This window comes from Halichoerus grypus, chromosome 2, assembly GCF_964656455.1.
Source record: "Halichoerus grypus chromosome 2, mHalGry1.hap1.1, whole genome shotgun sequence".
Classification (NCBI taxonomy): domain Eukaryota; kingdom Metazoa; phylum Chordata; class Mammalia; order Carnivora; family Phocidae; genus Halichoerus; species Halichoerus grypus.
The window spans coordinates 122646-265943 of record NC_135713.1 but is presented as its reverse complement, the minus strand read 5'-3'; the positions used below and the strand labels follow the sequence as shown (position 1 = coordinate 265943).

The following is a 143298-nucleotide window of genomic DNA, read 5'->3' as shown; positions in this document are numbered from 1 at the left end:
CATAATTTTATTTATTTTTTATTTTTTTATTTTTTATTTTTTAAAGATTTTATTTATTTATTTGACAGAGAGAGACACAGCGAGAGAGGGAACACAAGCAGGGGGAGTGGGAGAGGGAGAAGCAGGCCCCCCGCCGAGCAGGGAGCCCGATGCGGGGCTGGATCCCAGGACCCTGGGATCATGACCTGAGCCCAAGGCAGATGCTTAATGACTGAGCCAACCAGGCGCCCCGCCTTATCATGGTTTTAAATATGTTCTTGGGATTGACTCATTTCACTTAGGAGATATTCATCTATATTTAAGGAAAAGCTAGTCTATGAGCATCTCTCCTTATTTTGGTGTCAAGATCACCAGAAATGAGTCAGACCCCTCTCCCTCTTTCCCATTTCCTGAACCCACTTTTTTAAGGCAAGGATAATCTGCTCTTTGAAAGTTTGGTTTCACTTCCAAGAGCATCCAGCTTGGGCACATTTTGGGGAGAGGGCAAGTGAAAAGGGGCAGATTTTAGCACCATATCAATTTATGTAATGGTTGTTAGCATATCCAGGTTTTTAATTTTTTTCTTATATCAATTATAGCTTCTTAAAATATTTTCTATCAGTGCATCCATTTGTTAGTGTATGTTATTCATATTTTTATAATTATTAAATCTCAGTTGTATCCATAATTTTTGGGGGTGTGTGTGTGTGTAGAAAATTAGGGCACGTGACTATGTTCCTGATTTCAAGTCTTCATTTGAAAAGCAAGCTTTTTAGCCCCATCCCGCAATGGCTTCCCAGAATCACCAGTAGTGAAGGTGCATAGGGGAGCACAGCCACTGGATTGCATGATCAATGAGCATTTCTTCCATCTATCTATCTACCCATCTATTATCTTCTTCCTCCTTCCCACCATCATCATCATTATGATAAAGGAAGTGACAGTTCACGCTGTGTAGGTCCCTACTTGAGTGTCAAGTGCCCTACATGAAGTAGCTCATTCAATTCCGCATCACCTCCACGGGGCAGGAGGTTGTAACTCTACTTGGTCAGTGCAGAAGCTGGAGGTGAGGGAGGCACCCGGACAGTGGAATTCATAAATATTTCAATTTGTGTCTTTAAAATACAGACATTTAGAGACTTTAAATTAACTTCTATAGTTTGTGGTTATTAGCAATGTATCACAATACTTATTTCCCTTAATTATTGACCATGTGGGATACTCTTTCTTCCTTTCCTTTCCTTTCCTTTCCCTTTTTCTTTCTTTCTTTTTCTTTCTTTCTTTCTTCCTTTCTTTTTCTTTCTTTCTTTTTAAATTTTTGCCATTTTTTAAGTCATATATTTTTTACCATTATTATAATTTTTATTTCTTTGACTATTAATGGGATTGATATTAATGAGCTCTCATACATTCACTGTTAACCTATAGTTCTTCTTTGGTAAACTGCCCGTGCATATCATGTGCTAATTTTTCTGTTAGGGTTTTATAAATACCAATTTCTAAGAGCTTTTAAATTACTGATATTGAAGATTTCTAGGCATTCTAGGAAATGGCAGCCACTTAAACCCAAATACCCTCACTTCTAAATGATGTAAAACAACATGAATGCGTGAAACTACACAAATCTATGCCCTTGTCATGATGAGAACACAGGGAACTGGTAACTTCCAAGTCCTTATTAGCAGAAAAGACAGTACTAAGTCCCAGTGAGCTATGAAAGGAAGAAAGTGTGCAGTTTCTCCTTATGAAACTAGGGGGAAAGAGCCAATTAAATCCAATGTAAGTGGAAGAAAAAAAATAAAAACAAAGGTGAAAAAAATCAATGATATTGTTTAAAACTGTAAAATAATAAACATCATCAACAAAGTCGATTTGGTTCTTTGAAAAGATTAATAAACTGATAAACCCCTAGCAATTTTGATCAAGAAAAATACAAATTACTGACACAAGAGATTTAAAATCATTACAGATCCTACAGACATTAAAAGGGTAGTAAGAAAATATTAAGAATGAATTTCAATAAATTAAGCAATTTAAATGAAATGGACAAATTCCCTGAAACACACTAACAAAACTGATATAAGAACAATAGAAGGGGCACCTGGGTGGCTCAGTCAGTTAAGCATCCAACTCTTGATTTTGGCTCAGGTCATGATCTCAGGGTCATGAGCTCAAGCCCTGCACGGGGCTCCACACTGGGCATGGAGCCTGCTTAAGATTCTCTCTCTCTCTCTCTCTCTCTCCCTCTGCCCCCCCACCATGTGTGCTCTCTCTCTCTCTCAAAAAAAAGGAGCAACTAGAAAATCTGAATAGCCCAATATCTGTTAAACAAATTAAATTTGTTTTTTTTTAAAAGATTTTATTTACTTATTTGAGAGAGAAAGAGAGAAGAGCTTGAGCAGGGGGAGGGGCAGAGGAGAGGGAGAAGCAGACTCCCTGCTGAGCGGGGAATCTGATGGCAGGGCTTCAGGATCCTGGGATCATGACCAGAGCCGACGTCAGACGCTTAACCGATGAGCCACCCAGGCACCCCCAAACAAATTGAATTTGTAATCAAAACCTTCCCACAAAGAAAACTCCAGTCGCAGATCAAAAAACATAACATGCCTAGGAATAAATCTAATAAAAGATATGCAGGACCCAAATAATCCAAGAGATATGCAATGTTCTTGGATTGAAAGACTCCATGTAGGTAGAGAGTCCAGCTCCCTAAATCAGTCTGTGGATGTGATGTCATCCCAATCCCAATCCCAATCTCAGGAGGGTTTCTTCTCTTAGCAGAAATTGTCAAGCTGATTCTAAAGTTTGTATATGCAAAGGGCCCAATTTACTAAAGCAACCATGTTAAAGAAGAACAAAATTTCAGAACTTACGTTGACTTCATGACTTAGTGTAAAGCTGTGGTAACCAGGTCAACATGGCATTAATGTGTCTGGGACAGCTGGTTGTTTATGTGGAAAAAATGAACACTGACTCCTATCTAATTCCACAAAACTTAATTCATAGCTTAGGCCTAGAGATAAAACCCCATAATCATAAGGTTTCTAGAAGAAAACAAAATGTCTTCCTAAGTTGGGGATAGGCAGATTTGGATAGGACACAAAAACACTAGCCCTTCATGGAAAAACTTGATAAATTGGGCTTTATTAAAACACAATATTTAAAAATGGAAAAAGACATGCCACAGACCGAGAAAACAATATTCACAGTATATAGACAAAGGACTTTATCCAGAATATATAAAGAATGTCTATAAATCAATAGTAAAAAGATGAACAACCCAATTTTTAAAATTGGCCAAAGTCTTGAAGAGATACTTTACTAAGGAGATGGAAGAATGGCCTGTCTACAGATAAAAAGTTGTCAATATCACTAGTCATCAGGGAAATGCAAATGAAAATCCCATTCAGATACCATTTCATACACACTGGGATGGTTGCAGTCAAGAAAACAGACAACACTAAGTGTTGGTGAGGATATGAAGCATCACCAGTAAGAACATAAAATGCAGCAATTATGTTTTGGGAAACTATTTTGTGATTCCTCATAAACACGAACGTGCATCTCTCCTATGACCAGAAATTCCACTCTGAGTACTTACCCAAGTGAAATGGGTATGTTCACAAAAACACCCGAACCAGAATGTTCGTAGCGGCCTTATTCAAAATAGTCAAACTCTGGAAATAACCCAGTATCTATTAACTAGAGAATGTACTGCAGAATAACCCTAATGTGGGAACTATCACACAGAGAAAAAGAGCACCCTACTGATCGTGGGGCCTGTGCATCTATTTATATGGAGCCCAAGAGTAGGCCAAGCGAATTGATGGGATAAATGCCAGACAGCAGTTCCCTGGCGGTGGCAGAGGGGAACAAATTAAATGAAAGTAGGGGAAAGACCTCTATACAAATAAATTTGAAAACCTAAATAAGTATATGGTTTACTAGGAAAATATGATTTACCAGAATGGACCCATTAGAGACAGAAACCCTGAACAACTGATTTCTATAGAAGAAACAGGAGTTCCAAGGAACCAGCCCACAAAAATGTACCAGGTCTAGATAGCTTTAAAATGTAATTCCACCAAGTGTTAAAGATCAGATCACATCAATGCCCCATAAACTGTCCCAGAGCATAGAAAATGAGGGAAATTTTCTAATTATTAGAACTATAACATTGACACTTAACTCTGATAAGGAAAGTATAATAAAAATAAAATTACAGACTTTTCATTATTAATGAGAATGTGCAAATATTAGCAAACAGACTCCAATTTCACATTAAGGAAATATGATACACATGACCAAGTAGAGTTATTCCAGGAATACAAGGTTGACTCAATATTAGGAAATCCGTTATCATAATACACCACATTTATAGATCTAAGGGGAAAAGTCTTATAATTATCTCCAAAGATGGTAAAAAAGCTTTCCACAAAATTCAACACTTATTCTGTATAAAAACTCTTAAGAAAACGGGAATTATAGGTACATTCTTAACATGATAGTGTGTGTGTGTGTGTGTATGTGTATTTGTGTGTGTGTGATTCCTAGGGCACCAACTTACTTAGTGGGGAAATATTTTATGTGTTTCCAGTAAGATCAGGAAGCAAGGCAAAGATACCCATGGTCTCCCATTCCAGCATGTGCAAACCATGGCCCCAAATATGGCTTGCCACTTGATTTTGTAAATAAAATTTCACTGGAACACAGCCACACCCAATCATTACTTACTATTTGTGGCCACTCTTGCCCTACAACAGCAGAGCTGAGTAGCTGCGACGTATGGCCCACAAAGCTAAAAATATTTACCATCTGGCCTTTTAAAGAAAATGTAGGCTGACTCCTGTCCTACTGTAACTACCATCGGATGGAGCTGTTGCAGTGAGACAAGAGAAACCAACAGGAGGCATAAGAACTGAGAAAAGTAAAATGGTCTCTGTTTGCAGAGGATATCGCTATTTTTCTGGAAAGCTTTAGAAAGCCAATGATAAAATAACTCAAAAAAAAAAAAAAAAGAATTCAGTAAGGAGGCAGGATATAAAATTAAATACATGTATTCAATAATCTTTATAAACTTCATATTATATACTTTATATTAGAAAAATGACCAAATTAGAGGGTGTGATGATAGATAAAACCTCATTTACAAACATCTCAAAAAAGATCCAAGTACTTTATAAATAAACTTAACAAGAAATGTGTAAAACCTATGGGAAGAAAATTTTAAAACATCTCAAGACACAAAATCATATTTGAACAAATGGAAAGACATCCTTTGTTCCTGGGGGTGATTCAGCATCGTGCAGATGCCCATTCTGCCCAGATGAATCCATCAGCAGACTGAAGTCCTGTCTATGCCCCACTGTTTATGGAGTGAGCAAGTTGATGCTAAATACAGGAGGTAAACATGCACTAAGAGCTACAAAACACAGGAAAAGTGTGGAGGGAGGGAATTCGAGAGAGCACAGCAGAGGAGAGGGAGAAGCAGACTCCTCGCGGAGCAGGGAGCCCGATGTGGGGCTTGATCCCAGGACCCTGGGATCATGACCCGACGCAACGGCAGCTGCTTAACCGACTGAGCCACCTGGGCATCCCAAAGACGGGCTTTTCAATAAATTATGCTCTGTCAACCCTTTGTTATTACTGCTTTTTTTGTTTGTCTGTCTGATCAGGGCTGGAGAATCACCCACAAGGTGATTTTTTTCCCCTTCAGGTTACTGAGTTGATGTGGAGCATTACCTTATTCCCATGGCCACCATGGCTCATTCTTTTATGACACATACAGAGTCAATTCACTGTTGCTTTACTTAGAGTTCTTTCATCTAGTGTCACGAGCAGACCAGCTGATTTCTCCTTTGCGCCCTTCATCAGGCTTCAGTGCAGGGTTTCCTGACCTTGCAGAATTAGCTGCCTACCCTCTCTTCCCATTCTGTGTTCTGCAGTGGCTTGGGGAACTTGGTATTTTCTGTTCCTTAGAGGTTTCCTAAAATTTACTTGTAGAAACAAGTGGAGCAGACACCCCCCACCCCTAGCTCTGCTCTTGCTCGCCAGTGTGACGTGACTTTGTTCAGGGTAACATCACACGTACCCACAAACGGCTCCCTCCCAGATGCTACAGGGCAGAAGCTGGGTTCTGGGGAGCCTCCCTGCTCCTGCATGAATGTAGCCAGTTGGATAGCAGAAGGATGCAGCGGGCTGAGGAAGGGGCCAGAGACCCCCAGCATCATGAACCCTACAGGTCCTGAGCTGCCAGGCTCCATGGTGCTGTGGTCAGGCCTCTGTCTCACAGAGCCACAAAGAACCTGTCCATGGTGAACGTGTCTTCTTCTGGGTGACGCCTTGTCTTTTTTGTTTGCTCCCTACTTTGTTTTCAGATAACTTTGTTGTAGATTTTCTGCCTTCTTGCTTTCAAGGTACAATATAACTGTTGTTTCAGATGTGTGGTTTCTGTGTTGGGGCTAGAGGTGTGGGAAACATGCCCCTGCTGACCAGAGCTGCTGGTGTGTTCTTCTCAAAGATGGTACTACACCACACAAAGTTCCCGGGAAAACCCTCCGGGCAGAGGATAAAGCCTTCCAACTTCATGCGGAGACTGCTGCAAAGCCGCTCACTCAGCCGCTGAAGTGTGATTCAAAAAGGCAAAGTCACAGCACTCATGAAAATGTAAAATAAACACTCGCCAAAGGTCTTCTTATTCAAGAGGGAAGAAGTAACATTCAAAACCAGTCCAAAAAGCACTTGAGAAGCTAGGTATTCACAGGCAGTCAGGATGAGATTTCTGATGCAAAAGTACCCTTTCTGATAATCCTAGAGTGGCTTGGCTCCTCCGTGACTTGAAAGTTTCAAAGTTTTGGGCAATTTTCTGATGCAGAGGTGCAAACATTAGGGCAATGACTTCACGACAGGACTCAGAGTTTGTGCTGAGTTTTCTGGGCAAGAAACCCCAGCCTCACACAGCACTCCAGCTGTGGCCACAGATTTAAATGGTCCATCTCCTTGCAAAGCCCCCCACCCCTGAATCCCAGTGTAACTTCTAAATAGGAAATTGACCTCAGACAACATAGGTGTCTGGCAAAACGTCTCCAGGAGTCAAATAAACTGCGTTGTCATTTTAACACCTGGGCAGCTCCAGAGAAAACTGTCTGGTCCCACTGTCCTAACACATTTGAGTGGTGAATGGGAAGTCCGGTATTTGCCCATTTGCCTGGATCTCATCCTAGGGGCCTATATGAGAGTTGGTAAATGTACCTAAATCCTCCCCCCACACCCCGGGGCCTCTGTTCTCAGACACGTAGTATTTGGTGGGGCCACCTATAAACATTTGAGATTTGTTTATGTCATTTATCAAAAGTCCTGCCTTCCCTGCCTGAGATAAAAGGGATAGAGAAGCATGTGATGACATGTAGACATGCTGCCACCCTGCAGGGGTGGGGGCCTTGCTACGAGGAAAGAGGGCACCTGGCACCCACCATCCCCGTGCCAGCTTCAAGCGCTTCACCTCAAAAGTGCTGGAGCTCCTTTCTGCCTGGGTGTGATCCGGCCTCCCTCCTGCCCCATGCTCAGCAAGGCAGGTGGTGTTGAGGCCCTGGGGACTGGTGTCTGTGGGGAATGGTGGGCTTTGGGGCAGCAGCAGGGAGAACAGGCTGGTACCACCCACTTCCTATGCAGTGACAGGGACACTGGGACAAACCAGGGCACTGTCACCACAGTGGCTCACACTTCAGGACGGGAGCACCCAACCACGGATGCTGGTGCAGCCCCACCCTTGGGACTTGGGACAGAGGTAGGTGGGGACATACTGGCATCCACTGAGGGGTTGTGAGAAGAAGGGCATCAGTTCCGCTAATAGACCATCAGAGCAACTATTTGCTGTCACCACTACAAGGTGAGCCAAGGTCATCAGCAGGCCTCGAGGTCAGGTGACATGCTCAAAGGGTGGGCAGTCAGACCAATTGCCACACAGTGCTGGCGATGGTGACTATGGGCAGGCGGGGGGGGGTGTGGTCCTCAGCCCCCCCACCAGCAGCCAGAGAGGAAGCGGGGCACCCGCGGCTCCGCCAGCTCCCAGAACGGCTTTTCCCAGTGCAGAGGCTGCCGCACATGATGATGCCCTGCTAGTAACAGGTCAGAGACCAAAGGACAGCTCGAGGCTGGAGTATATAAAATGCCTTCTTAAAAAAGATTTTATGAGATTAGTCACAACCAAAAACAACCTTAATTTTAACTTACAAGGCAGAAATTTAAAAAAAAAGAAAAGGAAAAAGACCATAAAACGCTATTTGCCGAGTCATATGGATTTAATATCAGATTGACATTCTGGTCCAGAATCATCACGCCAAATACTTTTACACATGTGGGACCGTCTTTCAAATATGCATCGCCAACGTTTGTTTTCTCCCGGTCTCTTTTTAATCCTACAAGAGTTTTGTGTTTTTTTAAACATGGTACATGGAAAATGAGGTCACTTTTCCAAGTGGAAAAAAGGATTTGGTCCCAAACGAAGAACTGAACTTTTTTTACGGGGAAAAAATCGCATCTCTGTTCAGTTACTGAAAGTCACGAAACGTGCACCTGCCACTCAGGGAGGCAGCGGGGTCACAGTACGTGAGGCTCTGCGGTGACAGTGCCTCCCACCCTGCTGGCCCACCACATGCAGCCCCCCTGTGGGGATAACGGCAAACATGTGGAAAACCCAGGACTTCCTTTGGCAAACCTTGGAATATCCTGACCTCGTCCAGTCCCGTGGCAGAAAAAATAGCCAGCAAGTACTTCAAAGATCATTTTGTCAAGGTCACAGCAGAGAAACGAAAATTATAAAGGGCCCCTCATTGCTCCTCCCTGGAATAAAGGGACAAGGGGAGCGGCGCACTCCCCTGAGAGCCGTCGCCACGGTTACAGAGCAACAACACAAGGCCAAGCCTGCTAGTCACGCGAGCGAGCGGGCACCGGGCAGCTGCTGGGCCTTGCTGGAGCCAGATCACTCGCGGCCTCTCCATGGGGCCTGCGTGCGTGCGAGGCACGTTCCTGCTCAGGGAGCGGAATGACTGGCTGTTTATAGAGCCCACAAACAGTAAACTCAGCCTTGAATTTCTGCCACGAAGCCGCAACGGCACTTGAAAACGGTTCTTGGAAGATGCAGTAGGCTGCCCACGGCAGGACCACAGAGATGGAGGCAGGTGTGGACCCTCAGCCCCCTTCGCTCTAGCCTGGGCCCCCGCTCCGGGTAATCCACTGCCCCTGGGCTCCCTGGGCCTTCTTTGCCATGGGAGCCACTTCCCTGAGGCAGACACCAGGGGAGGGGAGGTGCCAGGACAGGGTGGGCGGGTTCCTGGGCCATCAGCAGGAACAACTGCTCTGGGGCCCTCCCAGCCCCCCGTGCCCAGCGGGAGCGGAGCCCAGAACCGGGTGCGGGCTGTGGCAAACATCTACTTCCCTTCCCCGGTACAACGCTGCTATTTCAAAGACCCTTCAACCATGTGCCGCCTTTTCAGCGCTGTGGCCTTGGGCAAGCGAAGTAACCTCTCTGGTGGGCCTCAGTCTCCTCTTCTGAAAAATGAGAATGACTGCAGTGACCAACTATGAGGATTAAATGGGCCCTGCCCAGCACAGAGTAAGCAAATAATCAATATTGGCTACTACTACTACTACTAATAATAATCACAATTAGAACTAGAATGCAAGATTTTGTGCCGGACATGTGATTTTGATACCAGAAATGTTGAAATCATTTCCCAAAGTGAGAACAAAGCCTATAGTTTAAACCTGGGATCTACTTCCTGAGTACAAATATCTTAGTGTGAAGTTTAGTTCATGAAAAGCCAGCCCAGTTAGGGACAATCAATAAGTAAATGCTGTTGATGAGTCTGAGGGTCCATCTAGAGGAAGCAGGCCCATCCTGATGGGGATCCTGATGGTTGGAGGGTTGCACCCTGCTGACCCCCAAAATCTCTGACCTTGCTTTCTGAGCACGTCCTGGACCACCAGCCTCAGCCTGGATACTGAGGGTCACTCCAGACCTTCTGGGTTAGAGCCTGCCTCTGGACAAGTCCTGATCTTTCCTCCACACGTGGGCAGCTCTACACCCAGGAGAGCCCGAGCCTGCTTTGTCCCCCACCCCCTACCACTTTGGAGCAGCAGGAAGGAGGGGTTGGTGCTGGGGGCTGGGGTGGCTTGGGGATATCCTCCCTGGCAGAAAACCACCATCAGGAAGGAGGTCCGCCAGGGCTAACCCTGTAGACCTGGGAGGGTGTTGGCCACCTCCTCCTAAGGAGGAGATGGGGTGTGAGCCTGGGGTGCTGGTGGGCAATCCCCAACACCCCTGGGGTGGCACACTCCAAGACAGAACAAGTCAAGGGTGGGGGGTCCCACCAGGTGCTCCAGAGCCCAGGTGATAGGCAGGTTCTCAGGCTCCCAGAGTTCAGCCGCTCCCCTGTGAACCAAGGATGACCCAGAGTTGGCCCGGAGGTTCTCTCAAATGCTGGCTCTTCTCATAGTAATTAAAACTTCACATGATGACTCTGGTTTGCAATTTCCCAGTGTTCACAGACGAAAATGTTCACATGGTGAAGTGAACAAGAGTTACAATGTGGCCCAGTACTGCTGTGCTCCTTCCACGGGGCTTCCCTACGGGGGGCTGGCCCAGGACCCTCACCTTGTGCTGAAATCACCTGCTGGGTACCTTCTCAGTGAGGACAGAGCCTGCAACACACATGTTTAAGCCTAGGAGACCCCCAACAGAGCAGGGCCAGAGTGAACACACTGATCACTAAGCAGTGAGGGCAACCTCGTGAGCCCAACTCAGTGCCTAAGGATGGCTGGGGCTCATGGGGATGGTCAGAAGTTCATGGTGGATGGTGGAGGGTTCACGGTGGATGATTGGGGGCTCATGGCAGACAGCTGGGGGTTCATGGTGGATAGTCTAGGGTTCAGGGTAGATGGTCAGGGATTCACAGTGGAAGGTTGGGGTTCATGGTAGATGGTCAGAGGGCTAATAGACAGTGGTGTGTTCATGGTAGAGAGTCCTAATGATCTAAAAGCCAGAAAGAGGTCAAGCCTGGTCAGGTCCCAGACACCTGATCCATCTGCAGAGATGGGGCCAGGAGTCGTGCACTTCTGACCCCACGGGGAGGCCACTGGATGGGCAGAAGGCACAACCTCTTGGGCCAGGGCAAAACAAGATTGAGAAGTGGCACGAGCTGGTGGGCAGTGCGCTCGGGTCAGCCTGGGATGCCCCATGCACATCGTCAGGCTGGCAGCGGGCCACGGAGATGAGGTAGAGGGGCTGTACTGGGGGGCTTGCCTTCCTGGCCTGAGGCCTCTGTTGAACCCCTGAAAGAAACTGAAAGGGGCTTCAGAAGACTGGGTCCAGCAGGTACAACAGAAGATAATCAAAGGCAGATTTCTCAGAGCAATAAGACCAAAGAGAAGCAGGAGCCTGGTGACAGGAGGCGTAGATGCTAGTGCCGCAGGCTGCTCCACAAGGGAAACCGAGGCAAGGGGGACCCTCGAGGGTCACAGGGTCCACGGCCTGTGCCGCAGGCTGCTCCACAAGGGAAACCGAGGCAAGGGGGACCCTCGAGGGTCACAGGGTCCACGGCCTGTCACGTCACGGGTCCCGAGAAACACACCAGCACTTGCCCTCGTCCCCCCACTCCCATCCTTCAAAAATCGGCACAGAGGTGGTCAGAGGATCGCCCCTCCTGAAGCCAGTCGACCTGAGGGGGCCAGCCTGAGCAGGCAGAGAGGGGTGAGGAGTGGCCCCTGCACTTGCTCTTGACCAGAGAGTTAGGCCCCAATCCCAGTGCCCTCTGTCCAAGTCCCAGCCCACTGAGACTCACCCCCGTGCTCCTGCCCTGTCCTCGAGGTCGATTCCTACCATGCCTGACAGCCCTGCCCTGTCCTCGAGGTTGATTCCTACCATGCCCCCCTTTCTGTATCAGACAACCCCAAGTTTTGGTCATGAGTTTGCTGGGGTTTTGTGCCTGCTCTTCCCAGCCTGTGTTTCTGGGGTCTGGTCTCTTATTCCAGCCAAGTACCAAGTGGAGGAGCCGCAGAAGGTGATAGGCTCCAAGCAAATTCTGTCCAATGAGGCCTAGTGGGAGGGTGGGTTTCTAGGTGTTTCTTTAGAAAAGCCACGGCCTGAAGGTAAGAAGTCTCTGTGCCTGTTGTAATTCAGGATCCTGGGAACTTGTCCAGAAACCATGCCAGCATGGCTGTCGGCTCACGGCAGCTCCCTCCAGGCCCCTGGACAGTGCGCCACATGAGTCACCATCCCCAGGCCCAGGAGTGCCCCGGGAACTGCTGGGACGCCTCCCCTGAGGATCCTGCTGCAGCCCGCAGCTCAAGACCCTCAACACAACCAGCCTTCATCCACATTCCCTCCCGGCAGTTTGTTCCATCAAACATTGGACAACAGGGCTTCCTGGCCAGCACAGGCTCTGGCTCTTCCTCTCCAAAATCAGGCCCAGGAGGGTAACAGGGGGAACTCAGAAAAGCTGTCTGGGGCTGGAGAGGGAAGGTGAGGTGGGGGCTGGGGCTTGGGGGCAGTCAGAGAATGGTGGAAGGAGGAAATCTTGTTCTGCTGCTGCCCAGGGTCAGCCTCCCCTGGTGGGACAGGGAGGGGCCAGCTGGAGGGAGCGGCCCAGGTGGGGGCCCCCTCCCAAGGTGGGCCAGCACCCCCTCCCCTCCTTGAGCCCCGCCTGCCCCAGCACACAGCTCCTCAGAGGAGCAGGGACAGAGCACGTGGAGCAGCACGGGGGCTCGGAACAGAAAGATGAGCGTGAATTTAAAAAAAATACATTTCAGGAGATAAGAAAAGACATTAGCAGAATGAAATAAGAACAAGAAATGTGACGAATGAATCAAGTGGCAATAGTAGGTGTGAAACTGTAACCGAGGGAACAAAAGCCCAGGATGTGGCGTGATGGGCCATGCACACACGGCAGCGGGCGGGGAGGAGCCCTCTTCTGAAGGGCGGCAGGGAAGGAAGACCAGACAGAGCGTGGAAGAAAAGCCAGCAACGGGAGGGCGGACGAGGAGGTGCCAACAGCTGGGTAAGAGCAGCCCCAGAAGACAAAAGCAGGAGTGGAGAGGCGGTCTGTGCCCCGTCCAGACTGAGCACCAAAGACCGCAGATGGAAGGAACCGGGCGCAGCAGCCGAAGCGAACGGCACACACACACCGCGGCGAGCTTCGGGAAGGTCGGAGCCCCCGGCGAGCGGCGCACCGCGTATGAGCCCCCCGGACACCCTGCCGCGGCCGCAACGGGGGCTGCACACGACGGACCCTGTCTCTGACGGCGGAAGGAGAAGAAGTTCAAACCCCAGATTCTACATTCGGCCAAATCCTTATCCGAATGTGAAGCCATAACAAGCTCCTGCATGAGACCCAGGGAGACGCCGCACTGCGACCCCCAGTGGACACCCTCCGGGGGGCGCTCCCAGGAGAGAAACACACCCAGGCCGCAGGCACGGCGCGGGGGGCGTCCACACAAGGTGAGGAACGAAGACGAGAAGCCGCGCCACGCAGGATTCAACGAGGCAGAGTGGACCCGCGGTCTCCGGGGAGCAGAGGCCCGAGAGCGTGCGGGAGCCCCGGAACTGGAGGAAACACCGCTTATCCTCCGGCAGCCCCCTAAGGACAAAAGCAGAGTTGAAAAAGTAGCAGAAGGCTCAGTCTCAACTGGAAAACTGGAGAGAAGGGGAAAAAGAAGCCAGAGGAAGTGCCGTGAGTGGGAGACCCAAAGCAGGACGGCAGAAAGCAGCCCCAGGGGAGAGACGAGGCGCGGCAGCAAGAGGCTCAGCGCCCCGCGGGCCCCAGAGCGCGGAGAGGCCGGGCCGGTGCGTCCGCAGGAGGCGCCCGAGAAGACACACAGCAGCTGGGAAGCCGAGGTGGGAAGAGGCCCGCCCCGCAGCGAGGTTGCACAAGGAGGCCGGAGCAGCTGTAGTTCGGCGGAAACGTACTTCAGTGGGACGAAGGGGGAAGCGGGCGAGCAAGAGCTCAGAGCCTGTCAGAACCGGCCCGCCAGGCCCGCCGCAGACCAGCTCTCGCAGGCTCAGGGACGGTCGCTCCTAGCTTTCCCTGGGTTTCAGACATTTTCAGAGGGCAGCTGTTGGCCTGGGACGGCGAGTACCTGCCCGCCATCCGCATGCGGCTGTCACAACCCCGCGTCAATCCGTGAGCGGCGTCTGTGTATGGCCACAGGTCTCCTCCGCTGAGCCAGGTGGGTACTGACCCACGTCCCGAGATGTCTGCGGTGGAGAGCCCTCCCCTTCCCCTCTTGCTGGGGCCTCAGGCGCCAGGCCCCACACCCGCTCTTCTGCACCTCACTCTCTGACCAGGCAGGTGAATGGGTGCCAGGTGCGAGACATCACCTTCTTCCCTCGTCTGCAGGCACTTCCCCGTGGCCTTGCAGCCTCCAGCCTTCCGCGTGAGGCCCAACTCCTGAGGCTCAGTGCTTTGCCTGAAACCTGTTCCTTCTCTTTGAAAGCATTTGGGATTTTCTCATTGCCACCTGGGGGGTTGGGGGGTGGAATTCCAGAAAGGCGAACACCCTGGTCCTTTCCATCCACTGCGCTGGCCACACAGGGGGACCTTCAGGCCGGAAACCCAGCCCTCGGTTCTGGGAAACCCTCCTGGACAGTTTCCGCCCCCGATCTTTCTGGAACTGGAGCGTGCTGGCCTCTCGGGGCCCATATTCTTCACCTAGCTTCCTTTCCCTCTAGGAGAAGCTGAAGTGACCCTTCAGCGTCAGCTCTGGGTCTTTCCACCGTTCCTAAGTTTGCTCTCATGCTTTTAATATTTGAGCTCTTTCCAAAACCTCTGAATATTCCCTTTTGTGGCACCTGTTTTCATTTCATGGACACTGTGAGGAGGTGCCCGACATCAGCTTGTTGGTTTGTTTCCCTTGCTCACCCGAGCTGCCTTTCCTCCTGGATCCATAGTAAACCTCTTGCCTGAAGAGTCTGCAACCCTCTTGTGTGCGGGAGTTTAGGAGTGGGCGGGGACAGCCACCAGGAAGCCCCACACCCATGATGGAGCCGCGAGCTCTGGTGGGGACAGCCCTGACGTGGGCATCTTTGGGTGCTTCTAGACTGTCAAGCCCCACAGAGGCGCTGGGCCCTTCCTCGGCTACGGTCCGAGGTCGGGTCAGCACGGTGTGCAGCACCACCACCCACCCCAGCCACGCCCCCAGGTCCCAGCCCTCTTCTGCAGTGTGGCAGGGACCCGTGGCTCACACCACGTGGCTGCAAGGCGGTGTGCCTGCACGGAGTCTCTCTTGGACCAGAGGCGCCTTTGTGCTGGTTGGGCTCTCTAACTCTGAGGACAATCGTCTCTGAGGACAGGGGCCCAGGGTCCCACGCCTGGTCACCACGGCTCCAAATGATTTCCATAGCTATTTCTCTTACTCAGTTCTTAAGGACTTTGTGAAATCATGAGGAAACCACTGACGCCCTGATTCACAGCTTTTCCTTTTATATTCACCCATTTAGGCTGGACTGCTGGTGACTCCCACTTGTTCCCCAAGCAGCCACTCATCCCGCCTCTCAGCCTCTACTGCCCTCAGGCCGCCCTGTGTCCCCACACCTGAGCTTCACCAGGACCCCTGCCCTCACCGTCTCTGAACTCCCATGAGAGCTGGTTTGCCTGAGAAGCCCTGCAGTGCACCATGGGGCCGCATGCACCCTGGCCCTCGCTCTGCCCTGGGTCGGCCCAGCTAGCCTTCCCTTTGAAGCGTCAGATGCTTGGAGTCCTTCACCCTCTGGTTTTTGATGGGGTTCCATCTTATCTTCTCTGTGAAATGCTTGGGGGAAATCCTCTATGGTGCTGGTTTTGCCACGAGAACCAGTGTCCTTCAGGCACCCAGCCCCACCAGCCACAGCACGCTCCCACCACCTTCCTGTTTCAGTCTGTCCAGCAGGAACAGAAGGCCTCTGTGACTAACCCCGAGTCTGACACACACCACCCCATCAGCCATCTCCAAAGGCTTTGAGGCTTGAAACAAGCCCTGAAAATGCTCTGTGGGTGTAGAGTGAGACAGGCCTCTGGCTCTGACACCAGCCCTTCACCAGCCAGGCCCACAGGGCTGCCCGGACACTGGCTTGGAGGGAGTCTTACAGGGAGAGGCAGTGGGGGCCAGTTCCAGCTCTGCCCCTGCTCGTATGTGACAGTGGGCAACCTATAGAACCTGTCTGTGCCTCCATTTCCCCATCTGTAAAATGGTCACAATGATAGCATCTGCCTCATAAGGCTACCGAGGATCAGGTGGGTCCCCATGGCTCAGAGTGGCCCCAGCACACTGGTGCTGAACTCTGGCTTCTATAGCAGTTCAGGGCCTGGATCTTGGAGGTGAGAGAGGCCTGAGTTTCGGCCCCAACCTGCGCTCTAGCCTGAGGCTCCTCCCCTGCAAAATGGACAGTTGTACTGGGCTGAATAGTGGCCCCCGAATTCATGTGCACATGGAACCTGTGAAGGTGACCTTATTTGGAAAAGAATCTTTGTAATTAAATTAAAGTAAGGTCACTCTGGATTAGGGTGGCCCCAAATCCAGTATGACTGGTGTCCTTATAAGAGGAACACAGAAACACAGGGAAGACTGACTGGCAGCAGACATAGGGCAGGCATGGGACATACTCTCGCCTAGAGCCATCCGAAGGAACCCACCAGCCCACACCTTGCTTATAGCCCAGTGACACTGATTTCAGACTCCTGGCCTCCACAACTGTGAAGAGCACATTTCTGTTGTCTGAACCACATTCAAACAACATGAACTTGAACTGCCATCACCACCATGCCCTGCTCAGATCACTGCTGTCCTCAGGAGCTAGAGGCGAGGCATGTGGAGGCGAATGCCCTACCCTTGTGCCCTCTGGGAGGAGAGACCTCACTCTGCCAACCAACAAGCTCAAAAGGCAGGTGAGCAGGTGTGTGTGCATGCAAGTGCCTGAGGGAAACCCACCCCTCAGGGAGGATCAGGTACCTTGTTTCCTCTCCCCTCTCCACCCTGTGTGCTCATGCACAGAACCACCACAAGGTAGTGGCGGCTAAGCTCCAAGAAAAACAGGGGAGTTCTAGCCAGAGGACCAGGAAGAGGGTCCCAGGAGGGAGCAGGTGTGGGGGAAGGAACCCAACCTGTGTGTGTGAACTGACATGGTCCTTGCTCAGTCCGAGGGGTATGTGTGTGGAACATGCCCAGAGATGCAGAGCGGTGGCTCTGAGCAGGGCTATGCTAGAAACTGTTGCCCTGGCCCAACGGTGCCTGTGGCGGTGGGGGGGGGGGGGTGGGGGGTGGGGTGGGGCAGCTGGAACGGACAGTGTTCTCTCCAGGAGAGATCCTGCTGGCTGAGCCCACTGCCACATGGCTGCTACCAACAAAGGATGGAGGACAAACACCTTCCCTGAGGGTGTGAGGCCTCAGGCTCCCAACGCATGCGAGAATGTCCAGGGCTCAGTCTGCATGAGTTCCTCTTGCTGCTATAACAAATTGCTACAGACCTCGTGGCTGAAAACCACACACTTTAAATATATTAATATAAATGAATTAAAAGTAAAAAGATGGAATGAGATATGGCAAGCAAACAGTAATCAAAAGAAGGCTTGCGTGCCTATATTAGCATCAGACTAATAATTAGTATCAGACTACTAATCAAAGTAGACTTCAGAGAAGGGAAAATTACCAAGAATGAAGAGGCATTTTACATAATGGTAATGATAGAAGGGTCAATTCATGAAGAAAGCATAATAATCCTAAATGAGTGTGCACCCTACAACAGAACTTCTAAACACATAAGGCAAAAACTGATAGAACTGAAAGGAAAAATACAAAAGTCCACAATTATACTAGAAGATGTTAACACTTGTCTCTCAGGTTGAGACTAGACAGAAAGTCAACAAGGATATAAAAGACATGAATGCTGTCAACCAACTTGATGACATTGATGATTACAGAACACCTCACCCAGTGACAGAGGTCAGATGGGGGCCTACTTCCTGGTTCATGGACGGCTTTTCACTGTAACCTCACAGGGAGGAAGGGGCAAGGGAGCTCTCTGGGGTCCCTTTTATAAGGCATAAATCCTATTCATGAGACTTCACCCTCATGGCCTAAGCAGCTCTTAACACCTTCACATTGGGTTTCCAGTCTAATATGAATTTAAATTATATTAATTGGGCAGGGGAGGAATACAAATATTCAGTCCATAGCAACAATCAATGAAACCAATAGCTGTGTCTTTGAAAAAAATCCATAAAATGAATAAAACCTCCAGCCCAACTAAGAAAAAAAATGAAAGTCACAAATTACCAATGGAATTAGAAAGGAGACACAGCTACAGAACTTATAGACATTAAAAGGACAACATGGGAAAACCTTGAACAATTCTGTACCCATAAATTCAATAAAGTAGAGGAAATGGACCAACTCCTTGAAAGAGGCAAATTATTAAAATTCACACTAGAACAGATGACTAAATAGTCCTACATTGATTAAAGAAATTGAATCCATTTAAAATGTTTAAATGGAGTTTAAAATCTTCTAACAAAGAAATTGAATCCATTTAAAATGTTTAAATGGAGTTTAAAATCTTCTAACAAAGAGGGGCGCCTGGGTGGCTCGGTTGGTTGAGCATCTGACACTTGATTTCGGCTCAGGTCCTGATCTCAGGGCCGTGGGATCGAGCCCAAGTCGGGCTCCACACTCAGCGGGGAGTCTGCTTGAGATTCTCCCTCTCCTTCCCCCTCTGCTCCTCCCCCACGGTGCTCACACAGTCTCTCTCTCTCTCTCCCCCTCTCAAAAAAAAAAAAAATCTAACAAAGAAAACTCCCAGACCAATTGAATAAACTGGCAAATTCTAACAAACATTTCAGGAGAAAGTAACAGAAGAGAAGGAAGAATTCTCGAGTAACTTCCTGAAGCCTGCACCAGCGTGCTTCCTAACCAAGGACACTACAACAAGCTACAAAAATAGTTCTCATGAACACAAACATCCCCACAAAATATAACCAAATTTAATCCAGCAACATATAAATAAGATCTATCCTAAGCTAGCAAGTTTGGGCCAACATCTGAAAATGAATCAATGTAATTCATAATATTAACAGACTGGAGGAAAAAAGCCATCATCATGTATCTCAATAGATGCAGACAAAGCATTTGATAAAACTTAATATCCATTTGTAATAAGAACTCGAAGAAAATAAGGAATAGAGGGAAATTTCTTAATCTGATATAAGGCATCACAAAACAGAACAAACAAAACCTGAAAAACAAATCTAAGCTAATATCATACTTAACACTGAAGGACTTCAGGTTTCTCCTTACAACCAGGAACAAGACTGACAGAGACGTCCTCTCTCCTCCTATATGTTGCTCACAAAGCCCCGGAAGGGTAATAAGGCAAGAAAAATAAAGTGTGTAGACCGAACAAGTAGATACAAACTGTCTCTATTTTCAGACAACATGATAATCTATGTTAAAAATTCCCACAGAATCTACAAAAAAAAAAAAAAAACTCCAAGAATTACTAATGAATTCACCAAGTTCACAGCTACAAAGTCAACCTAGAAAAATAAGTAATTTTGGGGCACCTGGGTGGCTCAGTTGGTTAAGCGACTGCCTTCGGCTCAGGTCATGATCCTGGAGTCCCGGGATCGAGTCCCGCATCGGGCTCCCTGCTCGGCAGGGAGTCTGCTTCTCCCTCTGATCCTCCCCCATCTCACGCTCTCTCTCTGTGTCTCATTCTCTCTCTCAAATAAATAAATAAAATCTTTAAAAAAAAAAAAAAAAAAAAAAAAAGAAAAATAAGTAATTTCTTTGGTATTCTATTTCTAGATAGTAATGGATTTCTATATAGTATTGGAATATAGTATTTCTATATAGTAATAGAAATTGAAATTAAGCACAGTTCTGGTTATAATAGCAAAAGTAACAGAAAATACTTGGGTATAAATCTAACAATATACACAGGATCTCCATGCCACACACTCCAGACACAGACGAAAGCAGCAAAAGACCGAATGGTGTGCTCATGCATTAGGGATCAGTACTGGCAGGTGTCAGTTCTCCCCAACTTGACCTACTGATGTAACATAATCCCAGTCCAAATCCAAGCAGGAAGTTTTGTAGACAGCGACAAGCTAACTCTAAAATTTATATGAAAAGACAGAGAAACCTAGAAAAGCCAAAACAGTTTCTGAAAAAGAACAAAAATTGGAAGATTCACACTACCCGATTTTGAGACTTGTTCTAAAGCTGCCGTGACTGAGGCAGGCTGGTGCCTGTTTGTGAAAGGTCACGCACACAATCAACGGCAGAACAGAGTCCAGAAACAGACTCACAAAACTAGGGCAAACACGAGGATATTAATATGCAAAACGAGTGTATCTCAGCCCAAACCTCACACCTTGAACCAAAGTTAACTAAAAATGAGCCGTAAGCCTGAATGCAAAACAGGAAACTATAAAACTTTGGAGCCAAACATAAAATAAAAATCATTTCAACCTAGGTTAGGTAAAGAGTTCTCAAATGTGACACCAATATAATGATCTATTTAAAAAATGGATAAATGGGGCTTTGTCAAAATTAAGTACATTCATTCTCTGCAAGACCCTGTCAAGATAATGAAAAGACAAGCCAGACTAGAAGCAAATACTTAAAAATCATACGTACAACAAAGATTGCGTGTCCAGAATACATAAAGAACTCCAAAGTCAAAAGTAAGGAAGCAAACAACCTGAATTTTTAAGTGGGCAAATATTTGAACAGACTGCTTACAAAGGGGCTCTATCAGTGGCGAATAAGCTCAGGAGAAGATGCTCAGCATTGTTAGTCATGAGGGTGTGGACACTCCCATCCACACTTACCATACAACCCAGCAACCACACACGTGGGTATTACCCAAACAAAACCAAAACCTATGTTCACAGGAAAACCTGCATGTGGATGTTTGTTGCAGCTTTATTCATAATACCAAATCCTGGAAACTCAAACATCCCTCAAAGGTCAGGTGGACAAGCACGCTGAGATGCATGCGCACCAGAGAATGACAAAACCATCTGAGCTACACGCAGCCCACGTGGCTGGGTCACAGCCGCATCTTGCTGGTGCCCAAGCTCCCTGCCGTAGGGACCCACACCCAGGTGTCCTGAGAATAGCAGCTGGAGAAGGCCCCAGGGGCTGGAGAACGTGGGCATGCGGCCGGGGTACTGCACATGGGCAGCCCCAGGGAAATTCGGGCACAATGGAACTGTTGTGTGTCTTCATTATGATGGTGGCCACACCACACCACCAATAAGAACAAATTTTAGCGTGCATGAACTTAAAAACAGTGTTAGAAAATGTACCCATGGTAGAGCTGAACTCTAGCGAGGGTCAAGCGGTCAGTAGTCCACAGCTCCGGCTGGCACACTGCACGTCCACACTCAACACTACAGCCCGCCTTAGCAGTAGGACTAGAAACCCAGGACGCCGCTATTTGTGACCTAATATGTATGTTTCCAGAACCTGCCTATCCCACACCACACCTCCCCTGACACCCCATGCCCAGCACCTTTGCCAAGGTGCGCGCTGGGCAGCCCCTCTGGCCATCCATCCTGGCTTCTCGACGCGGCCACGGGCCCAGGAGCACTAACCACAGACAGAGAAACACCAGGCCCTGCCCCAACCCCAACAGGGACCCTGGACCCCCAACGGCTCTGAATCTTGTTTTTTTAATCTTAAAATAGCAGACATTAGACCACAGGCCTTTTAAGTGAGTGCCAGCTCTAAATTTTTATGAATTTATGATGCCTGCCATAAACCTCTCATTTTTTCCAGTTTGTCTTTAAGAGACTGAAGATTGGAAATAAAAGCTGGATTTTCTCGTTATTGTGGCTTGATTTGTTTATTTTGCTGTTACATTTTTAAACTTCAAAAAGAGTCTCTAATTTCAAAGTTTGAGAACCCCCACACTAGAAATGCAGTGAGGAGAACCCTCACCATACAACCTAGCCTGTTTCCAATCCAAGGGAACTTCCAGAAACTTCTGTGGTCACAGAGAACGTGTTACAAGAGGTGGCAGAAGGAGACTTCAGTCTGCATGATGGAGCGGGGCAGGGGGCCAGCAGGACAGCCCGCAGCCTCGGGTCCTGTCCCAGAGGGTCACTCCCCAAACGTGAACACCCTGGGCCAGTGGCAGGTATGGGGCTAGGCACCACCCTTCCCGCCCTCCCAGCCCTGAGGGAGCTGCTCTGCTCCCCAGGCACAGGCCTGGCCCCTTCCTGGGCTTCAGCTGGGCAAGGACCTCAATGCCACGTCCAGGTCCACGTCCTGAGGCCCCCAGAGGAGACCTGTTCCGAGCGCGGAGGGCAGGACAGCTGCTGCGGACCCACAGAGGGGCCGGAGGGTAGTGGTGGGGACCACAGCGGTCCCCTGGGCTCCAACAGATCGGGGCACTGTGCGCATATGCTTTTGTTGTAGTGGGGACACAGTTTAAAGATTTCATCATCTTAATTTTGAACATGAATTAGAAAAAGAGCAATGCCAGTCATCTTTCACCGGGAATAAAACTCAAGCTGGCACAATGTTTTCCAGCCCCAAGCTTACTAACACTGACAGAAAAATCCAACTTTAAAGGAAAAATTGATATTTAAGAATCTGCTTCTGAAAAACATGATAAATAATGAAGTATGGAAATACTTCCTCTATGGAAACCACAATATTTCTAAAAGTGCCTCTGCTGCTAGAAGCCATGATCTGCTCCAGACGGGACTAAAAGCTGCAGGGGCTCTAAGAAGGGGGTCCCCAGGCACCCACCATACTGAATTTTCATGGAGATTAAACACAAGTATGTACTTCCTCCTATTTTTATTTTTAAAAAAGGAAGTGATTTATAAGCTCCTTGATCTTCATGAGAACAATCATGTCATCAGGGGTGAAGGCCATGGGGGGATGTGGAAGGTATGTGGGGTTGTGGGGGTCCCTTGGGGACCGTTGGGGGTCATGGGGGATCATGGAGGCCATGGTGAGTCATGGAAAGCCATGGGGTCGTGGGAGTCCCTTAGGGACCATGGGGGGGTCATAAGGGGTTATGGGAGGCCATAGGGGGTGAGGAGGGTCCCTGTGGGGACTATGGGAGGCCATGGAACTGTGGGAGGCTGTGGGAAATCCTAGGGGATCATGGGGGTCCCTTGGGGACCATGGAGGGACATGGGGGGCCATGGGATCATGGGGTCTCTGTGGGGACTGTGGGTGATATGGGGATCATGGGGGTTCCTGTGGCGACTATGGGAGATATGGGGGTTGTGGAGACCTATGGGGGGTCGTGGGTCATAGTGGGCAGATGGGAACCCCCAGATTCCAGACACAAGCGTCTCTGGCTCCCCTCCAATCAGCCCAGACATTTTCCATCTGTCCATCTGTCAGATGGCAGATGGTAGCACCCCGTCCTGCGCCTTCCCTTCAGGTGAGGCAAAGTGAGGTCATCTCAGGCTGAGGTGCCCGAGGGGCACGTGCCCACCACCATAGCCCACACGCCAGATAGCTGAGCACCCAGGAATTCACGCACAGACAGTGGGAAGCCGCTGACATGGTCAGGGAGAGCATCGAGGTGGGAAGTGGACTGAAGGATGGGCAGCAAGAAGCAGGAGGGGCGAGCCTGGAGGACAGTCTCTGACCCCTGTCCTCCATGAGGGGCACCAACACCCCTCGCAGAGGACACGATGAATAGCAAACCACTGAGATCGTTCCAGCGGTGAAGGTGCCAGGGCAGCAGCCTGGCCACAGGGCAGTGCCCAGGCCAGCTGGCAGGTGAGGGGCTGGGGCTTCCCTCCAGGACCCACTGGCAACAGGTCACTCTGGCTGCCACGGGGCAGCTGGGGTGCAGACAGGGCACCCAGAGAAGAGGCTGATGGGCTCCAAGCAGACTCAATGGCAACAGCGTGAAAGGCGCCCATTCGCCACTGTTTCTGCCCTTCGGTGAGTCAGCCTGACAGATGGGTGGGCATGTGCAGCCGAGGACGCTTCACCTGGGGGGACAGAACTGCCCCCAAACAGGGCTGGAGGCTGAGGACCTGGTGTAGGCATCCCAGGAGGACACGCAGGAGGACGTGGGGCCTGGCCCCTCTGGGACCGTCGGGGAAGCATGAGCTCGGGCACACCTCTGCCGCTGGTTACGGGCAGCCTGCGTCCTCCAGCCCTTCCTGAGATGGGGCAAACCAGGGCCCTGGTCTCTGGGCTGCTGGTGCTGACAGCGACCCCCTCTCTCTGTGTACAGTGACTTGACTGAGCCCAGAAAGCTCCACCTTGCCGTCCTATCTTGCTTGAGAAACCGAGCCATGGCATTCCCCTGCCCTCGCGAAGCAGACCACATGAGAGGGTCAGGAAGGGTACAGCACCTCAGAGTCACCAGAGGTGGGAGGCCCCGTCTTGCGGAAAAGGCTGACCTGGGCCCCTGATGCCCTGTGTGTAACTATTGGTGTTAAATGGATCAGCCGGGCACACCTGCCAGATCCTGGGAAGCTCAGTGTGCAATTCTGTTATTAATTAAAAAAAAAAAAAAACCTGCTTAATTTTTATCAGGTTCTTCCACTGACAAGTAAAACCACAGAATGTAGAATGAAAAACGATTTTCAGATTTGAGGTGCATGGACCAAGGCCACCCCTGTTCTCTCTGTCCCAAGATGCTGGACCTCACCCGAGCATCTGTGCCTGATCTCCATGGCTCCCAGGGCAGTCCTGGAGCTCCACCCTGCAACATTTAATTGTAAGCGGTCCAACCTGCCTGGGGGGGGACACGGACGGCCCGCACAGCATGACAGGCGTGTGACCGAAGGGCAAGGGGGCTCACCTCCAGCAGCAGCCTTCCCTCCAGCACGGCAGATCTTGCGCTCAGACCGCGGTCTTCGGGGGAGGGGGCACTGACCGCCAGCTGCCGTGGGCCCTTTGGCACAGCTGTCAGAGAAGAACAAAGCAAGGCCGTCAGCTCCCTGCCGGGGCCCCAGACCCACTCACCTTCTTGTGTTTCCCCAGTTCTTGGCTGCCGCTGTCTGCGGGCAAAGCCACACTCTCAAGCTGACCCGGGGTCTCCTGGGCAGGACACACCGGGGCAGCACAGGCTCGGGTCACAGGGCGGGAGGAGAGCTAGGACCCGGGCCAAGGGGGGCCGCCGGTGGGAGCCCCGGTGTGATATTCAGGAGTTCAGGCCATCTGGGCTGGGCCTGACCCCAAGGACCCCACTCCTGTTCTGCTCCCCAGAAACTGCTCAGAGTCCCACCCTGCCTCAGGGACCCCCCTGGGGTCCTCAAAGCTCCTCTCTGGAGATGCAAGCTCCAGCAAGTGCCCTAACTCAGCATTGCTGCCCTACATAACTCGGACCCCCTCGAGGGCCTGAGTGACCTCATCACGCCCCCCCAGCTCCCCCAACCCCTCCCCAACCCGCCACCTGGTGTGGAACAGCCCACACTGCATGGGCTTCCCAGCTGGAAAGGAAGCCCCAGGAAGGCCTGCCTGGAGCGACTCAGGTGCCCCCAGGGGGGGCAGTTTCCTGGTCCCCCCGACTCCCAACCCCAGTGTGGCTTCATCTCCATCTTGGGGTGAAGAGCTCAGACATACAGACATGCAGGTCACACAGGCAGATGTCATCCACATCCCAGCTCACCAGCCCCTGCTGCAGGGTCCCCCTCGGCATGCAGAATTGTAGAGGATCCCCTGGGGTGGGGAAAGGGGCCTGGAGCCTCTGTGGAGGGCACGGCAGGGCAGGAGTGCCTCCCAGCTGCCCCTCAGATCGGTTTCCCGACTGAAGCTGCAGGTGATATCAGTGCAAGTAGGGGTCAAAGGGCCACGGTCGAGGCAGACGGAACCCTTGCATTTGTTCTGGTCTTGGGGGAAAACAAACACGGGCGCTTCCATCTCCCGCAATTCCTCTTTAAAAATCATCAAGCTGTGCTGAACTTCTCCTCGGGAACGTGCTGGTCTGTGGTGGTTGTGCTCTCCGGGTGGTGTTCATGTCCGCTGAGCCACACTCGGACCCAGGATCTGTTCCACACTCCCTGCACCCCCGCCCATATTAGTGAGCAGTGGGCAGCATCTACTCGGCTGGCAAGTTGGATAGAAACTGGCCCCCCGAAGCCCCCAGAGCCCTAGGACTGCCGGGCCCCCTATGCGTGCACTCCAGGTGAGATGACCTGTCTAATGCCCCTTGCTCGGTGGGACGGGACCACTGTGGATGGAGACCCCCTGCGTCTCACCCCACACCAGCCACACTGCTGGACCGGCAGCACCCTGCCCCCGAGCCGAGGCCACGCTGGGCCCCTGCCCTGAAGCCTTGTGCTGCCTGGCGCAAGCATGTTGTTGGCCAAGTGTCCACAGAGGCAAAGGGGTGGATGCAGGGAGGCGGCCCTCAGGAGAGCCCCACATCGTGGCCTTTGGTCGCTGTCTGGCTTCCCCGTCCCGCCCTCACTCAGAGGCCTTTGCTCTATCAACAACCCCCCCCACCCCGCACTGGACCTTTGTTCTCTGCACTAAATATTTCCAGAAATGAACCCATTTCCTTGGGCAGAAATCAGGTGTATCCGGGTAGCATGAACAGTCATACCTGGGGGCCCCTGGGCAAAGGTGCAGAGACGGTTGGTGCTCCAGACGGCCCAGGCCTCTCTTCCTAACAGAAAACCTCACCAGCAAGCAAGCCCCCACCACTCACTTGTCTTCAAGGCAGCAAAACACTGAGCTTGGAGATGTGTCAAAAGTCAGAGACGTTTAGAGGTGCTTAGTTGTACCCTCTTTGGCACGTCACCCTGTTGACTCAACACTCAGTCGGAAAGCCGAGCGCTCTGAATACAGTGAACCCACACGGCTCTGCCCCCAGCACCCAGAAGCAGAAAACCGACCCTGGAGAAGCCAGCACTGCCGTGTCCCCCCGAAGGGAACCCCCAGAGGTTGAGGGGAGCCTCTGCGAGGGGTCACACATGACCCCATGTTCTCAAAGGTCAAGAAAGATAACAGAGGGCCACCTACCCACACACCCAGGCCACCAAGCCTCCCACAAAGCAAACTCCATTGCAGAGGGGTCATTCCCACCCCCACCCCAGCTCAAACCAGCTCCCTGCCTCCAGCCTTCCCCAACATGCCCCTCAAATTAGGGGAGGGGAGGTGTGGGGTTGGGCTATCCCTGCCTGCCTGTTCTTTGCCCTGCAGACCCTGTGGGCAGTGATGATTCGCAGAGCTGTGAGGCTAGGGTGGGGGAAACCCAGCACAGTGATGTCACCACGCTGTGGGATGCTCACCCCCACACACACACAATGGGCTACGCCCCATCCCACACCCACTAGAGGCAGAAGTGTAGGGCAGCCCCCCAACTTTTCTCCTCTCCCCACCACGTCTCTGCACGGGGACACCAGTCCCCCAGCATCGTGTGCCCCCCACCTAGGGGGAACCCCCCAACTTCTCTCCCCTCTCCACCATGTTCTGCACGGGAACACCAGCCCCCCAGCATCGTGTGCCCCCCACCTAGGGGGAACCCCCCAACTTCTCTCCCCTCCCCACCATGTTCTGCACGGGGACACCAGCCCCCCAGCATCGTGTGCCCCCCACCTAGGGGGAACCCCCCCAACTTCTCTCCCCTCCCCACCATGTTCTGCACGGGGACACCAGCCCCCCAGCATCGTGTGCCCCCCACCTAGGGGGAACCCCCCCAACTTCTCTCCCCTCCCCACCATGTTCTGCACAAGGAAGGACACCAGCCCCCCAGCATCGCGTGTCCCCCCCAGCTGGGCACCCCCACTTCCCCTCCTCCGCAGCCACATCCCGGCGGGGCACGCCCGGCGGGGCCTCCTCTGGGCTCCTGTCACGCGATGGGGCCGTCAGCCCCGCAGTGACAGCCACCTGGACCCCGGCCAGGGCCTCGCGTGCGAGCAGAGCCGCCAACGGGCCCCACCCCCAGGCCTGTGGCAAGACAGAAAGAAACCGAATGTGGAGCCGAGCCGGGGGTGGGGGCCAGCTTTCCCGGAAATCCATGTGAGCTGACAGTGTTTGCGCCTCACTTCCCAGGTCCCCCAATTCAGGGGCCCTCAGGGAACTGAAACAGGGTAGCAAACTCCAGCGGGGTGTGGGGTCCCAGCCAGCATCCCGCCATTCCCCTTCTCAGTGAGTGCCCAGGCGATGGACCGCGGGGGCAGCCCCAGCGGGGGGCAGGGGGCAGGCAGCAGCCTGTAGGCTGTCCCCCCAGCCCCTCCCAGCTCCACTCTGCCCTGGATCGGCGCTTCTCTCCTGGGTCCTGCTTTCTTTCTCCCCTGTGACCGCAGGTCTCACCTGCGGGTCTGAGCCGGGAGTGAAAGGGGGCTGGGGCTGAGGATGGGGGGACTGCCAGTGCCCTGGAAGCCTCCGCAGACAGACCCCAGCCCCATGCTGGGCGTGCCCTGGGGGGTCCCACCCTCTCCATGCCCAGCCCCCACCTGGTCCCTGTCACCCCCTCATCTGCACTTGATTGCCCATAGTAAAGGGTCGGGGAGAAGGGCTCTCAGGGAATGGGTGGGGGTACAGGGTGTCCTTCTGGGGAGCTGGTGAAAGTGTGAGGAGGAGTCTGCCATGGGCCCCTCAAAGGCCTGGCTTGATCAGGAGAAATTCCAGGGATGAGAGGCACACCAGGGCCCAGGGTGTGAGAGCCCCCAGGAACCAGCTGGGGATCAAGAGGCCTGTCCACGCCCAAGTGCCCCATGGCCCTCGTGAGCCGCTGGTGCTGTCCGGCCCACAGAAAGGGGGCCAGGCTGCAGGCCCTGGCTCCCACCAGGACCACGTCCCATTGGCCCCACCCTGTTGGCAGCCAGTCCTCCTGCCCTGCCTGGACTCTGAGGGGCAGGTGGGGGCCTCTACGAGCCCTGGGGATCGGCCTGAGGCCAGCATTCAGCACCTGGTCTGTCACACAGAGCTCAGGCCCACACGGCAGGAAGAGGAGGCAAGGGCCCCAGGCTGCCCACTCCCAGAAATGAATGGACTCCCTCAGGCTCACAGCCCAGCCTGAATCCTGGTGGAAGCCTGCACTGCTCGGCCCTGCAAGTCCCTCCCCCACTCTGAGTCACCCAAGGGGCCCGGAGGGCCAGCCACACGGAGACTCCCACTGCGGTCCAAGCTATCCACCAACTGGCTGCAGAGTTCACTGCGGCCAGCGCGTCTCACTTCAATGATTTCTTACATCCCTAACAAGGTCCATCTGGGGCAGAGAGAATTGGAGAAATGATGGAGACAGTGGCCATCCGTGTACACACACAGGCAGGGGGTGTCGGGGTGCTTAAGAAGGGAGGGTTTGCTTCCCTTTGAGGCTCAGACTGGGGCTGCCTGCACCCTGCCAGCCCCCAGCCAGCACCCCCATCTCCTTGCTAAGAGCCCTCCATTTCCCTCACACATGGGGCATTCAGAGCAAGGTGCCACCCTGGGCCAAGCCACGTGCCCTGGGGCCCAGCATCCCACCACAGTGGCTGCTTAGAGTCTTGTGGCTGGGTCTGGCCAGTGAGAGACGCAATACTCTTGGTGGAGGAGAAGCTGGAGGACTCCCCTATCTCTGCCTCTGGATGGTGCTGGGATGCTGAGAAGGTGGCAGCCACTTTGTTCTCAGCTTGGGGGAAGCCTACTCCTTGGCAGATAGGACAGGTGAGCCAGGATAAGTGGGTCCAGGATGTAGCATGCACTGAATGTGGGATGCATGAAGTTGTCTAGGGGTTGGGGCAGGACCCTTGTCACCCAGGGTGATTGAGAGAAAAGCCAGGGGCCCCACTGGAGGCTGGACTGAGACCCCAGTTCTGACCATCTGCAGGTCCTGGAGTGGACAGGCCCATGTCCACAGACCAGCTGAATGGAACACATGCCTGGTAAAACCTGGCACTATTTCAGGGTCGAGCCAAGAGTCGTGGGGCTCTGCATCATGTGCCAACCTTCATGCTCTGGGTGGCACCCACGGCATGTCTCATCTGGGTCATTTCTTCCTCCAGCCCTGGTCTAGCATCGTGCTGCCCCAGGCCTTCACAGGTCAGAGCCCACCTCCAGCCTTGCCTGTGCGTACCTACAGAGGCAGATGGCGTGACCGCAGCTCTGCTCTTCCCCGTGCTACGCCCAGAGGTCAGGGGCAGAGGGGAAGCAAGTGAGCTTGAAGCACCCAGGGGACCCCCAAGGAGCGGGCGTGCCCTCCTATTTCTGGCCACTTCTCATCAGAAGCTAACTTCCGCCCCAGACCCCTTCGGAGGCATGCTTAGCAGAGAAGAGCAGACCGCTTAGAACAGGGGGTCCCGGGAGCCTCAGCTCCCCTATAAGACAGGTCCAACACCATCTGACATGCTGTGTGCGCGGCCTGGGGGTGAGCTGCACCTTCCTCTCGGCATGCCACCTGGGGGCCGGGGCGCTCACCTGCAGACTGACAGGTGCAGGATGTGGGGGGCCTGCCATGAGGGAAGGTCAGCTGTCCCACCCACCACCAGGCCCCCTTCTGGGGGGCAAACATGAGGCTTCTCCCGGGCCCACGTGTGTTCAGGAGCAGACGGGTGCCCTGAGGAGCCCCAGCTTACCTCTCGCAACACCCAATCTCTCCAACCAGACTAAGGCCCTGGCAGAAAGAGTCAGGGGAGAGCACACGCTTCCCAGGAGTGGGGGTGGGGGTGGGGGGGCTTCGGTGGGTGTGGAGCTGCTGCTCACGGAAGGGCAGGCTCCCTACCCCAACAGGGTCTACAGACCCCTCTGCAGTTTCTACAGCAAATTAATGGACCATCACCTCACAGTTTTCAAACCGTGAGTTTTCAAACTTTTAAACCATCCCCCCTTTTACTTTTCAAGGACTAAAAGATTAACTCCTTGTTTTGCCTTTGGCAGATGAAAAGGGGCATCCATGCTGGAAGAAAGGGGTATACAGTGATCCTCAAGGGCCTCGAACTATTCACAGAGGAAAGTCTTGGCCACTCTGTTACCTTCTGAACAGGCCGTCCTCTGCACCCGGATGCAGAGAACAGATTCATTCACTTCCTTCCCTAAGAGGCTTGCGGTTTGTGGTGCTCTGGTGTCGGAGGTCCACCCAGCTCCTGCATGGGGAAGGGTTAGAGGAAACGGGAATACCACCCTCAGGTTCCCTGTGTGGGAGGCTGCTGACAGGCACAGTCTCCTCTAGCCATCGAAAGGAGGTGAGGTCCCGACAGAGAAGTGGGGAGCACCCAGGTGGGTGGCGGGCTGAGAGGTAGGAGGACAAAGTGCAGGCCGAGGGGCACAGGGTGGCTCTGGAAAGGCCCTTGGAAGGACAGCGGGCTGTGTACAGAGTAGGTGAGTCCAGCACGTGTGGGGTAAGGCCCCTAGTCAGGGCAAGTGTCTGGGGAGGAGCCAGGACGATGAGGGTCCTGGAGAACCCCCAGCCATCCCAGAAAACAGGCAGCACCAGCTGAGAGAGAGTGCCGGGCAGGATGCTCCTGGGAGTGGGGGCTCTCCCCATCCTGGGGCATCCGCAGAGGCCCATCTGTCCTACACCCACAGAGCAAGGACGTGCTGGCCCTGTCCCCGGGAAGGCAGGCCCCTCACACCTGGGTGGGGCGCAGACAAGACTTTCTTATGGTTCCTGTGAAAAGATACAGTGGCCCAGCCCGCACGTTCCCCCTGCAGCTCCCTGGGGACCTCGCCTGCCCCAGACAAAGGGCACCCATCCATGATCTACTCTGACTCTGCAGACGGATGGAGGTTTTTGGAGGGAGGCTCACAGGGACACTTCATTTCACCAGGGCTGCGGGCACGACCAGAAGAGACCCCCAATAGGGTAGCACGAGGCCGGGGGGACATGCCTGCCGGCCTCCCCTTTCTGGGGGGTCCATTCGTCTGAGCCTGGATGTCTCCCCATACCAGTGAGGGGGTGCGCCCCAGCCACACCCCCACAGACCTCCCAAGCACTGCCCCCTCCTGTGAATGACAAAATTATTTCATGATTACATACAAGCAGGGCCCACGGGGGCCAATATTTACCTCTCTCATCCCTGCATCACGCCAACCAACCAGGTGGACCCAACAGGTGAGACAACAGGCCTAGAGGGGTGGATGCAGGAGGAGTGGAAACAAGGTATGTCCTGTGCGAGGGTGTGTATGTTCTGTGTTGGGGCCTGGACAATGTGAGTCTGAAGAAGGGAGGGAGAAGCAATGTACTTTACGTAGGTTGCTTCTGACACGTGGTGTGGGTGCATCTTAACAGCAGGAGAAGATGCTTATGCCCTGCGTGTGGGGGAGGAGAGCCAACAGCCTGGGCAAGGGTCCTAGCAGGTGTGGACTGGAGGGCTTGTGTCCTTCCAAGACCCTTGCATTAGGAGGAGGGGACTAAAGCTGCCATTCAAAGCCTCGAGTTCCCAACATAAGAAAAAACATAGGAGTATAAACAAACATGCTCGTTTCTCACAAGCATTGCATTTCAAAAATAAGAGAACAGTCCGAGATGTATCATCCGGTTGTTGATTTTCTATAAAAATTTTCCATACATTCCAAAATGCACCAGGCAAGCTTTAGAGATTTCACACTTTGATACTGCTCAAAAAGCACCATAAAAAATACATTTCCTCAGAGCCAGTGATGATGGAGAGGCTGTGGCCACCCCATCCACTTACTCTGGTCAAAAGAACACATTTCCAACCCCTTCCTGAGGCACTCTGCGTAACTTGGGCCACACGTTCTGCAGAGAAAATGCACTCTTTCCTTAAATCCCCAGAGCAGGATGCAACCAAAAATAGCTCTTTGAGAAGAAAAAGAAAAAGGAACATTACGCATTGCAGATCCATACTTTCTTCATGGTGTGAAACATCTGGAACAAGCCAAATAGTTGGGCATTTTTGTTGAGTTTCAACACATCAGAAGAAAAGTACACCAGCACCAAGCCAAGGGTTCAAGAAACATTTTGTGAAACACAACAAAACAAAACCCCAAAAGGGTACTGTTGCTTTTAAAAAGTCAAATACTCATTCAGTGAATAAGTGCATGCATGCGGATGTAAGACACAGTGTGTGCATGCCACCGTGCCGGACCCATGGCACTCACCGCCCGGAATCAGGGAGCTCTACGACCAGGCAGTTCCAGCCTCGGGGCGCATGCCCGGCCGCCTCTTTGCCAACAGTCCCAGGGCTGTACCTACAGGCCCAGTGTCCCAAGATTTGGAGGAGCAAAACTGCCAGAGAACATCTGATTCATGTATGAAGAATGAATTTATAATAAATTTATAAAGAAGCCTCCAGTTACATAACCTTGAATTTGCAAATAACCCGACTTGAGGTTGGCCTGTGAGTCACCCTCACACGTCACCATGAAGTGAGCGGTTCCTATCACCCATGCGTCATTCGCGGTCGATGCTATGGACAGAATGGACGTGGACGGCTTCAGTGCCCAAAGCCGTCCGCGGGCTCGGGGGCCTCTGCAGAATGCAGTCATTCACTCGCTCACGCCAGCATCCCTGCCCGTCCTGGGGCACACCTCCTAGGGGGGCTCTGCCAGCAGTTTGGGGGAGGCGTGATGGGAGGAGTGTGGCTGGGGAGGCAGCCTAGGGGTGACACCGAGTAAGGACCTGAAGAAGCTGAGGGACTGGGGGGGCCTGGCTGCACGAAAATGAACCCAGCAGGTGCACGGGGCTATCAGGGAAGCATCCCCCAAGTGAGACACAAGGAGGCCCCACCTCGTGCTCCATGGCACCCCGTCCCGGTGTCCGCACGATGTCCCAGGCCCACAGCCACCCACTCGCCTCCTGCCCACTGACCAGCCAGCGACACTCAGACCCGGTCTGCCGGAAGTGCTGGCTGTTCTCTCTTTACCAAAGGACTGGGTGCCCAAAGAGGCCAAGTGCTTCTAAAGGGTACAAACATGACCTGCCTGAGAAACACATGCGTGTGCCATGGTCACCCAGACATTCGCCCGCCCGCCATCGCCCCCCGCTCCCCTAGGGACTCGCTCTTGCACCCACTCCGGAGCTGCCATGATGCACACCTCAGAGCACCTTTTCAGGTTTTTCGTTTTCTTTCTCCCTCCTTCTGGTCATGTGTTTATGTTTTATTTTGAGACAATGTCCAACTTACAGAAAAGCTCTAAGAACAGCACAAAGTGCACAAACACACTTTGCCCAGAGATTCCACCAACTGTCCCACAAACACCCTTTCAGCCAGGGGTTGGGTCCCTGCGCCCAGTCTCCTTGGTCCTCTTCCACGTCCGTGACCTTGACCCTGAAGATCATTGCCAGTTACTTTGCAAACCGCCCCTCAGTTTGGGTTTGTCTGGTGTTCCCTCATGGTTAGACCAAGGTCTATCCCTCCTCAACAGGAACATCACCCAAGAGAAAACGTGTTCTTCTCTGCCTCCTGGTGCATGGCACGTAACGTCAATGTACTCCACTATTGGTGGGGTCAGAGTTGGTCGTCTGGGACAGGGGGTTTCTCCATTCTAAGTGTTTCCCTTAAGCATGAACGCATACTTTGTTGGGAGATAGTTTTAAGACTATAGTAATCCCACTTCTGACCCCACTTTCACGCACTGATTTTAGCATGAACATTTCTTGCCTGAGTTATTACTATAATGGTTAGTGACCACTGACTTTATAACTCACCTCTGTCTCCAGTCACCTATCCACAGCCCTTCCTCCCGTCTGTATCAGCAGTCTGCCCGAAGAAGAACTATCTCTTACCATTCATTCATTCATTCATTCATCCATAGCAATGTGGGTTTATGGAATCCTATTTTATTCACTGGTTTATGATCTATTACTCTCCTTTTTCGTTTTAATGCTGAAATGGTCCAGGCTTCGCCAGTGGGAGCCCTTTTGGGATGGCTGTGTCCTGTGGCATGTCTCTCACCCTCTCTGAGCACTGCCTCACTTTCTGGCTCAAGATGCTCTAAGCTGACCTGTGCTCTCCCTGCTCCAACTCTGGAGGGAGGCCTGAGTTCCTTTTGATGGTGAACAGTGTCCAGAAGCCAAGATCAGAATGTGAGCTGTGCTCACAGCTACCTCGGACCTTGCCAGTGGGCAGAGCAAACACATGTACACACATATTTATGTCTATAGCTGTCTTTATATTTTGAAAACCAGGAGCTCACACCAGGACCTCCAATTCCAATTCAACACGACAGGATTCAGTATAGAGTAGAATGGTTTTTCCTTTAATATTTGGTAGAAATTGCTTTAAAACCATCTGGGCTTAGATTTTAACTACTGATTCAACTTTTTAAAAAAGATTTTATTTATTTATTTATAAATAAAAGAGAGAGTGCACGCGCATGCAAGCAGGGGGAGGAGCAGAGGGGGAGGGAGAAAGTGGGGGAAAGAATCCCAAACAGACTCTGTGCTGAGCATGGAGCCCAACAGGACGCTCCATCTTATGACCGCGAGATCATGACCTGAGCCGAAACCAGGAGTCAGACGCTTAACAGACTGAGTCACCCAGATGCCCCGATTCAACTTCTATATATTTTTTAAAGATTTTATTTATTTATTTGACAGAGAGAGACACAGCGAGAGAGGGAACACAAGCAGGGGGAGTGGGAGAGGGAGAAGCAGGCTTCCCTACTGAGCAGGGAGCCCAATGTGGGGCTCGATCCCAGGACTCTGGGATCATGACCTGAGCCTAAGGCAAATGCTTAACGACTGAGCCACCCAGGTGCCCCAGGATTCAACTTCTTTAATAGTCATATGACTATTTGGGGTTTTTATTTCTTCTTGAGTCAATTTTAATGAGCTAAATTTTCAGCAATGTGTACATTTATATTTTCAAATTTATTGGCATAAATTTGTTCATAATAGCCTCAAATTATCTTTTTTTAAAGATTTTATTCATTTATTTGAGAGAAAGAGAGAGAGAACATGAGTAGGGGGAGAGACAGAGGGACAAACAGACTCCCCACTGAGCAGGGAGCCCACTGTGGGGCTTGATCCCAGGACCCTGTGATCTTGACTTGAGCCAAAGTCAGACGCTTAACTGAGCCACACAGGCCCCCTTTAAATTATCTTTTAAATATCTGTAGCATCTATAAGCATGTTCCCTTTACATCCTTAATACTGTTTATTCTTTTTTCTGCATTCAGTCTCACCAGATCTTTATAAATTTTATCATTGTATAGGAACTCTATTGTATATTTCTTTTCCATTTCACCAGTATCTTCTCCTTTATTATTTTCTTTCTTTGACTCTCTTTTTATTTTACTTTTCTTTACCAGAACTACTAAACCAAATACTTAGTTTATTAATTTTCCATTTTTCTTTTATATATAAACTCATAAGGTTATTTATATCTGAGGATTACTTTAGCTGCATCCTACACATTTTGATTATAAATATTTTCTTCCTTACATGATGTTTTCTTCTTCAATCTATGAGTTATTTACAAGTGTGTTTATTTCCAAATATAAAGGTTTTCAAGTCATCTATTATTGATTTCCAGCTCAATTGCACTGAGGTCTTAACATGAATTTGTCATAATTTTGTCTTTTGAAACTTATTGAGACTTGCTTTATTGACCAATATGTTTTCAGCATATTTACAAATTTCATGTGGGTTTGAAAAGATGTGAACTCTATAGTTTCAGAGTATAGTGTTTTATGTGTGTCCTTTAGATTAACCTTTTTGCATCGTTGAAATCTCCTAGAATCTTTACTGATTTGTATTTATTTGATCTATTAAATACTGAGAGAATTACTTAAAATCTTTCAGGATGATGAATTCATATATTTTTCTGAATAGTTCTGTCGATTTTTGTTTTATATTTTTAAGGTTATGTTACTAGAAGCACAAATTTTAGTGCTTGAAAAAATTTTTTCAATTTAAAATTTTAATTGATTTAAATTTTAAAAATCATTATATAGTGACTCCCTTTGATCTTAAGTAATGTTTTTTAACCAAAAATCAAATTTTTTACATTAAAATGGCTTCATCAGATTTCTTTCAGTTAGCACTTTTCCAACATATCTTTTCCCAAACTTTTCCTTTCACCTTTTCCATGCCGTTTGTAAGTTGATACAGTAATCCACTCTAATAATCCTTATCTTTTAGTTGGCATATTTAGTCTATTCACATTTACTGTAATTTGTGACATACTTGGGATTTTGTGTTTTCTATTCCATGCTTCCATATCTCTGTTTTCTCCTTTCTTGTCTTTTTTTCTTTGATTGATTACATTTTCTCATTCTATTTTTTCCCTCCACTAGTTTGAAAGGAAATCCCATTTCTCTTATCCTGATGACTACCCTGGACATTGTATGATGAATTAGCTCATCAACTTTCCCAGGAAATTTACACATGAACCACTGAAGTCTGTGCCTCAAGTCTCCCTCTCTACTTTTACATGCTTTTATGGTTAGGAATTTATTCTCTCTTTCTGGTTTTGTTCTTACAATACATCATTATACTATTTTATACAGTCAGTGTTTGCTTCAATCTGCCCACATAGTCACCACCCTCCTATTCTTCCTTCTATCTCCACTCCAAGTCTCCACCTGGAATTCCCTTCTTTCTGCATGAAGTCCTTTAAAATTTCCTTTCATAAAACTCTCTTTGGGTTCTCAGCCTCACGTAGTTTTTAGTCTCTGAGTATTCCTTAATTTCCTACTGTCTCACTGATATATCATAACAGGTTTCAGATATTTTATCTTTGCATTTTTGGCTGTTAGCAGCAGAATGACTGATTGGTTATTGGTCCATTGTATTTTTGGAAACAGAAGAAACCATATACTTGGTAGCAGAATTCCCCATTAGACTCTAAATGCCAAGGGGATGGAGACCATGGTGGCTCTTCTGTTTTCTTCCTTATAACAGGTTGTTAATATGGAACTCTTTCTGTCTGCAAGAGTTGAGGTCCCAAAACAACAGGGTTCCAACTATACCCAAGTCCCAAAGTGAGATTCCAGGTGACCTAGGCAGAATTGCAAGGGAGGTGTCAGAGACGAGACATGCTCAAGGCTGGAGAAGGGTCTCCTTGGAGGCGCTGTGTTGTGAGCCCGATGCCCCCACCTATACCAGGAAATCAGTGAGGGCTGCTATCTCTCTACACTCAAGAAATCCAAAAGACAAAGGCAGTGCCTGAGGCTCCCGGTAGGCACCCAGCCTGCACCAACATGGTAAGTGCTGCCTGCCAACCTGGTGGGTCCAAGGTACACATTTCCTGGCGAGCAGGTAGGGCCACAATGCCCCCAAACTGGCCTGGCATGTGTCAAATCCTCCAAGTCCTCCTAGAGACATGAGCAGAGGCCTCAACAAAGGAGGCTAGAGGCACCATCTGACACCTGAGGCTAAGAAAGGAGGTGTCAGGGACCAGTTTTGGAGAGGATGGAGCACCAGTGTTACCAACTGCAGTAGAAGACCCCTGGGTCCCCCACTGGGCCCTGCCTGCTCGCTTATGGCAATGCTGCTCACCTAGGACCTCACTGAACCCTCGCCTCTCCTCCCTGCTGCTGCTCTGAACCCGAAGGGCAGGAAACCACAGCTACCACTGGGGCAGGACCAAGAGGAGAAGCATCCCCTGAGCCCCAGCCCTCCTGCCTGCGGCAGCCCCAGGTGAGGGTGAAGAGAAGGCTCACACTTGAAAGACAGGTCATACTAATACCAAGCTCAGCCTGCTTAGGGAGCCAACGTGAAGAGGGGGTGTTGGGGGGAGAGACACTGAATTCTCTGGAAGGGACCAGAAACATCGGGGCTGTCCTGGTTCTTCCAGGGGTAATGGGGGAGCCAGCCACAAAGGAAGTTTGCTGGGGCAGGGAGAAAAAAAATCAAAGCTGTTCTGTGTTGACCCTGAGTTCTGGCTCCTTCTCAGTCCTGAGCTGACGCAGAAACCAGGAGGGAGGGAGTGAATCAGTGCATGCACGGACCAATGAATGCCTGCTTCTCTTCCTGGAAGTAATTTAGATATGGCAAGAGAAATAAAATGGCACATAAAATAATCAAGGATGATCTGATGACTACTGAGGGACCTTCCTGGGAGCTGGGGTCAGAAGCTGGTGGCCACAGATGTTAGGACAGCACAAGTGCTCCATCCCGAATGACTCAAAACTACTGTGTCTTTGCTGGAAATGCCACAGGGAGCCATCTTCCAGAAAGTGTTAGTGATGGAGAGGAAGGGGTAAGGGAAGGTGGTTCCAGGAGCAGATGAGGAGGTAAGAGGCAGCAGTGATCCACAACCATGTCCCTGGGGGATGAAGCCACTGGATGCTCCACATGAGAGGGAGAGGAGGCAGGTCCCAATCCTCTTGCCCCCAGAGGGCCCTTCTCAGTCAGCTTGAGCCGCCATAATGCGACACCTTGCCCAGGTGTTTAAACAACAGACAGGTACTCCTCACACGTCTGGAGCCTGAGGTCCAAGGTCAGGGCAACAGCAGATTCGGTTTCTGGTGAAAGCTCCTTTCCTGGCTTACAGACAGGGAAAGCCCTCTGGTGACTCTTCTCAGACGGACACTAATCCTGTGGGGTCGGGTCCACTGCAGGGCCAGATTAAACCTTAATACTCCTAGAGACATCTCCAAACACAGCCACACGGGGGTAAGGGCCTGTGAGTGCATTTGTGGGGGTGCAAACATCCAGTCCGTGACAGGGCTCTTCAAGAGAAGGGTAACTCTCATGACAGCTAAAAACAGGTACAATGCAGCTAAGCAACCACAAACGCCCCAGTCGTGGGTCACAAGCCCATCAAGAAGCACCGCCCTCCTGACATGCTTCCCAGCCACTGGAGGCTCTGGGGACACACCCTCCCACCAGGAGAGCAGGGACCCAGATCCACCCCTGCAGGGCTCCACAGTGTGTGTGCGGAATCGGACCCCACAGGCTGAGCACAGAGAACACAGAGGGATGGGAGGCCCGGACACGATCCACGGGCAGCCCTGTTCCAGGGTGAGAAATCTCCACGTTCCCACAGAGCCCAAACTGCTTTTCCACTTCCCCTTCCCCCTGGGTTTTGTTCATTGACACTGTTCCCCTCTCTGACACTTCTCTCCACAGCATCAGGAGCCTGACTGATGCTCCCGTCTGCAGGACTCACAGGGTGGACGCAGCGGGCGGACCTCGGGCTCTTCGTCACCTGTAAGCAGTGCTTCTCCACCACAGGTGCTTATCCCTCTGGCCAGTGAGTCTCCCAGAGGAGCCCACTCTGCAGAGCTTCTGCCTGGGGAAAGGGGCCCTGACTGACCACTGGGCTTAAGTGAGGGGGTGCTGGGGCTTTTGGACCCCCACATCCTGGGGGAACCAGCTTTGCTCCGGCCCCACCTCAAGGGCCCTTTGTGCTTCTCCTCTTGCCCCACCTTCTCCCCTTTTGTCAGCCCTCAATTTCCTATTTTGCGAACAGTGAAATTCACAATCGTGGAAAATCCCACTCTTGTGTTGGAGCAGAGGGGTTGATAACAGAAGCACTGGCCATTGCCTATGTAAAATCCAGGTAAATAAAATTTTAAAAACCCTGCGGCTTTCAAAAATCCGCAAAAGTCAACACTGAAGTAAACATTACAGGCAAATTTTGAGGCCTTATTACCCTTTGAGGCTGAAATTTTCCAGGTCACATCCTTCCCAAAGGTAACATTTTATGGAAGCTTTAATGAAATTAGCTCATCTATTTCTGAGTCAGGAAGTGCAGATTAAGATCCAATTTTTGTAGCCTGACTTTTTTCTAACTACACAGTGGAAACGAATCCAGGAAAGTTTTGAGAATTTCCTCTAAAATGTACAGCTTGAGGGGGATCACAAACTTCAGAATCTCTGGTAGAAAAGGCATTGTGGAGAAATCAAGTTTGTTGGACCCTCACCGTGACAGTCGCCATGTAGCTGTGAGCTTTGACTGACGGGCCGGCCGCAGGACCTCGAGTTGCCTCTAAAGGCCGACATGAAGGGTGTCCGCTCGCACCAGCGGGAGGCATGGGGGTAGCACCTGGTTAAGAAGAGCTAGGCATTCAGGCCGATACTAGGACAGTGGCCTGAACTCTTGGAAACAGTAGATCGGAGCCTTTCTGAGACCACCAACCCCGGCCTGGCCGGGTACAGCTCGATCCGTCCGGAGAAGAAGTGACCCCATCCCCTCCCAACTGCCCAGCGAGGAGGTCAGGTGGGTGAGGGTGTGTCCGTAGGAGGAGGTGAATCACCAACCCCACCCAGGGCAGCCCCAAACCTAGCCCAAGCTGTCCAAATGGGCTCAGTGGAAGCTGGGCATCCAGAACAGAAGTGCTTCACGAAGGCAAGTCTGGGGACCACGCCTTCGACGTGTCCTGGCACCCACTCCACGGTTCTCCACCACACTGCACGACTTTCTCAACTTCATCACATCACAAACCTCCTGAGAAAGCACCCCTGTGCTACACAGCTTCTAAAATGTTCCAAGTCATCCCAGTAAACCGACCTCAACACCACTGGGGCTCAGAGTGACCACCAAATAGCCCCAGTCATGGGGATGGGGCCTCCCTGAGGGGACACAAGGAGGGGTCCATGAGAGGTCTGTGCAGTGCCCCCCTCCCGGTGCAGAAACCTGGGCACAGCCCCTAGTCTCCTTGAAGCCCCCAAGGACCCAGTCATCAGCACTGAGCCCACAGTTAGCCGGGAATGATACAGCCTCAGCCCCACTCGCAGGTCCCACTGGCCGGGTGACTACTGATTTTTAATTTAAAAAAGTAATTCAAAACCCCTGAGATGTTACTCTCAGCTTCTGCTCAGAACACAAGCTGGGAAGAACACTGTCCCACCTTTCAACAAAGTGTGGTACCATCTTCTGATCTGTGGGTTTTCTTGGCCCATCAGACACCCAAGGTTGAGGGCAACCAAGAACACAAATCTAAGATACCGGAGCTTCAAGAGAGAGTCATGAGCCAGACGTGTGGACACTGGGAAAGAGAATGCAGACAACACTCAGACGCGGTGATGAACGTGACCGGCGAGAGGACACAGAAGCCTGTGGTTATGGAGGTTGGCGGACAGGAATCTGCACTACATACAGCTGCCCACAGAGGAAAGAGAGCCGTGAGAGGGTCCTGGTGGAGGCCAGGGGAGGGCACCAAGCCCTGTCCCCCGAGGGCCTGGGGATCCCCAGTGCTGCTGGGGAAGGAGCACAGAATCCCTCTGTCCCTGGGGAAGGGGCCCCGACCTAGGAGGCTCCACCCGAGACACAGGACCTGGGCAGCGAGGAGCCAAACCCTTAGAGAGCCTGGGGTAGGGGGCTGCCTCAGCACAGCCCACAGACAGCACCTGCCCCTCACCTCCTCTGGGAAGCCCACCAGCCCACAAGACCCTCCTGGCGACCTCCACTGAGGGCCACCCCACCCCATGGCACCCACCATTCTCTGCCACCCTCCAGACTACTTTTTTGCTGCCAGCCATGGACGTCTGGGTGATGGACACCTGGATGGCACCCTTTTAACCCAAAGAAAAAGTGGGTGGTTTAGTGAGGAGGACTGACCTGGGCTGAGTCCTGAGTGAACTCCAGGCTCGGGCTGCAAAATCCCACAGGCCCGGTCGGGGACGGAAGACGCAGGTGGCATGGGGAGGCATGGGGGCACAGGGGAATATGGATGCCCTAGAGGGGTCCTGGGCATGGCCGATGCCTTGGCTACCAGCCCCCAGGACCAAGCCTGGCTCAACAGACCCGATGACCATATAGCCTAGCGTGCTCGGCCTCCCACTGAGGGCAGGCAACCTTTACATCATGGCTCGGGACGAGCCTGGACTACCCACAGGGGTCCACGCCCCAGAGCAGAGTGAGGACATACATGGGTGGGTTCCTAGGGTTCTGGGATATGGGATGGAGGTCGAAAGGAAACCCCATGTAGAGCCTTCACACACAGAGCAGGCTCTCCGAGGCCAGCAGTGGTCAAAGGATCTAGGATTCCCACTCCGTAAGAGAAATGGAGGCCAAAGTGGGGGGTTCTTTGGAGGGGCCAGTCGGTGAGGTGCCCAGCTGGAGTACCCACTGGGCAGAGTTGTCCACAGGCCCCTCATCTTCCCTCACAATGGGCTCTCTGGAGGAAGTCGGGGTTGGGGGATGGCTGAGTCCTCGGGAAAGCCACCCTCCCTCTCCTGGGGGGCTGGAGAAGGCCGGCAACACGCACTGGCTGAGTCACACCTCAGGCACATTTGGATTTACAAGGAGTCCAGGCCTGGCCAGTCATCTCAGTGCAAACTGCTCCCACCAGTGTGGGAGGTGGGACAGACCTGGGTTCACATCGCCCCAGGGCCTCAGCCCTGGCCCACTGTCCTCACTGCAGCCCCAGGCATTTTGTTCAGCAACGTGAAGAAGATGTGCAGAATTTGACCCCCAAAGCCTTCAGGCAGAGCATGGACTCTGCTGTTGGCCGCAGCCCCCACCACTCCCTAGTGGCCATACCTGCCCCTTTACACATTCATTTTACCCACTCCCAAAGACATGTAGTAAGTCATGATTTTGTAAGAAGTTCAGACTTAACTCAAGATGATGGCAACAGTCACAGGCTCTGAAATAGGGTGGTGACAGTCACATTTCTTTCCCCCCAGGAGCTGAGCCAGGCCACAGGGAGAACAAGCCTGGCCCAGAGCATCAGACGTAGGGCAGCACCCACCCACAGCTACTGCGAGGGTCCGACACGCCAGGGACTCCTTGTGCAGGGGGTGCCGGCCTGGGTCACAGCATCCCCAGGACAGGCACAGCACCAACACGGAAGGTAGGTCGCTCGGCAGTTAGGCTAGCTAATGGGGGAACATGGCCTCCTGAGCTCAGCCCCATCCTGCTCCCCCACGAAGCAGACCTGCCTGGTCCTCTGAAGCCCTGAGGCTGTGAGCAAGCCAACCTGCCCCTCCCACAGAGCCTCTCTGGTTCACCAGCATTCAGGGACTGCTCCTCTAAATGACCCCCAAAGACAGGGGGTGCAAACCAGCCCCCCAGCAAAGCAGGGTGAGACCCAGGTGAAACCGCGGTGGGCACCGGTGACACCCAGCCGGGCGCACGTGGGCACAGGTCAGGGCACGGGCGACACCCAGCCGGGTGCACGTGGGCACAGGTCAGGGCACGGGCGACACCCAGCCGGGCGCACGTGGGCACAGGTCAGGGCACAGGCGACACCCAGCCGGGCGCACGTGGGCACAGGTCAGGGCACGGGCGACACCCAGCCGGGCGCACCTGGGCACAGGTCAGGGCACGGGCAACACCCAGCCGGGCGCACCTGGGCACACGGGAGGGCACGGGCGACACCCAGCCAGGCACACGTGGGCACAGGTCAGGGCATGGGCGACACCCAGCCGGGCGCACCTGGGCACAGGTCAGGACACAGACGACACCCAGCCGGGCGCACCTGGGCACAGGTGAGGGTCCTACCTTGGAAGAAGCTCTTCACCCTGAGGTAGCTGACGCTGAGACGCAGGACAGAGAGCTTGTCTAGCTTGGACACGATGTCGGGAGGAAGCGGCAGCAGGCTGGCCAGGTGGTCCAGCTCGGCATTGAGGCGGTCCCGGTGCCTCTTGGAAGGGTTTGACTTCTCGGCCCCCGTGGCGGGCCTCCTGCAGGGAAGCAGCCACAGTCAGACTCGGGGCTCCCCACCAGTGTCCGTAACCCCATGGGCTGCAAACCCATCCCCAGAAGTGACCTTATGGTGCGATCAGCTTCTAAATGAAAAAGGTGTTGAGAAGGACAAAAGTCTCTTGATCCTGGGATGCAGGGTGGCTCAGTGGGTTAATCTTCTGCCTTCGGCTCAGGTCATGATCCCAGGGTCCTGGTATTGAGTCCCGCATCGGGCTCCCTGCTCCACAGGAGGCCTGCTTCTCCCTCTGTCTGAGGCTCCCCCTGTTTTGTGCTTGCTCTCTCTCTAATAAATAAATAAAATCTTAAAAAAGAAAAAAGTCTCCTGATCCTGGGCACACAAGGAAGCGGGGACCCCATTACCAGGAAGGGCACTCAGAGACAGACAGCAGGCCTCTTGGGAACACGGCTGTGAGCAAGCTGTGTGGCTCCAGCACATTTCTTGACCTCTCTGTGCTAACTTCCCCCCCTCAGCCCATTTCAGGCTTTTTTTAAACACACGACCTTTTCGGGACCTGTGGTGTAGGTGTGACTGGCCTCTCTGGGCTCAGTTTCTCCCCTACACGGCGGGGCTGAAAGGGGCCAAGGAAAGAGTAATAATGGAGGACCCTTGGGTGCCTGGGCACCGTCCCGCCCGCCCGCCTGCCCCTCGGAGGCCCTGAGGTCACGGGCTGTGCCACTGAGGGAGCTGGAGCCCTGGGTCCCGTCTCCCCTTGCTCCACAACAGACCAGCTCTCCCCCACAAGGGGGATCCCCCGGCCCAGGGCTTCCCTGTCCACCATCCCTGCACAGAGCAGAGCTGACCCCAGAACCCAGCCGCTTCCCAGTGACCTCCCTCATCTGACTCTCTGAGCCCCCAGGATGACCGTCCCCTTCCTCTGACCTTATGTCCCCCTCACAGAAGCAGCTCCTTACAGGCCCTTCCTAAAGGTCACCCACATAAAAGCATCTGAAGCTAAAATGAGTCAGGGGAGGAGGCCGTTGGCAAGCTTGGCAATGGTGTGGCCTGGCTCCCAGGGCCAACCCTCCCTGGGGTCACGGTGCCTGGCAGGCGGGAAGGCTCCTGCTGTTTTTAGGGGCTGGGGTCTCTTCCATCCAGAAGCTCCTACTTGTCACTTACAAGGCTGGGGAGGTCGAACAGTCTGTCTGTGAGAAGAAGGTGCACAGCACAAATCTGTTTTGCAGAGTCTGAGGGCCCAGGCCACAGAAAACACACGAAAGCCTGCTGCTCCAGTCCCTGAGGCCACATCTTTGTCTCTCTTTGTTTTGGAGATGCTTTTTTTTTTTGAGGTATAATTCACATAACACTATTTCAAAATGCACATTCACAGTGCTGTGTAACCACATCTCTATCAAGTTCCCAACCGTTTCATCACCCCAAATAAAACCCTATACCCACTTATCAGTCTCTCCCTGTTTTCCCCTCCACCAGCCCCTGGCAACCACAAGTGGCCTTACGTCTCCATGGATTAGCTGTTCTAGACATTTCATGCACCTGTAATCCCACAATGTGAGACTTTTTGCGTCTGGCTTCTTCCACGTAACATCATGTTTTCAGGATCCACCTGTGATGTAGCACTGGTCAGGACAAGGTTCCTTTTCCCAGGTGTGTGGACAGACCACACTGTGCCCCCCTGTTCCCCAGAGGACAGGCATCTGGCCATTGTATAGAATGCTGCAGCGAACACTCAAGCTAAGACTTTGTGCGAACCTCATTTCCAGTTCTCTCGGGGACATGCCCAGGAGTGGGCAGCTGGGCCAGTGTGCTCACCCTGTTCCACTCTCAGAGGAGCTGCCAGACCGTGCGCCCGCCAACGCCCCCACTGGCAAGACGGAGGGTTCCGTGGTCCACATCCTCGACGACACATTATTTTCCTTTTCCCATAGAACAGCCGTTTGCACAAGAGGGAAGTGGCATCTCACTGTGGTTTGATCTGTATTTCCTTAATGACCAAAAATGTTGAGCATCTTTTCGCAAGTGTCTTCTTTGGAGAAATGTCTACCCAAGTCATTGCCCATTTTTTCATGGGGTTCTTATTTGTCATTTTAATGTTGAGTTACAGGAGTCCTTTATATTGTAGATACAAGTCCTTTACCAGGTATGCTATTTACAAATATTTTGCCCATGTCTTTGGTTGTCTTTTCACTTTCTGCTGGTTTTCTTCCTTAACAAGGCACTTGCCCCCAAACCACTCCTGTTACTAGCCAAAATGTAAACTGGCAGAAGGCCTGGGGACAAACTGAGTGACTCCAGTGGGGCTGGCGCATGCTAGCAGGAGGAGAGTCCCCCCCCGCCCTGGCCCGTCAGTGAGACACCCAAGGTCTCCCCAGAGACAGGGCACTACCCAGGGCAGGTGTGGGGGTCAGAGAAGGGGAGACAGTGGGAGACAGGCAGATGGCCCCAGCTGAAGTCTCACCTCTGTGTAGGGTTGGGGGGAGCTGCCACCTGCCTCCCCCGACAGCCTGTGCCTGAGAATGAGCTGAGCGGTGACTGTTCCCCACCCCTACCCCAACTCCCACGGGGCGCCTGGGGGAGGGACACTAGCCTGCTGGAGAGATGGATGTTGGAAGAGCCCCTTCAAAATGTCTCACAGCACCGGCTGCCCCCGGATGCATCTCTACCACCCCTCTCCCCAGCCCCATGGGACAGAGCAGGAACCATCCTACCCCATGCCCTCATGCAGGGGAAGCACCCCACCAAGCTGGCCTCACGTGGGGTGGAGGAAGCTCCAAGTCCCTGGGCAGAGACTCAGCAGGAGGGGATGGGGGACGAGAGACCAGGGCCATTAGCAGCACGGAACAGTGCAGGAAGGCTGGCTCAGACGGAAGCAAAATACAGAATACCTGGAGAAAACCAGGCAATGCTCCCCCAAACTGACCTACAGGACAGAGTCAATGTAATCGCAATTAAAATGCCAGCAGGACTTTTTACAGAAACTGACACGCTGATTCTAAAATGTACATGGAAATACAAAGGACCAAGAATAGGCAATTAAAGAAGAACAAAATTAGAGGATGTATCCTTTTGATTTTAAGCTTTCTATAAACCCACAACATTCAAGATGGTTTGGTATTACAGGAAAGACAGAAGTCTACAACAAGGAACAGAGTAGGCAATCTAGAAACAAACCCACATTTTTGGCCAACTCATTTGACAAAGATATTATGGCAGTTCAACAGGGAAAGAAAGTCAACTGGACACCATGAAAACAAGTGAACACCAGCTCTCACCTCACACAAGCCCCCAAAATTAACTCAAAGTGGATCACAGACCTAATCTACAGTCTACTCTAAAACTTTAGAGGAAAATACAAGAGAAAATCTTTGGGACCTTGGGATAGTCCCAGGACACTTAGAAGACACACCCACACTCAAAATCATAAAAAAAAATTGATAAATTGATCTTCATCAATATTTTTAAATGTCTTTTGAAAATCACCATTAAGAAAATGAAAAGGGGGCCCCTGGATAGCTCAGTCAGTGGAATGTGCAAGTTTTGACCTCAAAGCTGTGAGCTGGAGCCCCACATTGGGCGTAGAGATTACTTTAAAAAAGAAAAAAAGACAACAAAATGAAAAGGGAAGCCACAGATTGGGGGACAGTGTCCATAAGAGCTTATATCCAGAATACATAAACAAGTTTTATAATTCAATAAGAAGACAAACAATCCAATATGAAGAAAGGCAAATTATTTAAACAGACTCTTCACCAGAGAAGATATGTGGACGGCAAATAAGTACATGAACAGATGCCCAGCACCACTCAGGAAGGGCGGACGAGAGCCTCGGGGAGGCTGCCCACAGCCTGTCGGAGAGCTGGCCAGGAGGCGCCGTTCGGGAAGGAGGCAGAGGAGCTGAGCCCCATGCGCGGCTGCTGGGAACACAGCACAAAGGCTTTGGAGATCAGCTTGGTGGTTCCCTGAAAGTAACTCGCATGTGCTGTAGAAGTCGAAAACCCCACTCCACACAAAGCCTTGTAAGTAAACGTTCACGGCAGCTTTACTTGTAACGGCCCAAACCTGGAAGCACCTGAGGCCTGTCCACAGGTGACTGAACAAAGCGGTGCATCCGAACACTGCAGCTCCGCTCGCTGTAACCAGGAGCACACTCGATGCACGCAAGCAGCAGGTGAATCTCAAGATCATGCCCAACAAAATGGTGGATGATTCCATTTATAGAAAATTCCAGAAACACAAGGCAGGCTACCGGACAGAGCACATCAGGGCTGCCTGGACAGAGGTGAAGGCAGGAACGGCACACAGGACACTCTGGCTAGGATTCGAGTGTCGGTGATCTTGATTTCGGTGATGTTCCATGTGCTTACACGTGTCAAAGCTGACCAGTGCATCTACACACGCACAGTTCCATCTCCTTCAGTTACAGCCCAGTGAGGAGAAAAGTGCAAGCAACAGACACCTCCAGGAGCTACGGGGCCAGCCCTGGAGAGCGATCAGACCCCCACGGGGCTTGGCCTCCAGTTTCCCTAGAACATGTCCCTAGAGAGGTGTTCTGCTCACAAGCACAGAGCCGGCAGCTCCCCTGGGGCAGATGGACACACAGACATGCCTGGTGGCCGCTTCCCTGCACCTGGCACGCAGAGCCAGGTGGAGTGGGTGTGCTGGTGCATGCATCGGCAAACATCCAGCGACTGTTCACGTTACCCCATGGTCTCTCATCGCCGACCCCCCACCCAGTCCCCAAGCTTAAATGCCCAACACCCTCTCAAACCAGTGAGGAAGAAACCGATTGTCAACAGTGTTAGGAACAAGCAGTGGTCATGGGAAAAGAAGAGACAGATTCAGACCCTAACCACAAACCAGGAAAAATTCCAAGTGCTTGAAAGTTTAAAATATGTATTAGGGGCCCATAAAAGTTTACAGAAAATACTGGAAATTCCCTCATAAGCTTATAGCAGGGAGATCTTCCGAACTGCAATGTAAGATTAATTAGCTACCAGGGAAATGGTTAATAAATCCGACCTCATAAAAATTAATTTTTCCGCATAGCAAAGAACATGATAAGTAAAATCAAAACCGGAGGAAAGTGTTTGACACAGATTCAAGAACCAGTGTGTCTAGTAAAGAACTAGCTCCTAAGACTCAAGAAGCACAAAACACAAACAATCTGATAGAGAAATGAGCAAAAGTGATCAACATAGTTTGGAGAAAAGGAAATCCAGATGGTGTTCTAACCTGACTTACGGGAAGAACACAAATTAAAATGACCAAAGTCTGAAATGCAGCATGTGCACAGGGCAGGAAGGAGGCCTGTTCCAGCAGAGACGAGCATGCCCAGAATGCTGGGCAGCTGGTGGCGCCCTTCACAGTCCCCAGGGCCCACACCCTCGGACAGAGCAGCCCCGCGGCCAGGAAAGCTGCCCGGGCGGGGCCTGACTCACCCTCTTGCAAGGCAATGACCAGCTGCTGTTCCATGGGTGCTGGCAGGAGGCATGAGTCTCCCATTACTCACCCCACGGCAGGCAGCGTGCCCCTCCGCGTGTCTGCGTCATTTACCACGTCCCCGAGTCCCGTGGGAGCGACCCAGACAGGCCCCAGGCAGGTGCTGCTGTGTAGGGTCTGCGGCTGGGGAAGCCCAGCTCGGAGAGTCCACCGCTTGCACGGTGAGCAGTAAACAGGCTGCCCGAGGGGAGAGTCCACCTCTTTCCCCAAGTTTGCTCACTCCAAACACAACCCTGAGAGGCAGCCCAGGGAAGGGTGGCGCCAACACGAACATGCCAGGATGTGTGGCGCCCACGGCGGACTGCTGTCCAATGGTGAGCACGCAGGAGGTTCTGGGCGCTACAAGGCGGGCACAGGTGTGCCCCCAGAGGAAGGACATCTGTGCAGACGCCGTCACTCCGAACGGATGTGTGTCCACACCTGCTGCTTTATGCAGGAGCGTCTCAGGACAGGCTCACTGCAAACTATTCAAGCGGATGCCCGCGCCTGGGCAGGAGGGACCTGCTGGGGGTCTGAGTTTTGAATCAGATGAACATGAGACTTCTTTAAAACATCCATAAATAAAATGAATTACTTTGTAATAAATGCCTCAAAAACTCATTATCTCAGACCCTGTTATTGGAACAAAAACATAATAAAAGCAGGAAAGTTAGCTCCCTTGCCCCAGATGGCCCAGCACACAGAACATGGTGCACACAGATGTGTCCTGAGGATCTTCTTTCCTCACTCAACATGACAGTGTGTTCACCAGCACAAATCCTGTCCGGCACACACAAGCAGGACTGTGTTCCACCAGAGTGGTCCGCCTGACCCTGGACCCAGTCATGGAAAGCCCCAGCCTTCCACCTCGTCAGGGACGCGCTCAGCGTTCTCCTGCCCCGCTCTTCGCCCGCACAGCTGGGGAGGCCCACGGCGGCCACGCAACTGACTCAGGAGACAAACCCACTTTCCAAAGTCCAGCCTCTCAAGCCTCTGCTGTCTATCCTCAGGTGGTGGTGGTGGCCACATTCCTGCAGACCTATCAGACTCCTGTAGCCACCAGGGGCCAGGAGGGCAGCCGGGGTCACAGAAACACAGACCCACCTACAGAGAGCACTGCAGGTGCGCATCCCACACACAGAGCCTGTATTCATGTGCTCACGCTCACTCAGAGCTGTATCACACACACACACACACACACACACACACACACCCCTAGAAGCCCAGCCGACAGTGGGACATGCTGTAGGACCCCCACTGGAGGAGCCAGAGACAGCCCCGGGGCACAGCGGGGTAGCTCCAAACCCCCATAATTCCCGCCACCACCGCAGACTTCACACCCGAGTGTTCTGAATGCCCCTGGGCCAGTAGAGGGACTGTGTCCAGGGCGTGAGGGCCACCGGTTCCCCTCCCTACTCTGTAAACCTCCTGGAGGCCCCCAGGCAGGGGGAGCAAGCCGCGCACCGTGTCCATCACGTGTGGCAAAGCTCGCAAATGGGCTGTGGTGTGTCCTCGTGAAGACAGGCTTTCACCAGGGCAGAGAGGGGCTCTGGTGCTCACTAAAAATCATGGTGACGTTTCAGGCCCCCATGTTGACTTCTGGCCCAAAGGTGTCACTCGGCTCTGACCACGCCTTCTAATCAAAGTTAGGAAAGCAGCCCAAAGCTATTAACAAAAGCTGCAGTGGGCTTCCAGCTCTGCAGCTCACCTGCAGCCCCAGACCCTGGTTCTGCTGCTATAGCTGCAAGTCCCCCTACCCATCAGGAAGACACAGCAAAGCCTCTCCCGCACCCACTTTGTTCTGAAAATTCACTCCTTTTGATGAAAATACAAGTACCTCCCCTTCAACATGAACAATCAGCAAAAACAGAAGACGTGATACTTTACTGTTTCTGAACAGGCTTTCTTCTTTTCCTTCCAGCATACGTGCACTCCCCTGGTGGGATCATCATCTCTGGCCCTAAAAGAGAAAGGGAGCATAAAGTTGGTTATGTTGAAGGGCCCCCAGTGTCCACACGACTCCCCAGACCACCAAAGGCAGCAGTGTCAGCTAAGGTCTGCTGTGCTAATCAAGGAGTCCACAGTGACCCCACACTGGGGTCCCACTCCTCCATCACAAACTGATGACCCACCAAGCCTGCCAGTGTGAACCACTCACACCCTGTTTCACTCAGCAGGAAGATGCCGAAGGGCCCAGGGAGGACACACAGCCCTGGCCATGACATCTCCCCTTTGACCATCAGCGTCATAGTCCCCAAGCCTGACCTGAGGACCCGAGTCACTACACTCGTATAGAGAACAGCCCTGTACTCTTGCAGTTGGTTCAGAAAGCTTACAGTAGATAAATATCCTGAGCCTGTCCTCAGAAAATAGAAGCCATTCCATGGCATCCATGAGCAGGACACACAGCTAAGGTACCAAAGAGCAGTTTGCTGCGTCAGGGTTCTCATGGGGCTGTTCCTCTGGCAGGGGCTGCATGTGTCCTCTCTTGGTGGTGTTTGTGGTGGGTCTTCTTCCTCTTCCTAACCCTCCCCTTTATGGCCCTGTGCTTCTGAGCCAACAGCCTTCCTCTTTTGTATGTAAAATCTCCCACTCAATTCCGCAGCACTGGACTTCTACTTTAGCCACTAACTCGCAGCTGCACCAAGCCCAGCTGAACATACCCACCAGCCTCCCCCAGCAGTGCCGGACATGGCGCCTGTATCCAAGAGGAGGTCCCCAAGGAGTAGCCGAGGATCTGTGCCCTGAGGCTGGTCGGCTCACCCATCACCACTTTTGGATGCACCAAAATCTTGATTTTTCCATGCAGTGAGCCCTCACAAACATCCTGTTTGTGTATATGAGTCCTGTTTGGGTATATGAGCCCTCACAAACATCCTGCAGACCCATGTGCTGTGACCACTCATTGCCAGGCACTGGGCTAACAGACTTGGAGCGGAGCTTAGGAGCCCTTACCTAGTCTCAAGAAGAGGTGTGTGTGTGAAGTGAAATATGTCATGAATGTGCTTTAAATATAAGAAACACACTTTGAATATAAAGACATAAGTAGGTAAAGCAAGTGGACATGAAAATATACGCCATGCAAATAGTAATCAAATGAAGCTGGGCTAGTTATGTGGGTATCAGACAAAGTAGACTTAAGAAAAAGGAATATAACCAGGGACAACAACATTCCTTTCTTGGTAATCAATAGAACAAGTAAACCAAAAATCAGGAAGGATTTAGAATATCCAAACAATAACAGACTTGAACTGATTGACATTTATAGAACACGCCACTCAACAACAGCAGAATACGCATCCTTTGCACATGGAACATTCATCAAGATAGACCAAATTCTGGGACTTTAGAACAATCATCAACAAATTTAAAAGAAAAGAAATCATACAAAGTATGTTTTGTGACAATGATGGGATTAAACTAGAAAGATATATGGAAAATGTCCAGATATTTGGAAAGCAACCCACTTCTAAATAACGACGGGTAGAAGAGAAAGTCTCAAAGAAATTTAAAGTACTTTGAACTGAATGAAAATGAAAACACAACATACCAGATTTTGTGGGACATAGCTGACCAATACTTTGATGGAAACTGATATTATTAAGCATTTATATTAGAAAAAAATAAAAGATCTCAAATAATCTAAGCTTCTACTTTAAATAACTAGAAAAAGAGAAAATAAATCCAAATCAAGCAGAAGGGTGGAAATAATAAAGAAGAAAAATCAATGAAACTTAGAAAAACAGAGAAAAATCAATGAACCAAAAGTTGGTTCTATGAGAAGATCAACAAAATTGATAAACCTCTAGCCAGACTGATCAAGAAATAGAGAAGACACAAATGACTAATACCAGGAATGAAAGAGGGGTCATCACTACAGATCCCACAGATATTAGAAAGAAAATAAGAGTATACAACTATGAACTTACCTGCTTTTCCCCCCTCAAAATCCATATATTGAAGCCCTAATCTTCCATTGGAGGTGGGGCCTTGAAGGAAGTGATTAAGGTTAAATGAGGTCAGAAAAGCAGAGCCCTGATCTATTAGAACAGTTGGCCTTATAAGAAGAGGAAGAGACACCAGGGCTCTCTCTTCACCATGTGTACAGAGGCATTGCAAACCAAGAAGAGAGCTCTCACTGGAAACCAAATCAGTAGTGTTGGGGAAGGTCATTGAGAAGACATGACCACCAGTTGACCTGTGAGCTGGACCCAGGTACTAGGAAGCTCTTCACCGCCCCCCCCCCCCACTCTCCTTGGTTGTGGGCTCCACTCACCTTTCCTGCTCCCAGCGGCTGCTCCAAGGACATAGCCTTGGGATGTGCACGATATATATGACTGAGCCTAGTTGAAGCCTCTTTATAGACTTTTAAGAGATGGCCAGTGGGTACTGGATCCACTCATCTTTCCGCCACCTAAGACAAGCCTTTGTATGTAATTTCTCTTGGCTTCTTCAAACTGTCACCTACCAACCTGGAGTGGCCGCCTCTTTCTTGGTCTCTCCCTGCCCTCCACAAACAGGGGCCAGTTTCAGATCACACCTGGGAAGCTCCTGAGGAACTTGCAAAACCAACAAGCAGGCACCTGGATCTTGGACTTCCAGCCTCCAAAACTATAAAAAATAAATGTCTGTTGTTTAAGCCCCCAGTATGGGCTTTTGTTGTGGTAGCCCAAGCAGACGGAGACAAATACTATCCCCACAAATCCAATAGTTTAGATGAAATGGACAAATTCCTTGAAAGACACAAACTACCAAATTCACTCAGGAAAACAACTGTTTGGTCCTATTTTTTTTTCAACAATAAAAAACAAAACAAAAAAACACCTAGGCCCAGATGGTTTCACTGGTAAATTCTACCAATTTAAAAAAATAATAATAATACCGATTCTCTGAAACCTCTGGCAGAAAACTGAAAATAAAATTGAAAATTGACAACTCATTTATAAGTTCAGCATCACCCTGATACAAAAACCAGACATTTCAAGAAAACTACAGACTGATATCCCCCATGAACATAGACACAAACATCCTCAATCAGACATTAACAAGTAGGATCCAGCAATACAAATAGGGCAAAACATCACCGCAAGTGAGGTTTATCCAGGAATTCAAGGCTGCTTCAACATCCAAAAATTGGCCATTGCAATTCACTACATTAATAAACTAACGAAAAAAATACAATGACCATCTCCTACGTGCAAAAAAGTATTTGACAAAAAAAGTATTTGAAGGGAGCTTAATTACCCTGATAAAGGGCATCTACGGAAACGCCTGCACTAGCGTCACACCTAACAGTGAAGACCGAGCTCCTCCCCTGGATCACAGACCCTGCATCCCCCTTCCCACTCAGCACCACATGTCAGGGCAATAAGACGAGGAAAAGCAATGCCATAATGTTGGGGAAGGAAGAGACAGAACTCTGCTCACAGACAACCTGATTGTACATAGAGAAAATCCAGGAAAGTTTACTAAGACAAATCTCTTACAATAATTGAGTTCAGCAAGGTCAAAGGGTAAAAGGACAATATACAAAAGTCCAGTGTTTCTGTAGACTAGCCATGAACAATCAGAACACAGATTTTTAAAAAGCAGAACCATTTACAATAGCACCAAAATAAAAATGAAATACTTCACTATTTCAAGAGGTTTACTATGTGTATGACTGGGGCTCCAAAGAATAGGAGGTGAGAGAAAAAAATTAATAAATAGTAGAGATTTGTCCAAACATAACGAAAACTGTAAACTTATAGATTTAAGAAGATCAATAAACTGCAAGTTTAAATTACAGCAAGGCCACACGTACTCGGATTGCTCATAAGCAGGGATCTACAGAACGATCTTAAATGCCCCCAGACAGCCATTGGTGCAGAGAAACAAGGGCAAGCGTGAGAGCAGACACCTCATCGGCAAAGTGCAGAGACGGCACGCCCCATGCACACAGCTTTCAAAACTGAAGGCTGGAGGTTTTTTCAGACACACAAAAGCTGAAAGAATTGCTCACCAGCTGACCCACACTGTAAGAAATGTGAAAGGGTGTCTTCAGGCCAAAGGAAAATGATACCAGATGGTAACATGGGTCCACAAAATGGAATAGGAGGCACAGGAAACAGAACTGCTGGGTATATACCCAAGGTCTGCTCTTACAGTTTGAATGTCTTTAGAAGATAGTTGTTTAAACAACAATGATAACCATGTATCGTGGGGTTTGTAACATATGTAGAGGTCAGGGGTATGGCAACCGCAGCACCTAGGCCAGGACAGGGGGGATGTAAGGTGGAAGGTTCCTGCACGTTCACTAAGTGGTGTAATGGTACTCAAAAGTTGTGCCAAGTACCCATTTATTGCCTCTAGGCTCCAAATCCACCCCTCCTTGGGAGCTCCGCATGAACGCAAGCCTCTCTTCTTTACAGCACACGGTGTGGTGCCTGCCAGCAGAGGGCCCAGGAGGGACTTGGCAGGAGTAAGAAGCTTCTGATCCCAGGGCTTCAGAGTTTAATTTGTTCCTGCTCACCACCACCAGAGGCCGAGAAACTCAGTGACCTTCTCCACCAACCAGGGGGCTGAACCATACCCTCTCCAAAGAGGCCTGAACCCCAGCTTTGGGGAGGGATCCCCATTTCTAATTGCACTCTTCTGACATGTTCCACCAGCCCCGGAGTACCCTTCAGAGTTTTCTTTTCACCTTTACGGTCAATCCACTGTGGTAGTTAATTCTTCCTCATAAAAGTCTTTCAACTCAAACCAAAAATTAAGCTAAAAATAGAAAAAGCTGTTTTTTAAGTCCACATACTTCAGAGTTATGAACTAAAAAATGACACATCAGGGATTTGCTCCTACGTAATCTGGGGAGCAGAGTGGAGTCTAAATGAAACTGGATCATTTCATATTGATAGCTGCCCATCTATGCTGGTTGATGAATAAGTTGGGCTCATTATAAAATTCTCTTCACTTTTGTTAAAGATTTGAAATTTTCCATAATAACAAGTTTTTTTTAAAAAAAGCATTAAAAAGAGGCAAATTGTGGCATAAGAATAGACACACTATGATGCCAGGGCCATTCGATGGGGAAAGAAGAATGTCCTCATCAAACGGGCAAACGGATGTCCACATGCAAGAGAATGAGATTGTTCCCTGCTTCACACCGTATGAAAAAATTAACCAAAATTAGTTAAAGACCTAAGTGTAAGAGGTAAAATTATAAAACCCTCAAGGAAAACACGGGGCTATATCTTCATGGCCTTAAATTTGGCAACAGATTCTTAGATATGTCACCAAAGGCACAAATAAGAAAATAAAAAAAAAAAATCAGACTTCATCAAATTTAAGAACCTGTGCTTCAGAGAACACCATCCAGTCACAGAATAGGAGAAAACATTTGCAAATTATGCATCTGATAAGTCTACTATTCAGGACATGTAAAGAATTCTTACAACTCAACAACAACAAAAAGACAAACAGCCCAATTAAAAATGGGCAAAGGACTTGAACAGACATTTCTCCAAAGAAAATATACAGTCAACAGACACATGGAAATGCTTCACGTCATTAATCACTAGGGAAATGTAATCAAACCCACAATGAGAGAGCATTTCACACCCACCAGGATGGCCATCAACAAAACAAAGGAAAACGACAAGTGTTGGTAAGGATGTAAAGCTGGGACCTTTGGTGCTGGGACCTGGGACCTGGATCTGGGACAGGGTGGCAGACCCTCAAAGAGTCAGACGCAGAGGCACTCCAGCAATTCCACTTCTGGGTCATGTGTGCCCAGGAGAACTGAAAACATACATTCAAACAGAATCTGGCACACAAACATGCATAGCATCATTATTCACAACAGCCAAAAAGGGTAGACAACCTCAAAGCCCGTCAACTGGTGAACAGGTAAACAAAGCGTGGTCTGTGCCCACAGCGGAGTGTTTCTCAGCCGCGAGGAGGAACGGGCTCCGGTGCACACTGCCACAGGAAGGAGCCTCGAAGACAGGCCACATGCAAGAAGGCAGACACCGGAGCTCCCGTGTTGGTTCCACACATACGAAATGACCAGAAGAGGCAAGTGCATAGACAGAAAATAGATCAGTGGTTGCCAGGGCCGGGGAGGAAGGAACGGGGAATGACTGCTTCATGGGCAGAGAGCTTCTGTCGGGGTGAAGAAAATGTTTTGGAAGTAAGCAGACGTGGTAGGTGCCCAACGTTGGTGATACACTAAATAAATGTACCAAATGGTACATTTTCAAGTGGTTAATTTTAGCTTATGTGAATTTTATCTCAATGAAAAGCACAGAACACAAATGTATATATAAATACAGGTGAGGATTCTGGAGTGGTGAGAAAGAGAGAATAGCAGGGGAGAAGTGGATGGAGCAGACTGAAAATGTCTGAGGGCATTCTGCACAGAGGGAGCAGACAGCGGGCGGCAGCTGCAGGGGCCTGGGGGGTAGAGGCAGGTTTCTGAGCTGACGGGGATGGTGTGAATAATGATGCTATGAGTGTTTGTGTGCCAGATTCTGTCTGAATGTATGTTTTCAGTTCTCCTGGGCACACACCCAGGAGTCAAGAACAGGAGAGCTCAGGAGCATGTGCAGGGATGCGACCTGGGGGCCGCAGGCTGGAGCAGGAATCGATGGATGGATGCTTCTGCCTTCTCAGCCTCATCCTGGGGTATGGCCACCACACCTGCACTTCTCTGGGAAGCCAGGTTGGACCCTCAGTGGCTGGAGGCCAGCGTGCAAAGCCATCCCAGGCCTGGCCCCAGCCTAGGCCAGGGAAGTTTCCCTGCACCCAGCAACCTACAGTCACCCATGAGGTCAAAGGTGAAGGAGATCCCGTCCCCAGCACCACCATTCCCCGAATGAGCCCTGAGCCTGGAGCAGGGATGGTGTGGGGGGTGGGGGAGATGACAGAGAAGATGAGGAGGGGGCCAGGGACACTCCTGTGCAGGGTGGCGCTGACCCCCTCACTATCCTTCACCCAAAGCTCTATTCCTCCAAGCAGGAGTGGGGACAGGACCTAGGCTCCAAGGCATGCCTTGCACACTGTCTGCCTGCCCACAAAGCCATGTTCTCCCTTGGTGTCTCCATCTCAGTGCCCAGAACAACCCTAAAAACACAGGTTATGGTAAAAGAGCACCAAGGGCAGATAAATCCTCTCCAGGTACCCCCCCACAGAGGTGTGTGTGGAAGAGATCAAAGGAGCTGCCCATCAACCCACAACACACCACCACAGACCTCGTTGAAAAACCACAGTTTGGGGGTCCATCTGTGCTGAGGTTTCTGCCCTGGGAATCCTATATATATATAGGATATATAGGTGGATATTATGGCATTCAGATTACTCCATTTTACTAAATACCTGTTCATTCTCCTCAAAAAGCTGAAGCCTCCACTGGATTAGACCGAACTCCTTGAAGGAATGCCCCTCAGAGGACCCTCTGAAGAAATGCCCCTCAAATGCCCCTCAGGACACAGGCCTCTGCCTCAGATGCAGGCGGCAGACACCTTGTTGGGAAGTGGGGGCAGGAGACCCTCGCCACTGGGCTCCTGTGGCCTGTGGCTGGCCTGGGCCAGGGTCTCTCCTGCAACCATGGACTGTGCTGGGGTGGGAGGCAGACAGGGGCCTGGGCACCAGAGGGGAACATGCAGGTGTGAGCTGGGCCCAACAGGGTGGTTTGTGGGCCTCCCATCCCTGCTAAGCACTAAGTTGACTGGGTTTCTCAGAGAAACCTGACCTTTTATATAAGAATCTTTCTCTAGGGGCTCCTGGGTGGTTCAGTTGGTTAAGCGTCTGACTCTTGATCTCAGCTCAGGTCTTGATCTCAGGATCAAGATCTCAGGATCACCCAGCTCCACGCTGGGCTTAGAGCATCCTTCCACGGGCACGCACTGCTGTGGGACCACACCAGGAGTCTGAGTCCGAACACCAGCAGTTACCACTCAGAGTCCTTACGCGTGAACGAGGTGAATGGCAGCCACAGGCTGCTGGAGGGCTGCAGGAGATGACACAGCTTCCCACGTCAGGGCTGCACTGCATGCTGGCCACTCACCATGAGGGGGTACGGTCTGCACGTCACCCCAGGGTCTCCTCCTAATGGCCGGTGCTAGGACCGCCACCGTGATGGGACTCCCTCCCAGGAGCCTGCAGAAGCCAGGCATTATCCCTAATGGCGGACACTGGGTGGAGGCTGTCCAGGCTTAAGGGCCTGCCTCTACCAGAGACCCCCTGGAGAGCGTCCATGCTGAGTCAGCTGCTGACCAGGCCAGAAATCCAGGTACACAACTTTCAAGGACCCAGAGCTTGGGGACAGATGTCCCAGGCACACACTCAGGCCCTGAGCCCCTCAAGGACCAGCCGTGGCTGGTCAAACAGAGGCCATGTGTAAGTCTAGGGGCTACCCACCCCCATCGCTAGGATGATGCTTGGCGCAGCCAAAGCTGAGGGCCCGCTGGACACTTCCAAAGAGGGGAGATGCGCCCAGCACCACGCCCTGGAAAGAGACAGACGGAAGGACCCGAGAAAGAGTTGACCTCTGACGCTGAGCAGTCGCCTGCCCCTGTGAGCCGCCCCTTCCCTATGGGAGTCACAGTGGGAACGCCAGGGTCGGCAAGTCGCTGGGGTCTGTGCCACTCACAGAGGGGCCACAGTCTGGGATTTGGCCACTCAAATTCAGACTTCTGCGGGGAAAACAAACAAACACAAAACTTTCTTGGTGCCGCTAACCGAAACCGAGTGAATTCCTGGAACACGGGCCCTTCCGCCCTTCCCAAGTGTGAGAACCAAGCCCGGGGCTCCCTGCCCGGAAGGAGGGCGCCAGGCTGTGCCGCCCAAGCCCCGGGGCCCCCAGCTCCCGCGGTCCTCCCCCGGCTGCCCTGCGGAAGGCTCGGGGGGCCAGGGCCAAGGCCTCGCCAGCATCTGCCCAAGAGCTTCTGGAAGAAACGGGACCTAGAACGGACTTAGCCCAACTGCCCCACGGCGGTGGGTCACAGGCAGGGGCTTGTGCAGAAGGGAGAAGCTGCGGGGCCACGAGCGGGGCAAGGGGACCGGCTGCCCTCAAAGATCCTGTTTTTATCTCTAGGTGAGAAACCGCCCGCCGGACCCCGGGCCCTGCGTCAGGACGGGCGGGAGGAGGGCTCCGCACGCGGGGCCCGATGGCGGAGCGGGGGCCGGCGGGGCGCGCCCGGGGCACTTACCCGGGGCGGCGGGGCGCGGAGGCTCAGGCGCACCCGCGGGAGGAGCCCGCCCGGGCAGGCGGCTGTGGCGGCGCGGCTGCCGGCGCTCGCATCTCGGGGACCCGCGGCGGCCGCGGCCGCGGCACGACAGCCCCACCCCGGCACGCGAGCCCGCCCCGCCCCGGGGCCGACCGAACCCGCGAGGCGGCAGGGGGCGCGCGCGCGCATCCCCGCCCCGGCCCGCGCCGCACCGCCCTCCCGGGTCCGCGTGCGCCACGCTGGGGTCGCGCGCTGCGCCCGTCGCGCCCCCGAGGTCTCTCCCGGAGTCTGTCCGCTCGGGGGGCCTCGTGCCCCCCGACGCCCCTGTGCTCCTCGCAGGAGCCCCAGGCCCCTAGTCCTCGCCCCCAGGCACGCGCCCCCGCGCACCTGCCCGCGGTGCAGGGAAGCCGGCCCGGGCTCCCAGCGGTCCGATCCGGTAGGTGACGTGAGGAGAGCGTCCCGCCCCGCCTGCTCCACTGGGGTTGTTGCGGGGAGCAAAAGGAGCAAGAGGTTTTACAGACTCTTGAAATACTGATATAACACCTTGACCCTGAGCTTCCCGCGAACGGCCCAGTCCCGGACCTCTGAGGGCCCGCCAGGCCCGTGCGCGCGCCCGGGGACGCCCCGCTCCGCCCACCCGCGTGCCTGCGGCGCGGTCTCCTCTCGCCCTCGCCTCCTGCGCCTCTGGGGGCCCCTCCTTTCTCCGCTTCCACGCTGAGGGTCCTTGGGCCCCTCCCCTACTGCACCAGGCGTCCTCACTTGGAACCACCCCTGCACCCGGTGAGCTTGGCCTCACAACCTGAGGCCTCTGCCCGACGGCTGAGGGGCCCCCGGCGACCCCGGCCTGCTCCAGCGCCGCAGCCCTCACCCGGGCCGCCATGGGGTCGCCGACCCCCATCCCACGTCCAGGCCCTGGGTGGTTTCCAGGATCAGCCCCTCATCCAGGCCCCACCGTGCATCCCCACAGCTACCCTGTAGGGGCTCCCACGCCCGCCCCCACAATCACAGCCAAGGGAATTGCTCCAGGCCCCCACCAGGCTCTGAACAAAATCCTGTCTCCCCAGAAGCTCCCAATATCTTTCCCTTCCTGGACTCACCGATGTGCTCTGAACGAGCAAGCATGTGTGCCTCAGGCCCTTTGCACTCGCCGTCCCCTAAGGGAAATGCTCTTCTCCGGATACTCACAGGGGAGCAACCTGTTCTGGTGTCCTCAGTGAGGAGACCCACTCCAAACCAAGGCCACAGCTGTCCATCTCCTCTGCCTGCTCTGTCTTTCCTGGTGCACGTTGCACCTGAAATTACGGTAGGGTAACCTGTAGACCCCCCAGGTCTGTTCCCCTCTATCCAGGAAGAACACCGTGTCTACCGCAGAGCAGGCGCTCAGAAATGTTGACTGAGTAAATGGTTTCATATTATTTTTTTTAAATGGGGGACCAAATTATATTATTATTTTAAAATTTGATTACAACCAATTTTGTTGGCATTAGAATTAGAGGTATTGTAAATTTGAATGGATAAACCAAAAACCAGAAATTAAGTTTGGTAAAATGGGAATAGGAGTTTTCCAGTAATTACAGATTAGAAAGCAGAAATCAATTTAGAGAAACACAGACAAACCCCATGTTTACAATGATTGTGCCACAGACTGAAACTTCAGTAGTGCATTAGTAAACTGTTCACATTTAGATCTTCACCTTGAGATTAGATAGCTGTTTAAAAAAATCCCAGTACCTTGTGCAAATAAATCGGTCTTCCATGTGCCTTAGCACACTTAAAATTTCTCCATTGTATATATACAAAACATCTGCCATTTGGTAGGGCAAAATACATACTTTCATAACAAAACTATAATGTACCTCTCAAGTATGAACAATATACACAGAATACATGGTATACTGTATTTTTTACATGGAGCAACTTGCAGCTATATTGCGATATATTGTATGTTTTAAGTAGCTAAAATCAGTAGTTGCATCTTGATCAACTTTTGTAATGTGCTTTATGCACAGAAAAGGTTTGGGTGAATAACTGAGGTTATAGGTGAACTTTAATTTCTTTGTACTTTAAAAAAATTTTTTTAAAGATTTTATTTACTTATTTGAGAGAGCGAGCGAGCATGAGCAGGGGTGGGGGTGGGAGAGAGGGACAAAGCGGGAGGGACAAGCAGACTCCCCGCTGAGGAGGGAGCCCCGCGAGGGCCTCCATCCCAGGACCCTGAGATCATGACCTGAGCCGAAGGCAGACACTTAACAGACTGAGCCACCCAGGTGCCCCTTCAATTAATGTTTAAAATTTCTGCAATTCCTGCACATATTTACAAAAAGCATGTAGTATTTTTGTACTTTTTTTGGTAATTCTTTTGGTTGTTAAATAAAATAAGTAAGCACGTGTATGATTTCCAGGGAGGGGGACACATCTTGCGGAGGTAAGGTGGGGGGACCCTGGGACCCAGGAATGTGGGCGGGACACCTGTTGGGTCCCCCCACCCCAGGTCTGGAGCTCTTCAGTAAGAGCTGGCACTTCCCCTCATGGGAAGACAGAACCTCCACACCCAGGGCCCCCCTCACTGGGGCAGAAGAAAACCAGGGTCCAGCTTCCCCTCCTTCCCTGAAACTGCCCTTGATGGCCCGAGTCACCTGCCTCCCAAGCAGCCCATGCTTGTGAAGACCATCCAGGCTCCGCCAGCGACCAGGAACTTTCATCGGCCTGGTACCTGGCTACAGCCCCATAGCTGATCCACGATGGAGGCAGAAAGGCGGGGGGTGGAGAAGAGAGCTAATTTACCACAGTTTATTTCCTGACATATTTACTGTAATTTATTTCCTTTCTTCTACAGTCTCTCCCCACCCCCACCCCCAGCCCAGCCAGCCCCAACTAAACCTGACTCATTTGCTTGGTTTTCTTTGAAACTACTGTTGTCCTCCACATCCTTCAGCAGCTCTGAAAATGAGCCTTCCGCAGGGTTCCACAAGTGAGCTCGCACCCCACACGGCCAGACCTGCCACTGCCCGTTCATCCCGGCTTCCCTGGACCCATCCTCCTGCTAGTTCTGTGCCCCGAATCCCAGCCCTTCCTCTTGGTTTTCTTCCTCATTTCCTGGCACGTATCCTCCGGGTGCTTCTGAGTTAAAGGAATGTGGGAGGAAAATGTCCTGAAATCTTCGTATGCCTCTACAGCCGAGGTGGACACAACCTGCCCCCCACACGTCTGGGGTGCGCGCCGGTGTCCTGCTGCACGGCGAGCCCCTTCCTGAGTCTCAGGAGCACCTGTCTCCTCGGGCAGGGGGAGGGTCTCCTTCTCCCTGGGCGCTTCTCCTCAGCATAGCCTTGTCCATCTGCAGTGTCCTCTCACACTAGCCCTACCTCCTTTAGTTCTGGAAAATGCCCCCCCTTTTGAAATTTTCTTCCCTAGAGTTTTCTCTGTTCTTTAGCTTTTTCCCTTCCAGATATTCTATTTTTAATTTCCCAGAATTATTTCTCATTCTGTATTCTTATAGAATTGGGTCTTTTTTAAACATATGCAGTATCCTTGGTCATCTCTGAGACGCGGGCTGTAAATCATCTGGGTTCTGAGATGTTCCCTCTGGTTCCTGATTTGCTATTTTACAAACGTCAGGGGAACTTGGCTGCACCTCATCCAAGACTGAGGCACTGCCCTGAACGGACCTGCTCTCAGGTGGTGGGTTTCTCTGACTTCCTGCCCGGCGGTGGAGGGGCCTGCCCTACAGGAAGCCCTCCCTTGTCCCCCTGCCCATGCCCTCCGGCACCACCCTGCTCTCTGCAGGAACTGGCAGCTTCTCCCTGGAACTTGGGGCCAGATATCTACTGTGCCACAAGACCCTGAAGCTTTGTTTCCCTCTCTGGGTCTTTGTATTGTTTGAAGGCAATTTGAAGAGGAACCTTGCTCTCTGAAAACCCTCTGAATTGTGAGCAGCTAGTTTGATCCTTTCTTAACGTGAGGCCCAGTCTGGCTGGCCTGGAGTGTCATCTGGTGGGAAGGCCGGACAGGTCCGATGTGCCCTCTGTGCTCCCCCACGTCCCTGCGTGAACAGGGTGAGGTCCAGGGTGCCCTCCATCCGAATTGAAGCCTAACCACCACTTATCATGTGATCTTTTGCCCTCTATCGGTCTTCATTTTCTTACCCATAAAACAGAGAACTACAGACAAATGGAACAGAGAGCCCAGAAATTAACCCTCATATATATGGCTAATGATGTTTGACAAGGGTGCCAAGACCATTCAGTGGGGAAAGGACAGTCTTCCCAGCAAATGGTGGTGGGAAAAATGGATATGCACATGAAAGACAATAACGTTGAACCCTTACCTAACACCATACACAAAAATTCAAAATAGATCCAAGACCTGAAATGAGATAGAAAACGCTGAGAAGAAAACACAGGGGGAAAGCCTCATGACATTGACATTTCTCCAAAGACGACATATGAATGGCCAATAGCACACGAAAAGGTGCTCCACATCGCTCGTCATCAGGGAAATGCAAGCCAAAACCACAACGAGATCCCACCTCACATCCATGAGGAGGACAATTCCCCAACAGTAATGGCTACTGCGAGGATGTGGAGAAATTAGCACTGTTGGTAGGAATGTGAACTGCTGCAGCTGCCGTAAACTGAGCAGAACTACCGTGTAAGCCACCACTCTGGTACGTAAGCAGACCTCTGACGAAGAACTTCAAGCACTGACTTGAAGAGACAGTCGTGCATCCATGTCCACAGCAGCATTATTCAACCCCAAAAGGGGGAAACAAACCAGTGTCCACGGGTGAGCAAAATGTGGTGTATCCACACAGTGGAGTCATTACTCAGCCTAGAAAGGAAGGAAATCCCGACACTTGCTACAACACAGATGACCCTTGAAGACAATCATAGGAAGACGAATACTGTGCCCCCACTGATATGAGGTCCCTAGAGGAGCCAATCCACAGAGGTGAAGTAGGACGGTGGACACCAGGTGCCGGGCGTTAGTGTTTCATGGAGACAGAGTTTCCGTCTGGGAGGATGAGAAAGTCCTGGTGATGGGGGGTGGTGATGGCTGCACAGCACTGTAATGTGCTAAGTGCCACTGAACTGCACTCTTAGAACCGGTTAAAACGGTAAATTTTATGCTATATGTATTTTAACACATATACACACAAGAGGGAAGAATCCCCACCTTTACCATTTATTCACCAGGTATATACGGTCCAGCTCTAGAGGCAGACATGGGCCAGATTCCTAGCCTCTAGTCTCGTGGGGTCAGACATTGATCAAATAATCACATACACACTCACACTTACATGGGCACCCATGCGTACATACTCTGCTCTTAAATGCTATGGAGAAGTGCCGTGAACGGCAGGCTGCTCCAGGACCCACCTCTGTTGGGTGGCGTGCGGGTGAGGGGTGAGCAGGGCAGCCCCTCCTCCTGAGGGATTCGGGTGATGGAAGGAGGACCCATGGAGACGGGGCTCAGCCAGCAGCAGGGACAGCGCATCTGACACTGGTCCGCATGCAGCCCCTCCCCTCCCCTCGTGAGGGTAACAGCCTCCATCTCTGCCCACCCAGCAGAGACCGCCCTCTCTCTGCCCCCAGACCCCCACCTGCTCTCCTCCTCAACCAGGCTCATCTGGACTGAAACAGGTGGCCCTCCTAGCTGACTAGGTTGACTTTAGTGGCGACCACAGCTATGACCACGGTCAGGCCTTCCTGACTATTGTGGGATTATCTTCTTCATGAAGAACCCAAGGGCTAAAGCTGGGTGAGAACTCCAGGTGTCTTGAGCAAGTTCTTCATCTTCCTGTAAGTCAAATTAAGAGCTGGGTCATCAACACACCATTCAAATGGCGAGAGGGAGTGCGTGAGAGCAGGTGACCAGGGGCCCAGGGATAGGGACAGGGAATGAGGACCACGGAATGAGGGATGAGGCATGGGGGAGTGGGGGTGAAGGATGAGGAACAGGGCACATGGGTACTGTGGGCTGCTGGGGCAGCTGGCCCAGCCTCCCTTACTGAGGTGCTCTGCCTGCCCCGTCCCAAAAACTTGTGTCTAAGTGGACCTGGGGCACAGCTTGAGCAAAGTAATAAATGAAAAGCTACCCAAGTCAATCTTTGCTCGCAACTTTCCAGTTGTTGCTGCCCTCAGACTGTAAGCCCCACCTGCTCTGGTTTCTCTCTTGCTTCTGTTAATTCCGTACTGCTGTGTCCTTGGGGTCATGCTCTGGATGAGGCACCCAGGGCAGGTGTCCCTCCATGGTGTGACTGCCCCCGTGTGGCCGAATGAGAGCTCTTGCGGCTGCATTTGGCATCCATGTGGGTGCAGCCTGTCCAAGGGAGTGCGTCCTTATGTTTTTGCACACTCTGCGCAGGCAGCCTGGGCAGGGCTGGGACTCAGGAAGGTTTGCTCCTGGCCCTTCAAGTAGCCTGGGCTCCCCAGTGGACCCCCCAACCTCTTAAGCCCACCTGCCTTTTGGGCCTTCAAGAAGCACAGCCAGGTACCCACCCCTGCAAGACACCACAGCTCTGACTGGCTGCCCAAGTCCCCCACTGACCACCATCTCCCAAACTGCGCCTCCACTGACCAAACCCTTGGCTCCCACTGCGAGAGTTGGTGCCACACACCTAAGTGTATCTGTACCACACACCTGAGTGTATCTATACCACACACCTGAGTGTACCTGTACCACATACCTGTGTATACCTGTACCACACCTGAGTGTACCTGTACCACACACCCGAGTGTACCTGTACCACACACCTGAGTGTATCTATACCACACACCCGAGTGTACCTGTAGCACACACCTGTGTACCTGTACCACACACCTGAGTGTACCTGTACCACACACCTGAGTGTATCTATACCACACACCTGAGTGTACCTGTACCATATACTTGTGTATACCTGTACCACACACCTGAGTGTACCTGTAGCACACACCTGTGTACCTGTACCACACACCTGAGTGTATCTATACCACACACCTGAGTGTATCTATACCACACACCTGAGTGTACCTGTACCACACCTGAGTGTACCTGTACCACACACCCGAGTGTACCTGTAGCACACACCTGAGTGTACCTGTAGCACACACCTGTGTACCTGTACCACACACCTGAGTGTACCTGTAGCACACACCTGTGTACCTGTACCACACACCTGAGTGTACCTGTAGCACACACCTGTGTACCTGTACCACACACCTGAGTGTACCTGTACCACACACCTGAGTGTACCTGTAGCACACACCTGTGTACCTGTACCACACACCTGAGTGTATCTATACCACACACCCGAGTGTACCTGTAGCACACACCTGTGTACCTGTACCACACACCTGAGTGTACCTGTACCACACACCTGAGTGTACCTGTAGCACACACCTGTGTACCTGTACCACACACCTGAGTGTATCTATACCACACACCTGAGTGTACCTGTACCACACCTGAGTGTACCTGTACCACACACCCGAGTGTACCTGTACCACACACCCGAGTGTACCTGTACCACACACCTGAGTGTATCTATACCACACACCCGAGTGTACCTGTAGCACACACCTGTGTACCTGTACCACACACCTGAGTGTACCTGTACCACACACCCGAGTGTACCTGTAGCACACACCTGTGTACCTGTACCACACACCTGAGTGTACCTGTACCACACACCTGAGTGTACCTGTAGCACACACCTGTGTACCTGTACCACACACCTGAGTGTATCTATACCACACACCCGAGTGTACCTGTAGCACACACCTGTGTACCTGTACCACACACCTGAGTGTACCTGTACCACACACCCGAGTGTACCTGTACCACACCCGAGTGTACCTGTACCACACCTGAGTGTACCTGTACCACACACCTGAGTGTATCTATACCACACACCTGAGTGTATCTATACCACACACCTGAGTGTACCTGTACCACATACCTGTGTACCTGTACCACACACCTGAGTGTACCTGTACCACACACCCGAGTGTACCTGTACCACACACCTGAGTGTACCTGTACCACATACCTGTGTATACCTGTACCACACCTGAGTGTACCTGTACCACACACCCGAGTGTACCTGTACCACACACCTGAGTGTATCTATACCACACACCCGAGTGTACCTGTAGCACACACCTGTGTACCTGTACCACACACCTGAGTGTACCTGTACCACACACCTGAGTGTATCTATACCACACACCTGAGTGTACCTGTACCATATACTTGTGTATACCTGTACCACACACCTGAGTGTACCTGTAGCACACACCTGTGTACCTGTACCACACACCTGAGTGTATCTATACCACACACCTGAGTGTATCTATACCACACACCTGAGTGTACCTGTACCACACCTGAGTGTACCTGTACCACACACCCGAGTGTACCTGTAGCACACACCTGAGTGTACCTGTAGCACACACCTGTGTACCTGTACCACACACCTGAGTGTACCTGTAGCACACACCTGTGTACCTGTACCACACACCTGAGTGTACCTGTAGCACACACCTGTGTACCTGTACCACACACCTGAGTGTACCTGTACCACACACCTGAGTGTACCTGTAGCACACACCTGTGTACCTGTACCACACACCTGAGTGTATCTATACCACACACCCGAGTGTACCTGTAGCACACACCTGTGTACCTGTACCACACACCTGAGTGTACCTGTACCACACACCTGAGTGTACCTGTAGCACACACCTGTGTACCTGTACCACACACCTGAGTGTATCTATACCACACACCTGAGTGTACCTGTACCACACCTGAGTGTACCTGTACCACACACCCGAGTGTACCTGTACCACACACCCGAGTGTACCTGTACCACACACCTGAGTGTATCTATACCACACACCCGAGTGTACCTGTAGCACACACCTGTGTACCTGTACCACACACCTGAGTGTACCTGTACCACACACCCGAGTGTACCTGTAGCACACACCTGTGTACCTGTACCACACACCTGAGTGTACCTGTACCACACACCTGAGTGTACCTGTAGCACACACCTGTGTACCTGTACCACACACCTGAGTGTATCTATACCACACACCCGAGTGTACCTGTAGCACACACCTGTGTACCTGTACCACACACCTGAGTGTACCTGTACCACACACCCGAGTGTACCTGTACCACACCCGAGTGTACCTGTACCACACCTGAGTGTACCTGTACCACACACCTGAGTGTATCTATACCACACACCTGAGTGTATCTATACCACACACCTGAGTGTACCTGTACCACATACCTGTGTACCTGTACCACACACCTGAGTGTACCTGTACCACACACCCGAGTGTACCTGTACCACACACCTGAGTGTACCTGTAGCACACACCTGTGTACCTGTACCACACACCTGAGTGTACCTGTACCACACACCCGAGTGTACCTGTAGCACACACCTGTGTACCTGTACCACACACCTGAGTGTACCTGTACCACACACCTGAGTGTACCTGTAGCACACACCTGTGTACCTGTACCACACACCTGAGTGTATCTATACCACACACCCGAGTGTACCTGTAGCACACACCTGTGTACCTGTACCACACACCTGAGTGTACCTGTACCACACACCTGAGTGTACCTGTAGCACACACCTGTGTACCTGTACCACACACCTGAGTGTACCTGTAGCACACACCTGTGTACCTGTACCACACACCTGAGTGTACCTGTACCACACACCTGAGTGTACCTGTAGCACACACCTGTGTACCTGTACCACACACCTGAGTGTATCTATACCACACACCCGAGTGTACCTGTAGCACACACCTGTGTACCTGTACCACACACCTGAGTGTACCTGTACCACACACCTGAGTGTACCTGTAGCACACACCTGTGTACCTGTACCACACACCTGAGTGTATCTATACCACACACCTGAGTGTATCTATACCACACACCTGAGTGTACCTGTACCACACCTGAGTGTACCTGTACCACACACCCGAGTGTACCTGTACCACACCCGAGTGTACCTGTACCACACCTGAGTGTACCTGTACCACACACCTGTGTACCTGTACCACACACCTGAGTGTACCTGTACCACACCTGAGTGTACCTGTACCACACACCCGAGTGTACCTGTACCACACCCGAGTGTACCTGTACCACACCTGAGTGTACCTGTACCACACACCTGTGTACCTGTACCACACACCTGAGTGTACCTGTACCACACCTGAGTGTACCTGTACCACACACCTGTGTACCTGTACCACACACCTGAGTGTACCTGTACCACACCTGAGTGTACCTGTACCACACACCTGAGTGTACCTGTACCACACCCGAGTGTACCTGTACCACACACCCGAGTGTACCTGTACCACACACTTGAGTGTATTTATACCACACACCTGAGTGTACCTGTACCACACCTGAGTGTACCTGTACCACACACGAGTGTATCTATACCACACACCTGTGTACCTGTACCACACACCCGAGTGTACCTGTACCACACCCGAGTGTACCTGTACCACACCTGAGTGTACCTGTACCACACACCTGAGTGTATCTATACCACACACCTGTGTACCTGTACCACACACCCGAGTGTACCTGTACCACACACTTGAGTGTATTTATACCACACACCTGAGTGTACCTGTACCACACCTGAGTGTACCTGTACCACACACCCGAGTGTACCTGTAGCACACACCTGTGTACCTGTACCACACACCTGAGTGTACCTGTACCACACACTTGAGTGTATTTATACCACACACCTGAGTGTACCTGTACCACACCTGAGTGTACCTGTACCACACACCCGAGTGTACCTGTAGCACACACCTGTGTACCTGTACCACACACCTGAGTGTACCTGTACCACACACCTGAGTGTACCTGTACCACACACCTGAGTGTACCTGTACCACATACCTGTGTATACCTGTACCACAGCTGAGTGTACCTGTACCACACACCTGTGTATCTATACCACACACCTGAGTGTACCTGTAGCACAGCTGAGTGTACCTGTACCACACACCTGTGTATCTATACCACACACCTGAGTGTACCTGTAGCACACACCTGTGTACCTGTACCACACACCTGAGTGTACCTGTACCACACACTTGAGTGTATTTATACCACACACCTGAGTGTACCTGTACCACACACCCGAGTGTACCTGTAGCACACACCTGTGTACCTGTACCACACACCTGAGTGTACCTGTACCACACACCTGAGTGTACCTGTACCACATACCTGTGTATACCTGTACCACAGCTGAGTGTACCTGTACCACACACCTGTGTATCTATACCACACACCTGAGTGTACCTGTAGCACACACCTGTGTACCTGTACCACACACCTGAGTGTACCTGTACCACACACTTGAGTGTATTTATACCACACACCTGAGTGTACCTGTACCACACACCCGAGTGTACCATACCACATACCTGTGTATACCTGTACCACACCTGAGTGTACCTGTATCACACACCTGAGTGTACCTGTACCACACACCTGAGTGTATCTATATCACACACCTGAGTGTACCACATACCTGAGTCTCTACCACACACTTGAGAATATCTGTATCATACCTGAGTGTCTGTTCCACACACCTGAGAGCATCTACACCACATACTTAAGAATATCTGTACCACACACTTGCGGCACCTGGGTGGTGCACTTGGTTAAGCGTCCGACTCTTGGTTTTGGCTCAGGTTGTGATCTCAGGGTTATGGGATCAAGTCCTGCATCCAGCTCTGTGCTGAGCATGGAGTCTGCTTAAGACTCTCTCTCCCTCTGCCCCTCTCCACTGTGCTCTCTTTCTCTAATAATCTAATACATAAATACTACAAATACTATAAATTCTAATAGATACATCTTTAAAAAAATTATATATATATACACACACACCATACCTGAGTACCTGTCTGTAGCACCCACCTGAGTGCATCTGTGTCCCATACCTGAGTATCTGTACCATGCCTGTCTATACCACACACCCGAGTATCTGTGCCATACCTGAGTACCTGTACCACACACCCGAGCATCTATCATACCTGTCCACACCACATCTACATGCATGTACCACAAACATAAGATTATCTGTACCAGTTTATACCACACCTGAGAGTATCTCTATCACTGTTTACCTGTACCATACACCTGAGAGTATCTGTGCCACACTCACATGCATCTGTCCTTAACCTACGCATGTCTGTACTCTGCATTTGAGTATTATTCGTACCATACCTGAGTGTATCACACCCCTGTGCATCTATACCACACATCTGAGTGCATCTGTACCGTGCTCTTGTGTTTCTCTTCCCCGTGCCTGTGAGGTACTGAGAAGCCCACACTTTTATTAGAGGAACAGCCCTTCCTTCCTAACCAGAGAACATGAGACCCTTACCCATCCCCAATCAGACCGTATCTTTGTTAAAATTCTGCATACCTTTCCTTCCCCTTCCAGAATCAGCAGTGCAGGGCTCATCACCCATTTATACAGTTCCTTCTCTGTGGCTGACCCAGCGAGAGAACAGGTCTCTCAGTGTCCACTGCGTGGCCTCCGTGGAGCTCAAACACCAACTGTGTACTGGGGGTAGGTGCCTCACCAAGGGCACGAGCTGCTCTGAGGCCAGCTCAAGAGGGGGTCCGGGTGCAGGGAGAGGGGAGGGGCTCCCACGTGCACAGGACAGAGCACAGCGAGGCTGATGGGCAGCCACACGGGCCACCCTCACTCCAAGCTTGAGGTCTCTGCAGGCCTGGGTCAAGGGAGAAATGAGAGCAGCATCTTCCAAAGGCACCTCTTGTAGCCACGGTGTAGGGAAGGGGAGCGGGCAGGCAGCAGAGGGGGTGCGTGGCCTGGGGGTGAGGGCATGGGGTTTATTAGCTGGGAGACACTGAGTCCAAGAAGTCTATGAGAACCTAGAGAGAAGCCACCTGAGCACCTCAATGTGTGGGCCTTGGGTCTGAAAGTCTCTTGGAGTCAGAATTTGGGGTATGGGGTCAGATGGAGCTCACTGAAATGGAACTTGGGGTCATGTGCTGGTGTGGCATCATGAGCATGTTGATGCCTGGAGAGACACCCAACATGGAAAGTGGTAGAAATCCCCAAAGACACCTCCACATGGGCCATCCCCCACTGAGCTCACAGAGCCAGTCCATGAGCCCCATAGATTCTTTATCCCAACCCCACATATTGTGATCAGTGGTGTTCTGACCTTTCTAATCAGATGCCACAGATAAACCCAGAAACGGCCCCCTCCCAACCAGCACAGGCCCCCAACAGGACCCCGTGGGACACCAATTTCAGATGTCCCAGACCCATTTATAAATCACTGGACACCCATCCGAATGTCCTCGCAACCGCTGCCCCAAATTCTGGTTTGGGGAAGCACACTAAAGAGAGGAAAGAGGCAGAAAACAGCCTCAAGTGATCCCGCGAGGGACAGGGTGAAGGGACTGGCTGTGCACCAACAGCAGGCGACACGGGCCACTCCAGCTGCCTGCACCCCACTTTCATGTTCGAAAGCCACAATTAACAGATCATTGCAGGGCAGGACTCAATCATCGTAAATAACAGAAACCCACACACTTCTAAACCAAATCTGGATTTATATGTTCAAGGGAGTTTTTATGAAATTTAAACTAACTCCTGCCACAAAGGACGGCGGTATCCTTGGATTTCCCATAAGCAGACTCAGGTGGACACCCCAGAAGGTGTGGTCCCCTGCAAGCTCCCATGTGAGTATATCTGATGCGGACTGGGACAGGGGGCGCATTTGCTTTATTGCTTATGTTGCATATCCAAACAAATACAATAAACCCCGTTTTAAAAAATGTAAGGCACATAAAAGCCTCTGTGCAGGTTCCATATTATTTTTAAATTCCTAATGGCTAATAAAAGTATTTCCACTATAGGCCTGGAGCTATCTAGAAATGCACATGATGAATTTTTTGCATGCAGGACACCTGAAACATTATCATATCTTACCTCATGGCACAACTGAACAGTCTCAAATCAAATGTCTGTATGTGAATAATGATTATAACTATTGTTACATTTGCAAAAACCTTATCAGCTTATCCACATATATACAGTCGGGTCCCCAAATGTTAATTATATAAAATCTAAAGGAAGAACAGTATCTAGCGGCATCTGTGTCCCGTTTCCTTAAAGGGAGATTTGGCATTTTTAGTCTTCCTTCCATAAGTCATGTTGCTATTTGCAAAGGCCAGTGCTATACGATGCTGAAGACCATGGACAGATACTGTTCATATGACACTTGAATCCAGCCGTCCTGATCCGTATCGTAACGCCTGAATATATCGGTCAACCTCTGGGAAAGAAACAACAGGCATTTAGATCTTGGTATTTAGTAAACAGAAGGAACGAAATGTATTTGGTAAAAAGACATTTAGGAACCAAAGTCACCCATGTCTCCAGACAGACAGAAACCAGGGCAAGAAGGCATGGGTGGGTATCCCTGACCACCCTCAGGCCTGTCCATCATGGAGAATGCTGCGGTCTGGTGGGACAGCAGGGGGTGGGAGGATGAATACAGGAAGCTGGTCAAGAGGTCAGGGAGTGGGCTGTAGGCCCAACTCATCGATACACCACAGCCCTGGGTCCTGGCTGAGCCCTCTAGTCCCAGCCCCTGGTTTCCCAGGTGGTCCAGCGGTGAGCCTGGGTCCTCCCTTCCTTCTCTAAGACCAACGTCGTGGGGGTTCTTCCTCAAACGCTCACCTCTGCTCTGGCTACTTGCCACTCAGGCCACAGGGAAACCAGCCCTGACTCGGGCCCCTTCCTTACACCCAGCAGGTGAAGGCCCAGACACAGAACATGCAAGGGTAGGTCTCCCTATACCAGCCTCAGGGTCCCTCCTGCCCACCCCACCCATAGGGCTCCACCCTAGTCTGTTCACAAGCTTGATCCCCCCACAGCAGGTTAGGAGCAGAGGGGAGAGCCCTGCACCCAACAGCAGGGACAATTAGATGAGTGCCACCCCAGGTGAGGGGTGCTGGACAACCGCAGTAGGCCTGAGGAATCGCACGTGACAAAAGGAAGCAGGCAGAATGCAATTCCCCAGGACAGGAGAAGAAAACAGTGCCCAGGTTCATCATGAGAGCAGGCTGGCGCCCGGCCCTCTGTCGGCAGGTTAGACGGGGCGCCTGCTGCAGCTGACTGTCCACTCGGGTGTGAGCCGGGAGCGCCCCAGCGTCAAACCAACTACAAAAACACCAGCAGCAGGTAACGCTGGCTTAAAGAACAATGGGCAATTCTTCTTTGTACGTTAATTGTATTTTCCCAAGATTTCTACAGATTTTCGTGTTCTTTTGTAAAAAATCATTTTTAAAAAGCCTTTCTCTCTTTGTAGAAAGGCAGATGAAGGAAAACATTTTTGAGGATATTTTACCTGTGGCCTGCAGCTTTTCGTTTACATTCCCCACCTCTGTCCAGTGTTTAGGGTCACTCGGGAAGGGTGGGTGGGACCAAGGACTGGCAATCAGGCCTCCAGCTCAGCATGGAGCCAGGGGGCAGCAGCTGCTGCAAGCAGACTCCTCCTGGCTGGCCTGTCCTCAGCCCAGAGGTGTGCGGGGGCACTGGGCGAGCTGCTCGTGGGACTCAGATCACGTTACCTCGGCTACTGAAAGCCTACACTCGATGACCTTTGCTTGAGAAGAAAGGATCAGATGTTTACTTACGGGACATAACCTCAAATGAAAACCCTAACCTTAGAGCAATTTAGATGCAGACGATAATGAGACTTACACACTACATCTTTTTCTAAAGTGTTCAGACGACACTGCCAATGGGGTGGGATGAGATGGGGTAAGGTTCTCCCCATTTCAGAAAGCCAAGACGCAAATGTTAACAGACCTGGCTCTCCAACGAGGCCTTGAACAACAGGGACTGGGCTTTTCCCAGACTCACTGTACTTAGCAGGCCACAGAAATTTCACTTTTATTGACCTAGCACTCTAATGGGAAAAAAACCTGAGAAAGTTTCTCAAAATTCCAAATTATATTTAAAAACTTCAGACTGTTCACATCTCTCAGTGGACACTAAAGCTGACAAGAGGTAACCCCAACCTGGATTCAAACTACAAGGACTTCTCTTTATGGAAAAAACATCTGCCTTCCACAAATGAAATCTGTGTCAGTGTAAGGGCTGGGGGGTATTAGGATCACGGAGGTATGACATCAAACTGTCCACCAGCTGGTAAACTGTTGAACCTGAGTGATGGGCACACGAGTTCATCATTCTTTTGTCTCTCTTTTTTTTTTAATTTGTCATAATAAAAACTCTGAAAGCTATCTAAGGGTTTATCAGTTCACTGCATGTCTAAGCTTAAATCTAGGTAACCTGGATCCCTACCTAGAGACAGGAGCAGGGGGGCCTGTGTGGGCACAGCAGGGCAGGCTCGATTACTCCTGCCCTCTGTCTCTGGAAAGGATGCTCAAGGTCTGCACTTGTTTCTCTCATAGGTAAAGGAGCAAGGCCATAGGAGGGAGATGTGAGGTGCTGGGGTCAGGGGGATTCACGAGCTCCATCAGAAGCTCCTTGGCTCTAACACCTGAATGAGACGCCAGGTCCTGTCTTGGAACTTCTCTCACACAAAAAGGCAGGGCACAATAAAGATCACGATGGAAAATTTACCCATTTCCTCAGAATGAAAATACAACAAAAATACCAGAGTATACATGTAAATAACCCACTCGATTTAGAAAACACGACCTCATTCGAAGGGACTGCTCTATAATACAGCTGACCCTTGAACGCAGGGTTAGGGGCAATGAACCCTGGAGCAGTCAAAATGGCTAACAGACACATGAAAAAATGTTCATCATCATTAGCCATCAGGGAAATTCAAATCAAAAGCACACTGAGATACCACCTTACACCAGTTAGAATGGCAAAAATGGACAGGGAAAGAAACAACAAATGTTGGAGAGGTTGTGGAGAAAGGGGAACCCTCTTACACTGTTGGTGGGAATGCAAGTTGGTACAGCCACTTTGGAAAACAGTGTGGAGGTGCCTCAAAAATTTAAAAATAGAGCTACCCTATGACCCAGCAATTGCACTCCTGGGTATTTACCCCAAAGACACAGATGTAGTGAAAAGAAGGGCCATATGCACCCCAATGTTCATAGCAGCAATGTCCGCAATAGCCAAACTGTGGAAAGAGCCGAGATGCCCTTCAACAGATGAATGGATAAAGAAGATGTGGTCCATATATACAATGGAATATTACTCAACCATCAGAAAGGATGAATACCCAACTTTTACATCAACATGGATGGGACTGGAGGAGATTATGCCAAGTGAAATAAGTCAAGCAGAGAAAGTTAATTATCATATGGTTTCACTTATTTGTGGAACATAAGGAATAACATGGAGGACATTAGGAGAAGGAAGGGAAAAATGAGGCGGGGGGAATTGGAGGGAGAGATGAACCATGAGGGACTATGGACTCTGACAGACAAACAGGGTTTTAGAGGGGAGGGAGGAGGGGGGAATTGGTTAGCCCGGTGATGGGCATTAAGGAGGGCATGTACTGCATGGAGCACTGGGTGTTATATGAAAACAATGGATCGTGGATCACTACATCAAAAACTAATGATGTATTGTATGGTGACTAACATAACATAATAAAATTTTTAAAAAATCCACATACAACTATGATGCCCCAAAATGTAACTACTAACAGCTTACTGTTGACCAAGTCTTACCAATTAACAGTCAATTAACACTTACTTTGTACATTATATGTATTATGTACATATTCTTACAATAAAGTAAGCTAGAAAAAAGAAAATGTTAAGAAAATTGTAAGGAAAATACATTTTCAGCACTATACCATATTTATCACAAAAAAGTCTGCCTATGAATGACCTGCATAGTTGGGCCATATGCTGCTCAAGGGTCAGCAGTATTTCCACGGGGAGAAAGAGCACTGCGGGCCGTACTTCCGTGTAATAGAGTAACACCTTCTCCACAGACAAGACTAACTTTTATAAGCCCCGGAAACTGACTTTACTCCATTAAATCGCTAATTCCAGAATGGCACCTCCCTCTTCCTCTGCTTTCGCGGATACTCCCTGCCTGCTCCACCTCTCCACTCACGGTGAGCCCCCATGGAGCCCCCATTACCTGCAAGACGATGCAGCCCTGGATGAAGTCGTCAAATGCGATCTGCCCCCGTCCTTGTCTGTCGAACTTGCGAATGAGGATGTCATGAAACTGGTCAGAGAGCCGGTACCCTTGAAGAGGAGAATGAGGATGAACAGAGGGCCAGGAGAGTGGACATACCCATCAACATCCACGTCCTCCTTCCAAAAGGCCCCACAGCCTCTGACATCAGGTGATAACAAATGACCGAGGCTGAGGTGGGAGACTCGAGGCGCAAAATCATTCATATGCACTCTGGGAACGAAGCCATCATTCTGCAATGCGCCCCGCCTACAGTCCCATGAATGGCCGACATGAAGACCACCCCCTCTTTCTGGAAGGGTGAGTGTTACTCGGAGGCCAGCACTGCCAGGAGCAGCAGGTCATTAATGTGAGCTCACTCGTTCACATCAAGTATACTCACCCCACAGTGCTGCACCCCAAAAATCACCCCACAGGGCAGCCCAGCTTCGTTGTGAAGTTTTCGTTTTACAAATGGTTTCATTTTACATTTGAAAGATTGTATCACTGAAGGCTTCCAAATAAACAAAATGTAAACTCAGGGAAGTAGCAGATTCATTGATGGGTACTCCCCTCTATAAATTAGCACACTGACATTAGGAAATGAAAGATTACAAGGAGCAAGGCAGCCTCGTAAAGTTCACAACCACTCAAGGGTCGTCATCCAATGGTTTCTCTCCAGACTGCACAAATGTTATGACAGAGTCACTGATGCCACCTTCAACTCACTGAATGTCTTGGAAAGGTCTCCAGCAGGGAGGCGGTTCTGAAGATGCAGGGACACAGCAGCCACTCGCCTGTGGGACACCTCTCCGGGCCACTCTAAACAAGGATACCTACTTCCCTCCTAATCCCACTACCTGTGTGACTGTGGTGTCCTTACTTATTCAGGAGACAAGATCCAGGGGCCAAGGTATTTTTACCGGTTTTCCGTCCTGTTGGAATCTTTGCGAGGATATATGTACACCTATCATCTGAGTGAATTTCATAGTTAATAACTTGCAGAAACACTTACTTTTCTAAAAAACAGATTCAAACATGCACACACATGACAGTACCTTCCAGAGTGGTCAGCATACTCTATCCATCTGTGACTTAAATCCAGGGCCCCCTTCCCTGCCAGCTGAGTAGAAGACAGGATCCCTGACTTAAAAAAAAAAAAGAGACAACAGGTCCTGGATGGGGGGTCACACCCCCAGCCCCTCTGAGTCTCCTCTCCTCACACCTGGCACCTGTGCCTGTGGACAGGTAAGGAAGAGGTCCAGGCTGGTCAGGGCTGAGCTCATCCAGGGCGTAGACAGCAGATGATGGCCATCGCTGTGGCAGTCTCCCGCCCAGACATCCACAATCTCTGCAGACCACGTAAGCAAGTTCTATCATCCCTGGGATTAGCTTCCAATTTCCCCGGTCCTCAATATTATCGTAGCGAGAACAAAACCAACAGAAGTCAGACTAGAAAAATGAATGATGAACAAACAGCCTATAAAAGAGACATTTACATAAGAAGCAAAATCTGAGAGCAGACTCTTCTCTAAGAATTTCCTTCAGTGAAAATCCATGTCATGATAACCCCACCCTCGTAAATTAAGAGGATGTGCCCTCTGGAAATGCAAATCAAAACCACAATGAGGTGGCTCACACCTGTCAGAAGGGCTGGTATCAAAAAGACTAGAGGGCGCCTGGGTGGCTCAGTTGGTTAAGCGACTGCCTTCGGCTCAGGTCATGATCCCAGAGTCCTAGGATCGAGTCCCACATCAAGCTCCCAGCTCAGCGGGCAGCCTGCTTCTCCCTCTGACCCTCTCCCCTCTCATGCTATTTCTCTCTCTCTCTCAAATAAATAAATAAATAAAATCTTTAAAAAAAAAAAAAAAAAAGACTAGAAATGCCACATGTTGGCAAGGATGTGGAGACAAGAAACCCTCGTGCACTGTTGGTGGGAATGCACGCTGGTGCAGCCACCCTTGGGATCAGTATGGACGTTCCTCAGAAAGTTAAAAATAGAGCTACCACATGATCCAATAATCCCACTACTGGGTATTTACCCAAAGAAAACAAACACACTGATACAAAAAGATATTTGCACCCCCACATTCACTGCAGCATTATCTACAATAGCCAGGATATGGAAGCAGCCCAAGTAACGGACTGATGGATGGATAAAGAGGTAGTGCACACACACACACTCATACACGCACACACACACACCGGAATATTAGGCAGCCATAAAAAAGGATGAGACCTTGCCATTGGCGATAATATGGATGGACCTAGAGTGCATTATGCTAAAAGAAATAAGTCAGAGAAAGACAAATACCAGATGATTTCACTTATATGTGGGATCTAATAATAAAACAAATGAACAAACAAAACAGAAACAGACTCGTAAGTACAGAGAACCGGTGGTGGCCAGAGAGGAGGGGTAGGGGGATGGGAGAAATAGGTGAAGGGGATTAAGAAGTACAAACTTCAGATTATAAAATAATAAGTCCAGGGATGAAAAGTACAGCCTAGGGAACAGAGTCAATAATACTGTGACAACGCTATATGGTGACAGATGGCAGCTACATTAGTCGTGGTGAGTGCTAATGGAGAGCGCTGTCGAATCTCTATGTTGTATGCCCGAAACTAACATAACGTTTCTGTCAACTATACTTCATTTAAATGGAAGAAAAGAAAAAGAGGTGCCCTCTGTGTGCAGCTCCCCTGGCTTGTGACCCTGGTCAGCATCGGCCCCTGTTGGACCTGACGTGCTGGCCACAGGGCCACACCCTGACCTTAGGAGAGTGAGGTTCTCTCCTGACAGCTAACAAGCACAGCATTGTTAGTTGTATGGGAGGGATGGTGACAGCCCTCTACAGAGTGGTCCTGGGGCTGGAAGGAGCTGGATGGAGGCCTGGCTGGCCTGAAGATCCCACAAGTCACCAACTGCCTATTCCCAGCACCCCCATATGACAGCACATCTTCACAAACCTGGACGCTAACCAGTAACTACTCTCCAAGGGACAGAAACTGCAGCAAGGGACAGACCTGGGACAGGACACCAACCCGTGTCTATAACCAGCCAATGGCATGAAAAGGGTGGGGGCTGCCTGTGGACCTGCCGGGACCCTAACGCAAATGGGCTACTAATTTTTAGGGTGGGTCCATGGCATTGATTTGGTGAGCTAACGTCCACACCTTCCAGGGATGCAGAATAAAGCATGCTGGGCTAACACCGCACAGGTCTTGTATTCCTTGGCACACAACAGAGGACAAAGCAAATGCAGCACCATGTTGGTAATGGCTGAGATGAGTGACAACTGAATGGAGGGCCCTACAGTTTGATAACATTTTCATCAGAAAGCACTGAGCTGGTGGAGGGAGAGGGGGCGGAGGGAGAGGGAGCTGCCCGTACCTGACGACCTTCCCCACCAAGGGGGCACTGCACTGTGTGGGGTGAACTCCTCACACACTTCCTTACTTCCAGCTCTCGTACCTGGTGCACAGCACATAGGAGCTGTGAGTTTAAAAAAGGACTATGTGAGCTACCGTAGCTAGCATGTGGGCCTGTGAGAGTGACCCAGTGCAGTCAGGGCTGGACAGAAATCTCTGCTTCAATTACTACCGAAAATCTTCTAAAATCATTAATATGTGAAAAGGATAACAATGTCCCTTTTTGGTAGAAGGCCTCAGAAATCAAGAACCAGTCACAGGAAGAGACTTGTAAGAACAACTGACGAAATGCTGTAGCAGAGTATTTACTTTCTCCAGAAAACATCTGGAAGTCAGGTAGGAGCCCAGCGTCAACCAGATCCTGAACACCAGCGACTGCCACATGACCTCCATGACCCTGAAGCCATAGCAGGGACTCAGAGGCCAGAGAGGCCGGGGCACTGCCCGCCTCAGAGCTCCCACCGTGAGCTCTAAGGACCCAGTGGGCCACTGGCACGAAGGAAAGAGAGGGCTCTGGGCCTGACAACGTTAGAAAGTGCCGTGTTCCCTGACACCTGAGGTCACTTGTCTGGATGTAATTCACAGGACCCAGGTTCCTCCCAAGCTGTCCTCGGCCCAGTCAGGCCTCCAGCTCCTTCCAGCCCCAGGACCACTCTCTGTAGAGGGCTGCCACCATCCCTTCCACATGGCCCTACCCGTTCCCCTGTCTAAGGGCAGAGCAAAGTCAGCTGGGTTCCCAGCCTCAACGCAGAGAACCTGAGGTCAAGTCCTGCCCTAATCTTGACCCACACCTAGTGAGTTGAGAACACAAACTTCCTATGGAGTCCCAGAACCTCTAACTGAACACCACAGGAATTCATAAGGAAAGAAAGGAAAGAGAAAGAGAAGACAGTCAAAAAGTGCATGCCCAAAGGAAAAACAGGAGAAGGGGTAGAAGTTAACAACACGTTAACATGAGAATTAAGATGTACTTTGTATTATTAAAACTCAAAATACCGGGCGCCTGGGTGGCTCAGTCGTTAAGCGTCTGCCTTCGGCTCAGGTCATGATCCCAGGGTCCTGGGATCGAGTCCCGCATCGGGCTCCCTGCTCTGCGGGAAGCCTGCTTCTCCCTCTCCCACTCCCCCTGCTTGTGTTCCTGCTCTCGCTATGTCTCTCTCTGTCAAAAAAATAAATAAAATCTTAAAAAAAAAAAAAAAACAAAACTCAAAATACCTACAAGTTCATTAGTACATTATAATAACATAGTACATTATAGAAAAAATAGTACATTATAAACTAACTTGCCTGATTTTTTTTCTAGAAGGTATTCATAAGCAGTCTTTCAAGCAAAATGTAGCAGGAGTTTTGTAATAGGGCCCCAGTAAACAGAGGGCTGAGTGAGATCATCCCAAACACACCAGAATCTGGGTGTAACTCCCACAAGCCTTGGACAAGTCTTCCATGTGCGTGTTCCCTCCACACACACAAAACCCCAACACCCTCTCAGACCCACACACCAGCATCAGAAGGCCCACTGACCCACCCTGGAAAGGCTGGGCAGACACTCCTGGTGGCACGGCACACTTGGGCTGACATGAACTTGAGAATGGGAGCCTGAACGCCTAGCAACGCTGTGCCTGAGGCAAGCAACTGGTATTGCCACTTACAGAATCATCTCCTACAAGTATCTGATCGTCCTGCTGTGTGTGGTGATGTATCATGAATTATAAGCTGCCGGACGTTTTATTTTCCCTTATTCACGTGAAACTGTTTCCAAAGCCATCCCATTCCCAGTGTGCATGTCACAGCACTCCACTCCACAAGTGATAAACGATTGCATAGCCGGTATCTCATTTTGGATGGAAAAAAACACATCAGGTCTCCAAGTCAAATATGAGCCTTCATGAGATAAATAATACCAAGGTATAAATCAGTATGATGTCAACAAAAATTTCAGTTACAAAAATCAGTAAATTGAGGGGCACCTGGGTAGCTCAGTGGGTTAAGCATCTGACTCTTGATTTCATCTCAGGTCATGATCTCAGGGCAGTGAGATCGATCCCCAAGTCAGTCTCTGCGCTGGGCATGGAGCCTGCTTAAGATTTCTCTCCCCCTCTGCCCCTCCCCCACTCTCAAAAAAAATCAATAAATTGACCAAAGTAAAAAAAGTTAATGACACCAAAATGGCCTCCAAAATGAAATACGCTACACAATCAAGATAAGTGAATTACCAAAACCTGAGAGTGCTTGCTTGAGCTCGTTCTTGTCAATCATCCCAGAGTTGTCCCTGTCATAGGTGCGGAAGACGTTCTGCCAGTCTGTGATGTACTTCCAGACGCCAGTGAACTCACCGAAGTTCACGCCAGCCTTGTTCTCTCGGTCAAACATGGCTGAGACAGAAAGGAACATGAGTGGTACGCAGCAGCTGGTAACTCAAGGTTAGCTGGTGAGCAGCTCAGTCCCAGCACAGCCACCCCACACTTCCCTCGGGGCCAGCCCCGTGCTCAGCCAGCAGATGCCCAAGTGTTGGGAAGAAATGCTCATTCGTTGATGGGAGGGCTGGATCTCCTCTGCTGGGTGGTTACCCAGCCACAGCCCCTAAACCACCTGAGACAGACGCGAGGCACACAGTAAAGAAAGTGCAAGAAAACACACCCGCAGACCCACAACAGAAATAATGCTTGACACGGAAGTAGCCTCTACAGAAACACGATGCCTGGAGGGTACTCTTGCTTTGTCAGGAAGAAACGGAGGTTCAGAGTGAAGTAGCCACCTCCACTCTCCCAGCTCCTAGTTCAGCTCCTTCCTTTGTCCAAGAGGACCTACAACCACCAGTGCAGGCCCACTGCAGTGAGAAAAAGACTCTACTGGCTTTAGATTTTAGTTTTTTTCAGTAAGACCTGCTTTTCATTAAAAAAATCAGCCTAAGGGTGCCTGGATGGCTCAGTCGGTTAAGCCTCCAACTCCTGATTTCAGCTCAGGTCATGATCTCAGGGTCATGGGATCCAGCTGTGTTGAGCTCCGCACTTAGCGGGGAGTCTGCTTCTCTCCTTCTCTCTCTCTCTCTCCCCCAAATAAATACATACATACATAAATCAATCAATCTTTGAAAAAGAAAAAAAAAAATCAGCCTAATTCCAGGTCCAAATATGAAAGAATCTATAACTGCATTTATATATAATGGCAAAATGGCGAAAAATATACATAAAAACTGTCTGTACTCCTGCTACCAAGAAAATGACAAATCACTTGGTCCCTTTCACATAAAGAAGCCAATATAAGACTGAAACAGGAGCGCTCTTGGTTGCTCAGAAGTACACTGTAATTCAGTGAAAGCTCACATAAGGGAAAAATCAGGTCAGAAACCGAGCAAGTGTTTCCGCCAGTCAACAACCATGCAAGATACGGACGGTGTGTGAAACGTGCTGGTCCTGTATGTACATGAACTCTTCAGAACCGGGAACTCAAGCTGAAGTGCTCGGCCAGGAGGGCAGGGTGAGGGGGACGAGGCAGAAAGCACAAGCTGCACCCAAGCAGGACAGGAGTCTGCCTGCGCCTTTACTTACATATGATGGACCTGACAGTCACTGGATTAAATGGAGTCCATGTGCCTAAAAATAAATGACAAGAAACAGTCAGAGAAAACAGTTTTCACAGCAAGCTCTAAGATTCTAATCTGGAACATCAGTAGCTAACGACAGTAACTTGCTGTTCAAGGAAGACCTTGGGACCACGGTTCTCAGCAGGGACACAGTCCCTAGGGGACATTTTTGGTTGCCATGACCACCGGGGGCTGTAAGCATGTCGTCGTTTGGGTTCGGTCCCCCACTGTGCAGGAGTCCCTCAGGCCCCAACAGACATACATTCAAAGCTGTTTATAATGACATGAGGCCGGGGGCTCGCTCTCGTTTACTACATAAACAAGCTATGGTTTTATAGTATTTTTTAAATTTTATTTCTTTCTTTATTTTTTTTACAGTGTGGATCCCAACAAGGGGCGTGAACTCACGACCCTGAGAATCAAGACCTGAGCTGAGATCAAGCGTCGGACACACACAACCGACTGAGCCACCCAGGTGCTCCTGGTTTTATAGTATTTTAATATACACTCTATTTTCTAGGAATGCAGCCACCAGGTAAGTTGAGAAGCATACTCAAAAACATACCATAAAACCATGCCATAAAAATTTTCTCCTAAAATTATAGTCTGAGCATATTATTTTCATTGAGAGTGTGATTCACTTCAGAATAATGGGGATATTCGGGGCGCCTGGGTGGCTCAGCAGTTAAGCATCTGCCTTCGGCTCGGGTCGTGATCCCAGGGTCCTGGGATTGAGCCCCACATCAGGCTCCCTGCTTGGCGGGAAGCCTGCTTCTCCTTCTCCCCCTGCTTGTGTTCCCTCTCTCACTGTATCTCTCTCTGTCAAATAAATAAATACAATCTTTAAAAAAAATAATAATAATGGGGCTATTATCAAGTATTTGTTATAAAGGGGACTGTTGAATCTGATAGAACCATTTATCAACTGGTAATGAAATGTTCACTAGATACCTTAGATACCTTTATGCCTCAAAATCTGTTTTCAGAGTAATTTATACCATTATCAATTTTTATACTCACTAAAAACAAAGTGTAAAAATATTTTTAATGTGGAGGGAAAGCAGTGTCTCTCCCCACATCCCACTTATATAAAACCTCATATTTTCTTCTATATATAAAACTGTTTTTGCCTCCCCCCCGCCCCCCGCCCCGAGATCCATGCCCTGACCTCACATAAAGTGACCTTTCATTCAAGTTTGAGGCCTATTTGGATGTGGGTGGTGGGCAGGAGAGTCTGAAGGGTACCACCCCTTACACTCTACCACACTGGGCTTCCCACCACAGCTCTAGAGGGCCATGCCCTCTAGTCAGGGCTCATGCACATGCTTCTCTACACCTCAAGTGTGGCCTCCCAACACACGCACACCCTTCACCACTCACCTCTCCTATAAGCCACAGGAAAAATGTGTCCCCAGGAGAGCTTTCCCTGAGCGCCCACATTCCCCCCAACCCCTACACATGGGGGCTAGATAAGCATCTTCTGCAGGCTTCAAGACATTTGGGGAGGGAGAGTGGGCAGAAGCCTGTATATAAAGGTATTATTGAAAACTATGTTACAAAGAACCCAACAGAAAGGAAAATTCTAAACACGGAGAGGGTTACTTCTTTGCTGTTTGTTTTTCCCTCCTTCACACCTAGCTGCTGCAAGCACTGAACTGCTCTTCCACAGGAGACAGCCCAGCACTGACTAGAAACCCCAGGAACCCAATGCACCTGTTGCAGCCTTTCCCTGGCCCTCTTTTCCTGTCTCCCCTCCACCTGATACAGGCTGATGAGCCCTCAATCAGTGAAAGTAAAGGCAGCCTCCACAGTCCATCCTGACTGTGAGCAGAAGCATCATGGGGCCGTCTCTGCAAATGACTTGGCCAGAGAAATTTGAAACAAAAGCAACACAAGTGCAACAGTTAAGTAATGTAGAAACATGCGCATCTGCCGTGGTGAGGACCCGGTGCCACCTGGACAGGCATGCACGGAATACCCAGAGAGAGTGCACCCCTGAGGTGACCCAGGGGAACCAGCACCCATGCTGGAGGATTCTAAGGATGGCAGGGGTCCCAGGCTCAGGAGAGCAATAGGTCATCCTGAGCTGAGTCAAGGATGGAGAGAGGCTGCCCTCTAGCACGAGACCCACAGGTTTTCTGCAGGGCTGCTGTGCAAGGGAAGGTGGAGGCAGGCTCCTCTGCTCATCCTTCTTGTTACCCAAATGGGGCCGGACTCTCCAAAGAAACCAAGGGATAATAACAGCCAACAGTTAACTGACTAGTTATCATGTACAGTCCTGTGGCCTGGTTCTCAGAATGAACATCAAAGCTCAACAACTCACAGTGAAGCCGAAATACTACAACATGTAGACTTTTGGGGCAAAAATAATAAATAAATAAAATTTGAAAATAAATAAAAAATAAAAATCAGACTTTTTAAAATGTCATCACTGGTGATCTCTTTCCACTTTACTTCATCAGACCAGGAACTCCCAGCCCTCTGGACTTTTCTACACAAGAGAAGGTGTAGCGAGTCCTGCAGGGCTGGGCACACAGCACTGGCATTCAATGCACAGAATTTGCAAGACTTTGGTGCCTCTTCAGGTTCAGCAAAATTCCATACTTTCCCAGTTTTCTTCAATTACAGCTTCAAATAGCACAACTAGAAATATGGCCTTTCTGAAAAGCAATCTAAATATTGATCAACAGCACTAATGACGCCTATACCCCCTGATGTGATAAATGTCACTTCTAAAAACTGGTTCTATGAAATTTGGAGTCAAATTACTACAGTATTTACATTAGTGAAAATTAGAAACAATCTAAATGACTAAGTGAAACACTGTAAACTCAATCCCGGTAGATACATTGTCTCCCAGTTCTGTACCAGGCACATGCAGGATCTAGTGGACTGGGGCTTGGCTCAAGGAGGAAAAGGATCTAAACTTCCAGTCTTCCTATTTTTAGATCCAAAGAAACTGGGGCCAGAAGTGCGATACACCCAAGGTTACAGGGTAACTTGTCAGTAAAGCCAGGTCCACCAAATCCCAACTTTCTTTTGTTTCTATCTGAAACTCTGGCTGGGCGTGTTTCTGGAAAGAGCAGACAGGACAGGCTGTACTAGGGGTCCTCAAGAACTCCTTCAGGCTCCATGACTCACTAAGACTCCAATACTCAGTCAGTCTGTTACAATGAAAGGACAGAGTAAAATCAATAGGGGGAAAAGGCACCAGGAGGAGTCCAGTGGACACCAGTGCTGCCCAGGACGTGCTTACTCCTCCAGCTACGAGTTGTGAGGACACAGGCCAAGTACTGTCCACTAGGGAAGCTCCCATGTCTAGAGTCCAGGGCTTCTCTTGGGAGCCCATCATGGAAGCTCCAGATACCCAGAGGGAAACCAGGTGTTTGCCATAAATCCTACTATTAGTATCAACTATCCAGGCAGACAGGTATCATACAGCTCGAGGCCCTTGGTGGACAAAACACTCTCCTCAGTCAAAACATCACAGGAGGTAGCCAGCCATCAAAGCCCTTCCTAGGAAGGAGCGGACTCTGAGCAATCCAGGCCTGCTGAGTGAGTCCTTCCCCACACACAGGCAGAAGGAAGCTGAAGGTAAATCTCTAAAGCAGCAAACCCCCTTACCCACAAAACTGGGCCTGTGGGGGCAGGAGCAGTGATGGGATCAGAAGCACGGTCTGCAGGGAACTAACTGTCGCTTATATGGTCTGATTTCCCTCATTTCCTCTTAATATGGGATCCCCAAGAGAGCTGGAACTCTGTTTTGATAAAAATACCTTAAAAAGAATATATGGATTATTTTTAAAGTGCAGCTAAAAAATGTCTCCACAAAATACCTACATAGATTATGTGAAGGCAAACCTGCAGAAGCACAAAAGAGAGGCTTGAGCAAAATTAAATTCCTGCAATTCCAAGAAACATCATGCAAGTTAAAAAAAAAGGTACCAAACTGAGATAGTTTATGACATGTCATTTCAAAAGAAGGCAAGAGAACAGTCTTCTTCTGTCTTTCTTCATACCTGTTAACCACACACCTTCCTGAGAGCAGTCAATTTTAGAAGCTTTCCTATGGAAAAAAGTCTTATAAAGAACTCAGTGTATGGGACCCACAAGTACTCTTTCAGGATGGTTTCAACTACATTTTAGCAGAGAGCGCACACACACACACACACACACACACACACACAGATTTAATTAAAGTGAGAAACCATGCAAGTCTGAAACTTCAGTTTTCCCACCAGTAATAGACTAAGTAAACCAACGTCCTGAAATAGCCTAATATTCCAGTTCTAATATGAAAACAGAAGCCCATTCCTGGGAGAACAATTAGAAGTCAAAATAATGTCAATTTCATTAGCCCTCAGAAGTCAAGGGGAGTGGAGAGGACCAGACGGGCCCACCCAGTGGCCAGTTTCCACGCACACACTACACCTCTGCACAGGAGCCCGGCCTGGCCTCCTTCGGGAAGTGGCCTTTCTAGTGGCAGAGACAGCTGCAACAACGATCACAAGACCCGAGTGTCAAGGACACTACAGCGATGCCACAGCAGCTCGACAGCAGGCACATCCCTCCAGGCAGAGAACCTGCAACTCGGGATGTACACGGCCTCAGCTTACATCAGTGCAGGAGTACTGAACCCCTGCAAGGGGGTGGGCACCACCACGGAGACAGGTGGGAAGACACCGGGGCTCAGCACGCCTTGCGTGCCTATGAGCATAACATGAGCAGAAGCACCGGGGGGGGGACCAGCAACAGACATCTGGATTCAGATTCTGGCTCCACAGCTTGAGAGCTATAAGGGGTAACTCACCTACTCTCGGGTCTGCATCATTCATAACCTGCTTTACTGCAGAAAGAACTTAAAGAAATTTATAAAGGTATCCATGGTAGAACAGAAATGAAGTAAATTTTAATTACGTTGGATGGGAAGAGAAAAGTAGGAGGATAAGAAAGTAAGGGATCTAAGACCAGGTCAGTAAAATTGACCTCTCAAAATTCTAAGTTCATGCTAGTGGCAAGCCACCGACTTAAATTTTTTAGCAGCTAATTTGAAGAGGAAAATGTAAGTGGTTAAAAGATTCAGGGTTAGTAAGATATAAACAAAACAAGACATAACAGCCACCAGACGTGCTCAGAACACCGGAGATACCAGGCTCCCACGGAGGAGGAGGACGGCTGCTTCCCGGGCACCCCTGGCTCAGGGGGCGTGCTGGCTGCGGGCCTGCCTCTCTCCAGGTTAACCGTGACTACCTGCTTCGTGAGGCCAGTTCTTCCACGCCGCCCACAAAAGCTGAGGCAGGCCCACCGGCCAACTCAATACAAGTGCCTCCACAAAGACCACTGAGACAGTCCCAACCATACCTACTAGCTGGGTTAAACTAGGTACTGATTTCAAAGTATCTCAGCAACGGTGAACAAAACATCCTCTAGGCAATTGTTAAAATTCACTCTCTTTTAAACAGGTTCCTGGTGGATATTTAGTAGTAGCTGAGTTCAAGATTATGTTCTGACAGAGTAAAGACCCGTATGCTTTAACGAGCTGAACTAAGGGCAGCACTGACACCCTCTCGTGAAAATACAGGAGCCTAACGCTATAGGTCAGACTAGGTGCCGCCACCACACCCCCAGGGCTCCAACAACATGCTGATTTGAGATTAGGTTTGTTACGTGCCCAGCACGGTGCCCACATGCAATGGATGCTCAGTGAGTGGCAACTATCATCACCTCCATCCCCCGAGCCGACCCCCGGCCATAACAGTACTACTACTATACTTTCACTATCACCTCCATCCCGAGCCGACCCCCGGCCATAACAATACTACTACTATACTTTCACTATCACCACCATCCCCTGAGCCGACCCCCTGGCCCTAACAATACTACTACTGTACTTTCACTATCACCTCCATCCCTGAGCCGACCCCCGGCCATAACAATACTACTACTGTACTTTCACTATCACCTCCATCCCCTGAGCCGACCCACGGCCGTAACAATACTACTACTGTACTTTCACTATCACCTCCATCCCGAGCCGACCCACGGCCATAACAGTACTACTACTATACTTTCACTATCACCTCCATCCCTGAGCCGACCCCCGGCCGTAACAATACTACTACTGTACTTTCACTATCACCTCCATCCCCTGAGCCGACCCACGGCCGTAACAATACTACTACTATACTTTCACTATCACCTCCATCCCGAGCCGACCCACGGCCGTAACAATACTACTACTATACTTTCACTATCACCTCCATCCCGAGCCAACCCCCGGCCATAACAGTACTACTACTATACTTTCACTATCACCTCCATCCCTGAGCCGACCCCCGGCCATAACAGTACTACTACTATACTTTCACTATCACCTCCATCCCTGAGCTGACCCCCGGCCATAACAGTACTACTACTATACTTTCACTATCACCTCCATCCCGAGCCGACCCCCGGCCGTAACAATACCACTACTGTACTTCCAGCCGACAACACTGAACCCTGCTGTGTGCCAGGCACTGTACCAAGCACTCTCCATGCATTTTCTCCAACCACCCACCCAGAAAGGATCCAGACAGGAGCCCCCAGGGTGGACAGCATCACGCTAATGAGGTCAGAGTGTGCCCATCACTCCCAGTGCACGTTTCACACAAACCCCAAACCTGGGTGGCACTCTCAAAACTTCAAGCAAACAGACAAAAAGATGTCCAAATGGACATGGGTCATGAATTGGTCCTCACTTACTGGAAAAGAACTCAAAAGGAATGCCTGCAAAGCATGACCCCCCGAGGGCACTCTGACTGCAGTGGCCACCCTCTTTAACATATGATGTGAAAACATCTGTTTGGTCAATGATTAGAAAGTTTTTTTGTTTTCTGAGAGAGAGAGAGTGAGCTTGCTTGCATGGGGGGTGGGGGGGGGCTCGATCTCACGACCCTGAGATCATGACTTCAGCCGAAATCAAGAGTCAGACATTTAACTAAGCCACTCAGGTGCCCCAACACTTAGAAAGTTTTAAGCCAGATGTGCCAGATCACAGCCTGCTGGATTCCAGTTTGTTTTGGCATCTTTCTAGTAGTAACCCTGTCTTCTACTCCTCTAAGTGTAACTCAAGCTTTGGAGACACAAAAAATGGAAAGGAGTTAATAACAAGAGAAGAATCAAGAAGGCACAACCATCAAAGCAGAAGTAAAGAGATTTCTTAGTTTCCTGAACACAGCTACATAAATACACATGAAGTCATACACCAATACCTGCGGCCCAAGTGTTAAATACTAGAAAAAGAAGTCAGTACTATCTACTGTTCTTTAGACATATTAATCTGCAAATACAAATCCTGCACTTCATGCAAACCATGACGCAGTGACAAGACTAACACTAAATGTCTGGTATGTGCCCACAAGGAGGGTAAGCACACTCCTTTCAAACCATCCGATATCCAGCACTGTGAAGCAGTGCTGGCATCCTTACTCTTTCCAGAACATCAAACTGCTGCCCACTAATAAAAATGGGTCTTTCGACATCTTAGAATCAATCCCTTTCTACCTTAAATGGCACACCTCTGGAAAGACAAGCTACAAATCTAAGAACCAGAAAAGACAGTGGCATCTGAGGGACTCTTAAAAAGGGCAAAACAGCTGGGTATTTAATGAAGTAAAAGGTCTCAAATAGTACGTCCATGGGTTAATTATGCTGAAACCAGCAAGAACACAACTCCACGGAGAACCCCCAACACACCACCACACAAGAGCTATGATCCTGTATCCCTGTCTGAACACCTAGTATTCCCCCACTGATAAGACCACCTTCCCACAGTCCAACTGCCAGCGCCACACCTCCAACATCCCAATCACTTCCCCATGGTGCCCCCAGCACCTTGATGATCCTCTCCAGAGAGGTCACAAAGATGGACCTACCTAAGAAATTCAGTGATCTTCAACGTACCTTAAGTGTATCTGCTGTACAAAGCTAAGCTTCCTATCCTTCCCTAAAACCCGCACCCCAACCTCCATTTCTCAAGAAGCACTTCCCTGCACTAGTCCTAGCTCAGCAAGGCACTTAGAGCAGGATATCACTTGGCAAAATAAATCAAAAGCACCTCCACCACATGCCAGTAATAATAGTTAGGCCTTAATAACTCCTCTGTACCTGGAAAAAGAAACTATTTACTACGGGTTGGTCAGGCTCAAAGTTCAGTAGAAGTGCTGATGGCCAGGTGGCACTCACCATTGGATAGTGCTTGCTGAAGCTCGTTGTCCGATATCACTCCGCTCCTGTCTTTATCAACCCTACAAAATCAAGAGCACTTAAGCTGGTGATTAAAAGTGCAGAACAAGCAAAACATGGCAAACATAAACATTTAACTCTCGCGTTAATCCTGCATTCACCCCGGCAGGCTCCCTCCCATGGACCTTCCACTGTACTCTGCTAGGATGTCTCCCTCCCGCATTGTGCGGGGGAGGGAAACACCCGAGCACCTTCTCTCCTCCAAAGCGCGCCACCTGCCAAAGTGCACGTTGGTTCTCCGCAGAGACACCTAACCATTTTTGTCTCTCTCCCTACACCTTCTCAAGCCTTCCTCCTGCGTCTTCCCTTGGCCAGTGAATTCCACCCACGCCGGTTTCTCTCCTTCCAAACAGCAAAAAGACTGCCTCAGACAAGTCCGTCACGGCCATGAGTCATTCGAGTCGCCGTCGCTCATTCACGTGGAGGGACGACTCCGGACGGAAGGCACTGCGGTTACGGGCACCAGCTTCTCTCCCTGCCGCTGGCAATGTAACCGCGCTGAAGTGGTCTGTCTGTTTACCCTAGGCAAGCATCCCCAGGAGACCCTCCGGGAGCAGCAAGCCCTCAGCGGCGGCTCTTGGCGTTGCAGGGGGAGGGGTGGAGGCCGCGACCCCCGAGCATCTGCAGCGGGCTCCGCACCTCCACAGGGCCCCGGCGGGAGGGAGGCGCCCAGGGGGCGGCAGCACAGGGCTGGGGGTGTCGGGCAGGAGGCCGGGGAGAGATCTAAGGGAGCCAGGAAGGAGGCCAGGGTCGTGATGGGAGGACGAAGGGAAGCAGGAAGGAGGCGGAGGGTAGGCCCAAAGGAGCCAGGAAGGAGGCCGCGGGAAGACTGGAGGGAGCTGCAAGTAAGGCGGGGGGTGGGGGTAGGTGGGGAGAAAGCCGGAGGGAAGCCAGAAGGAGGCCGGAGGGAAGCCAGGAAGGAGGCCGGGGGAGGCCGGGGGGAAGCCAGGAAGGAGGCCGGGGGGAAGCCAGGAAGGAGGCCGGGGGGAAGCCAGGAAGGAGGCCGGGGGAGGCTGGAGGGAAGCCAGGAAGGAGGCCGGGGAGAACAGAGCGGAGGCCGGTAGAGCCTCATAAGCGCCCGGGTGGCGCCGGGCCTCACCTCTGGAAAACGTTCCACAAGAAGCTCTGGTCCGGCAGCGCCGCGCCTCCAGCTGGGCCGGCCCCGGGGCCCGGGCGGTAGGAGTAGGCGGCCATGGGCCCAGGCGCACCGCAGGGCTGAAGTCCCCCGGGAACGCGAGAGGCCCGGGGCGGCTCCACTTCCGCCTCTGCTGGGGAGGGGCCTGGCACTTACGTCACTTCCGGGGCCACACGAAGGCGGTGTCTCCCCGCGGGCGGCTCCGGCGCCGCAGAGCGCCTCGCGGCCCGGTTGCTAGGCGACGCCCGGGGCTGTGCGGGTGCCCGCGGCGGCCGCCTCCGGACTCGCGGAGCCGCGTGCGGAAGGCGCTCAGTCCGCAGGGCGGAGGGACAAGAGGCGCGGAAGGGGCTCCCCTCGACCGTGTTTAATTCTTGCTCCAAGAATTTCTGGAAGGGAGTGTGACCGAAGGGAAGAACACGCTTTTCCGGAGCGTTTCGGTCTCCCCGTGCGTCGTCCTGTGGCGTCACCCGCCCCTCACCGGCGGCTCCGCCCGCCGGGGAGCCCCTGCCAGCTTCGGGGCGGTGGGTCCTGCGGGTCCTCAGGGCCGCGCTCGCCCGGCTTCCTGGTTCCGGGTCGCCAGGCGACGTGCGTGCGGGCTCCGTCAGTTTCCTCAGGGGGACGAGGGCGCTGCGTGACGCCGGCTTCGCCGACAGGACTCCTCTCAAACCTCCTCAACAAGGCGAGGCTTTCCCACGCCTTAGTGAATTCGGATGGTTTCTAAGTTTCCCCTCACGAAGTAGTCATGAGCCATCTTTTCTAGAACTTTCCACAGCGCTGGGCCCATCTTTCGTGGGTCTCCCATCTCGGGCTCCTCTTCTGTTCTAACTCCACAAAAGTAATAGCCAGGGTTTTGCGGCACAATTGGCAGGGAAACCGGGTCGCGTCCCAGCGGCGGCAGCAGGCCCCGGGCTCCCTCTCTCGCCCGCGTCCCACCTGGACGGCCTCGGCCCGCGCCGCTGCAGGGCCCAGGAGCAGTCCGCTCTGCCTTCCTGTGGTGCCCGGCGTGCTCTCGGGGAGGCGCGCTGCACCCTCGAGTCTCCGACCGTGTGTGGCCCTCAGGCCAGGCCTCCAGGCCAGCTGCAAAGTCCGCACCCTTCTGACGAGGGACCGGCCGCCTGAGATCAGAGAGGCAGGCCCAGGCCTCCCTGAAGGCTGACTCCTAAAAGGGGCGTTCATTACTAGGAAATGAGGGTTCAAAGAACATCCCGCGCCTGCCCGCGCCCCTGTGGTCCACAGATGTACGATCAGTGTGGAAGGCTTCCTCAGACCCCGGCCTGCGGCGGTCGGCCCAGCGGCAGTCCCCGCCCTCACGTCAGCCCTCGTCTCTGATGGAGTGTGGACAGAACACGGCCGCTAGGCCGCAGCACCTGCGCCACGCTGTCAGGGCGGGCCCACGCCTTGCCGTCCTCGCCGTGAGCCCCTGCCCCCGATGGGGAGGGCGTCGCCTGCTGTCCTGTCGCCCGGTTACAACGGTGCGCAGCCACAGGGTGACCGCCTACTTGCCAGCAGAAGAGGCAGATCAGCCCCTGCCCAGCTGCACTGACTCAAGCACTTGAAGTATTAATGTACTTGCCGCTCCCCCCCCGCCTGTCTTGGGATTCAATTCCCTCCTAACCAGGTCCGTTCCAAGCTTTCCGAGGAGATGTAGCGCTCCCGGATCGGATGGGAGAGGAGAGAGAAACTGAAAGGCAACACTGCTCTCTTCCTCCTGGTAACGTTAGCCCGTAGTGTCTAATGTTGGGGCCAGTTGGAAAATGCCTCTTTTATCATCCTTAGAATTTTTCTAAACATTGGCTCTTTCAGGGTCCTAGCATTCCTAACACCTAACAGGGTTTCTGTTTCTCAGAAAACAATCTGTTTTAGCATTAACAGTTACTAGCTTTAACTAATTTAACACTACACAATTTCCTCTTGTTCATCTTATGTCTTCGGCATATAGTAAACCCTCAACAAATGGATGACCAAGTAAGTTATGTGTCCATTCTTGACTGGCCAAAAGTTGGTGATTCATAAGTACTTTTGGAATAAATCAAGCCATCTTAGGAGTCTAAATTTTGGGGAAAACTTCTTAGAAAACACTCCTGACTCTATGGATACACAACAAAGAAGGACCCAGATTCTTAAAAACTGCAGCTGTTCCTGTGCAAGCTCTGCTTTCCCTCTGCACAACGGATGTGGCAAGTGGGCACATTTCCATAGAAGAGGCTAGAGAATATGTTCCCTCTGGCTCGCCCAAGGCTTCCCCAACTTACTTGACATGGGAAGTGGCATCTGGGCACGCAGACAGCTTCCCTTGGGCAGCTCTTGCCTGGACCTGGATCTGGGCGGAGGGGTGCCCTTCAGGCCAAGTGATGGAGCCTCACTCAGTCACAATTGGAATCAAAGGGCAGAGAAGGGCCAGGGAAGCTATGAAATCCCAGAGATCTCAGCAAGTATTGCCTGTCTCTTCCTCACATTGGGCAGTTTTCAGAAGATGAACGGGTGAGGTGGAGGCCAGGAGACCCACTGGGAGGCTGCTGACCACATTGTGTATGTATCCACACCAACATCTTTCCCTCTGAAGCCACTTTGATTCGTTGTTTGCGCCTGATTTTCTCATCAGGACCACCAGCGGCTTGCACTGTGACCTTTACATGCTAGAAAACTTCCCTGTCACTTTCCCTTTTACAGACTCTGGTGCAGAATTCTAGGAGACAGAGCCAACTGTGTCCAGGCCTCCTCTTCCTTTCCAACCAAGGTTCTTGTCAGAATTCAGTATGAAAGAGAATGACTTACCACTTTTAACTCAGGTGTCCTACTAAGTGGAGGTCAACTTATCATACGTGCTGTTTAATGTAAGATACTAGCAAATGTCTAGATTGGTGTTGCCCAACCGAACTGTCTGCGACGATGGGATTGCTCTGCCGTCCAGTGTGGGAGCCACTCGCCACATAGCTACTGAGCACTTGAAATGGATCAAGGTGACCGGGGAATGTAATTTTAAGTTTTGTGTCATTTTAGTGAACTTAAATAGCTATGTGGTTATGGCTAATGCTATGGACAGTTTAAGAATATTGTTCTCTAGCTTTTTTGCTTCTTTGGATCCGTATTAGAAATCATCCACATCTCTTGGGTCAGCACCCTAGTTTTTTACCTTGATGCACATTTAAAAAATAATTTCTCTGGTGTGTCAATTCCCCTACATGTGGGTTCTCTTAGAAACCTTAAATACACATTGTATAAAACATTTCCAGTATGAAATATTCTGTCCCATAGGAACTTGCATTTCCAGACCACCTACTCCCCAGTGGTTTTCTTGGTTTCAGAATGCTCATGAAAATGGTCTGCAGGTTGATTTTTGGTTGAGAAGTAGCAGACATAAGGAAGCCACTGCCCTCAGTTCTTTGAAACCAAACAGCCCTTCTGTTATCATGCTTCATGGACATGGCTTTGCCAGCTTTTCATTCATTGTCCCAACACTTAAATGATGCTTAGATGCCCATATTTATACTTCCACTTCTGCAAAATTCTTTGGCCATACTTTGTTTCATCTGCTGATTGGGATGGAGGTCTGAGGTTGTCAGTCGTCTTTCCACCTGTTATTTTTTCCTGAAAATCACCTCCTTCATGTTTGTTGAACCACATCATCCCATGAAGGTGGTTTTCAAAGTTGGTCCCTGAACATATTACAAATGCAGATTCTCAGGCCCAACCCCAGGACCTACTGAACCAGATGTCCTGGGTGGGGTCAGGAATTACTCAACAATCCCTCCAGGTGACTCTGATATACATGCAAGTCCCAGAACCACATTAGGGATGGCAAAAACGGGGTCTTTAAATTCTATCATTCCTTACTCATTTATCTGAAGGGATTCCTCTGTAAATACTTTTCCCAATCAACTAGGTTATCCTGAATGGCAATTTGTGGATAAAAGGCAGGATAACCGTTTCATTATTTTCCTTTAATTGTCCACTTTCATTGTCAGTAGTTAGTGCCTTAGTTATTTCCAAGAGTGATTATGTTTTTGTTTGTTCAGTGTTGGCTGAGTTTTTAAACTACCATTATAAATTAACATACTGTTTTTAATAGTCAATCCACGCCTATGGCGGGGGGAGAGAGGAGTGTTAAGCAGACACCACAATCCAGGTGCTTAGGAAAATGTGTGTGTGTGTGTGTGTGTTTGTTTAAAGAACAAAGAAGACACCACAATCCAGGTGCTTAGAGCCCACTGCTATTGGGGCAAAGCTGGAAAATGTGTGTGTGTGTGTGTGTTTAAAGAACAAAGAAAAGGGGCGCCTGGGTGGCTCAGTTGGTTAAGTGTGGTTAAGCGTCTGCCTTGGGCTCAGGTCATGATCCCAGGGTCCTGGGATGGAGCTCCGCATCAGGCTCCCAGCTCAGCAGGGAGTCTGCTTCTCCCTCACCTTTTGCCTGCTGCTCCCCCTGCTCGTTTTCTCTGTCAAATAAATGAATAAAATATTAAAAATAAAAAAAAAATAAATAACAAAGAAGGGGTGCCTGGGTGGCTCAGTTGTTTGCGTGTCTGCCTTGGCTCAGGTCACCATCTCAGGGTCCCTGGGTCGAGCCCCTGCTTGGCGGGGAGTCTGCTTCTCCCTCTCCCGCTCCTCATCTCTTTTTCTCAAATTAATAAAATCCTTTAAAAATAGTAAATAATAATAATAATAAAAGAAGAAAAAAATGTACACTTTACATTTCTATTCCAAATTTAGTATTGCAGGGTTACTTCTATTTCTTTCTCAGAAAACAATCTGTTTTAGCATTAACAGTTACTAGCTTTAACTAATTTAACACTACACAATTTCAAAGTATGAACACCAATATTCCTACTAACAGTAAGACTGCTGATGAAGCATAAGGTTTCTTAGTTGGTTCCATTTATCCTTAAAGTTCATGAAACTGTAAACTCAAAAGTTCTATGTTCTAATGCCACTTGAAATGACACTTTCCTCTTGGTGACAGTCACAGCTGGATTTGCAGTGGGGTTGCAGACACTCAATACTGTGTGGCTTGGAACTCCGCCAGCACTCACCAGACCTGTAGCTTCTTGCCCCAAGCACCTGCGACTCTGCCTGGGGTCTTTCTCTGGTGGTAGAAGTGTGGCAGGGAGCAGGGCCAGGAACCGACACTTGGATGCAGCCCTCAAGCCAGGAAACACACCCATCCCCTTGCTTGTGCAGCAATGTGAATGAACCACAAATCATGATGCTAAGAGAAACCGAATAAAAAGAGTACATGCTGTATGGTTCCATTTATATGTAGTTTTGGAGCACACAAGCTCATCTCTAATGACGGGAAGTAGATCAGTGGTTCCCTGTGCACTGTTGGGGATAAGGGGGGGGGGATTACAAAGGAGCAAGAAGAAACCTGGGCTGGTGAATATGTTTATTAACTTCTGCCAATCATACCTCAGAAGAACTGTTAAAAATGCTAACCCCCACCAAGGAAAGAAAGAAAAAGAAAAGAAAAACGCTATACTAAGATAAAATTTCTCATTATATGATTGGCAAACATCCGAACACTTGCCATCATACTTTCTTTGCAAAGCTGTGGGAAATAGGGACTCTCCTCCATCACAGAGAATTTGGGAACATCTAAAAGAATGACATGTGCATTTACCCTTGGACCCAGCAATTCTTTTTTTTAAAGATTTTATTTATTTATTTGACAGAGAGAGACACAGCGAGAGAGGGAACAGAAGCAGGGGGAGTGGGAGAGGGGGGAGAAGCATGCTTCCTGCTGAGCAGGGAGCCCGATGCGGGGCTCGATCCCAGGAACCTGGGATCATGACCTGAGCCGAAGGCAGATGCCCAACGACTGGGCCACCCAGGCACCCCTGGACCCAGCAATTCTTATTTTATTTGTTTATTTGACAGAGAGAGACACAGTGAGAGAGGGAACACAAGCAGGGGGAGTGGGAGAGGGAGAAGCAGGCTTCCTGCGGAGCAGGGAACCCAACGCGAGGCTCGATCCCAGGACCCTGGGACCATGACCTGAGCCAAAGGCAGACGCTTAACGACTGAGCCACCCAGGCGCCCCGGACCCAGCAATTCCACTTCTAGGACTTCACCTCAAAGAAAAGGACTTCACACACAAAGTTACTCATTGTGGCATCTGTAATACTGGAAAGAACACAAATGTCCACCACTGGAGGGTAAGGTACATTCATGCAACCAAAAGAACGAAGACTCACTGATGATAAGGAATGACCTCCAGATATGTAGACAAGGTGTACACAATAATGCAAATACAGATTTGCTTTCTTTTTCTCTTAAAACACTCACTAGGAAGATAACTAAAGTGGTTGCTATGGGGGAGAGAGGGGAGAGGATAGTTCCGAATACAATGGACTCTGAAAATATGTAAATGTCTTTACATATTTACCAGACAATCCCTAAAACTGAGAAACAGTAAAATCAATGACCCTAACTGTCGTGGACTGGATTCTATGGAAGCCAGCCCTGAGACAAGCACTAAGTAGGAAAGGGACCCCGAGCAGCACTGAAAGCAAGCAGGGAAGGAAGAAACCCATTTACACCTCATCTGTTTTCTTTAATATCTGGCTATTTAAATACTTCAGGACACATGTTCACATATTAAACCATTTACTTACTGAGAACAACAAGGAAATGTTTGTTTTCTTCATATGCTGTCAACGCCAAAGTTCATTTTTACTTAATATATATGACAAAATTTCTGGATTTCGATGTTTTAGGTCAACGAACACGCCTCAAATCAAACACTATAAGCTCTTCAATGGACTTGGAAATAGAAGTTTGTAATTTATGTTTTATTTAAGAATCATGCCCAGTTTTACTATTTCACAAGAATGAAGCAAAGGATAAAGATAAGCTTCATTCACACTTCCTGGCTGTTGATTACTGGCAAGCTTCTGGCCACCGGGTCGTTGATCTATTCAAATGGCACTCCTTATTCACTTGAGTACAGGATTTTAAAAAGATAATTATGATATGAACACAGGCATGAGCTATTATACATAATTACAAAAGCTGGTCAACTCTGGTCTCATCAGTAGGAGCGAATGGCTGGAGGGACTGTGGCACAGTCAGCCTCATTTAAAGTTTTGTCGATCACTGGTCTGTATTGCAACGAAACCTTAAAAAGAAGAATCGACAGTAAGTTAAGCAAAATTTGTAGAAAAACATACAAATAGCATTCTACTGTGTTTTGAAAAATTAGCTGTAAAAGTTATTTGCAGACTATTTCAGGAACTTAAAAACACAAGTACTCACTGGAGTATTTTTCAGTAACAAACTCAAAAATGATCTAAATGCATAACAAGGGACCAGCCATGTAAATTATGGTAAATCCATGTAATGAAATACAGCAATTAAAATAACAATGTATTAAGTTCTTGATGCTTTACACAAATGCTCAAGAAGTGAAACCCTGCATACACTGTCATTCTTTAATTATGTTTAAAGTATATATTTACAGTTTTTTCTACTTGTATTTATATACATACACACAAGGAAAAGTATATGCACATACATGCAAAACCCGAAGGAAATATTTCAGAATGATAATGAAGGCTATCTCTGACTGGTGAGCTTACAAACATTAATTTTCTTTATTTTTGTACTTTCTATACTTTCTAAAATGAGCACGTATTTCTTTTATAATAGTAAAAAGCCTTGAACATTACTAAAAATAGGACTGTACCGAGAGGAAAGTCTGATTTCTATATACTGTCAGAAAATAGACTTCATGCAAAGTTAGGAAAGTTATTGCCTACCTGAAAGAGACACACTAGGCTCTCTGTATTAAGTGATGGCAAAGAGAGCACAACATTATTTCTGTAGACTCACATAAATGATTAAGACTATCCCTTACAAGCCTGAAAAGCTTAAGGGTAAACACTTTATGTCTTATTTCTGATTCTTAATGCCCAGCAGAAATGCCAAATGGGTGAATTATGCTTTGGTGGATTAAGACTGTGAGTTTCTACTATAACCTAAGCGGGCTGTTCCTAGGACTCTGCCCACCTCACCCCCTCCTCTGCTTGCTCTGTATCCAGGCCGATGCTTCGGGCTGCACAGCATACCCTGGGGTTCCCTGAGGCTGCTTCCAGGTGGTCCGGCCAATGGGAAAAAAGGAGTGTTTCCCTGTCCCACCCCTACACCCCGACCTCACTCTCAATAGGCTTCATAATCATCATTCCCTCCCCTGCCACCAAGGCTTGGACGCGCACTCCTTGTCGGGTGCTAAAGCTGTGAAAGGCCAGCCCTTCTAAACTACTCGCCCACGCTGGATTCTGTTTCCAGGCAGAAGCCTGAGTGTCCTTTTCAGTGGTGTCTCAAATCTGTCAACAGTCAACTTAAATCCATGTTGCTTCTCCTAGTCCATCATATGCTGAACTCCAGAGCGTATGGGACAGCATATTTATCAGTGCATACGTGAGCAGAACACATTCCCCACATACCTTCCCAGTCTTGACATCAACATAGGAAAGGGTGTGCTTCCTCCAGTGCTCCTCAAATGGCTTCTTCTGCTGCCCCTGGATGGGCTTAGAGTAATCATACTCATCAATCCGCTCCTGAAGCCAGAGAAAGTAAGTTTATTTCAGAAAATGCCATTAACTATTACACTTCAAATTTCTTATTTCTCTAACAGGGCAATATAACTGGAAAACATAGCAAACTCATTAAAATGATACACGAGAGACTAGTCTGATATGAATCCCCCTAGATCCCACTCAATGAGGAGGTATCCACGGTCCTAAACAGACCTTGTTCACAGAGAGCTGGGACATTCATGGTCCATTTTTCAACCCATGTCCCTTCCCTTCTACCATTCCTAATGAAAAACCATTCTGTGTATATCTGACCTAAAAGAACACACTGTATGAAACACAGTGCAAGTAAGTCCCAAATGCAGGTGGAATGGAGAGATGAGACCCGTGATACATTTGCCAGCAGTCAGTCCTCCGGAGTGCCCGTCCATCCTGGGGCTCACGGGCAGGCCGTTCCTTCACTCCAGAGCCTCCACAGCACAGGTCCCGACAAGGGCAGGACCCAGTAAGGCCACAGAGCTAGGCAGTGGGTCTGCAGCTGCACTGTGAGCCCAGAGGTCCACTGCTACAACTACTGGGAGGGTGGCTGCAGAAATTAGCCTGATCTTTTACGCACTTAAAAGTTCATCAAAAACTTGTCTTTTTGCTCATATTCTGGGAGACTTCGAGTTCTTCTTTCAGCTTTTTTCATTTAAATGTTTCAATTTTAGCAATTATATTAAAATTTTGCTCAGAAAGTCTTAAAAAAGAAGCCGAATACTTAGAGTATCCTACACATGGTAATGGGTAAGACATACGAGAGCCACTTAAAGTAAAAACCAGGGGCACCTGGCTGGCTCAGTCAGTGGAGCATGCGGTTGTGCGTTTCAGCCCCATGTTGGGGGCAGAGATTACTTAAAAATAAAATTTAAAAATAACAACAAACTGAGGGTTGACACAGGGAGGTGAGTTGGGGATGGGCCAGGTGGGTGATGGGTATTAAGGATGACACTTGTGATGAGCACTGGGTGTTGTATGTAAAGTGATGAATCACTGAATTCTACTCCAGAAACCAATATTGCACTGTATGCCAACTACCTAAAATTTAAATTAAAAATAAATAAATAAATAAAAACACACAAGTGTAAAAAAAAAAAAAAAAAAAGATGCTTTCTATAAAAATAAACGAATAAATAAAAATAGAATACAAATGAAAAGATTCAAACTGTTTCTGCTGAGTGAGGCGAGCAGGGGGTGGGCAGAGGCAGGCCTCTCACCTGGGATCAAGTGGGGCTGTAGCACTTCCCCTTATGTCTAAACACATACTTAGGGGTGAGCTCTCTTGCGGGAGCAGCTTCCCCCTGCCTTCCTTCCCCCCTTCCCCCCTTCACACATCTGCTGTGACTGAATGAAAACTCCTTCACCTCAGCCACACAAACTGCTGACCAACCCACAGTCTGGAGAAGTTTCTAGTCCTCAGTACAGGTGATGAATGTGCTTAATAATCTAATCCAGCTTGAGTCAGTGAAAGGTAAATTAATAAAATTTCACAGTAAATCAGAAGCTAATCCTCTTGCTGTAGCCAATTTCCCCATTCGCCATGTCCAGCTGACTGGGGAGGCTGCCACCAGCAACACCACATGTTGCTGAACCAAAGCCTATCTGTCTGGAAGGTGGCTCAGGCCGGACTGATGCTCCATCCTGAACTTGTGTTTGCCCTCAAGTGCCCATTTCCTCAATGTTTTCCTTTCATATGCTGAGTGCTCTGTTCTGGAAGAATCTGAACTGTACTCTGCATGAAAATCAGGTTACTTAGGGACACCTGGGTGGCTCGGTTGGTTAAGCGTGAGCCGGTCGTATCTCAGGGTTTTGGGATCAAGTCCCACGTCGGGCTCCCTGCTCAGCGGGGAGTCTGCTTCTCCCTCTGCCTCTGCCGCTCCCCTCACCCCGCCCCCCCGCCCCACTCGAGTTCATGCACGTGCTCTCTCTCTCTCAAAGACGAGGTCAGGTCTCAGTAACTGACTCATCATTTTAGCACCTTCTGGCAACAGTGCTCAGACTGCACACTAATCTCTGACCTCGTAACAGTTCGGAGTGTTCTGTTAGAGGTGCTGCTACTGGCGGCAGATGCCAATCTGAAGCAAGAAAAAGGTCATGCTGGTACTAACACAGTGATACCAAAGTATGAAAGTTATCAAGGGGAAAAATATTGTTTTCAATTAACTTTTGGGAAAATGGAGTGAAATGTACAGAAAGCGCAGGGTTAGGGACTGAGCAATGCCAGTGGACAGAAAACATGATGTGCACATGGGATGTGTTGTCAAGACGCACCCTGTAATCTTCCCTGGCATGAGCACCACGAGACTCCTTCCGGGCCTCTGCTCCGTAAATGGTCTGAAGTGCACAGAGCATCAGGTTCTGCAGCTCCAGGGTCTCCACCAGGTCGGTGTTCCAGACCATTCCTGGGGACACACAAGGCACCCATGAGAAAGAGGATCCAGTCAGATGGGTCCTCCGGGCTGTGACTGTGGGCTTGCCAGTTTTGACACAAACAGCAAGGATGGGGATAAGGCAGCACTAAGTGGCACAGACAGGGCTCTGAGGCACCCCAACTGTATGCAGGGGCCCATGGAACTGCTTACCTCGGTCAAACGTCTTCAGATGTTTTAGGTCTCCATACAGCTGGCTGACTTTCTCACACCCTTCCTGTAACACACTTCCCACCCGGAACACTGCAGCATGATTTTGCATCGACTGTAACACAAAATATCATTTGTAAATCTTCAACTAGTATGAAGAAGCCATGCCTAAAACTGGTAAACCCTTTAGATTTTTTCTTACACATTTCACTTTTACTTTTGAAGATTTTATTTTGAAGTAATCTCTACACCCAATGTGGGGCTCAAACTCACAACCCTACTCCACCAACTGAGCCGGCCACGTACCCCTGCATTTCATTTTTTATAAAATATTTATGTAAATCAAATTTAAAAACTACGAAATTCAGACTGAATCTATGACTCTGAATTCTACTTTGTTCTTTAAGTAAGCTCTATGCCCAAATTGGGCTTGAACACACCACCTTTTTTTTTTAAATTTTTTTATTGTTATGTTAATCCCCATACATTACATCATTAGTTTTAGATATAGTGTTCCATGATTCATTGTTTGTGCATAACACCCAGTGCTCCATGCAGAATGTGCCCTCCTCAATACCCATCACCAGGCTAACCCATCCTCCCACCCCCCTCCCCTCTAGAACCCTCAGTTTGTTTTTCAGAGTCCATCGTCTCATGGTTCGTCTCCCCCTCCGATTTCCCCCCCTTCGTTCTTCCCCTCCTGCTACATTCTTCTTTTTTTCTTTCTTAACATATATTGCATTATTTGTTTCAGAGGTACAGATCTGAGATTCAACAGTCTTGCACAATTCACAGCGCTTACCAGAGCACATACCCTCCCCAGTGTCCATCACCCAGTCACCCCATCCCTCCCACCCCATCCCCCACTCCAGCAACCCTCAGTTTGTTGAACACACAACCTTAAGATCAAAGTCGTGTGTTCTACTGACTGGGCCAGCAGGTGCCCATTACTCTGAATTTTATTTTATTTTTTAAGATTTTATTTATTTATTTGAGAGAGAGAATGAGATAGAGAGAGCATGAGAGGGGGGAGGGTCAGAGGGAGAAGCAAGCTCCTTGCTGAGCAGGGAGCCCGATGCGGGACTCGATCCCGGGACTCCAGGATCATGACCTGAGCCAAAGGCAGTCACTTAACCAACTGAGCCACCCAGGCGCCCCCATTACTCTGAATTTTAAAGTGAAGTTTGTTCATGGGCATTTTTAAGATCTACTCTCTTAGCAACTTTCAAATATGTAATGAAGTGTAATTAAGTGTAATTACCACACTGTACATTACAAGCCCCAGGACTTACTTATTTTTAATTGGAAGCTTGTACCTTTTGTCTCCTTCCACCCACTCCCCATCTCTGGCAACCGTCAATCTGTTCTCTGTATCTATGAGCTCAGTTTCTTGTTTTTTAAGATTCTACAGATAAGTGGAATCGTATTTGTCTTTGTCTGACTTATTTCACTGAGCATAATGCCCTCTAGGCCCACCCATGTTGTCACAAATGGAAGATTTCATTCTTTTTTATGCCTCAATGATAACATGTTTATACACATATAAAATATACACCACATATAAAGTATATAGAACATATACACATATCTTCATTATCCATTCATCCAATAGACATCTAGGTTATTTTCATATCTTGGTTATGGTAAATAATACTGAAATAGACATGGGATACATTTATCTTTTGGAACTAGCGTTTTCATTTCCTTTGGATAAATACACAGAAGTGGAATTGCTGGATCATACAGTTCTATTTTTAATTTTGGGGGGGAACCTCCATACTGTTTTCCACGGTGGCTGCACCAATTTGCATTCCCACCAACAGTCATGAGGGTTCCCCTTTCTCCGCAACCTTGCCAACATTTGTGTTTCTGGTCTTTTTGATACTAACCATTTCTGATGGGTGTGAAGGTGTGTTTCTGATTAGCATTTCCCTGATGAGTGGTGATGTTGAGCATCTTTTCACATGTCTGCCACCTGTATGTTTTCTTTGGAAGAATGTTCAGATCCTCTGACCATTTCTTAGATTGTTTTTATGCTATAGAGTTGTAGGAGTTCTTTATATATTTTGGGGTATTAGTCCCTTATCAGATGCATGACTTGCAAATATTTCCTCCTACTCTATAGGCTGCCTTTTCATTTTGTTGGGTTTCCTTTGCTCTGCAGAAGTTTTTTAAGTTTGTTGTGGTCCCAGCAGTTTATTTTTACTTTTGTTGCCTTTGCTCTTGGTGTCAAATCCAAAAACTCACCGCCAAGACTGTTATTAAGGTGCTTACCATCTGTGTTTTCTTCTAGTTTTATGGTTTCAGGTCTTATATTCAAGTCTTTAATCCATTTTGAGTCAGTTTTGTGTGTGGGTAGATTCATTCTTTCGCATGTGGCTGTTCAGTTTTTCCAGCACCATTAGAGACTGTTCTTTTCCCATTGTGTATTCTTGGCTCTTTTGTTGTAAATTAATTAGCCATATATACATGGGTTTATTTATGAGCTTGATTCTATTCCATTGATCCACAGGTCTGTTTTTAGGCCGATACCTTACTGTTTTGATTACTATTCCTTTGTAATATAGTTTGAAATCAGGGAAAGAGCTATGCCTCCAGCTTTCTCTCTCAGGATTGCTTTGGCTATTCAGAATCTTTTGTGGTTCCATACTAATTTTAGGATTGTTTCTTCTATTTCTGTAAAAAAATGCCATTGGAATTCTAACAAAGATTGTACTGAGTCTGGGGATTGCTTTGGTTGATATGAATATTTCAACAATATTAATTCTTCCAATCCAGGAATACAGAGTATCTTTCCACTTATGTAGGTCTTCAACTTTATTAATGTTTTACAATTTTCAGGGTACAGATTTTTCCCCTCCTTTAAATTTATTCCTAGGTATTTTATTCTTTTTGATGCAATTGTAAACGAGATTATTTTTTCTTTCAGAGCGTTCAATATTTGTGTAACAGAAACAACAGATTTTTATGTATTGATTTTCTATCTGTCAACTTTCCTGAATTCATTTACTAGTTCTAACTTTTTTTGGTGGAGTCTGTGTCATATGTGATCTGATATATCTGTAAACAATGACTTACTTCTTCCTTTCCATTTTGGATGCTTTTATTTCTCTTTCCTGCCTGACTGCTCTAGCCAGGACTTCCAATGCTGTTGAACAAAGTGGTGAGAGTGAACATCCTTCTCTTGTTCCTGTGGTGAAAGCTTTCCACCACTGAGTATAACATTAGCTGTGGACTTGTCATGTATGGCCTTTATTACATTGAGATAAGTTCCCTCTATACTTGCCTCATTGAGAGTTTCATCATAAATTGATGTTAAAATGCAGTTTTGATTAAAGCTTTTAAAAAAATGTTTCTATGTTCCCATTAAGTATGTGTCTTAAATCCACATACATTAGTTCAAGTGGAACATTTTGCATTTAGGGAAGGCAGTTTGTGGAACTCGGCCAGGATCTGTGATTCCAAGCAAACTTAACTTCTGAGGCGTGATATACTGAATGGTGGCAGAAAGGTTTAAGGGCACCACCTTTGAATTCCCAAGGAGACACCAGCTCCTATGGTTTTGTTTTGTTTTTTAAGATTTTATTTGACAGAGAGAGAAACAGTGAGAGAGAGAACACAAGCAGGGGGAGTGGGAGAGGGAGAAGCAGGCTTCCCGCCGAGCAGGGAGCCCGATGTGGGGCTGGATCCCAGGACCCCGGGATCATGACCTGAGCCGAAGGCAGATGCTTAATGACTGAGCCACCCAGGCGCCCCAGCTCCTATGGTCTTGCCCCACTTTTGAGAGCTGGTGGTAAATGTTCTAGGAGCTAGCAGATTGCCCCTTGGTGACACAAACTAATAAGTGCTGAGACTATGAGGTGGTCAGCAATGAGCATGGGGTGGATGGTCACGAAGAAGAGGGAGAAGTAAGAGGCCTGGGAACCCTCCCTGCCTGTCTACTGGTTAATCTTGTAAAAAACCCCTCATATGTCAAATTCCTGTATGGCTTTATTGTTTATGCTCTTAGGAAATGTGACATGAAATAAACCTGACATTTATTTTAGGATCTACCTCTATTTCCTACCACTTACTGACCTTTCACCGCTCTTGAAAAAGCCCTTTCTTTATCCCATGCTCAATCACAGCGTGTGCCTGGGCCTACGTCTGGACTCCACTTTGTGCCACTGATCTCTACCATAGACTAACACAGCTTGTTGACTTAGTTCTGTTTAGCAGACATCTCATCTATTTCTTTAAAATGATAAATTCATTTTTATTTTATTTTTAAAGATTTTATTTACTTGAGAGAGGAAGAAACAGACTCCCAGCAAACAGAGAGCCTGATGCGGGGCTCGATCCCAGGACCCTGAGATCATGACCTGAGCCGAAGTCAGATGCTTAACTGAACCACCCACGTGCCCCAGAACGATACATAATTTTAAATATATATATATATTTTTAAAGATTTTATTCATTCACTTGAGACAGAGATACAGAGAGGGAGAGAGAGAGCATGAGCAGGGAGAGAGGGAGAGGGAGAAGTAGGCTCCCCGCTGAGCCAGGAGCCTGATGTGGGGCTCGATCCCAGGACCCTGGGATTATGACCTGAGCCAAAGGCAGACGCTTAACCATCTGAGCCACCCAGGCGCCCCCATAATTTTAAAATTATAATGCACACCATCAAATGTCCTGGCCTTTCAGGACAAGCAAACGGAAAAAACTATCTTAGAACCTAGTAAATGTTAGTTAAAACATTCTTTTATTACATTTTCAGTGCTCATGTTTTCATACTCTTTAGGGTTATGTTTATTCAAGGCATTTTACACTTTTTGGCTGTACTGTGAATGAAATAATTTTCAAGCGGATTACCGCAGGCATACTGGAAAGCTACTGACGGCTTTTATACAGATATCTTACTTCATTCTTGTTTTTACTAGTTTTTTACTTACTGTCTTGAGATTTTTTTTTTTTTAAAGATTTTATTTATTTATTTAACAGAGAAAGAATGAGAGAGAGAGAGAGAGAGCACATGAGAGGGGGGAGGGTCAGAGGGAGAAGCAGACTCCCCACTGAGCAGGGAGCCCGATGCGGGACTTGATTCTGGGACTCCAAGATCATGACCTGAGCCAAAGGCTGTCACTTAACCAACTGAGCCACCCAGGCGCCCCCTGTCTTGAGATTTTTAATTGTAAGTAATGATACTTTTGTCTACTCCTTTTCAATACATACCTCACTTCTTTTCTATCTTACTGTATCAGCTGGACATTAGCAGAAAAATTAGTCCCCCTACTCAAATGTGCATTCCAAGACGGCAGGATTTTGTTCAGACGACTGGGGCATCCAGAACACTGCCTGGCACACAGCAGATAACAATTCAGGTGGTCCCTTACCTATGACGGTTTGACTTATTGTTTTTGAACTTTACAATGATGCAAAAGTCATCTGCATTCCGAGAACCCATATTTTGAATTTTCATCTTTTTCCAGGCTAGCGATGTGCAGAAAGGCACACTCTCCTGATACTGGGCAGTGGCAGCAACCGCAGCTCCCACTCAGCCCCAGGACCCCGAAGGTCAACAACCATCTGCACTCACACAATCATTCTGTTTTCCACTTCCAGGACAGTACTCAATAAATTACATGAGACGGTCAACACTCCAACATAAAACAGGCTTTGTATTAGATGAGTTTTCCCTCCTACTGACTAACAAGTGTTCTGAGCACGTTTAAGGTCAGCTAAGCAGATGTTCAGTAAGTTAGAGGTGTATTAAATGCATTTATGATTTACACCACTCTCAACCTTCATCAGGATGTAACCCCATCCTAAGTCAAAGATCTGTATGTGCCTTACTTGGTGGGAATGCCTCTAGGATTTCCTATTTCAAAATACCTCATGGATTCACCATTTCCACACCTAAAATGAAGTTCCTACTATCCAGTGCAGTGATTACGTCTGTCATAGCTGGCCTCCAACTCCTGATATCAAAACCCTATAAAAGTCCTGCACAGTACCTCTTGGCTGGTTTCCTTAAACATACCTCTGTCCTTCACTCGTGCTATTTGCCTTACCTTTCCAGGAAGCCTCCCTGAAGCTCAGTCTCCCTAAACACAGAACCACACAGTCCTATAAAAGTTGCAGTATGCAACTTTTTACTTTTGATAGTGAGAGTCTGTGCCACTGAACCCCTTTCAGACTATGACTAAAAGCAAGGGGCTTCTTTTCGGAATATGCCTCCACACAGGAATTCTTGTACATGATTTCAACTCGACAGAGAGCTCATTTGTGGGCCAAGAATCCCTGTATTAGAAGAATCTGATGGATCCCTAGCTGTTTTACATACTATTTTTATGGATCTAACCCTGTGTTATCCAGTGCAGTAGCCACATGTAGTGCTTTATATTAAACTGAAATTGAATAAAATTAAAATTGAGGTCTTTAGTCAGACTGCAGACCTCAGGCTCCAGTCACATGTGGAACATGACATGTTTTCACCCTCAGAGAACATTCCATCAGATGTGCTCATCTAGAAGGGAAATATATCCTGACAACAACCAGTGCACAGATTACCATTTCTACCCACCACCCACATTCCCCTCTCGTCCTGATTTTATTTAGAGGCTTCAATGGGCCCAGTTTAAAGACATTTCCCAGAGCTGCTGGAGGCTGGGTGTGATGGTGGGATTAATTTCTTGGCAATGAGATGTGCTGGGCTTTCAGGAAGTCTGCTACAAGGAAGCTCCCAGCTGGGAACTGAGCTTCTCAGACCTTTCACTGTCCCTCCCCCTTCAGGCTTTGACATACACATGAAGGCAGAGAGGGTCTGAGGAAGGAAGCCACGTGCAAGCACCCTGGGGCGTATGAGAGAATCACAGTTTCTGCCCTGGGCTGCTATCTCCGGCCTTCTGTGTGTAAGGTGTCCTTTTGCTGTTCACCCTGAGCCCGGCACAGGGGAATGGACACACCAGTATGTGTGCACGTGCTTACCTTCTGCATGTTGAGTCGTAGTTCTGATGTTCTTATGCTTCCATCAGCAAATCTCAATTTGTCAAGATTCATGACAGACTCTTCCCCGGCATTTGGTTTAATTGGGGGAACTTTATCTCCTTAAAAAACAGACAAAAAGCTAGAATTTAATGGAGTTTGGGAGACATACACAAACTGAGCTGATATTCCACCTGGACCACCCTATACCTAAGGAACCACAAATGGACTAGGGGCCAAAGAGTAAACATAAAGACAAAATTTCTGGCAAGGAGTAGGTATCCAATAAATCTCTGAACAAAACAGAAACCATTCCTAAGTTTAAAAATCAGATTTATGCAAAGAAACCTTGCTTTATTACTCTATTAAAGGGAAAACTGGCACCTTCACAACAGCGAGCAGTTTCCAACAATTCTGCCAACATGCCCCACCACCACCAATGGTGGTCCTCATTCAGGGACGAGGGAGGGCCTGGCCAGGCATGTTTAGAAGTCTCCTGCTAATTCGGACCTTTGCATCTGCTTACCTAAACCTCAAGACCTGTTTTTCTGACTTTTCTAAAAAGATAAATGTTTCAAAAATTTTTAAAGGTTTTTTTTTTTTTTTTTTCTAATGACATGTTTTGAAATGTATTTTCTTCAATGGGTAATACGGGCAGAGGGTATGAAATGAGGAAACAAAGGTTTGCAGGTAACGTGGGATCGCTCACAGCCACTCTCTGCAAGGAGGGCACCGGTCCTTCGTGTGACCCACCCCAGCTCTTCCAGGCCAGCTGCGGTTTCCTCTGCTTTTGTTTGTAGTGTTTTTTTAAAAAAGGGATCATTTGGGGCTCCTGGTGGCTCGGTTGGTTACGCATGTGACACGCATGTGACTCTTGGTCTCAGCTCAGGTCTTGATCTCAGGGTCATGAGTTCAGGCCCTGTGTTGGGCTCCACAGTGTGGAGCCTACTTAAAAATAAATTAAAAGTTAAAAAGTAATCATTTACCAAAATTATTTTTCTTTAGGTGCACAGTTCTACAAATTTCGACACATATATGGGTTCCTGTAACCATCATAATTAAGGTACAGAATAAAATACATTATTAGGGTATAAAATGTTTAAAATATTCAACATTTGGGGCGCCTGGGTGGCTCAGTCAATTAAGCGGCTGCCTTCGGCTCAGGTCATGATCCCGGGGTCCTGGGATTGAGCCCCGCATTGGGCTCCCTGCTCTGCGGGGAGCCTGCTTCTCCCTCTCCCTCCGCCTGCCGCTCTGCCTACTTGTGCTATCTCTCTGTCAAATAAATAAATAAAATCTTAAAAAAAAAAAAAAAAATTCAACATTTGGGAGGATGTAGCAGTGCTTTTCTTTCCCTTTTGTTTTTAAAAGTTAAAATATAATTAAGGTATAGTATCATTTTTGGTGTAGTTTTGCACATTTTGCCAGAGTTGCACAAGGCCCACCATGATTAGGATGGTGACCAGCAAGCCACCTTATTCTCTAGTTTTGTCTCTTCCATTATGTTATACAAATAAAATCAGATGTATGTAGCCTCTTGAGCCCGGATCATACAACCTAATACGTCTGATATCCATTCGTGTTGTTGCACGTACAAGTAGTTTGTTCCTTTTTTTTATGACTGACTTAAAATGTCTTTTTTTACAATGTGCACTGACCTTTCAGATACAAAAGTACAAGATATTTTTACAAAACTTCCTTTTTCTCATTTTCAAAGAAAGGGAACCTCGAATTTCCTGCTTTGCTCTGAGATTTGATTTCAGGCTTCACCAGTACAATGGAATGAGCACTAGGTCTGGTGTCAGACAAGGTGGTTTTGACCCCTTTTGTAGCAAAGACGGGGACAGTGCCCCACCTCTGCCTATCAGCCTGGACTTGTAGTCAGAGCAAGGGAGAAGGTGTCTGGAAATGACTGTCCTTTTCATTACATGTACCTGCTGACTGCAGATGTAAAGGGGAGTGTGGCGTGTTATACTGAGGGCTGTTTCACTAGTAGGATAGTAAGACTTCCGCCAGCTTAAAATCCATACAAAAAGCTTTTGTTCAATAAAAACAGCAGAACTGAGACTAAACGGGTTACCACTAGTGAAGCATAAGGGGAAGAACAGGGGCCCAGGGATTCCCACCACCCTCCCCTCGGGAACAGTGTCTCATCTCACCTGTTGTTCTGAGCAAATGGGCCACAGTAACCTACATGGACCCTCTGGGAGCTCATTTCAACAGTAAGTGTCCTGTTCATAGTGGGACTCGCGCTTCCAACACATATTGCCTCAGCAAATTATTTTAAGTTACTAGAAGAACACAATCACTGACCGAAAACCACTGTGTCACTGCAGGGAGAGCTGTACCCAATCCTTTGTTTTGTGTGCATTAGGTTCTGCTTTAACAGATTATTTATATATATATTTTAGAACCTAAATTACTTTTCCATAACTACTGAGAACTTATACATTTTCATTTTTAAAATATTTCATTGCAAGTAATTTATAATGAGCAAGCACTATGTGATAAACTTCCTCTCAAAACAACTCCTTGGGGTAGGGGGATGGGTTAGCCCGGTGACGGGTATTAAGGAGGGCACGTACTGCATGGAGCACTGGGTGTTATACGCAAACAAGGAATCATGGAACACTACATCAAAAACTAATGAGGTATTGTATGGTGACTAACAAAATAAAATAAAGAACAAAAAACAAAAAACAACTCCTTCATGGTGACTTTCCTAAAGAGAACATAATGACTACAAAACAAAATCTAACCAAAACCAGGTTACCCTCTAAACTGTTAAGACCCTCACCCAGCCTATGTCTAGTCTCTGTCACCATATAAATCTCTGAATCACTGTTTCCTCACTCATAGGGGGGAAAAACAGACTACCCCTCCACGATCACGAAGCAAATTTCCAATTACAAATCCAGACATGGTAACCTCTCACCTCCCAACAGCCTGGCTACTTGAAGAAAACACATACCAGGTCTGCAGGACTCTGCAATACTCAGAGCACATGCCCGGCCAAAGACGACCAGGTCCAAGAGCGAGTTTGCCCCGAGACGGTTGGCACCGTGCACTGAGGCGCAGGCGGCCTCCCCACAGGCATACAGGCCGGGCACGATCTGATCCTGGCCGTTCACGTGCCTCAGGACCTGTGGAAGGAAGACTGAAGACTTCAGGAGCACAATCTGCACAGCCCTGCTTCCCAGTAGTGGGGCATCCGCATGCCGGTTCAGAGGAAGGAGGGCAGGTAAGGACTGGATCTGCTCTCGTCTACAGGGAACCCTCTGACCACGTGTGCGCCCGGATACTCAGCCACCCCAGGCAGAGACAGGTCCAAGGACCCCACACGGCACCTGTGATTTCAATCCCACAGCTACGGCTCATGAGAAACCTCACTCACCACCTCTGACTGACCCCCTCACTTCCATACTCTGACTCTGGATTCAAATGAAGGGAAGGGAGTATGGCATATCATTTGTCTATAAAGACAGAAGGAGATCCCCTGCCACCTTGCCTGAGGAGAGGCCAAAACAAAATCTGGGTGGACTGCAAACCACTTGAAAGTATTTGTTGTAAAGAGAATATGAATTACAAGGTCACCGTAAAAGTAACAAGAGATCATAAAAGAAAATAAATTATAAACTGGGAAAAGCTGCAAATGATATTGCATCTACGACTGTGTACTACAGAGGGATCTGTAAGTTACCAGTGACTGCTCGTTATTACGGAGTGAATGCAAACACTGGTACGTGCCCGAGCCCCACTGTGCCCTCCAACAGCAACTCAGTGCTTTCTGAGGAAACCATGTCTTCTCCTGAGTCCGCAAGGGACAACTGTGAGGTGGGCCCATCGTTCCTGCCCTCTTCCCCACCACGGAAGGGCCCGGGCTTGGTCACCTGCCCCTTGTAGTTGGTGGGAATACCACCCATGTTATAATGCACAGTGGGAAGGACAGGGATCGGCTCCTTGGTGACATCCACGCCTGCGAAGATCATGGCCGTCTCTGAAATGCCAGGCAGGCGTATGGCCAGCTGCTCGGGGGGTAGGTGGTGCAACTGCAGGTGGACGTGATCTTTCTCAGGGCCACAGCCTCTGGTGGGAAAGGACATCATGGTGTGAGGCAAAGAAAGGTAAATACAGAAAATGTGAGACCACAAAGTCACTGAAGCATATCAAGTTCCACTATGCTGTACAAAATTTCCCCTCACTTGTGGTCATCCATTCTTCACGTCTTTTCTGAGCACCTACTATGTGCCAGGGTGGACTCCACATGGTGGGACACAGCCAGAACATGGACAGACATCCTGCCCTCACTGGGCTCACACGCCAGTCTTGGGAAGTCACAATGTGTTTTCCTTGATAAATGCATTAGGAAGTCCTTTCAATATAAATACTGCAAATATAAAGTGTCTAGAGGCTGTTAACACCAAAAATTTGACCAGCACCAGCACAGTAAGGCGGCATTGGCAGTGAAGAGCTGACACTGCTTCGATGAACAAGAGCCCGCACCCCGACGGTCCCGAAACAGCATCAAAGGTCCACATGCTAACTTCAGGTTGCAGGCACGTCTGCCTCTATCACAACACTCAGCCAAACGCCCCAAAATGCTGGTCTTTAGAGCAGTATCATAAACTGACAGTCACAGGGCAGCAGGTAACTGCACGCAGCCTACAGAGTTGGGTGGGGTAGCGTGGGACGGGGTGCTGAAACTCACACACAAGTCACACCAGCCCATGTTAGAACGTAGACACGAACAGCACCCACCAAAAGAGAAAGGAGGGGTGCATGTGTGCATGTGCACGGACACCTTTGGAGATGATCACACAGACCTTCCTTCACGGATTTCCAGAGTCATGGACCGAGACACAACGTCTCTGGACGCCAGGTCCTTTGCAACCGGGGCATATCGCTCCATGAACCTTTCGCCTTGACTGTTAATGAGAATGCCTCCCTCTCCACGGCATCCTTCCGTAATGAGACAACCAGCACCATATATACCTGCAAAGAACCCAATTAATTAGATGTTTATAACCTAACAATTGCTAGGTCTATATTTCAAATGCAAATTTTTTTCAAGACATTTTTGGGGAAAGGAAAAGGTTATGCAAAGGGCATTGAGCTCAATGAGAATAATGTGGCAATGTGCTCACAAGAGAATAAGACAAAGGAAAGAATAAAGAAGAGTAGGAAGTTCTGATAACAAAAAGCACTGACAGAGCAGCAGTAAGGGGAAAGCTCAGCTGCTGTGGTGATGATGTCGCTTGGCTGAGTACGACGGCTGTGTTTAAACTTTCCACACAACCAAGCACACGTTAAATATCTCAGGTTTTGTTTTCATTTTAGAGCATCGTTTTGTGCCATGAAATTGCAACGAGATAGGAAAAATCAGCTTGGAAAGTTCCTATCTTTTTAAAGTCACTGGTTACGGGCTGCTTGCGTGGCTCCGTCAGTTAAGCGTCTGCCTTCAGCTCAGGTCACGATCTCAGGGTCCTGGGACTGAGCTCTGTGTCATGCTCTCTGCTCAGCGGGGAGTCTGCTTCTCCCTCTCCCTCTGCCCCTCCCCCGGCTCATGCACACGATCTAATAAAATCTTTTTTTTTAAGATTTTATTTATTTATTTGACAGAGAAAGAGAATACAAGCAGGGGGAGCAGCAAAGGAAGAAGCAGGCTCCCACTGAGCAGACAGCCTGATGTGGGCCTTAATCCCAGGACACTGGGATCATGACCTGAGCTGAAGGCGGACACTTAACCAACTGAGCCACCCAGGCGCCCCTTTAACAAATAAAATCTTAAAAAATAAGTAAGTCACTGGTAACAACCACAGCAATAATTATCACAGTTCATACTTATATTGTACTTGCTGTGTACAATTCTGTTTTCTAACGACCCCAGCAAATATCCCCATTTTCAGAGATGAGCAATGACAACTGAGGAACCTGTCAACGTCCTGCAGCTGGGAAGGCAGAACCAAACGCTCACTAGGCAACAAGGCAGGTCTGTGCCCTTAATCTCACTGTCCCTCAACATAATGAAAACAAGGAATGCCAAGCACTTGAATTTTAACAGGGAAACAAACGCATATGTTTGTCATGTTGACATCTGTCAATGTCATCTGAAAGCTAACACTTTCATTAGCACACCAGAAGAGTTAAGAGTCCTGCATTTCCTCTGCCTTTAGTTTCCTGGTTTCAACGGTGTTTCTTCCAGTGCTTTATTTCCTGTATACTGAAAAGGAAGCCTGAGAAATTGAGCTCTCAATAAGTTACAGGGGGAATTCAGAAGTCTCATTTTATTAGTGTTTTGTTTTTTTTTAAAGATTTTAATTATTTATTTGACAGAGACAGACACAGCGAGAGAGGGAACACAAGCAGGGGGAGTGGGAAAGGGAGAAGCAGGCCTCCCGCAGAGCAGGGAGCCCGATGTGGGGCTCGATCCCAGGACCCTGGGATCATGACCTGAGCCGAAGGCAGACGCTTAACGACTGAGCCACCCAGGCGCCCCTCATTTTACTAGTTAAAAACAGTAATTAAGGGGCGCCTGGGTGGCTCAGTTGGTTGAGCGTCCGACTCTTGGTTTCGGCTCAGGTCACGATCTCAGGGTCATGGGATCGAGCCCCAGGTTGCGCTGTGTGTGTGCTCAGCAGGGAGTCGGTTTGAGATTCTCCCTCTTCCTCTGCCCACTCCCCCACTCGTGCTGTCACTCGCTCAGATAAATAATATTTAAAAAAATGAAAACTACCTAAAACATTTTTTTATTTTTCATCCCTGCCAGGGGATCAGAAAAAAACAGACTGACAGAGCAAAGAGAAAAAAAAGGTCAGAGTCTTTAGCAAGGTGGCTGGCTACTGCCACCAGGTGTGGTGTCCCTCAGTTGACAAGTCAGAAAAGCAACCAGAAAGAAAGTTCAGAATGAGACTCATCCCTCCCAAGAGGCAGATCTCTCTCTCTGATTCATTTCTGGATAACAAACTCTCTCAAACCTGCACCCCGAGGGTAGACCTCCCTTCTGAACCCCACATTTGCAAACTCAACTATCTGAGGACCCAAGATGGGCTCAATCTGCCCATGACCGGGCAGTCATCAACACCTCACGGGGTCCTGTCTGCCACACTCCGTCCCAACTTGATTCTCTCCTGCTGTGACAGCCTGCTCTTTTCCCTACGACACTGAAATCTGCCCATGCCGTAACTCTGGTCAACAGCAACCCTCCTAGCTGTCAGACATCCACTCAGGAAATACTGACAAGGTCCTACTGTGTGCCAGGCACTGTGAACACAGCCATACCTGCCCCTGCCTCTGGGAGCTGACAACCAAGTCAGGGAGAGGGACGCTAACAGTCACGGCTTTACGACTGGAGCAGGTACCTCCAAAGCAAGAGATAGTTACGCTGGTGCCCTAAACTGCCTTGGGGGAAACAGGGAAAAATCTCCTGAGCAAATGACAAGCTGGGCTCTGAGAACATGCCAGTGCATGGAGGTGCAGAGGAGCATCAAGGTGTGGAGGCCTCAAAAGCCACGAAGAGCCCGGACCCCATGAGAGCGGCCCCGTCCTACCTGTGGGGTGGAACTGAACGAACTCCAGGTCCTGGCAGGGAAGGCCTGCCCTGGTGACCATGGCGGTGCCGTCGCCCGTGCTGGTGTGGGCGGATGTGCAGCTGAAGTAGGTGCGCCCGTAGCCTCTGGAAAACAGACGGGCCAGCAGAGGTAGGACGGCGGCGCACAGGGGACCGTCGGGTCTGCCTCTCTAATGGCGCCAGAGCGGAGAGCGCAGCCCAGCAGCACTGCCACACGTGCTGTCCGTCTGGGCCACCCTGGGTAACTGGGGTAGGCGCCCGAGGGACAGGGAAGGCACTCTCATCTGTACCTTAGTGCACTTTTGTGCTGAGTGACTTCCCTGATAAGCACATTGTACGTTAATACTAAAATTTCTAATGTCTATGGATTCACGCTTTTAAAGGCTTAAAATAACTGACAGTGTATGAAATGGAATTTACTTATTTTCATCATGTGAACAAACTACCCCAGAAAGTCAGTATAAACACAGTACCCACTAAAGCAAAAGAGAGGTTAGTCCGGAAAATGTCATGTGACTCTCCAGACCCGTTTCATCAAGGGTCCGCCCAGGTGCAAACTGAGGACAGATACTTCCTCACCCACCTGAGGCAGCTGCTGTGATTTCAAAGATACAGAACCGAGGCTGGCAAAGCTTATTATGCAGCTGGGATAGGTCACTGCCTGTGACTAAACCACTATTCCATAGTGCCTCCACTTTTATTAGAAGAAACTGAGACCCACCTTCCCTACAGAGAAATTAAATACAAGTTAGACTCCTACCCAGTAGCTACAACAGTGTTCTTGGCTCTTAGGCGATGGATGGACCCATCTTCTATGCACAGTGCAATAACACCACGACATTCCCCATTTTCCATCAAGAGATCCAAGGCAAAATACTCTACAAAATAGCTGGTATCATATCGCAGAGACTAAAAAACATGAAAGAAAAACAGGAATCCACAGTTTCAATTGCATTTAGGGTGTTAAATTGACATTTCAGCAATACTGCTCACGTGAACGGGTTAAAGGCCCTGATCTGGTGTGTAACAAATGGACAGCGTAAACCCTAGGAAAATACCAGGTTGCAAACGGAGTCAGAGTTCAGCTCACATCAGCCACAGTGCTGACGCTGTTGGGTGACAACACAAAAGGTAGCCCTCTCCTAGCTGTATGATCAGAACGTAAGGACACACGTGTCATGCACACCAGAGAAGACAATGTAGCTGCTTAGTGAAAGTAAAGGACCCTCACGGAACTGTCAGCTCCCCCATGTGACACACAATTCTGCGGGATGGGCGGATCCTGTCATGCATCTGTCAGTGCACCCAGCCAGAGAAGAAACCGGTGCCTTACACGTGTAAATCAATACCTTGTCCCCATCTGAAAGCGAGTTCAGAAAACTGACTATTCTGAATCAGTTATTCAGAATATTATCTGGCTATGCCAAAGTAGGCCCCAATTATCCAGTAACTCCTGTCCCCCGAATCTTAGTCCAGTTTGAACAGTTAAGTATTAAATCAATCAGTTCAGGAACTCAGAGGTACTGAGTCATAAAATACTTAATCTCTTCTTACACTTGCAGTGTGGCAGATCGCAAGTTCAAATATAGTATGTAATGATGATCAGTTTAATTTTCTAAAATGGACACTTCCAAATTAACAATTACTATACACATCCTACCAAGTTCCTCTGCTGTTTATTAAGTGACCCCGGAGCTGACACGCTGACATTCTGACCTGTCCCCAGGGTGGCCTGTTTCCAGCTCATCACCATACGCCCGGCCTAACCAGACCGTGCCGTCACCCTGCGCACCCAGGGCAGCCTCACCCTTCCATACAACGTGTGCAGCAGTGAGTGGCCAGTGCGGTCCGCCACACAGCAGCACCGGTGGGCCTGCCCGCCTTTCCCAAACTTGAGGCTCTGTCCGCCAAAAGCACGCTGGTAAATCCTCCCATCTTCAGTTCTGCTAAATGGCATGCCATAATTTTCCAGCTGTGAAATATAAAAACGAACACCTGGTACTTTGAAGGAATCAAGACATTCATGGCTACTTTACACTAAACAATTTCAACATAAACCTGCAAACCCCAAACCAATACATTCTATGAAAATTTGAACACTTCGGAAAAGAGAAAAACTTTGCTATTAAATGAACTGAATGGTTAATGACAGAAAAGATTTCCCTTGTTCCATCCACTCATTACCCTTCTTTGAGCTGACCACATCTGCCTCAACCTCCCTCTTGTATTAGACCACGTGAAGGTACTACCTCTACCACGGAAGCAGGAGCCTGCTCCGTCATGTAGTGGATGGCGTCCTGGTCCCCCAGCCAGTCGGAGCCCTTCACGGTGTCATAGAAGTGCCATCTCCAGTTGTCTTCCTCCATGTTCCCCAGAGCAGCATTGATCCCTCCCTGCAAACAGAGAGCAACCTTACAAGCTACAAGGAGGAGCCCCAGTGGCATCTTCCAGGCTCATCCTTTGCCCCCGTCCCAGAACTGGGTTCAGAGAAAGCCAACTGCTTTGACATGTCTGTAAGGGACCTGACTGTGGTCCGGTTACAAGACCTCCCTCAGCCTCAGTCCCCTTCCCTAAGAGTTGTCTGGAGGGTTAAGTGAGGTTATACGTGCAACGCTCAACACTTCCCAACCTGGCACATACAAGGTACTCAGTAAATCTGGGATAATTTTATGACAAAATGTTCCCAGTGGTATTTATGGGAATGTGTTAAAGACAAGAAGTGTTTACTGCCAAGGAATGAACTCTGAACTCAGAGTCACAGAACACGGCGGTACGGGGACAAACGTAATGCTCGCACTTTTCCTCTCCCAACTCAAAACTGGAGTACTCCTCTCTTTTTCACAAGTATAGGCACACAGAACTTCCCCCTCTGTTTTCCAACTGTTCCTCAGTCACAGCTTTTGAGTCAAGCAACCCACGCTGGAACTCTTTTCCCACTTGGTGCTACTGGGCCTCAATTTCCCATTATGTTTAGTTCCCAGGAAAGGTATCACTAGCACAGAGCCAGGAATCCTGTAATAGACATGCAGCAAAAGTTACCAAATTACTTCCTCCTCCTTCTCCAACCCCTTCAATTATAAACCCAGACACAATCCTGATTAAAAATGTGAAGTACCAGAGTAGTGGCAGAATAGAGAAAACCTAGTTCAAAATAACACAAAAATACTTGGCTCGGTGCGTGCACCGATGCTATTTACTGCTACTGTTAGTAAAAATCAGGGGCACAGACAGCTAGTCTTCCCAGAATCCCTAGAAGTACTGTTTTGTTTTTTTAAAGTAATCTCTATATCCAATGTGGGGCTCATGTTCTATAACAAAGCCAGCCAGGCGTCCCTGCAGAAGCACACTTTAGACTCTCCAGGCCCCACCGGTCTTATCCTTCCCCCAATTATACCTATTTTCTCTAGAATCTGCATTCAAGCTAAGCTATCCATTTCTCACTCTTTTTATTGAATATTGCATTATCTGAACACCTTATTATTTTACATTATTTATAATTACGTTTACATCCATATTTTCCTTTTAGACAATGAATTCTCCAAAAGTATATATTATTTATTTTTTCAGTGTACAAAACAGCATTTGAGGACAAAGTTATCTGGGCAATTAAGTGCCTGAAGAATGTTGCTGGACACTGAATACAGGCTACAGCAGTAATTAGGGTGGCTTTTACTGGGTCCTGGAAAGTCACCACATACTCTGCTATCTCTATAAGGAAATGTGTTCCAAATATTGGAAAAAACAGTCCAGTATGCTTTTGGAATACTCAACCAGGGTACTACCCACAGTATGCCAAGAAAAAAAACAAAGTTATAAAGTCCCTGTGTAACATTTCACCTTACTTTTATCTTCTTCCCTAAATTCTGAGCTTTTTAAAGGCCAATGTTCTTTTATCCTACACACTCGTGCCATCACCATCATATTTATAACAAGGCCTACACCGAGGCTGCGGCAGTAAACGTGAGATCCGGGGCCAACGGCAGCAAGTCCAGAGACGCTCATTTCAGATTGGGAAGAGTACAGTGAAGACAAACCGTGGTGTGGGCAGGGGGTCTAGGTGGGTGCTCAGAGAAGACCTGAGTGTGACTGGAGCAGAAGAGAGTGGTAAGAGGCCCCAGAAGCGGCTCTGGCAGTGGGGGTGGTGGCAGTGTGGGCACAGACCCCCAAGCTGAGTGAGCAAATGGGTGCAAGGAGCAGAAAAAGACAAACGTGGCTGGAGTGTGGTGGGAAGGAGGCCTGTGGCAGGAGACCTCACTGCTGCGCAGGTGCCAAAACCACTCAGGGAGCCCCCTTCTCTTACCTGGGCCGCAACGGTGTGTGATCTGGTAGGAAAGAGCTTTGTGACGCAGGCCGTGTTAAACCCAGCCTCGGAAAGGCCGAATGCAGCTCGCAAGCCTGCCCCTCCAGCGCCTACCACCACTGCATCAAACTCATGGTCCACGACTGGGTACTGCGTAGAGATCTGGAAAGGAACAATTCACCTGTCAGCCCACTACTGGGTACTGCGTAGAGATCTGGAAAGGAACAATTCACCTGTCAGGCCACTACTGGGTACTGCGTAGAGATCTGGAAAGGAACAATTCACCTGTCAGCCCACTACTGGGTACTGCGTAGAGATCTGGAAAGGAACAATTCACCTGTCAGCCAGGGACTGTGGGTGCAGCTCAAGAGCGCAGAGAAACGGAAGGAGCAACAAAAGAGCAGCTGCAGCAAAGAGGGGCCTCCACCCTGTGGGGCAGCCCACACTGACAGGGCCAACACAGAGTTGCCAAAAGGAGAGCACTCATCCTGGCACCTAGGAAACCCACCACGAGGTGAAATGCTTAAGAGGTACAGCCTCAAAGCAAAGAACTGCAGGAGCAAAGGAAAGCAACAACACAAATCAGAATGTTAGTTCTAAATATGGCTTTTCTATTCAAATATATTCTTTATCTTTTTACGTTTATAGCAATATATACATAGGTTATGCTTATACGAATCTAAGCTCATAATGCAGTGTAGATCGTGATTCTCCACCTGTGATCAGCAAGTTTCTTATGACAGTGTTAATATGGTGTTTCATTTAGGTAAGCACATTGCCAGTCCATCTGGGCAACCACCTCAGCACCGAGGACTGGGACCCTGTTTTAGGACCATGTTTGTGTTTGATTGAGAAGGTGCCAACTAGCATTCAGTAACTACTGTGAGGAATGAGAAAAGAACTTGTAAACAAATGTGTCTTCGGCAGAGAACAGAACGGGACCAGTAAACACAAAGAGCCTACACATGACTGGCTTCATGGTCCTATGTCATCCGTCACTAAATAATGTTCATCTGTTATTTATTATTTTGCTGCTCTGACTTAATTTTTACTCTGGTTTATAGATACCTATGAAGTACAAGCAAAAAGGGTTGATGACTGTGCTTACATTTGTACCACAATTAAGTACTATACACTAAAAATAACTGGAGCATCATTGGAATGAGAATATTTTCCTTTAAATAGGAACTGTGTATTATTCCAATATACTGAAAACTGGTATAGATCATTACTCCTGTAAGCCAAAGATGTCATTTATAAGCAAACAAAAAGTTGTGAACTTACTGAATCTGAAACTTTAGCAGAAGACCTCTTATTCCCATCAACAGCGAAGTGAAAACTTCGGGTGCCTGTCTGCCATGTTGCTGGCCACTGCTGAGACACAGATAGAGATGGAACAGGATTAGCCATCAAAATTTCCCCTTAAGTCATGAACCTTTTCAAGTACCCAGGTGCTCCCCCTTCATCTGGACAGCTCAGCTGGGGTCCTCTACTTAACCCTGAAGGGTAAGGACCCAGGGCAGGCCCACATGGCAAGGACCTGGCACCCAGGAAAAACCCTTCTAAATGAAGCTTGTTTCCAAACAGGACACTCACAGACTCAGAGAGGAAAAGGCACAACTTCACGTTAACTTCTTAACTTAGGGTTCTTCATGGAGAATAAGGGAAAGACATCTATTTTTGCGAAAGTGGTAGTTTGCAAACAATGAAGCACTTTTACTGTATCCATCATAACCCTCTTCACCCTAGAGCACCACATGTCTGCAAGGCTGTGTGGTTCACTGGAAAAGGCACTGGGCAGTGTATCGGGAGATCCATTTTCTAGAAGAGGCTTTACTGCTTGTTGTGACACCTAGGCACCAGTGGGATCAGTCCTTCACTGTTAATGCGAGGACCCCAGGCCCAGAGACACCCACAGTTTTGCTTCCCCCCCGCTCCACATTTGTGCTGGGCTCGAGGCACACCCCCCCATCTGTCCTACTCCGCAGTGCTGTTCCCTCTGTCTGGACACTTGTCTCTGGGCCTTTCACTGGCTACAACTCTCCAAGTTTTGGCTTAAATGTCCCACCTATAAACACTCAAGAAAACGGATATTAATGAAATCACAGCCCAGCATGAGGGAGGCCACATTCTTTCCATTCTGAGGACTGCATTTGAGAGGACTACTGATAAAATGAAGTTCTGGCAATCTCATAAAGAACAGTTTTAGAAATTAAGTACATTTAACAATGTCTTCAAGTATTCTGCAATTTGGAAGAGACGTTACTTATTCTGTGGGGTAAAAAAAAAAAAAAAAAAAAAATTATTCCATTGGACCAACAAGTGGGGAATACAGGAAGGAGAATAGGGCAAAATACAAAATGAACTCTAACTGAACAGTTTTGAACTGAAGGACTTCCTTCTAAGATTAAGGGACTCAGGCCAAGGCTGCAGGGCTTGGCCACTTGAAAATCGCAGGTGGCTCTGACCTCTTGGCTTCCTCCAGCTCTGAGACAAAATGATGGCTGTCACAAATAGCTGACTTTATGCTAATACTCCAATTACAAAGAAATTTGTTGGATTTCTAAGTAATCTGAACAGATAAAAGCAATATTCTTGAATTCTCCAATTTCAACTTTAAATACATTTGTTTTAATAGACATAAGCCAATTTTTTCTTTCAGAAAATGAATTTAAAAACTAAAAAGAATATTCTTGCTTTAGTATAATTTTAAAATTGGTAAAATCACATCTTAAAGAACTAAGTCAAAGAATTTTAATACAAAAGTTCTTGAAAATTTTATAAAGTACAATATAAACGTAACAGTTCCAAAAAGAACAGTACATTTTGCAATACCAAACTGAAATTAAAATAGAAACAGTGAGTGCCCCCTGCCAGCCGAGTGGGGAGGTGAGGCCATGAATGCAGGGCACCTGTCCCACCTCATCTCCTTCAGGAGACCCACTGGCTCCACAGCAAATCTGAGTAATGAAGAAAACTTGAAACTGGGAAATGCAACAATCCAAATGGCCTTTGGCACAATTATAAAGTTGTGGTGACAGTACATGGAGACACTGATCCCGTTCCAGGAATCGTTATGAATTTGACCAACCTCAAAGAGTATATGGAGGCGGCAATTATGAAGGCCTTTGATCATAAGAATCTGGATCTGGATGGGCCATACTTTGCAGCTATTGTAAGCACGACAAAAAATGTAGCTGTATGTATCTGGGAAAACCTCCAGAAATTTCTTCCTCTAGGCGTTCTTTATAAAGTAAAAGCATACGAAACTGACAATAATGTTGTCATCTATAAAGGAGAGTAGCTTTTAGGGGTTAATACTGTAGAAAGAGTAATTTCTTTCCATATCTGAAAAGGTCTTTTTTAAAAAAATTTTTGTTTTAGAGAGAGAGAGAGAGAGAGAGTGTATGTGCACGAGCGGGGAGCCTCACATGGGGATTGATCTCAGGACCCTGAGATTATGACCTGAGCTGAAACCAAGAGTCAGACGCTTGACCGACTGAGCCACCCAGGTGCCCCTTGTAAAAGGTCTTTATCCCCTTGGACTATCAAGAAGTCATCATATAACTTATACCTCCACATTGTATTCTGGAGTGCCTGATGGACTGAAATCATTGTATGTAAGACCTGCTGTAAATTCAAATGTATTTTAAAACCAAACTCGTAAAACATCCCGAGTATCATTTAGAGAGTCTCTAATGTACAGATTAAAAATCACTTCATTTTCAGTAAAATGTTGTAGTGTGGAATTTAAAGGCCAAATAAATCAATTTTTGTCTTTCCGTTCTCTCGTTTTTGGTATTTACATTTTTCTTGCTATAATATGAAAAGCAAAGATGTTTATAAGACTTATAGTACGTGAAACTTAAAAAAATATATACATATGGGTGATCACACAGTCCGGAGACACAGACAACATACAGTTCTTCCTTGATTACATCTCGAGTATTCTAAGGGCACAAGTTCATTCAGTGAAAAATGAGACACACAAATCACCTTAGGCAATGCACTGTAGATGGACGTACAAGGACTGATGGAAATACCCCTTCAGTGCACATTGTTCAGTGAACTTCTGCACAAGTTTGTTGAACTATGAATTTCTAGCGAGGAACAGCACAATCACTGAACATTTGTTGGAGTATCAGTAAACTATTATATTTGTCTGTTTCCAGACCTTATGACCACCTGTACAATTTTAATTCAGAAAACTGAATCATATGTATCAAATCCTATGACAATAATCAACATGAAAAGGATGTATTATACTGTAAAGCATCTCTTACATACAGGTTTTCCTAATCAATCCCATTTTGTTCTGATTATAAACTTACCTGCTTCAGTTAACTATAAAAAAAATAAAATAGAAACAGATTCCCTAAGTATTTCTTCTTTTTAGGATGTTCATGCTGAATAAGGACAGACACGCACACATGCCTAGCTTAAACACTGGCAGCTATTATAATGAAATCTTTAACAAATTATCACACTATCTGTGGAAAACAGACTACTAGCTTTTCATCTAAATCGGATTTGAGGAACAATTTTAGAATTTGTAGAGCCCAATATTAACCCAATTTGTCTTTAGATAAAACTCTTTTTGTGTCACTTAACATTTTTTTGAAGTAAAACTATCAAACAGGACAACATAGAGAAGAATGAGGAAATCTACCTCAGAGGCAGAATTAAAAAAACACTTAGACCTTTTAATGGCAGGAAAGCACAGGTGAATGAATTAGACAGTAAAAGGAAGAAAAAAGTGAAAAGAAGTGTGACGTCTAGCAAAGTAGGGAGTCCTCATCTAATAACATGCACCTACAAATCATGAACAAGAAAGGCATCTATACAATCAGAAAAAGCAGCCAATAAAGGAGCGTGAACTAAATCTTCATTTAGCAGCACAAGGCAATGTCCAAAATGGACAAAAATACACCTGCATATTAGCTAGAAAAATGGAGGTAAACACCAGGGGCCAATAACAGAAACAATTTAGAATTGATTCCACTGCGGAACAGGTCTGGGGAGGGAAAGGGTCTTACTCCTTTTCATTTATAAAGCCTTCTGTATTCCTTGGCTTTTTTTTTTAACTATGTGTAATTATTTTCATCAAAAATTTAAAGGTTTTTAAAACAGGGATTCTTAAAACACAGTTCACAAGATTACCAAGCACAGGCTGTCGGATGAGCACCACACAAGGGTTTCACGGGTTATCTCACAGAATCCTCATTAAGCCCACAGAGAAAGGGAGTCTACCCAAGGTCTGGATTCAGGTCTGCCTGGCTGGCACCAGATTTTGTACATTGCCCCAGGTAAGGAGCCTTTGGAAAAATCTCTGCGACTCCAAAATAAGATGCATATCCAGATCACATATCAAAACCAAGCCATAATTTTTCAAGCGAAGCAAGAAAAACATCACACAGAATGCAGAACTGAATGCCACTGCAGTATAATTACCCCAAGAAGCAAAACGAAAGGTTACTACAATGGCCTAAATAATGTAATTCTAGATACTCCATTAAAACATATTCAAATAGGGGCGCCTGGGTGGCTCAGTCGTTAAGCGTCTGCCTTCGGCTCAGGTCATGATCCCAGCGTCCTGGGATCGAGCCCCGCATCGGGCTCCCCGCTCCGCGGGAAGCCTGCTTCTCCCTCTGCCACTCCCCCTGCTTGTGTTCCCTCTCTCGCTGTGTCTCTCTCTGTCAAATAAATAAATAAAATCTTTAAAAAAAAAAAAAAAAAAAAACATATTCAAATAATACATTCAAAGAAAAGAATCTGACTTACTCTAGAACAGTACTTTGGATTTTCATGTTAAAGAACTTGCGAAATCTCATCTGAAGGAGTTAACCAGTAACTATCTCAGATCCTCAGTTTTACTTTTCTTTTCAGTAAACTAGGACAGTCTGCAAATTGTGTCAGTGCATTAGGGTAACTAAAAATGAAACAAAGGCAAAATAGGTTTGATAATTTTGCAACTTGAAAGCAGCTGTAAATATAAAATGACTTGGAAACACCACAGAATTAAACAAAATGAGATAAAGAAAAATTCTCTGTGGATTTTGTTCAAATTATTCTCATGTACTCTCCATGCACATTTCTCAGGTGGTGATCATACATTTCTTTTTTTGTTCTGCTAATTGGATGCTTTTGTTTCTGACAATCCTAAATTCCACTAAATATATTGCTTGGGATGGGAAAAGCTATCTTCATCAAGATAAAAAAAACTTTTTTAAAAACCCAAGACCAACTTCTAGTAGGCCTAAGTGGTGGTTCAATTTTGCTGTTTCTTGCCCTCATGTTCACAAGTCCCTAAATAAAGGACTGTGGTGAAAATTCAAGGAGATAATGAAGGGAAAGTGCCGGCAGCTAACAGCGATTCAACCAAGATCACTTGAAATCAAGCCAACACAAAAGGAGAGGTTTATGCACCCTGACCTCTTGAGCCGAAAGCTCAGAGCTAGAACTCTTCTAGTCCAGCTTCAAGGACAACAATCTTTTCATAAACTGACAAGGGGCAGGTGGTGCGTGAGTGAAGCAAGTTCCACAGGCTGGAGGGGTGCAGTCTGCACAAGGACCCCGGAGCACCAGTCTGGGGTGACTGGGGATTAGACCTATTTAGCTCTTCTCCACAACCACCACCAATTACCAATGAGTTACTTCACCTAACAAGTAGGAAGCACCTGTCAGTCAGTCTGCTCAGGGACGCCTGACTAAAAATACCCCACTGACCAAAGACTCCACTTCCCACTTGTGGGCTCCCTCCATCCTTTGCGTCTTAGAGCCCAAGACGGGGGTTGGAGAGTGGGGACCTCTGCTCAGTAAACAGCAACACGTGAAAGCATTTAAACTGTTCTCTGGTGTTGGCAGGATGGCTGACTACACCTTCTCACATTTAACTTTTAATATTTGTATTTCAAAAAGGAGAAAATTGCAGGTATAATTACAGGCACAAGTCAAGTCAGTATTGTTGAGTGCCTGGGTTCCTATTGGGATTTTCACTCTGTAATTACATTACTGAGCAAGTAGGCGGGAGGATCATTTAAAAGAACCCAAATAACTAAACCCTCTAAGTTTACTGTGCCTCAATAAAACCCGAAAAGATGGATTCTGAAGGCGTCCCTGGAAAAAGCACACGTGACACAATCCCGTAGCTAGGGCTCGAGGAAGTCTTCCCCCCGGCGCCCATGCACCGCTGCCCGGAGCCCGAGCACTCCAGGCACCTTCCACCCGCCTCCCCTGACAGAGCACGGGAAACCAAACTTCCCGGCGTCCTCGCCCAAACGTGGTTTTGCGGTCAGAGTGCTGGCATTCTCCGTCTGATTTTCTAAAAAGCGCGCAAAACGCCACCACACAAAAACCAGAACCAAGGCCCTAAACTTACTGCCAGGTCTACGCTTTCCCCGAAGGCGGCTCGGTTCTGCGAACCACTAAGAGGAAGCCCAAGCGCGGGTGCCGGACGTGCCTCCCACCGACCCCGCCTGGGACCTCCCAGCCAGCGCGCGCCTGCGGTCATGGGCCCGCCTCCGCCCGAGGTCTAAGGGCGCTTTTGGATTCCGAGGCCCGGGGCACCCATGGGCCGCTACCTGTCCGAGTGACCTTGGCCAAACACGCCTCCCCACGCGCTGAAGACTCGGGCTGCGGCGACGCTAATCTGCGAGGCCCCCAGACCCCAGGCAGGGATCCCAGGAAGGGGGAGCGGCCCCAGGGCGGCACGCGGGGTCATGACCTTCATCCGGACGCAGCCCGACGGGCTTCTGAAAACGTCCGGCTGCCCTCTGGGTCGGCCCCACTTCTCGGGCGACCTCCTCCCCGCACCGGCCCGCAGACCCTCCCCGGGCCGGGGCAACTCAGCGTCCGCCCCGCCCTGCGGGGACCGTCCTACCCCCACCTCGGCCCCCGCGCCCTGCCCGCCCCGCGGCGCCGACTCACCGCCCTGGTCAGTGCCAGGCGCCGGGCGCCCAACAGCCGAGACACCGCCCGGACCCCCGACATGTCTGTCCTCCAGGGCGCTGTCCCACCAGCCTCCGCGCCAGACTGCGCCTGCGCATCTAGCCGCGCCCGGGCCGGGACGCGGGGACACCGCGCCTGCGCACCAAGCCAGGACCCCCGAGTGGGTGGTGAAGCATTGCGCCTGCGCACAGGACCGGCGGACAGTGGTGCTGAGGGGATCCAGGGCCCGGGGCTACCCGGCCGGGGGTAGGTCGGGGGCGGGGCCGAGTTCGTCCCGGGCCAGGGCCTGGGCTGTGGCCAGGGCCTGTGCTGTGTTCCGGAGGGGCCGGGGGTAGGTCTGGGGGCTAGGGGTAGGTCGGGGGCCTAGGGAGAAGTCGGGGGGAATGGGTGTAGGTTCGGGAGGGCCGCGGGTGGGTAGGGGGTCGGAATAGGTCAGGGCGCCGGGCCGTGTTCGGGGGTTCTGGGACTGGGTCGGAGTAGGTCAGGGCGCCGAGTTGTGTTAGGGGGCTCCGGGGGGTGGGTCGGGGGTCGGGAGGGCTGGGGGCTGGGTCTGGGATAGGTCCGGGCGCCGGCCCGGGTTTTGGGGTGGGGGCGGGCGCCCTGCTGACACTGGGAGCCCCAGCGGTGGATACGGGCGGATGACCCGGTGAGGGTCTGGTTCAGCTTCCCGGGCTGTGTCTTCACTGACTCGCTTGATTCCGCCTCTGGTCCACGAAGTATTTTTGTTCTTCGTGTGTTTTACGTAAGGTACCTGGAATCTTTTGTGGGACGAAGTGGCATGAGAAATAAACTATTCACTTTCCTGTGTTTCGTATTGTATTGTTAGGATCTTTCTCATGCACAATTGTGTGCAATATAATTTTGAAATATTTTAGTGAGTTAATTTAAATTTACAATGATCCATCCACTCTTATTTTATTGGCTTTTTTTTTTAAGATTTTACTTATTTATTTGACAGAGCGAGCGAGCACAAGCAGGGGGAGCAGCAGAGGGAGAGAGAGAGAAGCAGGTCCCCACTGAGCAAAGAGCCCAGGACCCTGGGATCATGACCTGAGCCTAAGGCAGTCGCTTAAACCAATTGAGCCACCCAGGCACCCATATTTTATTGACATTTAGGTTGTTTCCAAGTCTTTGCTAGTGTTAAATAAGGCAAGAAAGATTATAATTGTGTATAACCCTTTGTCTTACTTAGGATTAGGTTGCTTTTCTTAGAATTGTGTTTCCACAGGCCCTATGCCCCTTAAGTGGACTTCATTGGCTTGGAGGAAATGAAAACCATTCTTCACAGACCTACATTGAGAGTTTGCAGTTTAGTACTTTCAGAACTAATTTTTTATTGTATAGTTACCACAAACTCCTTAACATAATATTTTTGGCATTTCTTTATTGCCAGTTAGAATTTTATATTTCTAGATGTTAAGTGTTTATTGAAAACCCTATTAAAATTTTTCAAAATTGAATTGGATTCCTTTTTTGTTATGTAAGCCTTGATTATTTCTTTTCTTTTCTTTTCTTTTTAAGATTTTATTTATTTGACAGAGAGAGACACAGCGAGAGAGGGAACACAAGCAGGGGGAGCAGGAGAGGGAGAAGCAGGCTTCCCGCCGAACAAGGAGCCCGATGTGGGGCTCGATCCCAGGACCCTAGGATCATGACCTGAGCCGAAGGCAGACGCTTAACAACTGAGCCACCCAGGCGCCCCTGATTATTTCTTTTCTAATCAGTGTGTTTTATTTGTGGCCATCACATAGAAATAAGCTGAAAGTCTCATTGCTCTATTTTGTGAAAATGCCCAACCTAGTGCAGGTACTTAGTAAATTGGTAAATTCATGTTAACATTAGACCCCAGCCTAGTTACTGAGATACAGCATGAGCTTTAAGCAGAAACATCTGTAATTATGGTGTTCATGCCACCAAAGTCAGGAGGCATGAGAGCCTTCCTAGCACTGTCCCCATCTCCGCCACACACCGCTTGCCTGGGCCTCTCCATGGCCTCTCCATGTCATTTGCCATTTCCTGAGGGCCAGTGCTTTCGTGCCTTGCTATTTACGTATTTTTGTATACAACCATACTGTGAAGCTTGTTTATATTAGAGATCTTAACATCACTTTACTTGTATTTCACTTATTTGAAACCTATTTCTCTCTCCGACTGTATCATGAGTGGCTATTGTCTGAGGCCTTGTTTTTTTTCTTTTAATCCTGTAAGGCTCAGTGCTATGTGGCTCATACTGAGCCAAGTAGATGATACAATTGTGACATTTATTTTGTTCCTTTTATATGGTTAATGGTTTTATTATTTACTTCAAGGTACATCTCCATGAATAACTTAAATGACCCCCCAAATTGGAATATCCGGCCTAATTCCAGGGCTGATGGGGGTGATGGAAGCAGATGGAATTATGCCCTATTGGTTCCAATGCTGGGATTGGCTGCTTTTCGTAAGTCATGGTTTTCCTAACATTTGCATTTGGGGGGCTGAAAGTGTGGATCCCAAAAACCTTGGGCTTTGGACCCTGACAGATGCAAGTGTACATCCTAGTGTTATCCCATACAGTGAGTCCTAGGCAAATTACTTAACCCCTTGAGCCTTAGTTTCCCTATCCATTGAAGCATTGTGAGGGCTAAATAAAACAAGATACTTTGTGTGGAGTGGGTTTTAGTAACTATTAGCTCCTTTCCAGACTTCACTTTTCTGAAGGGAGCTCTCTTGGTTCAGTTGCCCTCATCAGGACTGACAGGGAAGAATAAAATAGGTGTAAAAGAAAACCAGTTTGGTCATCTGTTTAATGTTTAGGGAATCAGTCTTAAAACCTCTGCTCACCTGGCCAGCTTCTCTCTAGTTTGAATTGACTTTGGGGAAATTACCAGTTACTGGTCCGTTACAATTATTCCAGCCCTTAGCTTTCATTTTCTACTACATGATAATTTTCTGATGTTCAGGAATTAGTTTTATATTTTGTCATATCCCACAGTTTTGGATTGACACTTACGAATATGAGAAACTGAATAATTGAATGGAAGAAAATCACAAGCTGCCGTCTGTTTGCAGTGATACTTTTTATGGAGTGTTTTTTTATGTGCTTAGATTTCTCAGGTCAATAGGCTTACCTCAGAAGAAGTGAAGGATGAAGAGAGTAGCATTTATCAACTGTTCATTTATCTGCCTTTACTGTAGACTGTGCCAGGAGACTAGTTTACACCGATATTTGGCAATATAATTTCTATTTATTTATTTATGGGGGGACACGCATGTGGGGAGGGGCAGAGGGAAAGGGAGAATCTCAAGCAGACTCCTCACTGAGTGTGGAGCCCAACGCAGGGCTCTATCTCACAACCCCGAGATCATGACCCGAGCCAAAGCCAAGAGCCACCCAGGTGCCCCTTGGCAATATAAATTCTAAACTATGTAGTAAAAGATTTTTGGAGACTCTTTATAAGAATGCAAAGATAAAAGTTTTCGGTGATCATGCTACCTAAGCAAGACAACCAAGAAGAAAATACAAAATATTCATTGACACTTCTCAGGGACAGAAAGCAACATTTCAAAAGTCCAAGGAGGCAAGAACCTCAAAAGTAAAGGTTGTTATGAAAGGCTATAAAAGCTAGAGTTTGGAAAGGAAATGGAATGGTGAGAGTTGCCACGGGGCTTGTCCCAGCCTCAAAACTAATTAATCATTGTTAGTCAGTGTAATCTTAAGCCTTCCAATTCCCTCACCAAGTTCATCACCCTAGCCATAGGCAATAGGTAGTGGTTCCAAGGGTTAGGAGAGCTTTGCAAGGTGGCAGGCTGGTGAGCTTCTAAGTGGCAACACCCTTAGGACTGGGTTTGGATCTGCCCAGTCTCTGACCTAGAAGCAGGCACTGTGCAGATTGCTGAATCAAAAAAACTACCTGATCTTGTCAGCCTCCATGGGAGTCGATGTTTAGTTTTTTAAGAAAGTGCCAAAACGTTTTCCCGAGTGGTAGTACCATTTTGCATCCTCATCAGCAGTGTGTGAGTGATCCATTTTCTTGTTAGCCTCACCAGCATTTGGTGAGGCCACTGTTGTTCTTATTTTACACCCATTGTGGTTTCAATTTGCATTTCCCTAATAGCTAATAACGTTGAACATGTTTTCACATTCTTATTTGCCATTGGTATAGCCTCTTCCACGACATGTCTGTTCCTGTCTTTCGGCCATTTTCTAATTATACTGTGTTTTCATGTTGAGTTTTCAGAGTTTTTTACTACATTCTAGATTCTAGTATTTTGTTGGATATCTAGTTTGCCAGTATCTTTTTCCACTCTGTAACTGGTTTTTTTATTCTCTAAATGGAGGCTTTCGCAGAGCAAAGGTTTTAATTTTGATGAAGTTCAAGTTTTTTCTTTCATGGGTCATGCTTTTCCTCCTGCAGCTCTTTGCCTAGCCCTAGATCCTGAAGGTTCTGTCCCACATTGTTTCTTTTTTTTTTTTTTTAAGATTTTATTTATTTATTTGAGAGAGAGAATGAGAGACAGCACAAGAGGGAAGAGGGTCAGAGGGAGAAGCAGACCCCGCGCTGAGCAGGGAGCCCGATGCGGGACTCGATCCCGGGACTCCAGGATCATGACCTGAGCTGAAGGCAGTCGCTTAACCAACTGAGCCACCCAGGCGCCCCCACATTGTTTCTTGAAAGTTTAGTTTTCCATGTCCATGATCCATTTTGAGTTAATTTTTTTTTTTTTAGTATAATGTATGAGACTTAGGTTTTCTTTCTTCCTTTCCGATCTGTTTGTCTTTTGTTTCCTTTTCCTTTTCTTGCACTGGCTGACATCTCCAGGCCTCCACTGAGAAGTTCCCATCTTACAGGAAGAGCATTCGGTCTTCACCGTTAAAGGCGACGTTAGCTGTGGGTTTTCATAGCTGTTCTTTATCAAGGCAAGGAAGCTCCCCTCAGTTTTTCTTTTTTTTTTTGAGTTTTTATCACCAGTGGGTGTTGAGTTTTGCCAAATGTTTTTCTGTATCAGTTGATGCGATCATGTGATTTTTCTTCTTTAGACTATTCATATGTTTGGTTACATTGATTGATTTGATCATGGGTCATGGGATCCAGCCCCATGTCAGGCTGTGGCTTTGTGCTCAGCAGGGAGTCTGCTTGAAGATCCTCTCCCTCTGCCCCTCTCCCCGCTCGCATGCACTTTCTCTCTCAAATAAATAAATCTTTGGGCTGCCTGGGTGGCTCAGTCGTTAAGCGTCTGCCTTCAGCTGAGGTCATGATCCCAGGGTCCTGGGATCGAGTCCTGCATCAGGCTCCCTGCTCAGCGGGAAGCCTGCTTCTCTCTCTCCCTCTGCCCCTGCTTGTGTTCTCTCTCTTGCTGTCTGTCTCTCTGTCAAATAAATAAATAAAATCTTTAAAAAAAAAAAATCTTAAAAAAAAAAATCTTTGAAAACAAATCTCCACTTGGTCACGCCATATAATCCTTTTTACGTATTGTAGAATTACATTTGGCAGTATTTTGTTCAGGGTTTTATGTCTGTGTTCATATGGGATTTATTATTTTAGCCCTTTGGCAGAGTTCTTTCTTCTCCACATTTACTTCAGCATCATGGTTTTTTTTGTGTCAGTTATTGTATTTTTCAGTTCAAAATGTTCATATGCTTGTTTTTGTATCTCCTATTTCTGTGCTTAGACTTTGTATTGTCATGCCTGCTTTAAACTCTTTGTCAGGTAACCCTAACATCTCTGTACTCTTGGTATTGGCATCTACTGATTATCTTTTTACATTCAGTTTGAGATCTTTCTGATTCTTGGTATGAAGAGTGATTTTCAATTGAAACCTGTGTATTTGGGGCATTATGTTATGAGGCTGACCTTTTATTCGGACATTCTGTGGATTCTTCTTGGATAGGGCTCTAGCAGGGGAAAGGTGGCTCTGCTGCCTCACTCCCAGGTGGGGATGGAAGTCCAAGCTCCCCACTCAGCCTCCGGTCCCCTCATTACCACTGGGCAGGAGCTGGGGGTGCAGCTCCCCTAGGTTTCCACTGATGCTCCTCCCTGCCTGGGATTGGTAGGAGATCTTGTTACTGCTCCCCGCTTGGCCACCTCTGACACCACCCCCAAGGGAGCAGGAGGGGCTCGCATCAGCCTTTGCCCGATGGATGGGGATGGGACCACAGTGACTTTGCTGTTTGGCCGGAGTGGAGTAGTTATTGTTGAAGTTTCTGTCTTGCTAGGCCACCTTCCTAGCCCCTTGGCCAGAGAAAGCAGACTTGTGCTGGGGCTTTTTGAAGGAAAGTCTTCACCATTGGCATTTCAGCTCCAAGTCCGGGAAGTGTGAGGCAAAATGAAACCCCAGGGGACTCACCACCATAGCCTTCCTTGGGTCCCAAGGTCCCTTGCCAGTCTGCCTGCAGTTCTCCACCTTTAAGAACCCCCTTGGTTTGCTGTACTTACGACGCAGGGTTTCCGACTGTGCTGAGCAGGAAGAATAGGAAAGAGTACTTCTGTTCCATTCCCCCAAAAGCAGGAGCCCCCACTCTCGTCTCTGCCTTAGGAAACTGGGGCTGTGCACAATTGTGTTTGCCCAGAGTCATAAGGCAGGGTTCTCCAGGATCAGACCCAGACTTAAGGTTTTTCCATTCTGCTTCCACACTTTCCTCTGCACACGTCCTTGGTGATCTCCCCCACCTGTGTCACGTCTCTGTCCCACCTCTTCCTGGAGGCCTTCCTGATTCAGTGCCACCCACCCCAGACTTGCCCGTAATCACAGCCTGTACCATGTAGTCTGATGTGCAGCTCGGTGTGTTCTGTACCGGTCGCCACTTGTTCCATGTGTCAGTTGTGGTACTTCTGTTAGATCACACCTGGGTTAAGGCAAGGGTGGCCTCCTCTGCCCCCTGCTGCACCCCCACCTCTGATCTTCCACTTCTTACCAGAGTCTCTGAGGACCTCTGTTGTTCAGGCCTGCTGACTTCCAGGGCGTGCTCCAGCCCCTCGATAGAAGCCCTGCAGCGACTCCTGGACAGCGTCTGCTCAGGATGTGTGATGCCCACTCCTGTCCCTGTTCATTCTGCCTAGAGGGGCCTTTCCTACCAGCTGTTCCTCGTTTTTGCAGACTGGTTCCCATTCACCTCTTTCGTGAGCCCCTCCCCGACTGCACCCCAAACGGAATTAGTCCTTCCTTCCTCCCCTTCTCACAGAGCTCTCAGTGCTTATCAGATGATACTGTAACTGCTGCGCTAGTGGCCAGTCCCCTGCCTGTGAACTTCATTGGAAGGAGGAGATGAAGATGACGTGTGCTTTCGAGTTTCCGTTACCAGTGGGACTAGACGCTGTTTGTAGGTGAGGAAGGAATGCGTTTGGTCTCACGCTTATAGAGTTGGGGTGGCAGCAGCACTTCAAGTGGAAATGACTTGCAAGCGCACGCAAATACTGCCTCAGAGGATGGTTCCCAAGGGACGCGGGGGAAGAAGACCCGAATGGCAAGGACACCGCCTTGAGTGCTGGGGAGGGAAAAGGAGCCTCCCCGGCACTGGATTTCTGCATGCAGCAGAGGACAGAGGCCCAGCTGCTCCTCAGTCTGCCCCACGTTTGTGAGAGTCGAGTTGCCCTGGTTTGGGAAAAGGGAGCCAGGCCATGTCTTGAGGTTGAACATCTTCCTCCACCTTATTTTTATGTACCCCTGTCAGAATAGAAGCGAGATGACCAGGCAGGTCTGAATGCACTTTGCAGTCACTCAGTTCTGTAATCACCTGCCAACGTTACAGGAAGCATAGCAGTGTTGACTTTTAAACCTTGGCAGTAGGACATGGAGGCCCTGTGGCCAGAGTAGGCATTGGTGGTGAGTTTGAGAGCAAAAGAAAGCAGGGGTGGATTTTTTCAGCCAAAGAAGATGAGGAGTCTGGAAGGGAACTGTCAGCAACCTTGTCACACTTGTCCTTGGGGACCCTTACCTGATTTTAAGATAAGAATTTTGATTATTACATGGTTTCATACAAAATGTTACCCGTACCTTTCAGGCCTTAAGATTTTATTGAAATGCTGTCCTTAGCTGCTTTATGCTTTTTCAAAATAAAGATTATAAAACTTCAGCTCTGACTTCTCATTAAGTGTGTTTTTCTCCCCCAATTTATTCGTGTCAGGTTGGATTTGGTCCAGGGAGTCCCAGAAAGAAATCGAAAAAGAGAGAGAAGCGTACCGTCAGAGAACAGCTGCTTTCCAGCGGGATCTCGAAGCCAAGTACCATGCCGTGATCTCAGAAAACCGGCGTGCAGTTGCTCACTTGTCTTTGGAACTTGAAAAGGAACAAAACCGAACGACTAGTTACCGAGAAGCCCTTATCTCTCAGGGGCGCAAGTTGGTAGAAGAAAAGAAGCTTCTGGAACAGGAGCGGGCTCAGGTCATGCAAGAAAAGAGACAGTTGCAGCCCCTGAGAAGTGCGTATCTGAGCTTCCTGGAGAAGGAAGATGACTGGCAGAGGAGGGCCAGGCTTGTGCTGAAAGAGTTTGAAGACGCTCTTACGGAAAGACAGAACATCTACTGCAGCCTGTTCCTCCCCCGCGGCAGGCGGCTGGAAATCGAGAAGAACTTACTGGTCCGAGCATCCACCGACCCGGTTGCCGCTGAGCTGCAGATGGCGGCTGGCCTGACCGACATATTTCAGCACGACACATACTGTGGCGACGTCTGGAATACCAACAAACGCCAGAATGGGAGACTCATGTGGCTGTATCTCAAATACTGGGAACTGACTGTTGAACTGAAGAAGTGTAAGAGAGTTGAGAAAGCCATCCTAGAGAAGTAGGGCGGGAGCGAAGTACATCTTCAGTGATGCTGTGGCGTCCCGGGGTATCGCCATGTTGTCGGTTCCTTCCGCAGCCACCTTCCAGCTGCGTGGTCTTCCACTCCCACCACCGTCTGAGCGGGACACGGTCTCTTCCTTGGCCCTCTTCAGCTATAAGGATGCAGTTTCTTGGGAGGATTTTTTTTTAAGCTGTAACATTTTATTAGGCTGAACAGTATAACGTCATATCTTTGCTGTAGGGTAAGATTGTTTTTAAGAAAGTCAAAAACAGTATCGATCGTCACTGTAAGTAGTTTTCTGTTCGTTTTCATCACTCCCTAAATAAATTCTGTTTTCTCCTCAAATTACTTTTCTCTCTCCTAGAATTATAAAAAGAAGTTGTCAGGTAATGGATAGAACTGCCTAATGAGGACAGAAAATACTAACATTATCAAGGTTTCTTGCTGGTGTGAGCATCTCTCCCACCAAAGGGAGAGAAAGTGTTCCTTGTATCCAGTTGACACCCTGGTATGTGTTTGGGATTTGGCTTGTGTCTGTATTTAGTAAGCACCTATTATTTATTAGCAATGACATATAATAAAAAATACTTGCCATTTAAAAGCAACAATGCCACCTATGTGTGTAATTCTTTACTCTTTATAAAATGTTTTTACATAGATTATCTCCATTTTACCACAAACTGATCAAAGGTAGGCACTTGCCCATTTTTCACAAAGCTAAGGTGAATCAGCCTCTCACACATCACCCCTGTAATCCCACCCCGTGTAATCCCAACATGGGAAGTATATGTAGCAAAATCAGAGAATGGGACGCCTGGGTGGCTCTGACTTTTGTTCAGGTCATGATCTCAGGGTCCTGGGATCAAGCCCCGTGTGGA

At 49.0% G+C, this 143298-nt stretch overlaps 4 protein-coding genes across 12 annotated transcripts in view; 1 reads left to right on the top strand and 3 right to left on the bottom strand.

Moving 5' to 3' along the window:
• The window catches only part of AHRR (aryl hydrocarbon receptor repressor), an 80724-nt gene extending 19539 nt beyond the window's left edge, over positions 1-61185 (bottom strand). For 2 of the 4 annotated variants that reach the window (XM_036078445.2, XM_036078447.2), the window contains exons 1-4: positions 61053-61185; positions 51754-51826; positions 44229-44410; positions 24803-24906 (exon numbers count right to left, since the gene is read on the bottom strand). In XM_036078445.2, the coding sequence (XP_035934338.1) occupies positions 24803-24906; positions 44229-44410; positions 51754-51818 (351 nt within the window). In that variant the 5' untranslated portion in view covers positions 51819-51826; positions 61053-61185. Of the gene's footprint in view, positions 1-24802; positions 24907-25566; positions 25647-44228; positions 44411-51753; positions 51827-61052 lie in introns of those variants that run through there. The other 2 variants (XM_078066524.1, XM_078066522.1) reach the window with 2 other exon arrangements.
• Positions 61186-74872: 13687 nt separating this feature from the next.
• PDCD6 (programmed cell death 6) lies at positions 74873-95898 on the bottom strand. Of its 3 annotated transcripts, none has more exons than XM_036078440.2 (6): positions 95697-95885; positions 94538-94599; positions 86277-86321; positions 84948-85100; positions 79258-79367; positions 74873-75442 (listed from the first exon to the last, which is right to left on the bottom strand). In XM_036078440.2, the coding sequence occupies exons 1-6, from the start codon at positions 95789-95791 to the stop codon at positions 75344-75346; spliced, it is 564 nt and encodes a 187-aa protein (XP_035934333.1). In that variant the 5' UTR covers positions 95792-95885; the 3' UTR covers positions 74873-75343. The 3 variants fall into 3 exon arrangements, with proteins under 3 accessions (XP_035934333.1, XP_035934332.1, XP_035934334.1); XM_036078439.2 differs by having other exon boundaries at positions 84942-85100; positions 95697-95882; XM_036078441.2 differs by lacking the exons at positions 74873-75442; positions 79258-79367 and adding an exon at positions 83894-84609 and having other exon boundaries at positions 84942-85100; positions 95697-95898.
• A 6586-nt stretch (positions 95899-102484) lies between these two features.
• On the bottom strand, positions 102485-133761 carry SDHA (succinate dehydrogenase complex flavoprotein subunit A). 2 transcript variants are annotated; one of them, XM_036078436.2, is made up of 15 exons: positions 133635-133761; positions 126993-127079; positions 125709-125870; positions 123658-123801; positions 123216-123380; positions 122169-122317; positions 121389-121513; positions 118665-118833; positions 117732-117927; positions 116813-116984; positions 113845-113963; positions 106882-106993; positions 106571-106701; positions 104171-104284; positions 102485-102843 (listed from the first exon to the last, which is right to left on the bottom strand). In XM_036078436.2, the coding sequence occupies exons 1-15, from the start codon at positions 133695-133697 to the stop codon at positions 102757-102759; spliced, it is 1995 nt and encodes a 664-aa protein (XP_035934329.1). In that variant the 5' UTR covers positions 133698-133761; the 3' UTR covers positions 102485-102756. The 2 variants fall into 2 exon arrangements, with proteins under 2 accessions (XP_035934329.1, XP_035934328.1); XM_036078435.2 differs by having other exon boundaries at positions 126993-127082; positions 133635-133758.
• On the top strand, positions 133696-143028 carry CCDC127 (coiled-coil domain containing 127). 3 transcript variants are annotated; one of them, XM_036078438.2, is made up of 3 exons: positions 133696-133901; positions 135965-136095; positions 141760-143028. In XM_036078438.2, exons 1-3 carry the CDS (start codon positions 133696-133698, stop codon positions 142419-142421), a joined length of 999 nt encoding a protein of 332 aa, XP_035934331.1. In that variant the 3' UTR covers positions 142422-143028. The 3 variants fall into 3 exon arrangements, with proteins under 3 accessions (XP_035934331.1, XP_035934330.1, XP_077922647.1); XM_036078437.2 differs by having other exon boundaries at positions 133826-133986; XM_078066521.1 differs by lacking the exon at positions 133696-133901 and adding an exon at positions 135338-135461.
• Positions 143029-143298: the final 270 nt, after the last annotated feature.

Coding starts and splice junctions, on each gene's coding strand:
- SDHA (XM_036078435.2), bottom strand. CDS start 133,697: ATGTCGGGGGTCCGGGCGGTGTCTCGGCTGTTGGGCGCCCGGCGCCTG. Junction 118,834..121,388: donor CGTTCAGTTCCACCCCACAG/GTAGGACGGGGC, acceptor GGTTCTTTGCAG/GTATATATGGTGCTGGTTGT. Junction 104,285..106,570: donor ATGCCAGGGAAGATTACAGG/GTGCGTCTTGAC, acceptor CTCTGGCTTCAG/GAGCGGATTGATGAGTATGA.
- PDCD6 (XM_036078439.2), bottom strand. CDS start 95,791: ATGGCCGCCTACTCCTACCGCCCGGGCCCCGGGGCCGGCCCAGCTGGA. Junction 79,368..84,941: donor GCAAGCACTCTCAGGTTTTG/GTAATTCACTTA, acceptor CTCCTCTTCAAG/GGTACCGGCTCTCTGACCAG. Junction 75,443..79,257: donor AGGGCTGCATCGTCTTGCAG/GTAATGGGGGCT, acceptor TTTCTTTCCCAG/AGGTTGACCGATATATTCAG.
- CCDC127 (XM_036078438.2), top strand. CDS start 133,696: ATGTCTGTCCTCCAGGGCGCTGTCCCACCAGCCTCCGCGCCAGACTGC. Junction 133,902..135,964: donor CCGGGGCTACCCGGCCGGGG/GTAGGTCGGGGG, acceptor ATTTACTTCAAG/GTACATCTCCATGAATAACT. Junction 136,096..141,759: donor GCTGGGATTGGCTGCTTTTC/GTAAGTCATGGT, acceptor TATTCGTGTCAG/GTTGGATTTGGTCCAGGGAG.